The sequence below is a fragment of the Mytilus californianus genome, unplaced genomic scaffold (genome assembly GCF_021869535.1).
Source record: "Mytilus californianus isolate M0D057914Y unplaced genomic scaffold, xbMytCali1.0.p SCAF_9, whole genome shotgun sequence".
Classification (NCBI taxonomy): Eukaryota; Metazoa; Mollusca; class Bivalvia; order Mytilida; family Mytilidae; genus Mytilus; species Mytilus californianus.
In genome coordinates, this window is record NW_026262745.1 from 47,859,352 (window position 1) to 48,003,530 (window position 144,179).

The 144,179-nt window shown below is 31.9% G+C and overlaps 3 protein-coding genes across 4 annotated transcripts; 1 reads left to right on the top strand and 2 right to left on the bottom strand.

The window, feature by feature from the left end:
• Positions 1–2,138: 2,138 nt before the first annotated feature.
• Positions 2,139–44,056, top strand: LOC127714381 (von Willebrand factor D and EGF domain-containing protein-like). The gene is made up of 19 exons (XM_052220437.1): positions 2,139–2,326; positions 7,397–7,597; positions 8,514–8,702; positions 9,475–9,537; positions 11,329–11,693; positions 12,850–12,953; positions 13,619–13,934; positions 21,455–21,540; positions 23,632–23,710; positions 26,650–26,847; positions 28,116–28,324; positions 29,924–30,236; positions 32,096–32,251; positions 32,982–33,177; positions 35,092–35,282; positions 36,604–36,864; positions 37,335–37,359; positions 42,252–42,366; positions 43,826–44,056. Exons 1-19 carry the CDS (start codon positions 2,260–2,262, stop codon positions 43,959–43,961), a joined length of 3,270 nt encoding a protein of 1,089 aa, XP_052076397.1. The 5' UTR covers positions 2,139–2,259; the 3' UTR covers positions 43,962–44,056.
• A 7,290-nt stretch (positions 44,057–51,346) lies between these two features.
• LOC127714382 (von Willebrand factor D and EGF domain-containing protein-like) lies at positions 51,347–75,209 on the bottom strand. 2 transcript variants are annotated; one of them, XM_052220438.1, is made up of 19 exons: positions 75,048–75,209; positions 69,810–70,010; positions 68,511–68,699; positions 68,150–68,212; positions 67,363–67,727; positions 66,914–67,017; positions 65,003–65,324; positions 64,223–64,308; positions 61,120–61,198; positions 59,639–59,836; positions 58,913–59,115; positions 57,961–58,299; positions 57,337–57,492; positions 56,327–56,522; positions 54,998–55,188; positions 54,311–54,571; positions 53,567–53,591; positions 53,215–53,329; positions 51,347–51,889 (listed from the first exon to the last, which is right to left on the bottom strand). In XM_052220438.1, the coding sequence occupies exons 1-13, from the start codon at positions 75,142–75,144 to the stop codon at positions 57,378–57,380; spliced, it is 2,361 nt and encodes a 786-aa protein (XP_052076398.1). In that variant the 5' UTR covers positions 75,145–75,209; the 3' UTR covers positions 51,347–51,889; positions 53,215–53,329; positions 53,567–53,591; positions 54,311–54,571; positions 54,998–55,188; positions 56,327–56,522; positions 57,337–57,377. The 2 variants fall into 2 exon arrangements, with proteins under 2 accessions (XP_052076398.1, XP_052076399.1); XM_052220439.1 differs by having other exon boundaries at positions 51,347–51,885; positions 53,211–53,329.
• Positions 75,210–91,219: 16,010 nt separating this feature from the next.
• LOC127714384 (uncharacterized) lies at positions 91,220–102,980 on the bottom strand. The gene is made up of 12 exons (XM_052220440.1): positions 102,814–102,980; positions 101,798–102,004; positions 100,614–100,778; positions 100,286–100,351; positions 99,311–99,511; positions 98,541–98,705; positions 97,851–97,916; positions 96,498–96,707; positions 96,105–96,269; positions 95,049–95,120; positions 94,204–94,300; positions 91,220–93,312 (listed from the first exon to the last, which is right to left on the bottom strand). Exons 1-12 carry the CDS (start codon positions 102,869–102,871, stop codon positions 93,096–93,098), a joined length of 1,689 nt encoding a protein of 562 aa, XP_052076400.1. The 5' UTR covers positions 102,872–102,980; the 3' UTR covers positions 91,220–93,095.
• Positions 102,981–144,179: the final 41,199 nt, after the last annotated feature.

Sequence of the window (144,179 nt, forward strand, 5' to 3'; positions counted from 1 at the left end):
ATCTTCTAAACTCTCCTCAGTAGCCTACCCATTGCCCCGTAATAGGGCGTTTACTTATCTCAAGGTGTGCTCCTTATACCCAAAAAACAGATCCAACAGAGTGAGGAGGACGAACGACTGGAACCGACACTAAACAAGATTTACGGTCACCATTATTAATTTGTTGATCACTAAGATATGTCTATGTTTCAACTGACTAGAGACATGTTTTTGCAGTATACCAGAATAGTCCTCTGATCAGTTATTTAACCGACTGCGTCTTATTACCGATGGTGACTTTTTGACTAATTGTGGATAAGCATGGTGGTTGATATATGTATATCAGGAAGCACTTATCCTGTCGACGCACCTGGTCTTGCTCCTGTTGGATACCATGCGATCTCTCAGATTTTATTTGTTACCTTTAGTTGCATTGTCTTGTTTGTGATTGATGAGATTTGAACATTCGTAAACCAATGTTACCTACATCATTGTACATTAAGTAGTCACGGATTGGATTTTTTCTTGAGTCCCTGTATATTCATTGCATATTGGCTATGTCAGTTTGCATCAAGAAGTTTGCGTAACATTGTAAACATCTTTTTGGAGGGGTGCGATTAATTTATTTGTTGCTTTTAGTTATTGCAGATCTGTGTGTAAATCACTGTATGATGTCTTACCGTCTTGTTAGACTCGGGCGGATTAAGACCTTATCACATTGTAGAATTCACGTTTACCGATTATAATGTGACCTTTAGATGTGTATTGTTATTTGTGTCGTTGGAATGCTCTCTCATCTGACGCTTACCTTGCATCTATTTTGTTCCAACAATTGTCCCCAAACTCGTTTAAATAAGGAAACAGCAACAGGTACCGCACTCAACTCTTCAGAAGTTGTATGTACGTTGAGGCTATAACCAGATGATAGATAATTTGTGAGAAAGTAGAATTATTGTTGCCACGAAATAATTTGTTACTAATGTTTGCATAAAACAAAGCACCAATATGCTTGTCCAAATATACAATAATAACTTAATATGTGGTGCCTACAATAAGTTTTTATCTTTAAACAATAAAAAGAAGCAATTAAAAGTATTTTTGAAGACAATAACTATTCCTACATAATTTGCATATATACAAATACTTAAATGTGATTTCTCCGTTACATTTATTTCCCTTGGTTTAGACTTCGAATGAAAATACTTCCAGACCTACTGTAAACGCTACGTTGATTTTATCATGTTATATTCATGAACAATATATATGATAGAAATCCTCGCTTTCCAAGATAATTGGAATTGACAAGAAATAATTCAAATGTTTCTAAAGGTTATTGGTATGAGAACTTGGCTGCCGACTTACAAACCTTACACAAAATATTTTCGGACTGGTATTCGGTTTTAGAGTTAATCGGTCAGTATACACATCAATAACCTCTATAAAAATGTGTTCACTCCTTTTATCTTTTTGTTTCTAAAAAGATGTGCACAGCAGTGGTGCCTCAAATTAACGGAATATATCTAATCAAATGGAAAAAAACGTCAAATATGTTCCATACTGGCAAAACTGACATCTCCTCTTATTGATGACTACAGAAAAATAAACGGTTCATTTCAGATGAAATAACAATGCCTGGTCAGGGATGTGTAATACTTTGATGATTGCGGGATATTAACGACTGAAAACCTTTCCAACGGGTAAAGCATTGTTACAATGAATTAACTTTGTAGACATAACATTTCAAGCTTGCAGATATACCGGTCAACTAATATCAAAATAAATGCCCATTTCATAATTTTCACTTCACTTATACTATGATTTTGATGTTCAAGACTCTATATATGTTGACCTCTAGATGTCTTTCTATTTTTGGGGTTTCTTTTAGTGTTTGTTTGCCAAAATCGTGCGATCATTCCCGATTTCGCCTTTTATTTAGATCATACCGATAGAGATGGCCTTGCAGATGCCTCAAGTTCAAGTTCCTATCCATGTATTTTTTGTTTCTATTATTAACTGTAAAACTGTCAAGTGAAGGCATTTAAATAATGGGACTTTCCCGATCAAAATGTAGATATGTTTTCGTTCGAATTAATTCTATTGGTTGTCTTTCATTGTGTCGATTTAATAGTTTCTATTTCAGAAACTAAAATGATTGAAGCATTTCACTTCAATTATACATGCTATTATGAATTACGTATTGAATGAGTATGGGCTATTTAAAATATTGAAGTAATCGAAGCCTTACTCTTCAGATTTTACTATGAATTAGGAAATACAAACATGAGGAATATTTGTATAATTTTCGTTTTGGTTACAGCAATGATATTTTTACCACAACTTGAAGCAGGCAAGTTAATAATATGATAATTGTGTCACATTTATCTGTTAGCAAGCCCTATTTGTAATGGGTTTTGTACAACACCTTAGTTAAGAAGATTTTTATTTTACAGTGTATTGTGCCTTGGAAACATGGACAAATCTAATTCATGATAAAACATTATTTTGGCATCTCAAAACAAATTTATAATGTTTTCCGTATTTTACTAATAGATAGAAGTATAAAAATAAGAAGTTGTCGTATAATTACCAAATTAGACAACTTTGCACCAAACACCGAATGACATAGAAGTTAACAACTATAGGTCACCGTACTGCCATCAACAATGAACACAATCCATACCCCGTGGTAAGCTATAAAGGCCCCGAATTAGACAAATGTAAAGCAATTCAAACGAGAAAACTAAAGGTTCGATTTAAGAACAAAACAATAAACACAAACAAATATGATTTACAGCAACAAACGACAATAATTGAATTACAGGCTCTAGACTTGGGATAGGCAAATACAGAATGTTGCGTGGTAAAGCATGATTTCTGGCGCCATACCCTCCCCAACCTTAGACAGTAGTGTAACAGTATCACATAAGAACAAACAATAAAAATCAACTGAAAAGTGCGTAACTCATCAGATCGATACAAAGCAAATAAAAACCATAACGAAAACACAAACGACACAAAGTACAGATCAGAGAGTACTCACAATTACTGGAAGCTATTTCAAAACCAATGACAACTAATTAAAAAAACATGTGTCTAAGACTTAAATACCAATCAGTACACATCCAACATCCACTGAATTTAGTTAAAAGACGTCATTAACAGTCAGAGTTGAACATGACCTTGTGTTTTTAACTTTTTTAATGAACATAAGACTTTTAGTGTGAACGCAGCAAACACTAACAAGACTAAGTCGGAAATTGAAATCCACACTATTGACAAAGAGAAAAAACTCAGTCTCAGTGCACCAATCGCATATAACAAAATTAAAGATATATTTGTGAACTAAAGGAGATAAAGGATTCAGTTATGTACAGTATTTTGATATAAGAAATGAATTATAATATCCAGCAAAAACATGTCTAGATATATCAACAGTGAATACTAGCAACATCATATCAAAACAAACACATTCTTACCTCGAGAATAACTAGCAAACTAACAGACTGCCTGAAAGCAATAAAAACAAAAGAAGTAAAACAGAATACAAAACATAAATGTGTGAGGTAAACGATCAAATAAACTTTACTTTATCACTAGCCATTTTACAGGTGTTAAAAAAACATTTGATGAAGATGTTTTCTTTTTCCTATCATATATTGGTCATTTAGGTAAACGAACGAAAAAACTTTTGCGATTTAGAGATATGTGTAATGACAATTTTATATTGTTGACAAAAGCATAGTGACATCTAGATGTTACCTTGTTATTTTGTATTGCATGGGGGGATGATTCTCTCATGAACATATACTATACATGTGTTCTTATTTTTTTCAATTCCAACATTATCTATAAATTATTTCCAAATATATTTGATTAATGCATAAGATTTGTCGACTCTAGTTAAACCTGTTGTGTTTAGTAGCGGTTCGCAGCTAAAGATAATTTTACAAGTATACCTTACCCAATTGCACCAAAAGAGACTAAACAAGTCTTATTAAAACCACAAAACAACTTTGATTGTATTCTCAAACTGATCAAAACATTAAATATTAAACAACTTCTATATACTATATACCAGACCTTCTGAATACAGGTTATAATTACATACAACCGATAAAAGAACACCGTTGTTGTGTTATTGAAATGGGTAAAAGAACTATTTTAATTCGACGACTACGTTTATCCAACGCCACAAGACTTTAAAATTCATAACAAAAAAACTCCGTTCTAAGACAAGTTGAATATTGTGTGGGCATATTATAAGTTTATCATTGTTTTTTAAAATGAAATAAAATGAAAGGCTTCTAAAGCACATAGCTGATATCAATTTCATTTTCATAGTCCAAAATAGCGACATCATCCATTTGTAGTTAGCAATATACTAAGAAATCTGAAAAACTCTGCGTATAGCCTGCGATTGTTGTTGTCAGTGTATAAGTACAATGTTGATTATCAAAACCTTTGTCCATTCATCTGTCCATATAGACATAAATACTTGCAAGAGCAGACTAAACATTTACAGGCATTATTTAAAAACGATAGATAAATATTTCTGGGAACAAAAAATATGTATGACTTGAAATAAAAAAGGTCAAAATATATGGTGTGTAAATAACTACCTTTAAAATATCTCTTTTTGAATCTCAGTCATGCAAAGCTCTGATCCCTTGTCCGAAACTTGCTATAGTCTAGGTTTTATTGGTTTGATCAGCTCGTCAATTGGATCGATACCTCTACTGGTGGGTTGTTTGTCACCCCTACTTCGGTACTGGCATGAAAATAGAATATAGTTTGAGTAAAATTTGCTAATATTCAATTTTGGAAATCATTTAAATGTATCTTCCTAATTCTTATACTAAAAGCTATACTTAAGGTCCTTGTTGTTGTGACTAGCTCATCAATATCTGTATTAGAACTTGGATTTTCCATCACTTACGAGACATTATTTGTCGAAATGCGCATCTGGTGTCGTGGATTGGGTACCGTTAGTGTTATTGTACTCGGCGAAAGAGTTTGCGTCTATAATTGGTAAATGCATCATTGTATAATTATCATTATCTCAAATATGCGGTGCAATAAAAACATGATTAAAAGAAGATATTCCCCTTTATTACAAGTTAGTATGTGTCACATTACCTTAATGTATTATATTTTATTACATCTGATACCTCATGAATGTCATATGGTAACCGTCAAATTTAAAGCAATTAAATTTCACAAAAAGACAACAAAAATAAAGGGTTGAAACAAATATTCCAATATAAATGCGTCAGACGTCTTTTTTTAAAGACAGTATTTGTAACGATAGCATGTAATGATTATAGACTTTTCAAATGTTTCATTATCAAGGAGCCTCCGTTAGGTCCGAAGAGTTTCAGTCAATGCTGCTGATAAAGTCAGTTAAAAATTGGTGTACACAGCAATTTCATCAATTTTCTTGTGATGTGGCTTCAATGTCTTAGATGTGATAGCTGGAACAAATACGATGAAATAAACTTATGTCCGCTTCATGAGTGCTAGAATCTCTTTACTGACTCATAACTTATGACTTGGATGTGACCTCGGAAACTTTTATTCAATTATGAATGAAATCATTGTCATGTATTTCCTTTTCTGGCTATCTCCTAATTCAATTAATCTGAAGTTGCTAGTTTCGATGTGAAAAAAAATTGTTCCAACACAGAATTAAATGTATACTTACAAACTGTTACACATTTGGTATTTATCAAGATGAAAACACATAATAAAACTATTTGAAATCATTTTTTATCTATAGTGTCATTATAATGAATACGGACTTATATTGTCCGGAAAGCTATTTCAAAGATAGATGCGAATCAAAAATTCATAATCGATCTTTAGCCTATCAAATACAAACTTTGTAACCTTGGAATGATAATTGTATGAGTTTGGACTGAGATTATGCTCAAGATCATATATTAAATGGACCTAATATTACGATATCTTGTGAATACTCTTTACGTATGGAACGTCTTTTTAATTATTTTTAAAGAATTTGGCATTATCAGTTTTTCAAGGTGAAAATTTAAAAACAAATCAATGTCCATATGTGTCACCTACCATGACATTTCCTGACTTATGGAGGTATAACGTCATTGATAGAAACACGCCGTTAACTATGAACATAACTTCACATTTTGTAAAATATACTGTATTGAATTATTAGGAGTCCAGATATCCTCAAAATATACGTATATAAGTAAACAGAAAGATCAGAAACAATATTAGACATTTATCAAAGAAGTCCAAAGAAGTCGTTGTTATGTTAGCATGGTAGATTTTAAATATGTTTATAAGTTGAAGCCTGGTAAAAATAATATAGAAATTGAAGGTAAATCAAACGCTTGCAAATTAAAGATTTTTTTTCAGATAGTTCATTCAATTTCCTCTGGTATTTAATTGTCGTTTTGGGAGTATTTGTGGAGAAGGTAAACCACTTTACTATGGTTACATAAATTTTAAGTTTTTGTTTGAATTTGACATTACTTTATTCTGCATAAATTGATAAACAAAAAAGCCTTCAAAGTGTTTGAAATCTATAAAATTATCTGCTCTGTAGAGTTTTCATAGATAAAATCATATTAAAATTGCATCATTATAATAGATGCACCGTCATTTGCAAAACTACGCCTTATATATACCGTTACGCCTCGCATGCAATGTTTGGTAGGGACTTGTATATCAATTAAATTTTAAAAGAAAAAAAAACTACTACAGACAAGTTTTAAAGCAATTTCATTGCAAGTTTAAATTACATTTTATAAAAAAAAGAGCAAATAGAGCTGTTGTAGTACATTTGAAACTGTGTTCAAATAGGCCGATAGAAATTATTCAGCGCCAATGGAATGTATAATGTGTCCTCTTAAAAACAAAATGTGTTCGTTAATCAAATAAATGAATCGAATATTCCTTATGTAGATATACAAAAAGACCAATTACACTGTTGTTTCAACACATCTGTCATAATAACCTGACAGGATGTTTTCTCTCAGTATTAACTGGATAAATATGCAAAAGCCCATTTAAGACCAGGTACCTCCATAAGCCTGGAAATCTCAAAACTAGTCACATATATTGACTTGCTCTGGGGGAAAAGTTTTCACTTACAGCATGTACAGCTTACGTATTTTTAAAAAAAGTATAACAAAAATACCGAACACCAAGGCAAATTTAAAAAGAAGAAGTCCATAAAAACTGCCAAAATCAAACGCTATCAATCAACGGAACAAAGGGAAAACAACAGACAAATTCCTGCCTTGGTACAGACATTTTCCGAAAAAAACAAAATAATGGGTTAAACCTGGTAATATAGCTAGCTAAACCTCCATCTTGTATGACAAGTTAGGCTTGCTAATCAGATTGACAAATGTCTTCAATATGTAATTCATTTTTGCAGATGACCCTTGTCAAACAACAGCTACTATAGACGACTGGCGACGATCTGTAGCCTTTGGAACTGATACAACACAGATATGTGACAATGTTCTAGTAGAAGGATGGTATAGAGTTATAAGTGATGCAGGAGAATTAATGCCAACACAATGTCCAGTAGGAGGATTTCGTTGTAATACAGCAAAACCAATATATTTATACGTTGGTAAGGTTATGATTAGGACAGGTGTTGTTTAAAAAAAATGCTCAACAATTAAAAAAGTATTAAACGTATCTCCTCTGTTTTAGTTGGTCAACTTTACATACAGTCATAATTGCATTACGCGAAGAATGTTATTGTATCGATTCTTTTCAATATGAAATAATAATTGGACTAAGAACTTTGCTCAAATGTGAATATATAACGGGCAAATATAAACCAATTAAACCCGATCGGTTTCCTAAAATTGAAACAAAATCTATAAGTAAATTAATGAAATAGGGATGTCATCATGTTTTTTTTTAAATTCAATCTTCCATGTTCTAGTATGTTCTTATTGACCGGGCCCGATTTTTTGGTGTAACATTTTACAAAGTCTACTTGAATTATTTTGGCAAAGAATTCCCCTCAAACCGGTGATAGGGGCCGTCTTAAAATTGCAGTGAGGTGAGAGTTTTTTGCTCCGTGGTGAAGGCATCACTGTGACTTTGAGATGAGGAACAGCTTTTTTTTGTGTTTTGTTGTTGTGCATATACTGATTTTGGATGGGAACCCCATATCCTTTCTTTTCTAATATGTTAATGTTCTCTTTTTTTTATTTAGCTGTGCTTTTTTATAATGTACAGAATGTAGAAAGACATCATGTCAAATATCGAAACGCTTTAGAAAATCATCGTTCATATAAAAAAACTCTTTTGAAGAAAGTAATAACTTTTGCATGGATTTCACAATTTTGTTTTTCCTTCATACTTTCCGTTCCGCCATTTTATCGATAATTATTTGAATTGTTTCAAATTTTTCATGTCGGGGACACTTTTATAGCCGACTATACGATATAGGTTTTTCTCATTGTTGAAGGCCGTGTGGTCTCGTTTTCAATTTTACCGTATCTTCTTATTTTTATATTTTGTTTGTATTTTAGACGATTTACCTGCTGGTGAGGAGCCCTATCCTTCAGTTGGTCTAACAGTTAATAGAACAGCATATGCTTCAAACTATGATGGTAATTGTAAACATACCGAATACGAAATCCAAATAAAAAAATGTGATGGATATTTTGTCTATTTTCTGAGACGTATACAAGGTGGATGTACATCAGCTTACTGTTTTGGTACGTAAAACAGTCAATGAAATATCAAATCAATAAGCCTGATTCTTTAAAATATTAAAAAGTAAAATAACAAAAATACCGAACTCCAAGGAAAATTCAAAACGGACCGCTCTTTGAAAAATGGCAAAATCAAAAGCTCAAACACATCAAAGGAATGGAAAACAACTGTCATATTCTTGACTTGGTACACGCATATATTTCGTCAATTCACAATACAACGTTATAAAGTTTTATCCTGCAATCGACCTTTCTACTATACTAATACAGGTGTACAGATTACACGAAGCGATATACGTATACTAGACGTATATAGTCTCCTGGTTTCCTGCTTCTGTTGCGAACGAACGGTTATGTCAATTTACTGTTTACGTCACAGTTCAATTTGGGGTCCTCAATGCGGTCCGCGTTTTCTTTCAAAAACAAATTCAACCATTGGGATGGGAAAAAATGTACAAAATTAATTGCAGGATAAAGACAATAACTGTTTAGTGTCTTTAAATATCAGCTGTATTTGTACTCAGCTCGAAACAGGAGTAATAGCTCGCTGAAGCTCGCATTACACCTGTTTCTTATCCTCGTACAAATACAGCTGATATTTAAAGACACTAAACAGTTATTGTCTATATAATATAGATATGCCGACAGCAATTGTCTCTTGCCTTGTTTTTTACGTTCCGTCTTTATTATGTTGTAGTCATTAGATAAACGATTATTCTGATATTGTTCGTTTATACTTTCTTTGTATGCTTTGCGTGAACTTTTTTTTTTTCAGGTGAACAACTTCCATGCGCGAATGGTACAACGTCAGAGAACGGATTTACACCAGGATGTGAAAGTATGTATGAATTCAAATTGATACATTTAAACTGCATAACATAATTTTGTCAACGAAAAGAATATCTCCTGATTAATATTTTTATTTTCAGCCATTTTACAAAACCTTTTTACGGAAAAAAAATATGCAACATATTACTATTATATTCGGAGTCAAGTGTCTGACTGACATAAACTTTTCGGTTCCTTGCAAACCGCGGTAGTGTTGTTGAATCATATTTGAAGGATCTTAAAATATACAGAACGATGAGTCACAAGATTAAGAACTAAGAACCTGAATTGTTATCTTCTCAAAAACTGAAAACTACCTTTTTGGTTTAATACGGCAACCATTATAGTTAAAGGAAAAACGTAAGATGTTTAAAAAGTAAAATAACAAAAATACCGAACTCCAAGGAAAATCCAAAACGGAAAGTCCTTTATCAAATAGCTAAATCAAAAGCTCAAACAAATCAAACGAACGGCAAATAACTGTCATATTCCTGACGTGGTACAGACATTTCCTTATGTAGAAAATGGTGGATTAAACCTGGTTTTCTGGCTATCTAAACCTCTCACGTGTGTGACAGTCGCATATAATTCCATTATATTGACAATAATGTGTGAGCAAAACAAACAGACATGATAAAAATGTCATGAATTGGGGTAGAGCAGTCAACATTGTGTTATAATCTTAATCACTATAAAAACAAATAGCTATTTCAATGTTGTTTGGTGTATTTTGACAGGAACATTTTAACGTTTGCCTATTTGCCATGCTCTGTGACGTGTGATTTTGCTTAAACTTACATAATTAAAGGTTGTGAACTTAATAAGTATAAAGCCCGGAAAAGGTAATAACTACCGTTGTATTTGACCGATAAGATTCCAATCCTTCTGAGAAGCTTAACCACATGAAGGTTTCATGTTTATTGTAATTAGCCATAAAACAGAACCAATAGTCGTACTGTAGGTCTATACTATTGGGCTTCTTAAGGTGGTACCTAACACTACAGGGAGATAACTCTGTAAAAATCAGCTTAACGTTTTAATTACGTTGTAATGTTAAGAAAATATTAAGCTTCTCAATGATCAAAATTAGTGTTTGTCAAACTGCTATATAACCAAAGAAATTTTTCTGATAAAGTGGTTGGTTCAAATTTTTTGAAATTTTTATATTTTTGTCAAAAGGTCAAAGTAAACATTTTGTCAAAATTTTATGAAAATTAAACGAGCCAAATTAATATTAGTCAAGGTGTTTGGTACCACCTTAACAATAAGCTTTCATCATCTGATTTTTTTTTATTCATATGTGTCGGAAAACATAAGATTTACAGATACAGAAAGGTGAAGCTTCGACCGATATGATATAAGTTGAGGGTTCAGGACCTTATCTCGTAAATATTATTTGTAGGGACCTAGTGTCTTAACTATTTGACTCCTTAAAGTGTTACCTTATAATCAATAAATGGAGAGAGAAAAACGGTCGAGACCATTTCTGTAAGACCATGTCCCATACTCTTCAGACAAATAAATGGAGACTGTGTCCAGGCCACCTAAATTCGAACTTGATCTGAGTACTGTGTATAAGTTTCATAACATTTGGTTGAGGCAAAGTAAAGTTAGAGAACGGAAACCAATTTCGGGATGGACGGACGGACGTACAGACGGACAAGAGTATACCTTACTGCCTCCTTCGCTACGGCGGGGGTATAAAAAACCGACAAGAAAAAAAAAAGATTTTCCCTTTACGAAAGATGACAGAAAGAGAAATTAGCAATCGTATAAAACTAATTCTTTTTTTTTCATTTAGTTTTCCCCGATGTAACAGTGACACCGTATGTTAAAGTTACCCTTACAGAAAGAGAATCTGTCAATGAATTTAAAGTACTAATGGTTTACAGTAATGCAACTTTTGAATGTCATGCAGACGATTTACAAGATGGATATAACTATACAACACGATGGTATCTCAATGACATTGAGATAAAAGACGCCAAATTAAATGGATTGTCAAAAACGGAAGTAATGGATGGTTTAGGTCGCATGTTAGAAGAACACTGGACATCGAAATACAAGCCCAATATGCTAGTGAAGTGTGCTATACAAGTAGGAGGAGGTGAATTTAGATTATATGGTCCTCAGCATAAGTCTCCTATATTTTTTGCAGGATTAGAGGTTTGTAAATAAGAATAAGTGTATTGATTTTTATCTAATTTTGCTTTTATATTGTGTTAATTCGGGCGTAACTTATGAGTCTTACGAAGACAAAACGTATGTCTTGCGTTCCAAATTATAATCCTGATATCTCTTATAATTTGCTGTTAAAAAGATCGATCCTTCAAATCCAGATATACACCATGTAACGTGCATACTGGTAACAAAAATATGTATAAAAGCGTTTAAATCTAAAATAAGTGAGTCTTTAACATTTCAGACCTTTCATTATCAGATGACAAATATGTTAACGTTCATTGTCCACGTTCGTTAAACAAAGACATACATGTAAGAGTTGTATTCTGTAATTTCGAATTTACAAAAAACGAAACATCACAGTTACACTGATGGAGTCAAAATATTGTGAGTTGTATGTTTTCTGTTGATATCGATAATAGAATTGAAAATTGAAACGGAGAATGTGTCAAGAGACAACAACCCGACCAAAGAGCAGAAAACAGCCTAAGGCCATCAATGGGTCTTCAACGCAGCTTATTTCAACATAGTGAATTTGGTTTCCGCTTATTTCTTTTTACGACAGAGGTGATGAATATTTCACTTTAGTTTTTTTTTTTTTTTTTTTTTTTTGGTGTGGGTGTTTATGTGTTGTGTTGTTGTATCATTTAACACATTCGAGTTGTGATAAGCAACTTATATGGGAAATCTGAAAAAACAGATACAGAATTCTCATTGTAATTAACGTAGTGTTAATTACAATATTCTTTTGCTTTTGATATGTAATTTCCCTTTTTTATTTGCATTCTTCTAAGTGGAATAGATCATTTGTTAGCAATCTATTGAAGTGTTGAGTTCCGTGCCATTCATATATTTTATGGTTTGAGTTATAAATTATGAAATTCAGAAATATGACACAATATTCTCTGAACCTTAATGCACAAACTTATATTGGAAAGTAATACCGCAAATTATTACTAGAAGTTACAATTCAAGAAGTCATTAAGAAATGATGACATTGCAACCTTTCCATACCTGTTTAGAAACTAATAAAATAATATCCTATGATTTTTTTTTTTTTGAAGACTTATTTTAGATTGTACTTTCTTATGATGCAAATAATAATACCATGCATACATTCTATTAACACTTCTTTTAATAGATTGATGCAGCGTCATCAACCAATTATCAAGTCAAAGAAGGAGAAGAGCTTCTAATACCTGCTAAGCTGACAATGCCATTGTCATGCGCGTGGCCGAAAAATGTGTATGTATACATTAACAACAAATGTTAAATATATAATCAAGAATGTTCTATTACCATGATTACTACTGTAAACCAACTTATTTTCGCGAATACTTTATTTCGCGTTAAGCTCTTACTAGCCCATTTCGCGGCGATTTAATTTCGCGATATTCAAATTTGTTTGATGTAGTTATATATATCTAAATAAGGAAAGATCCAAGTTTTACATATTCGCGACGATTTAAATTGGCGTTTTTTTCCCCTCGCAAAAGTCGCGAAAATAAATCGCTCGCGAAAATTAGTTGGTTTACAGTATTTTAAATCAGATAAAGAATATAAGAGGTAATATCAAGTTTCGTCAGATATAACAAGGTTATCATTTACTTTTAATGTTTGAATAAATATAAATTGCAAAACAAAAACAAAAAGAAGCATCACCAACCGTTACCTGTTGGTGTTTTTTTTAACTTGTTTGTTTTGAAAGAGTCGGGAGGAGAATTAACGAACCAAGTTTCAATGTCAAATAATCAGCGAAACAAAGATATCCGTTCGAACACTTAGCAACACAGAGAGTATTGTAGGTACGTTTCATTAGCCGACAACATACCTCTGACGATGAGGTCAACCCAAGCACAATATTACTAGAATATGAAACTTTAGACAAAATGTATAATTTACAATTTCAGACCTGAACAACAAAAAACGAACATCAAACAAAACGATTGTCTTTTGGTTCTACTAAATGGAGTGCCGGATTACCAAACCAAAGGATGTACAAATGGAATAACAAAAGACGGCCTTGTATTTACATCAGATTATTGTGGTATAAAGTTTTCTCATAGTAATTGGCAGGATTCACAAATCATTAAGATAACGGGCCAAATTGACCAATTGGCAAATATTGAAGATAGATTAATCCTTTTAAGGCTCTATAACGCTGATAATGTAGCACCAAAAGGCTCACTAATATACTGGAAAAATATACATACAACAGATATCAAGGTAAGTTTTTATTAGTGTTAATGCGCCAGGGTTTTGTCATAGAACGTCTCAAAAAATTTGTATTGAAATACCTTCACAAATAGTGCAGGAGCCCTTTTCACAAAAAATCTTAAGTGTAAAATTTATCGTAAGTCTAAAATATTGCTTAACAATTCAACTAAATATTTAAATTTTATCGTAAGATTAATTTTACACTTAAGATTTTTTGTGAAAAGGGCTACAGGATGGTCTGACGTTATAGATTCTATGTGCTGACGTTATCATCATTTTGTTTGCTTTCAAAGTTTTTCTTCTATATGTATTTGTATTATTATGTTACTTTAGGTCGTATGTTTCTTGACGTGGCTCGGTATTTGTGCATCCAGCCTTTGGGTTCTTGGCTTTCGGAGTATCTGATGCGAGTTGGTCCAGAGGTGGGATTTAAACGCAAGATGTTTTTAAAAAGTGATGGTTTCAGTTTGTATATCCTTGTATTTATTTTTGACTTAATTTGTACCATTATTTTTTTATTTTACAAAATGTATTATCAACGGTATGGGTTTTTCTCATTGTTGAAGGCCGTACGGTTGCCTATAATTGCTTACATCCACTTCATTTGAACTTTGGTGGATAGTTGTCTCATTGGCAATCACACCACATCTCCTTTTTTTATATCGCGTTCAAAAACTTTTATTTTTGGCGTTTTGTCAGATTTAATGGTATGTTTCTTTGAATTTTGAAGTCAGTTACGTTGTATGTCTGTGATGTACACTACAAACCAGGAAAAGTCTGAAATGGCCTATATCTGTACTCGACTTTACTGATTTTTACTCGACCAGTCTAAATTGGTCTGAATTTTACTTAATATTACTCGACCCAGTCTTAGCCATACTCGACTGTACTGATTTGTACTTGACCCTTATATTTGCTATTGAAAATAGTCTCAATTATTACTAGACCAGTCTGAAACAGTCTTAACCCAGTCTCGACCTGTACTCGACCAATACTTGACCAGCTCTAGACCTTTTTTTTCAGTCTGAACCATACTCGACCAAAGGTCTAAACAATACTCGACAAGTCTGAACCATACTTGACCAAATAACCTCTTCTTTATAATTTTGATTGTTAAAATAACTTTCTTTTTAACTGACATGACAACAGCCACAATTAAATAAAGATATATATAAAAACAGATTTTTACATCCTTTAATAGTACATGATTCTCTTAGATTTGTCAAATCAAGATAGTTAAATTATCTAATTTTAAAGTCTGAGTCTTGTAAAATAAAAGACTTTCTTTTACCTGAAAACCACACCTATACTGAGGGTAATAAAACCTTATTAAAAATAAGGTGCTTTTTGTTTGGCATGTGTTTTTTTTTTAAACAAAACTTGATTTTCCTAAATTCCTAAATAAAAACGAATGTAGGCTTCATGGTGCCAAGAAATATATCCTTTGCATGATTAAAATTTTATAAATCTTTATTTATCAAGTTTTATGAACAAATTCTTAAACTGTAAAATGAATATGTATAATAAAAAGTAAACATTTCAAGATCTTTCTCATAAATATTCAAACAATTGTATACACATTATTTGTGACTTTTTGTCCTATCAAATTTGTGACTTTTTGTACATAGGTTTCATGGTTACATACAATAGTTATATAATTATCTTTTTAATGAGGTAGCAACAGCCAAAAAAATCACTGACATTGTTTAACCTTATATCAGAAATATATCTTTTCCTATTTATAATTTGGGATATATATATATATTTTAAAAAGGGATAAAAAATTAGAGTAATTAATAAAAAATTTTCTTCTGATTAGGGGTAAACTATAAAGTAATACATCCTGCTTGGGGCACAATCATTAAAAAGATCACACCTGGTCAGAGAGTAATAAATTTTTAATAACATCCATTGAAAATTACAACATTCTGTAAAACTTAAATAACAAGGCCTTTTGAATTCACTAGATAAGTAATACACGAGTTTTGGAAAAATATGGTTTTCTTTTTATCTGTAAAACACACCCGTACTGAGGTAATTAAACCATTAAACCTTATTAAAGTGCTTCTTGTAATAATGCCATGTCTTTAATTTTGAGAAAACGTATTTAAATTCAATTAAAATAAATTTCTACTGCAACTTAATTTGGAATACATTTCCTTTTTTAAAAGGTTATCAAGGATTGCTATGCAAGTTTTATTATTATTATTATATTAAATTTTTGGTTTTACAAAACAGAGGTATCAATTTTAACATTTATTAAGTTGCTTTATATACTATTTTATATATATTTTGATAAAAAAAAAAATTTGAATAACATTTAAGATATTTGAATAATGGTTGAAAGTTCTAGTATTTTTGATGTGCATAAATCAATGTGAACATGATATCATGTATATAAAAATTCATTTAAATAACTTAATTTATTACATGATATTTTTTTAATCCAACCAGAAATTTGATCACCTTGTTTTATTTTAATTATACCCCACGCAACGAGTTGCGGAGGGTATAATGTTTTAGACCCGTCCGTCCGTCCGTCCGTCTGTCTGTCTGTCCGTCCGTCTGTCTGTCTGTCTGTCTGTCCGTCCGTCAGTCCGTCAGTCCTGTTTCTTGTCATCGCAACTCCTCTCAAACCACACAACAGAATTTAACGAAACCTTTTTAGATAATAAGGACATACTATGTAGTTGTGCATATCGACAGGAAATTACGATTCAATTTTTTTTCTAGGAGTTACGCCCCTTTGAACTTATTTACTTTAATGTACTACTGCAACAGTTTGTCATCTCAACTCCTCTGAAACCACACAACAAAATTTCATAAAACTTTGTAGATAATAAGGACATACTACGTAGATGTGCATATCGACAGGAAATTACGATTCAATTTTTTTTCCAGGAGCTACGCCCCTTTGAACTTATTTGCCCAATATACTACTGAAACCTTTTGTCATCGCAACTCCTCTCAAACCACACAATAGAATTTCATGAAACCTTTTCAGATAATAAGGACATACTACGTAGATGTGCATATTGACAGGAAATTACGATTCAATTTTTTTTTCTAGGAGTTACGCCCCTTTGAACTTATTTGCTTCAATATACCTCTGCAACAGTTTGTCATCGCAACTCCTCTGAAACCACACAACAGAATTTCATGAAACTTTGTAGATAATAAGGACATACTAGGTAGATGTGCATATCGACAGGAAATTATGATTCAAATTTTTTTCTAGGAGTTACGCCCTTTTGAACTTATTTACTTTAATGTACTACTGCAACAGTTTGTCATCTTAACTCCTCTGAAACCACACAACAAAATTTCATGAAACTTTGTTGATAATAAGGCCATACTACGTAGATGTGCATATCGACAGGAAATTACGATTCAATTTTTTTTCCAGGAGTTCCGCCCCTTTGAACTTATTTGCTCAATATACTACTGAAACCTTTTGTCATTGCAACTCCTCTCAAACCACACAATAGAATTTCATGATACCTTTTTAGATAATAAGGACATACTACGTAGATGTGCATATCGACAGGAAATTACGATTCATTTTTTTTTCTAGGAGTTACGCCCCTTTGAACTTATTTGCTTCAATATACCTCTGCAACAGTTTGTCATCGCAACTCCTCTGAACCCACACAACAGAATTTCATGAAACTTTGTAGATAATAAGGACATACTATGTAGATGTGCATATCGACAGGAAATTATGATTCAATTTTTTTTTCTTATACAATTCTTTTTTCTTACAGTTATTTTATTTCTCCAGTGACAATGTGGGGACGTGGGGTATGTGAGCACGCTCACTAAGGTTCTTTAATTTTAAATGTGATATACATTTTATATATATATATATATATATATATATATATATATATATATATATATAAACGCCTAAAAAGTGTACACAACAACACCAATAACAAAAAAAGGAACTATAAATGTAATTATTTATAAATATTTCGGATAACAGATATCCTTCATCAGTAAATATGATTGTGATGTTGAATGAATCATATATCAGTCTACTTAGATTAAACTATAACAATCTTGAAATTTATACAATAAAAAAGTCAAACCGAACATCAGGTAAGACGCTTGCACAATTCTAAATATGTGTTAAACACGACATAGGTTATATGACTAATTACAAAAGAGAGTTCAAATATATGCTTTAAATAAAAATAATAATGTGCGATATGAACTAGCACAATTCTAAAGCTTTAACGGTGACGACAGTTATGATGTTACAAGAACGATTGCGTCAATAAGAATTCCAAATAAACAGCACTGAACGATCTAAATTTGTAAATATTTCAAATTTAGATCGTTCAGTGCTGTTTATTTGGAATTCTTATTGACGCAATCGTTCTTGTAACATCATAACTGTCGTCACCGTTAAAGCTTTAGAATTGTGCTAGTTCATATCGCACATTATTATTTTTATTTAAAGCATATATTTGAACTCTCTTTTGTAATTAGTCATATAACCTATGTCGTGTTTAACACATATTTAGAATTGTGCAAGCGTCTTACCTGATGTTCGGTTTGACTTTTTTATTGTATAAATTTCAAGATTGTTATAGTTTAATCTAAGTAGACTGATATATGATTCATTCAACATCACAATCATATTTACTGATGAAGGATATCTGTTATCCGAAATATTTATAAATAATTACATTTATAGTTCCTTTTTTTGTTATTGGTGTTGTTGTGTACACTTTTTAGGCGTTTATATAATTTATTTATTGTGTACATGTATCGTTACTCGTAACGATCCAGCGCCCTCGTGGGAAAAATCGTTGACTATTATTCAGACGTTTTATATATATATATATATATATATATAAAAGTATGTATAACAGTTTCTCAATTGATGAAATACAATAGATAGATACAAAAAATAGGTCTAGGTTGGTTAAGACTTGGTCGAGTATGGTTCAGACTAGGTCGAGTATGGTTCAGACTAGGTCGAGCATGGTTCAGACTTGGTTGAGAATGGTTAAGACTATGTTGAGTATGGTTCAGACTCGTATAAAATGGTTAAGTACTGGTCGAGTAAAGGTCGAGTACAAGTTCAGACTGTTTAGTATGGTTCAGACTACAGTCGAGTAAAATCAAGTAAATTTCAGACCAATTCAGCCTGGTCGAGTAAAAATCAGTTCAGTCGAGTACAGATATAGGCCATTTCAGACTTTTACTGGTTTGTAGTGGTATGTTTACATAGTATTGGCTAGTGTGTCCCAATAATTAGCAGGTTAACCAATTATGGTTGTTTTAGTTCCTCATCAAATTTTGTCAATATAACGGAACTTCAAACAACTGTCATACAAAAGTGAGGTTTAGCTAGCTATCAAACGAGTCTAACCCACCATTTTCGTCGGGATATTTCAGTATTAAGTCAGGAATATGACAGTTTTCGTTTCGTTGGTTGATTTAGTCGAACGTTTGGCTTTGTAAGGTTTAATGGACTTTCCAGTTTTTTTAATTAGCCTTAGCTTTTCTTAATTTTTCTTTAAACTTTTTTACATGAAAAAAGATATATTATAGGCATTTTTCAAATGTAGTCATTTTGTAAAACAAATATAAAGGCATTTTTCTTTAAATTACCAAACCTATACAGGCACTAAATTTATTGACTAAAATGTTTAAAAAATTCAGCATATTGCCTGCTTAGTTCATGTAGTTATTCATTTACGAAATTGATAACACTGATATGCATGACAAAAAACAAAAGTTCCTACCCGAAAAACTATAAATAATTCAGTAAAATAAAAAAATCATCCAATACCCGAAGTGAAAATTTTGATGGGATTGATAATTTGAATGTGTATAACTAGTACTTCACAGTAGAAAAAATTTAAGTATAAAATCTCTGAAAATTTATTTGTGATTTTTTGTATGCATTTTGAATTGCAACCAAAGATGCAAAACTGGTTCTTGCTTCGCTATGCTGGATATTCAAATTACACAAGTGTCCTTACAATCAACGTTATAATATTTGATAGATGGATTAATTTTTTATCACTCAACGATCAGTGGCAAATATGTCATGCATGTTCAGGACAAGAACAAATACAAATAGGTAGGTCCTGTAGAAGATGCCGTCCAGTTTGGAGGTCGGGGAAATCTGAATTGCCACTGATAAAAGAGGGACGAAAGATACCAGAGGGACAGTCAAACTCATAGATCGAAAACAAACTGACAACGCCATGGCCAAAAAGAAAAAGACAAACAGACAAATAATAGTACAGATGACACAACATAGAAAACTAAAGACTAAGCAACACGAACCCCACCAAAAACTGAGGGTGATCTCAGGTGCTCCGGAAGGGTAAGCAGATCCTGCTCCACATGTGGCACCCGTCGTGTTGCTTATGTTATTACAAATCCGGTAAATAGCCTAATTCGGTAGGTCACATTTGTGAAAAGGGAAGGGTATTGTAGTTACGACATAAGGAACATATCCGATATCATCTGTGAAACGGTTATTCCATAACGGTCAACCAACTCGTGATGGCGTCCGTAAAATTTACGAAGGGATGATTTCAACTTCACCATTTGGAACTCTTGGTTTAAAAGCTTCCTTGTGAGCAGCAATCCTCTATCAAAGAAATAAATTACGGTAAATTGGAAAGGAACGGATAGAGATGTTGCCTTTCAACAGGCCACCTACGAACCCCTCAAAGAGTTTTTAACGTTTAGATAGCGTGGCACTCTCTTTATATATATATATATACGAAGCATCGGATTTTACGTCCCTTTTCTGTTCAGACGTGACTGCGTACTTTTACATCCCGCACAGTCAAACGGACGCTCCGCAATGTCAAGGATTTCAATGCATAGCCACCTTTGCGGGGTGGGGGTATATCATTTGAGATGATAAGGTTTTAAATGGTTTGAATGGACATTTGAAACAGGGGTGTCCATATGAAATAATTTCGTTTTGAACGTGACAGTTGTATTGTTTCGTATACTTAACGCCTCTTGTTTTACAATGGTAGAAGGTCATTGCCAAAACCACAAAGAGTAGATTATAAAATAATGAGGATAACCATAGATGTGTCTACAACGGGGGTGGAGTTCAAAAAATTAGAAAAGCGATTTTCTATGTATACAAAATTTTGTCGTATGATATATTTATGTTTCATATTCCACATTGGCTAGAGGTATAAGGGGAAGGTTAAGATATCACAAAACATGTTTAACCCAGCCGCATTTTTGCGCCTGTCCCAAGTGAGGAACATCTGGCCTTTGTTAGTCATGTAGTTTGTTTTAAATTTTGGTTCATTTATATGTTTCGGAGTTTAGTGTGACGTCCATTTTCGCTGAACTAGTATACATTACTATTTGAGGGCCAGCTGAAGCCCGCATTCGGGTGCGGGATTTTCTCGCTATGTTGAAGACCCATCGGTGGCCTTGGGCTGTGCTCTGCTCTTTGGTCGGGTTGTTGTCTCTTTGACACTTTCCCCATTTCCATTCTCAATTCTATATATACCAAATGCTTATTTTAGATCTATGTAAAAGATAAAGACGTTACCACGTTAGGCAAAAGTTGCTATTCGAACAATGATCCGCACATGATGACATTTGATCAACAGTGAGTATCAATTACTTAGTACAATACATAAAACATATATAATCGATCTTTTGACAAAACACAACCATTGCTGTTTATATTTCACTCGTTTTTTTGTGCTTTTATTGCAGTAATACATGTTTTTAAATGGAAGGAAATATTCAAATCATATCAAGCACTAATTTGTGCCTATACCAAAGCCAGATGTCCTTCGTAAGATGAAATTTCGCATAACGGTGTTTGGTTTATTGCTCCTCATCTTCTTAGGACAATCGTTATTACACTTAAGAGATAAAGTCAGTCTTAAATATATCAAAGATAAGTCGTGTCTTCCAGCGCCCCAACACTTCAGACAATCGGACCACAACATTGATGGCAAAAAACGAATGAAATGTCTAGTGATTGATCAGATAAAAGGGTTTCCTATTATGATTTTTTGATAGAGGGTTGCTGCTTACAAAGAAATTATTTGTCCAATGGTTTCAAGTAATTTTGGTAATCTCTGCGACTGTTTTATGGACACCATCACGAGTTGGTTGACTGTTATGTTATATCGGTGTCATAAACAGATGACTACGTATATGGTCTAATATTCGTAGCTGCAAGTCTGTCCTCTTTTCCTTGATTTTGACATTACCGAATGAGACTTATCACGGGATTTGTAATTGCATAATATAAACGAATGTTGTCACATGTGAAGCAGGAACCGCTACGTCTTCCGAAGCAGCTTGTCCACCATCGATTTTTTGTGGAATTCCTGATGCTCAGTCATTAGTTGTCTATGTCGTGTTATGTAGTTTTGTTCGTCTACGGCTTTCAGGTGGTTTTCAGGGCTTACATTAATATAATGGTAATTGATTCATGTGAATTCATTTTTATTCGTGGGAAAAGAACTTTTGTTGATTTCGTGGGTACGATTTAAATTTTCCATGAAGTATAAATTTTCAATTATGGAGACTATGGCAAAACCGCGAAATCAAATATGCACGAAAATACAAGTTTTCCTCAATCCATGAACTTTGGTACCCACAAATGATAACATGAATCAACAGCAACCTATTTCGCCGATATAAATCATAATTTAATCATCCTTGCATCTTTAGTACATTTTTAAATAGCCAATATGTAAGGCTTTCAATATACATTATCACAGGCTATTAGCAACATTTTATATTCTTTGTGACCTATCTAAATATTAAGAGGTTTAGCTAGCTATAAAACCAGGTTTAATCCATCATTTTCTACATAAGGAAATGCATGTACCAAGTCAGAAATATGACAGTTGTTTTTCATTCGTTTGATGTGTTTGAGCTTTTGATTTTGTCATTTAAGAAAGGACTTTCCGTTTTGAATTTTCTTTAGATTTCTGTATTTTTGTTATTTTTCTTTTTCCTATGCCTGCAGCAGTTTTAAATCGTAGTAATTAAACTCCTGACCGCATCAAACACTTTGAATGGAACAGACATTTGCTACATGTAATTACAAAATTTTCGTGACAAGAATGGTAACACTTCCCTATAAAATGTCCTCTTTTCATGATCAGATCTTGCGTTATGGTTAGAACCACTGTCTTTACATGCAAGGCGAATGATCGTAAAATATGGATAAAGTACGTTTATAGAAAGATGACTTTTAAACACAATCAGTGTGTGCAGATGGAAATTACTATGACATTGTGCGGTGAATCTTTTTGAATATATATATATATATAATATGCTAGCTAGTTTGTCTGGCGAAATATTGCGTTTATTTTTTATCACATTATAAATATTTTTAATATTTTAATATTTACATACTAAATAGTGTGCTAAAATTACATTGTTATGCAATTTATACATATTTATTGGAGAGAGAGAGAGAGAGAGAGAGAGAGAGAGAGAGAGAGAGAGAGAGATTGTTTGTTTATATAAAAAAGACATAAAAATTGTACTTAATTGTCTCTGAAGCGAAAGCAAAATTAAAAGAAAAATATATTTTACAAAAAGCCTCCTACTTATCTCGTTTATGTCCTTTAGTGATATCTTGAATTTCAAATACTTATAATAAATAGATAACAAATATTCCAGACATGCTCAGGACTATGTTTATTTTTTTATATATACAACATTTTAGAGATTATGAGTTGCAACTAAGCAAAGACATGTCAAAAGGTGAATACATAATGTATAAACACGTGCGACTCCCACTACAGGTAGAGTATATATTTATATATCTTTTGTTTCTCATGATATCAGTTGCTGTGGACAGTTTGTAAATTCAAAACTATACAGCTCATTTACGACATACCTGATAGTGGAGGGGTTAACTATTTTGAGTAAAAAGTCGTCAGGGTCGTCTTGCAACAATCATGGTAATCGCCAAGTTAATATATTCATCATGTTGCTCGTATTTTTGCATTACGCAACACATTTATGAAGAGTTTTTTTTTCTAGTTCTGAGTTTATACCAATTCTGGTTGACTGTAAGTTCCCGAGTGTATCGTCAGATCAGTAGTCAGTGCTGCATGATTTATAACATAGTTTTTCAATTAAATTCTCCGTTGTTAAATGAAGAAATTATTTTTTATGTTAGTTCCGACTTCCTCAGAAAAAATTGACCTTAGGAAGCTTTGGCCCCTTATCCATTATATCGTTATATAGCTCTTTATGTGCTTACATGTATGTAGTTATACATCCTTGACTTTCGTTTTCTGTGGTTTGAACGTTTTTGCCGAAGGTAAATCCAAACAAGCGCTTGGAAAAGAAGTGCTATTCTCATTTGCTTTTCTACCACTAAATCGATAACGCAGCTGGTTGACTTTTATTCCTAATGATATCATCCGCTAAAAAGTCAGTGCTTCGTTACTGACATGATTTAAGTCATCCTTTTGTATTTAAGTTCTAACTCCCCCAGGCAAAGTTTATCTTAGATAGATGTGTTTATTCTTATTTTATAAAGGCTTTTGTTTTATATTAGAGCTCTATACACATGTTAAGGTCATTATACATCTTTGGCTTTCAACTTCTGTAGTTATGAAAGTTCATAAATAATGTATATCCAGAGAAGAGCTTCGGAAACAATTAATATATTAAGCGTCACTAGTGAGTCTTATGTACACGAAATTCATCTCGCCTACGAAATTATAAGTCTGGTATCATAAATGAGTTTTTATATTCATTTTGTTTTGTTAGAATGTTTCATAAGTCCTATCAAAATTGACAAATATAAACAGGCATTATGTTCATCAATACTCTTACGATGATTGCAGGTGGTTTTATCTATTTTCATTATACTCTTTTTCAAATTTATAATCACGAAGATAACCACTCATTTATACATTGTGGCAATCTTAAACGTTGGCTGTGAGCGTATATAATGAAACTTCCAAGAAAATCCCTTAAACATACGTACGTTTGTTTGGATAAGACATAAGCATTCATAAAGATATATGTGATATTTAAGCAAGTTAGATGTCAGTACTGAAAAAAAAAACTCGTGTCACTGTGCTATTAAAGGTGCATGAAACGAAGAAAACATCAGAGAAAGACAGCGATTTTGATTTAATTTTCCTGATAAATCATCCTTAATGCATGATAAAGAAACCTTTTGTACTTCAAATACATCTGTGGGATGCATATTCCAGAAACTATTCTTAAAACAAGAAAATTACATAATACACAAAGGACATGAATAAAATCATTATTTTCTCTTTTACAACATTGCCACATTGATTATCAAAACCATCCATGTACATAAATTATTCATTTTACATCAATATTTAATATTTGTAACAGTACGTTCATTTTTATACGCCCGTTTACGGGACGTATTATGGTATGCTGCTGTCCGTCCGTCTGTCCGTCTGTCTGTTCGTCCGTCCGGACATTAACTCAAAAACGCTTAAACCAACTTGCATGAAACTTTGGTGAATTGTTTATATCTATTGACGTGAGCTACATTTCGATTTTTATAAATTTAGGATTTTACGTTTCCGAGTTATGGGGTTTTATTCATTAGAAAAGGGGGATTTTCAAGTTTTCGGACAATAACTCAAAAATGCTTTGAGCAGTTTTCATGAAACTTTAGTGAATTGTTTATATCTGTTGACTTGAGCTCCCTTTTGATTTTTATAAATTTTAGATTTTACGTTTCTGATTTGTGGGGTTTTATTAATTAAAAAAGGGGGATTTTCCAGTTTTCGGACAATAACTCAAAAGTGCTTTGAGTAGTTTTCATGAAACTTATGTGAATTTTTTATATCTACTGACGTGAGCTCCCTTGCGATTTTTATAAATTTTAGATTTTATGTTTCAGAGTTATGGGGTTTTATTTATTAGAAAAGGGGGATTTTCCAGTTTTCTGACATTAACTCAAAAACGCTTGAACCAACTTGCATGAAACTTTGGTGAATTGTTTATATCTATTTACGTGAGCTACATGTACCTTTCGATTTTTATAAATTTAGGAGTTTACGTTTCCGAGTTATGGGGTTTTATTCATTAGAAAAGGGGGATTTTTTCAAATTTTCGGACAATAAATCAAAAATGCTTTGAGCAGTTTTCATGAAACTTTAGCGAATTGTTTAGGCGCAACTTTTTGGAAGTTTTGGTCCTCGGTGCTCTTCAGCTTTGTACTTGTTTTGGCTTTCAAACTTTTTTCATCTGAGCGTCACTGGTTAGTCTTGTGTGGACGAGACGCACGTCTGGCGTATTAAATTTTTACACCTAGTACCTTTTGTTAGCTATTATTCGTGTGTTTCTTTGTCCTATATGTTCTCCCATTTATTTGTATTGTAGTCATGTCATGTAATGTTGTCATTTTAATGTTATATTTAACATTGCCATAAAAGCGGAAGGTTTGGCATGCCACAAAACCAGGTTCAACCCACCATTTTTTTCTTAAAATGTCCTGTACCAAGTCAGGGAAATGGTCATTGTTACATTTTTCGGACAATAACTCATAAGTGCTTTGAGCAGTTTTTATTAAACTTTGGTGACTGGTTTATATCTACTAAGATAACCTCCCTTTAGTTTTTTATAAATTTCTGATATGACATTGAGGAGTTATGGAACTTTATTCTTTGAAAAAGCGTCGGGCGTATCATGCGCTCATGGCACAGCTCTTTATTAACTAGTACTGCATTTATTTTAGGTAAGTGCGTACTTTAAGCCATGTTCTATATCTGTTCTGTGTAATTGTGGAGTAGCTGTGCGCAGTGCAGACAGCTTATTTGTTGCGAACTACTGCGAAACAAAGTACAACGGAATACAGAAGGTTAACCGGTATATAAAACAAAGACTATGTGACGACCAAAGCCTGATAGTTACAAAAACAAGCTCATCATATACGGTAAGATCTTCGGAATCAAATCGATTCATATGTTACACAACAACAATTTCTGATAGATGCTTTGGGAAATTTTGGTGTTATTGTTAAGGGTGCTATTTTATATATGAAACTTACCAAAAGTACCATAAATCACGTACTTGAAATGCAAAGAAATGGGTAAAATGACCATTTGATGTTCGTGTTGTGGAAAAAGTATTAAGACAAGCTTTTGATAATCTAATGAGAACAAATTATGTCCTTCTAATAGCGTCTTTTCAATGATACTCACAAAAGTTCATGACTAGTCTAAATAAGGATATCACTTAATAGATGTTTCTTACTTTTTTTGACATCTAATCTAGACGTACCGGCGAAATTTTAATGTTCAATTATCTCGAGCATTGTATTTCTTTATTCTTCAAAGTCGCCATACCAATTAAAGAAAACTCGGTCATGTTTTCAAATTAGCTAATCCTATTTGACGTGAGTGAATGTTTTTATCGTCGATTAATTTTCAAGAATCTTCTGTGATATAGGGGTTAAATTATTTCGCATGTTAAATACCCAATGATATATACAGCTGCTAATTGAAAACCATACAATGGGAAATCTAGTGTTACAATATTACCTACCCTGTAAATACTGAACACTTGATAATGAATTCTAGAACATGCCAGTTATCTGTATATGTATGCTGCTAAATCAGAGAATTTCAGAGGGGGGAAATCCGAAGGAACTGATTTATATGTAGCTACCATTTATATTTAGAAATGAAATTAAGAACAAAGAAGAGTTAGGTCATTGCTCATGACGTGAGTGTACATTGTTGCATAATTAATGAGCTCTGGTTTAACAGATAACAAAAAATAGGGGTTTTTACTCTAAATTACATTCATTAGAATCCCGAAATTGACACGAAACAAATCTTATTATTATCTATAAAGTTTTCGAATTTTCACGGCTTAAAAAAACATCAAGACTTTCTTAGACACTGCCTCTTTATATTAAGATATTAGTCTTTCTTGTTGAATCAAATATGATGGTGTCTGCACATTAAGAGCATACGATGTTATGCATGCACTAGTGCATAGCTAAAGACCTTGCGCTTAATTCAAGATTTCTACTTCTATTGTTTTAGTAATATTTCTATTGTCTCATAAATGTTTCCTAATATCAATATAATGTACATGTAGCTGCTTCAAGTTGATATCAATTTGAATTGTTAACGAAAACTTATGTTTGCAATTTTTTTTTAATTCTTCATTTTTCTCTATTTTTTTCTCTGACAGATCACTCTTCCAACTGGAACAAAGGTCACTTTTAACTATGGGTCTACCTATATAGATGGCATTAACATACAACCATCAGTATTAGACACAAACATGACGAAAGGGCTGTGTGGTATTTACAACGGCAATAAAAGCGACGATTATACGCCAAGAGATCAGTTAACCGCTGTGTCATCAAGCGAGCTCAAGACTTTTGTTTCATCGTGGCAGTATGTATTTAACATTATTCATTAACTGGTGGCATGCAACTGATTCTGAAAAAAAATATTAAGAATACATATGACCTAAAACTTTTAAACCACAATCGAAATATGAGCACCAAATTGTTGAATAATATGTGAAACTACTCTATTCAAACACTGTGAGCAACTGGATCAGTTTGATCTATCTAATATAAATGAATAAATACTTCGTACAGCTATCTATTACTATGATGACAATTTAAATGGAGTAATTAGTATCATGCATTTGATATATTTCACTGAAAATGGTATGTGTTCTACGGAACAGAATAACTTTATAAGCTGCTTCTATATCTAAGATAATTTTTATGATAAATGTTGTCACTGTCACTTTTGAAGATTACGTTAAGGTTTTTGTGTTTTTCCTTGTTCTTTGTTAAAAAAAAATGTTACAGATTTGCTCAAAACTGTCAACTTTAAAGCCTGCTCTTTTTATGTTCATCGGTGAAGGTCATGTGATGCTATCTGATTGATATCTCTGTAACTTCAATTGATGTTCATTCTCTTGTCTGTGAACCATCATGACAATATAGAGAAGGCACCATGATTACGATAAAAAAAATGTTTGATCGATTGTTGCTTTTTTAACACCCAGTGGCAAGTATTTCATGTATAATCGATAAAAGATAGTTTTTCCAAAAGAACTAAAAGATAATTGATACAGTTCACAAAACATATCACAGAAAACTAAACACTTATCATCATGACCCAAAAAATGTATTATTGATTTTATATGCTCGAATATATAATCCTGCTCCACTTGTGGTAATCGTACAAGTATCAGCAGCGGTTTCATATGATTCATGTAGTGACACACCTGGAATTTTGAAATCGTTGTATGAAAGGAGCATGGGTGAATAGTACAAAGTTATTTCAATGGGAGTCTAAACAAAAATTTACACTTTCCTGACCAATCTATTTAGAAATATTGAATCACTTCCATTTGAAGAAAGTCTAATAAATAATTTGATTAAAGCTATGAACGAGAATTATATTTTACTTACACACCCTGTAAGTTATTTTTAGATTGAAGTCGTGTGTACTTTTATATTCGGACAAAATAAAATTACGAGACAACATAAAGTATAATTCGTGTGGGTTTGGATGAGCTTTACAGAATAGAGAATAATGGGCAAAGAAATGCAGAATAATGGGCAAACAATAAGAATGGAGAAAAAATAGGAAAATACTTAAAGAATAGAGAATAATGGGCAAAAAGTTTAGAATAAACGACAAAAAAATAAGAATAGAGGAAAAATAGGCAAATATTTAAAGAAAGGAGAATAATGGGCAAAAAGTGCAGAATAAAGGGAAAAAAAATAAGAATAGAGAAAAATAGGCAAACATTTAAAGAATAGAGAATAATGGCGTGATGAAATATAAAGCATAGACTGAGATAATAGTCAAAATGGAGAAAAAATAGAAAAAAAATGTCTACAAAGTTGAAGAATAAAGAATTGAAGGACCCCTCATCCAGACCTTCTTACATATACATGATACATGTAGGTATATTACAAAATGTATAAGTATTTGTTTATTAGAGTTAGAGTATCGTTACTATTGCAGAGTCAATGGTACATATGCAGATGAAACCTTATTTCATCCTAATGGAACATTAAAGGAAACAGAATATTACGGTCAGCAATATTGTACCTGCGTGACCCCTAATGACACCTATCCCCATGGTGACCCAGAGTTCGACTGTGAATTAACATCTGCAATGAGACCATGCAGGAACACAAAAACTACACTAGGAGTTTATACGGTCGACTGTGCAACAGTTGCAACTCGGAAAAAGAGAGATGCGTCAGTTTATGAACAAGATGACGAAGAACCACCATCCTATCCTATGGATTCTGATGCGTCTCCCTCAATAAACGTAAGACCGACTATGTATAATCTCATTCTGTGTCAAAAGGTCTCCTTAATTTAATACTGCGTTATCTTTATATCATTTGTATATTGCTTAAACTGATAATATTTGTACACCGTGGTAGGAATGTTACTTTACATTATTTAAAACACAAATTTAATGTGAGTTTTGTTGTTTATGTTACGTATGAATGTCTTTTTCACACTTGTAGTTGATATTGCAAGAAATGTGTCAGTAGTTTTTTTTTTTTTTTTTTTTTTTTTCATGTGTGGTTCGTTTTTGAATCAATTGGTATACATAATTTTGTATTCCTAAGCGTAGCTGATGCGTAATGATTAAACAACCAGGGTAGTGTTTAGTATCCCTTTAAAAATTAGAAGTCTGTGAAAAGGGTCACTTTAAAAATTCATTATTTACATTACATGTGGGTGTTTAATTGATACAAATATTGAGCTTGTTTTGGCTGAAAACGAATCCTTTTATTACCCCACTTCAATTCAATTCTTATGATTCCAATCCAGGTGTATGAATGCAACACAGGATTCTAGAATCGTAAGCTCCACTCACCCTATAAATCCACGCCATTTTCCTTCATTTTTCGTGTACTTCCATATCTACATTCATATTGACATCTCGAGGAATGATACGGATTTTATCTTAATGGACAATTTCTGTCGACATTTTGTGTTTATTTTTTTTTTAAATTACATGTATATTTTTAATTTGAAGATCTGCAAGTACAAAGAATTAAATGTTGTGTTTTTAGATATATATATATATATACGAAATAAATTCAAATGACGATAACTATTTTAGCAAGAAGCTTTTCTGCGCTTCATACAAAACGTTATCGTCACTTGCATTCCTTTCGTATAAATTCACGAAAAACACTTTTCAAATTTATAATGAAATACAAGTGTAGATAATTTTGTTATATTTCAATATCTCTAAAGATACAACACAATTGCAATCAATCTAATCACCATACATAGTTCAGTGACAATAAAAGGCTTCATAAAATGTCCTTAATATACAACCTTTCAAACTATATATATAATGCATAATTGAACCCCATCTTAAACAGCATATCATTTTTTTTCACGTCAAGATATAAATGAAAAGGTATCCTAAGTCAGGAACCTGATGTTCAGTGGTTGTCGTTTGTTGATGTGGTTCATAAGTGTTTCTCGTTTCTCCATTTTTTATAAAGATTAGAACGTTGGTTTTCCTGTTTGAATGGTTTTTACACTAGTCATTTTTGGGACCCTTTATAGCTTGATGTTCGGTGTGAGCCAAGGCTTCGTGTTGAAGGCCGTACTTTGACCTATAATGGTTTACTTTTACAAATTGTGACTTGGATGAAGAGTTGTTTCATTGGCACTCATACCACATCTTCTTTTATTACACTTCATGTCAAAATGCCAGACTTTGATTGGTTTGATACGAGGGAGACAATTTACTCTATTACCCTTCACGGAGACGCTTGATCAAATGTGCGCTTTATTGAATACGGATGGTTGTTATGTACAAGACGTCATAGTGTATTTCTTTTAATTTGAAACTCAATAGACAGTAATAACAGAACATTTAGTATAATAAATTAAATAACACATATCTGAGAGGGTGATAGAGCAGATTGTTACCCCTCGAAAAGACATTGTCAACCTTGGCTTCGCCTCAGTTGACAATGTTTTCTCGGGGTAACAATCTACTCCATCACCCTCTCAGCTATGTGTTATTTATATAATATCTATGTAGTAATTTTGAACGATAACGAATCCCGATTGAGATCACCTTGCGTTTTTGATATTTATACGCTCCTTTCCATGTTAAGCTATTTAAAGTCTAGATTTTTTTTTTTGAAGATTACAGAAACATGGCATAATGGCTGGACGGAGGATTCAGCAAGACAACATTGTACCTTCCATTTTGAAAATGCAGCAGCTTACAATGTGTGCTCTGAATATGTGCCTTATGTAGATACAGATCCATTCATTTCTGGGTGTATTTTAGACATAAAGGTAGAGCTCTCATTTATATAAACGATCATGTAAGACAACTGAGATAGCCATATAAATTTTACTTAATAATAAGCAGTGTGCTTTACAAATAAAGAGGTAGATGATACCAAAGGAAAAATAAAAAAATCATAGTTCGAAGATAAACTGACTATGGCAAAAAAAATAAAAACTACCGACGAAAAGATAAACAACACCCCGCAAACCACTACATAGAAAGCTAAATACTAAACACACAAACTTCGTCAAAAACTGGGGGTAATATTAGGTGCTCAGAAAGGGTAAGCAGATCTTGCTGCACACTTGGCACCCGTCTTCTAACTCAATAGTTCAAAACAAAATTTTATACTAGTAGAAAGTCCTTAAGATTACGAAACCAAGACATTTTATTTAATTTTAGTATCCCAAATTGTTGTAAAAATCATCAGGAACTTCTTTTTGTATTTGGTGGTATGTTCAGAACTCTGAGTAGTAATGTGGGAGTGCTAATGAGAAAGTTACTGACAGAAATCATTCATCGACATTTAAATAATATTGCAGTTTTTTTGTTGTTTTTTTTTTACCATAAATATATCTCATGTGAGCACATTTCTAAATAGGCATCACTAGGTAGCAGAACGACCGGAATTAGTGAAAGTGATTGTATAAGTTGATCAACTGATACAATTGTGAAATTAAATATCGTTAAATGTAATTTACTTGGTGTCAATATCTCTTTCGAATTTTGTTTCAGTCCACAGGAGGAGATAGCTGGATGAAAGTTTCAATTAAAAATTTTGCAAGTGCATGTCTTCAGGAATCAAAACGACTGGAAATTCTGACTGTAACCAACAGCACTAATTCAACTGGTGTCGATAAACCAATATCATCTATCATTGAGGAGTCGACGTGTCCAGACAACTGTTCGAACCACGGACTTTGTGTAGATGGTATGATTAAAATGTGACAATTTCTCATATACTTTTATTAAAGAAAGCTTATGAAAATGGATTTTTTTTATATACGACAAATACCCACTATTAGCTGTAACCTCAAACTAGCTCTAAGCCCTTATAATGGGAGATGTGTTTGACGTACATTATATCTCTTTAAGTTTAAGTTTGAATTTCGTACTATTCAAAGGTAAAATATACGTCTTTCTTTATTTTACATCTTCTATAGTCCATTTGTTAATTACCGATTTGATTCTGTTATATCACACTTTTAACGCAGATTGTTTCCTTTTGTCAATTTTAGACCGGTTTTTATATCGGACAAAATGGGTTGCTGCTAATGCGAGGCATTATGAGCTTAAAGTGATACATGTATATAGGCCATGTCGGCGTTTTAACCATGATTGAATAAAAAATATAACTATTGATATATATTGATAAATGGAATGAAAAGATTTGAAAAATTAGATTACACACACTATGCACAGATAAATTTGCTATTTCCGCAAGCTGTTTGTCGTCAATGCAAATTTATGTCCGTCCTAAAAGCACCTCAAAAAATGAAACTCTAATTACAAGTTCAACAAAGCAGATTTGATATCTTGTTTCTTGTTAGTTCATCGGGATGACGTATCTTCAGTGTTACGGATTTGCATAGGAAACTATGCGGGTCTGAATGGGGTCCTTCATTTCTGTATTCTTTAATATTTTAGGCCATTTTTCACAATGCCTTATACTTTTTGCCCATTATTCTCTATTCTTTATATTTTAGCACCTCATTATTTTCTATTCTTTATATTTTTTGCCCATTATTCTCTATTCTGTAAACCCCCATCCACACCCTCAACCATTCACATTGGATTTATTGCAATATCAAACATTCACATGATACATTTACATTTTATTTTCGGATGATTGAAAGTACAAGCAAAAATATTATATAAGAGAAAAATCATGTTATCTTTGTCATTTTATTCAATGTATAGCACATCAGTTGCATTTCTAACGTTGTTATTTAAACAAAAGTAATTGGTAGGAATCGTACGCGTTTTATGGGTCTAGAACTAACATTTGGAAGTGTACTTAACCTGCGTGGTATCTTTCGCCTCTCTTCTATACATTTCTTTTATCAACCAATCGCTTCGAGGGATATACTGATACTTTGGATACATTTTTTTCCAGCAAAAAACAGAATAAGGCGGTTGGGTCAAACTTTTGCCATAATGCGGATTAAATGTTTTATGAACTTACGATTTCTAATTAAAAAAAAGTACCCTAACAATGAAGAATTACTGTTTGGCTAAGGTGTGGAGTGCAACTATCAGTTCGGTGCATACAATCGGAATCAGGCAAGGAAATATTATCTCGTTAAACATCGAATTTCGGGACTATTTTAAAAATGATTTGCGGTTCATCCAATATTAAGTTTGATAGTCTATAGTAAAAAAAAAAATACCGAAACGTTTTGAACACTAAGATTTGATTGGATGCTCAAAGGTAACTGAACTGACTACTTGTCAAATGTCTACAGATCTTTCACGAGCGACAAACAAATCTTACGAGGCTAAATGAAAGATCTGACTATAATGAGATTGATAGTATATGTTTTTAAATACATACGGCTATTATAAATTAATGGCAATGCCTCGACTGTATCAAAATGAATAAACAGATAAGAAATGTTTGTCATAGATGTTCATAAACATTTTATACTGTTTTTTTATTAAATACTGACAACTTCTTGTTTCTAAATGTCTGCCCAGGTAAAATAGGACTAAACTTTTAAACATTTAAACATTGTTTGGTTTGTTTTTTTTTTTTAATAATTAAACCGATTAAGAGCAAATCCATTACATATCAATGATTTTTCTGCTTTTTAGCTATAGTTTTGTTTGTTGTGCATATTTTCAGAAGAATGTCAATGCAGTGATGGTTATCATGGCGAACTGTGTTCCTTCACGGCTTCCCAAGCACCCACAGTTATTTTTGCTGCTTTTGAAGGTTTATGTGACTCATCAAAGAAACCATGCCGCACTTTTATCATCCCTGGATATGATTTTATCAACGGATCGAGTCTTACCTGCAAATATACTACCATTATTGTATGTTGAATAGTATACATTGTTTATGACATAGGAATACAATTAACAATAGAAATGGGTTTACATGTACATGGGTTGAAACTATTGCGTCTTAATCCGTCAAAATAATGTAGTTGATGATGGTTCTGTATAATTATAAGCTATTATTATTACCGAATATGATTGATTTTAACATCTAGGTTAAAAGGTAGAAATTATTGTTCGCATAAGCGACAAAGTTAAAATTTTGGGTGCGGCGTTTTCATTTAAAAAAAAACATATCAACAAAAAAGTCAAATTCTAAATTTCCAATACTTGGACATGGATTTTGTGCTGCAGCTTTTTGTTCAACGAAAAATGGATTTTTTTAGGGAACCTTAATGACTTCGGGTTTTTTCAAAGATTTGATTTGATTTTGATTTTTGGTGTTTTAACGCCACTTTTAAGCACCGCTTTTATGCTATTTCGTGGCGGCCATTTTTTATTGGTTGAGGAAGCCGGAGTGCCCGGGGAAAACCACCGACCTTCGAGAGGAAAACTGACAATCCTAGTCAATTAAGATTGGAGTCGAGTGCACCCGCACGAGCGGGGTTCGAACTCACAACCTCAGTGTTGACTGGCTAGTGATTACAGTAGTAACTACTTAGACCACTCGGCCACCGAAGCCCCTTTTTTCAAAGAAGAGTGACTGAAAAAAAAACCTTGCATAAATGTACGTGTAGAACTTTGTTCAATACAAAGAGTTTTCGGCTAAATTTCTTACTATTTCAATCTAATGAACATAGCAGCAGAAATTTTTTTAAAATTTTTTTCTACTATTAGGATGTGAAAAATAGGCAAATTCATATTTACCAATTTGACTTAAATTCTAATAAATATATAACAAGCTTAAACGTATGATTATCCAAATCAAAAAGTCCAAACAAAACAATTAACAATGTACGGATTCAAAATTTTCTTTTTCATAACTCGCGTAATATAGAAATAAGGAGATGTGGTATTATTGCCAATGAAACAACTATCCACCAAAGTTGTGGATGTAAGCAATTATAGGCAACCGTACGGTCTTCAACAATGAGAAAAACCCCTACCGTATAGTAGGCTATAAACATGCTTAACATATGCGAAACCTATCTCCAGCTAGAGTCAAATAAAATGTATGATGCATTTATTAAGTTCACGATATCAAAACATACTTTTTCACATTCTATCAATATTGGTACATTTGTAAAGACTGATGGTTTATAACTACTTTTAAAATTTATTTATCTGTCACCCACCATAAAAATACAATTTGCGCCCGGGGAAAAAACGATGTAGTTACATGCACTATATATTTTAGCTTAAAAAAAACGATACGGATACATTACTGGAGGAAGAAAATATATTCACCCATTCAGGAGTATATGGAAGCTCACAGTTTATGTATTGTAAGCTACCTGGATCAAGAAAGAAAAGATCTACTGGTTTTGAAACCGTTGCCACTGGATACCGTATCTCAGTTTCAAATAACGGACAAAATTATACGGACCATGTAACAACAATTGTCTACGACTCGACGTGCTATGAATGTGATACAACAACTATGTCATGTGATATTTTGGTATGTTAGTTTACAGTTTTGCAGTCATGTAACCAAGTTAAATGTGTTCTTCGGTGATCTTTCTTCCTGCAATCTATTATTTTGTGAATTAGCACGTCAAAATCCTGCTTAGCGTTCCATTTAATACAAAGTGAGATTCATTTTCACAAGTTTGATTCATTTTCACATTAAATTGAGTATATTCGTGTCCTAAATATGGTTGAAAGATTTTTCACTGTAAATTTAAATACCTTCCTCCAATATTGTATTATGAAAAGATGTGTTTATGTTTCCGTCGTGTGCAATACCATTTTACTATACTCCCTATATCTCATTTATTTGGGCATACATGTAAGTGACTTCATTTTCATTTGTATAGTTTTTATTTATGAAACTTTAAAGTGTGCAATTTATTATCCGAGAATGGTAACATTTATATATATTTAGATTTCTGCTATATTCAAATTAAATGTTTTTCTTAAAATTTTCAGGAAACATGTCCTATTAAAGCTGAAGGTATGTAAAACCGTTGTTAATACTTAAAAAATAACTCGTCTTTTTATGTGGATAGATTGAATCCTCCTTTTAGTCTAGTCAATTTAGAGAACAACCTGCAACTAATTGCAACACAAATTTTTTCTCTGAAAAACAAGTCTGTTACTATCTATGAACAACTTTCTAAAATTATACAAAAATATATTTTGCGGAAAGTGGTGTAATTAATTAAAAATTTTTGTAGTAAAAGTAAGGTTATATGAGTTGCTTCCCCTTATTTGCCAAAGTTGAAAAAATTTAATTTATACAAAAAGTATTCAGTATTTTTTAAAACAGTTGAAATAATACAATACAATACATAATTATCTCAATTAAAAAAAATAATATTACAAATGCATCACTTTCTTGTCTCAAAATTTGTATATTTGAATAAAGATATAGACCGCAATTGTGTTCTGCTATTTTACAATCCAAGAATCTAATTCTCCACCACAGTGTTGGCATGTAACCTGTAAATGGAAAACTGTACTGAATTAGATTAACCAACTTAGTCACAATCTTACTCGGTATTTGAAAGAATTCTGCCCGTGTGTTTAAGGCGCTGACAGTTAATATTTTGTTGAGGGAGGGGTTCTGGAAACACATGTTTTGTCCTTTATAAAAAAAATGTTAATGCAAGACTTAATTTTTGAAATTCAAATTCTTTAATGTATTTTTTCCCCACAACTCTATAAAGAAAACAATATCTTTATTTTCATTTTCCTTCTGGAACAAACATGTTAAGATTTAGAATCCAACAATGTTTTTCATAAAACAAATACGAATGATGAGTGTTAAATGATTGTATGTGAAATATTTTTTCACAAATGAAAATTTCGAGCTCCTCGAAGCAAATAGCTACTCATGTAATTAGCAAAGATCTCAGTACTCACTCACCATATAAATAAAGCTTTGGCTGTAACACTGAATCCACTTTTCACTTTGGTTGCTAATCGGATGTGTACTGATTTATATTTTAGTCGGTGCCAACAGTATTTATTCATCAACTGTAATTAGCTTTGAACTAGCTATTAGAACTCAGTGTCTATTTGTTAATTGGTTATATACTCCGCGCTTATCTTTTTGAGTCGAGTCCTTTCCAACTGAGTTTTACAATTTGTTCTTATGTTGTTTGCTATTTCAAAACTGTTCCTGATTATGGGAGGGTTGAGTGCTCGCAAACATGGTTAACGCTGCACACTATTAATATGATTATCACAAGAAAGAGGCCCTTTATTATTTGGTGGTTATTGTTTGCTGTCTGTCGTATTTGTTTTTCCATTTATTGTCTTAACAGTTTTATATTTTAACGATGAGCTATTATAGTTGTTAACATCCACACCCACATCATTGTTTTCTCTTGTTGAAAGTTTTCTCATTGGCATTCATAAAACATCTTCTTATGTTTTTAAAGTGGGGATATTTTACAATAAATCATGGTTTGACTGTGTTTGATTAAACATACTACCAAGAAATCACTGATAGAGTTTAGTGGACCTTAAAAGCTAAACATTTATATTCTTTAGGCATGAGGTGTATTTTTTTTAATATTTTTTTAGTTTCATTCAAATGAGTTGAATACAGGTCAGCACATTCCTGAAGCAGAAAACGGCGTCTTTAACATTGATATTTCTATAATAGAGTATAATCATGAATCAAGAGAGATTTGAGGTTTTTAAAGTCAATGAGAAAGCAACCCAAACGACTAACAAAAAACCAAAAGACATAATTTCAGATTAGACATGACTATCTAAACGCTAACTCTGGCCATAAGTCGTCCACTTTTTTACAGTTCTTAGGCTTAAGCTGATTACCTTTTATTAAATTAATTCAATGAAATATCTTAAAGAAGGAATTTTGTAATGCTTTTCTTTATATATATATATCTTTGACCATAATATTTTCATACAGCAGTCAACCCATGTTAGTCCTTTGTCATTATCATTTGATTGATATTTCAGACCACCACATACAGGTTTTACCTTACTGGGTACACACATAAGGTGGTGTTACTATTAACACTTTCTCCAGGAAGTGATCCCATCAATTCATTCAACAGTGCTTATCTCATTTTCAACATCCAAAATGACCACTTTGGTACAATTACTATTTAAATTCAAGCTCTGATAATCATATTGACAAGGCTTCCCTTGAAATTGCCTTAAACAATATCAGATCTATATTTCATGCTAATTCAGTGAACTAGTAAATGTTATCAAATTTAAAAAGCTTTATATCTGAAATTAAACTTGGATATTGATAGAGCTTGCTAAATAAAATTATTCTGTGTTTAACTGTGAATTTATACAATTCAAATGTTGAAAAAGCAGCTAATGAAAAAATAAACAAACAAAGGACTACAATCAATGACGATGCAAGGACACTAGAAAAATAACTCTTCCAGCAATTAACATGACAAAATCAAAGTCAGTAACCAAACTGATTTACAGTTATTTTTTAACACAATCCTTTTTTTTTTTGTTTATTATACCTACACGTATAATTACTATAAATACATAACAGAAACATAAGAGTTTTACTGTGTGTTTATGTATTCTACATTGTCTAGAGAAACTAGGGGAGGGTTGAGTTCTCACACAATATGTTTTACCCAAGCCACATTATTGCACTTATCCCAAGTCAGGAACCTCAAGATCTAGCCTTTGTTTGTCTTGTGTGTGTGTTTTTGTTGTTGATAATTTTGGGTCATTTGTATGTATTGGAGTTCAGGAGGTTCAGGAGTCGATTTCACAAAAAAAACTTACGATTAAGATTGATCGAAGGTATACTGAATTGTCCATGACTTACGATCAATCTTAGTCGTAAGTTTTTTTTGTGAAACCGACTCAATGCCTTTAAGGTGGTGTCCATTTCGCTGAACTAGACAAGTGTACAAAATAATTAAGGGGTCAGCTGAAGCCTACCTCCGTGTGCCCGATTAACTTGCTATGTTAAAGACCCATTATTGTGGCCTTGTTTTCTCTTTGACACATTCACGTTTTCAAAATTCAAACTGGAAATAACCAAGATTTTGAAATTTTCATTTTTTATGCCCCTCACTTAGGGGCTTTATGTTTTTCGGTCTGTGCGTCCGTTCGTTCGTTCGTCCGTCTGTCCCGCTTCAGATTAAAGTTTTTTGTTAAAGTTTTTGGTCAAGGTAGTTTTTGATGAAGTTGAAGTCCAATCAACTTGAAACTTAGAACACATGTTCCCTATGGTATGGTTTTTCTAATTTTAATGCCAAATTAGAGTTTTGACCCAAATTTCACGGTCCACTGAACATAGAAAATGATAGTGCGGGTGGGGTATCCATGTACTATGGACATATTCTTGTTTTGTAATTAGTTCGTAAAACAAATTGATTATTATTGGTATTGATAATAAGAGGAATACATATGCATATAAACATAAGATAATATAGTCTGTCTATAAAGATCCTATGTTAAAAGTTTTAACCATGAATAACCGAGCTTTTTATTTCTATTTTTCACAATTTTTCTCTACAAATCACATTTTACCCAAGAATTACAATTTTTTTAAATACTAATAACTATAGGACTTCTTAAGATAAACATCAGATAGTATTTTCTATTTAGATCCCAATTCGAAAGTTTTAACCATCAATAACCGAGATTTTTTCATTTCCAGTTTTCAGGTTTTCTGTCTTAAAACATATATTCAACCAAAATTACCCAAATATTAATATTGATAACTAAAGGACTCACAAAATAAACATAAAATAGTATGTTCTTTTTTCTATATAGATCAAATTTCAAAAATATTAACCATTAACAACGGAGATTTTCTACGTTTCCAGTTTTCGACGTTTTTTCACTAAAAATCACTCATTTCACCTCAAAATTACTTCATTATGAATAATAATAACTAGATGACTACATAATAGTCTATTAAGATAAGGTTTCCTGTCTCCTACAAGCTTTAGGTCTAAAAATGTTAACATAGATAACAATTTTTCTTCTTTTCCAGTTTTCAGCATTTTTTCTCTAAAAACCACATATTTCACCCAAAAATAACCTTTTCCGCAAATTATATTATTGTATAGTTTTAGTATGTTGTTAGTACAAGTCTATATTATAATTTGCACTAAAAAAACCTTGTGTTGCAATTAGTTGGAGGTTGAGTGATTTTAGAGCTAAATTGACTAGGCTATTTATGTATAATCGTTTATCTCAAGAATTATATTAGATACAATGTATGTAGATGTACCTGACTTAAATCTTATATTTTATGTATTACATATTAAGTTGTTGAGATTCCTTTTGGTCCATATCTACTCGTGAATTCAAGTACTTATATATCCTCGGCTTTCAAATTATTAATGTTTACTGTTCCTGAGGTAAATCGACAAATGCGCTTTGGATGCAACAACTTTATACACTATTATTTTTATTTTCTAGCATCGATTCGATTCGGCTGAGAGGTGACTGCTATTCCTTGGTGTATAATCAACTCAATAGTTAGAGCATAATGTTTTAGTCATGTATATCTACTGACTTGATGTATAACATACTTTTCATATATTCTCCGTTAAAATTTTAAACTAGAAGTTAATAAGAAATACGATATCAATTCCATTACACAAGGTAGACCTCAGATTGATTAAACTATTTTATCATGTCCTATTCAACCATTTAGCCCTTCAAAGGTACTTATATGCATCATTAACTTACACACAATTCAAGTTGAGCGTTCCTGATGAAAGCTAATCCAGGAAAGCACTTCAGACACGCCAAATTTATTTGAATTTGCAAAACAATTAAAATTTTGTTTTATTTATTTGCGAAGTCCTAACATTAGGTCCACATAGACCTGCAACTACTAACATAATGACTAATCGATGCAATTGTTCACAGAGCCTTCAGAAGAATCAGAGACAAAAGTTTGGTTAATTGTACTAATAATAGCGCCTGTTATCATCATATTAATTGTGATTGCTGTAATCATCTTCAAATGGAAAGTAAAACCAAAGTAAGTAGTGGTATGGAAATCATAGTTAGGTAGTTTTCTAATTATAAAACAATACATTTGTAGGACATCGTTTACAAATTGTCATGATACGATATATGAACTATCAAATGTAGAAATCTCCTCAATCGTTCGTTATTGTATTAATAGGCAATTGCATTGAATGTCATAGTGAAAACTTTATACATTTTAACCCCAAATAAAAACAGTGATATAGAGGGAAAGTATGAAAAAACCTCTGAATATGATTTCGTGTGTAAACGTGCATTTCTGTACAGAAATAACATTTATCAGGTGCGACTGCGACTAAAAGCAAAATAAACCCAACGACGACAACAAATTAAACAAAAATTAACAAAAGAAAAAAGTTACAACGCGAAAAATAGGTTAGCTTCAAGAACACATCCAATATAGTGTAATGTCAACTTGCATGTCAAAACGCAAAATTTGCTTCAGGAAAGTTAATCAATGTCACAACAATAGTTTCTTCAAGATTAAACAATTTCATGAATTTGAAATTTACCAAAAAGGGTATAATTTTAATTTATTTTATACAATGCATGTCATATAAATGTTGAAATATATGTACTTATTCTTCAATCCGACATTGATATAATCACGAATTTACCCTAAACATGCTAAAGGCACTCCGGGTAAACAAGATTGTGTCTTGTTTCGCTCTATGAATTTTACGAATAAATGTTCTTGTAAGGAAGAGCTTTCATTATATGGCAGGCAAAGATACTCTGTCAATCCTAGGGACAATAAATCCAATGTTTCAAGAAGATCAAAGCTACCTAAGTTCTCGAAATCTTGCAACAGCTCTGTACAGTGAGCACGACACTCTCCAACATTACGCATTGGCCAAAACTTGTCCTTTGCGATCGGATTTTATTTCGTATTTCTTTAATTATAAGACGATTTATGCTTTCCACTACAGGATGATTCTTATTTTATAATCAACGCGTGGTTCGTTTTATCTCAATTCATAATTTGTCACAATATCTCTCAATTTGATATTGTGACTCGGAAAAATGCGTTCATGTATGATGAAGTCACATAGAAACAAACACATATTTTGTGTAGATCATTTAAAAAGAAGTATAAAGTTTGCCTACTTGTCGCATAAAAATCATTAGAGAAACACATTTCACCACCGAATCTCGTGCATGCGATATTTCTCCCCTCTCAACAGTAACGTGTAAATTTTAATCATTTAAAATACTCGACAGGACTCGTTTTAAAAATCTAACTGTCACGGGAGGAGAAATATATCGTATCACACTTGAGGCAGTGGCGGAACATATTCATTTCGTTGGCCAAAGTTTGCCATGTGTTTAACTGTCGGATTGAAGAATCCCACCATGGGTCACTATGTCAGTTAATCGTTTGAATCACATTAATGACTTCTAACTGTATAGTATGATATAATTTTGAGATCACCTTTTCATTTTAATTTCAGACAATCTTATGTAAGAGACTCGTCGTTTATAAGCATGCCAGACACATCACGAGAGACTGTGGCAAGGCGTAAATTCCTTGACAAGGAGAACATATTTTTTAAGACATTTCTATCTGAGTCTGACTTACATGATTAAAATTTTGATTAGTAGTGAAGGAACTTAAAAGAGATATCTTAGCTCATTCTTGTTATACAATTTCTTTTACGTAATGAATAAAGGCCTAATATGTATGCTCTCCTGCTATACCTAAATTTTTATTAGTATCATTCTATTCATACAATTGTTGTGAACGTCTAATAAGTAAGGCGTTATAACTTATGCATTTATATGTATAATCTCCAATATACATTATTAATATCATTCTCTTAACCTTTCGAAGAGAAATGCATTAAGAGACGACCACATGATACTTGATATAAGTCTTAGGGAGGAGGGGTGGTTGGAGGGAGAGGGTACAGGAGAATATTTGAAGTGAATATTCCCGGTCAGGACTAAAAAAATAACCTATATAAAAATAAGAAGATGCGGTATGATTACCAATGAGACAACTATCCACCAAAGTTCAAATGAAGTGGATGTAAGCAATTATAGGCAACCGTAGCCTATGAATATTCTGCGTAACAACCTGCAGGAAGTAAATGCGTACACATCCGCGAAAGTCGCGTTAGAAATTATATAACATTTAAGCAAGATTAACAATTGGTGAAATGAATATTTCATCAGAAAAATAAAACTCCTACTTGGAATTATATAGCGAGTTAATATAAATTTTTTTTATTTATATACAGTTTCCAATATTCCGTCTAGTTTTTCCGATACAAAGATTTATAGACTCAATAAACAACCGTCATTTAACAACTTATTTCTCAAATAATTCTCAAGAAAATATTTCCATGCGTTTAAAAATTTATATTAGACTTATTCATTTTGCAGTTATTTATAAAATTATAAAATTGATACTTAATATGGGGAGGGGGTGGTATAGGAGGATCTTGGAATTGAATATTCTTCCTGATTAGAACAAAAAAATAGCCTATATAAAATAAGGAGATGTGGTATGATTAGCTATGACATAGAAGTTAAAAACTATAGGTCACCATACGGCCTTCAAATGACACATGTGAAACAATTCAAACCAGAGAACTAACGGTCTGATTTTTGTACAAAACAATGAACAAAAAACAAATTTTAGCTACTGTCCCTTTGATTTGGACAGATGAAACAGTCATCATACGGCTGAAAAACTATTGACAGATGTAAAACACATCTTTTTATCATAATCCACAAAAAACCAGGACTTACATAAACGAAATCCACGTTTACTTAGATAAAAAAAAAATGAAAATTATCTAAGTTTTAAGATTATTTTAATGATTATATATTCAAAAATAAGAAGATGTGGTATGACGGCCAATAAAACAACTCTACACCAGAGACCAAATGACATAGAAGTTAAAAACTATAGGTCACCATACGGCCTTCAAATGACACATGTAAAACAATTCAAACGAGAGAACTAACGGTCTGATTTTGTACAAAACAATGAACAAAAACAAATATGATATACAGCAACCAACGACAAGCAATGATTAACTGTTCCCGACTTGGGACATGCACATACAAAATGGGGCGGGGTTAAACATGTTTGGCTTAGATTACTAAACTACGACCGATAAAACGCTTAGAATGTAAATTACTTTGATTGATACATGTAACCAGGCTCAAACTGGCAGCCACTTTTAGCGCCATTTTATGAGAATCACGACAGCCATGAAAATGCCGGATTCCCAGGTCAACGGAGGTATTACATTATATTATACTTAGCTAAGATTTTGAGATTTTTGGAACGTGAGAGTCTTATACAGTTTTTTGGTTTTGAGACATTGGCTGCATGAGACTGCTGGCCTTTTTTGGCTGCTAAAAAGGCCAGCTTGAGTCTGGTTTACGTGTATCATAAATGTACAACCCTCAATCATATGAACTTGTATCATACTTTCAAAAATTTTAATTCGGAATGATACTAACTTAACTGCACACGAGGCGTGTTGTGGGTAATTTTTTTAAGGCACATGCAATAATAAAAGTAAACGAATTTAAAAAAGCTTGAAACAATCAAGATGATGAAAACGCATCATCTAAATAAAACTGCTTATCTTTCAAAATTACATTGGTAGTTATAACCTAAATTTTTAAGTACCATCACACACAAAACAAAAAAATACACTATTCGACATGAGATATCGATTTAGGTGCACATGACACGTGAATTATTAATAACCTTTTCCAGGACACTAAAGATTTGGACAGCGAACTTGAGTTTTTAAAGACCCTCCCTCAAAAAATGTTGTATCACAATATCAACATCCTAGGGTAGTGCATGTAGTGATTTATAAATCTCATTCTGCTTGCTCTTCATTATATGTAGGCAGTTTTTTGCATTTAGTTATTGTTTTCAATTTATATGGATTGCTTATTAAAATGGAAATATTCAGTCAAAGTGCAATAACTTACATAATAATGGCCGTAAATATTTGTGGATAAAGTTTCGTATTATAATTTATTAATTTGAGAAGTGGACATATAGTGTAAATTATCATTCAAATGTAGTATATATGACAAGAAAAAAAGAAGGTATGTTTTAAATAGCTACAGTACGGATGTTAGGAATTTAAACTACATGTTCCACAAACCTAAATCAGAGCGCCAGGAAATGACGATGTTACACAAACTGGCAAAAGTATATAATTCTTAAGAATTGTTTTGCTGAATTACTTGTCTTTTCATTTCATATGTTTTATATATCTGAAATGATTTGAAAAAGTCATTCAGTCACACATTATATATTATGTAGCGTATTCGCTGCGCACTCGGTTGATCCAGGTTCGACTCCCGACTGGGTCAAAATAAAGAGTTGAAAATTGTTTGTTTTTGCATCACCAACCGGCATGAAGAAGTAAGGCTTAGAACAAAGATTAGGAAATGTGAACATAGACGTGACAAATGCCAAGTTGGAAGTAAGATATATTAAAATGTATATAATAAATTTTGGACAAGACCATACCACTCTTTCGTAGTTCACTCAGTGTTAAATCGGTTTTCATTGATAGCAATAAATTGCTTGCTTCATATTGCATGTTCTAAGTATAACCTAAAGCAATTAAGGTTCAATGTTTCGATATCATATAGGAAAAAATGATGGCTCATGCCTTCTGAAAAAAAATTATAAGTTCTATAATTTGTAGTGAATTCAGATTTAATTTTATTTTTTTTATATTGTACAATAAAGGGGAGCAATTATATTCTTTAGAGACAAACATGATTAGAAATGAAAAGAAAATAATTACGTAATGACACAAAATCCCTACACCCACTTTACAAAACTCAAAGGGAACACAGCTTTTATTGCTATATTCTTCTTTTAAGAAAGAGGCTGAAGATACAAAGTTCCTTTTCAAAACTCGTAAGTCGAATAGAAACTGACGGCGCCATGGCAAGAAAAAGAAGACGACGAAAAGACAGGCGAATGCTAACAAAACGACATAGAAATCTAAAGACTTAGCAACAAATACCCCAACATCACACTTGTCAGGTGCTCGGGAGAGGTTGTCAGATCAACGTTTATATATGTGCAAAGTCTTCAACACTAAGCAAATATAACCAATCACTCTTAACTTCGAAACGGTCTCTATTACCGGTCGGAATGGTTCATCCATGCTTTTACTAGGAGCATTTTAAAGATGAATGAAATAAACACTAATTTTCTTGATAAGTTTCGTGCGTCCGAAGCACTTTCTGGATTTAACTTAATCAGTGACGCTCAAACTTTAAATATTTAAATACTCTAAAACGTTAAGAACTTTATGATCATAAAGGATGGTGTGGATTGGGTTTACAGAAAAGAGTATAATGGGCAAAAGAAATAAAGAATCAAGAAAAGTGGGCAAAAAAAATTTAAAAAAAAGGGAAGAATGGGGTGCTACAATATAAAGAATAACTGCAAAAATCAATGAAGTGGGTAACAATATACTGATTACAGAAAAGAACAATGTTCAGAATACATTTATCATGTCATTACAGAGTAGCCATTATTTTCAAAGATAAAGAAAATGATGAGCGAAAATTAAAGAATAAAGAAATGAAAGACCTGATATTTTCCTAATTTATGAACGGGGAATTTTTAAGGTTTATGTTATAAATAATGTCAGTACCGAATCAATGACAACTTAGATGATGCTATATCTGCACCCTCGGGGACTAACAGTTGATCAGTATCGGTTTCTACCCAGTGCTCGTAAATAAAATAAGCACTTTATAAATTTTAGGAGGTATATCCTCAAATACTGACTAAAATTGGCGAAGAAATTTTCAATACACACTGTTTATTTTCTCGGTTAACTCGATGTATAATAATTGGAACATAAACATTATAACGACCATCGATTAAATCAGACTATTTGCCGCACATTTTAGCATTAAATTTAAAAAAAAACAAGATACGAATAACAAGAGGCTCACAAGAGCATGAATCGCTCACTTGTCAAAAATTTAAATTATAGGCAAACACTCAAACGTTTGTGAAAAAACTGTCTTTTATTGGCATTACTTATCATAAAGGGATCAGCCAATGGTTTCTGTCGAATTGGCTTTTTATAAAGCTTGTACATGGTGTACCGATCATTTTTGCTTTCACAGTTTCTACTTATCTATTATATTTTTCAAGATTAGAGGCAAATACTCGAAATAAAAAGTAAAAAATCATTTTTTGAGGGCAACAATTCCCGTAAAGAATCAACTGAAAGTTACTGTCATATTAGCATTTTTGTAGATCTTGTGTAGCTGATCATATTTGCTGTTCATAGTTTCCACTTATTTATTATAGTTTTCTAGCACAAAAATTGTATATTAGTTTTAAAAAAATCGTCAATTATGGCAAATAACTCTTATAAGGAGTCACCCAATGGGATCGGACATATGAGAATGTTTATAGGTCTTCTACTGCTAATGATGGTTTGCTGTTCACAGTTTCTACTCATCTATTTTAGTTTTTAAGATTATAAGCAAAAACTTGAACACATTTAAGGACAATGTCTCCTATAAGTAGTCATCCAATGGGTTTGGACATTTGTCATTTTTGAAGATCTTGTATTGCTGATAACTTTTGCTATTTACAGTTTCTACCTTTATTTATAGTTTGTAAGCTAATAGGCAAAAACTTGAAAATTAGTCAAAAACATCATTTTAGTGCAATAACTCCTTAGGAGTCATCTAATAATTTTGGTGGAAACAGAAAGTTCGTGGATCTTGACATTCAAAGCATTTATGCCAATGTTAGAATTTCTCTGATCTTTTATAGATTTTAAGATACAAGACAATTAATAAATTTAAGCCTTATGTTCTATTTTCATGCACGACACCCATGTTTGTTGACTAACGGGGAAACACAAACTTTTAACTATATACTCTAAGAATCATTCACCCAAATTTTGGCTGAAATTGGTTTCAGAGGAGAAGATCTTTGAAAAAGTTTAAGACGACGACGGCGGACACCAAGTGATTGCTATAGCTCACCTGGCCCTTTTCGTGCGGAAAAGACATAAAAGCCATAATAGAATAGATACTAACAGATCATTCATAAAACTTATGATACATTTGCCACAGGAGAATATTCCCTGCATTTCATCCTACTAGTAATCTTTACATTGGGTATAGTATATAGGCCATACTGATCTATGTTTCTGGCAGACATACTATTTTGTCGAATATCCATAGATAAGTCTAAACCAGTGACATATATTAAGATGAAGTGGCATGATGTAGAAAATATGGAATAGAATTAAGATAACGATTATTTTACTAACTCAGGCACCCTGAGGTGCAACAAGAGCAATAATATACACAACAGTCAGGGGCGTTACTTAAACAAGTTATTTTTTTTTAGTTACTTACATAGGTAATTTTTGTTTTTATAAATTATAAAATTACTCAATAATATTTTAAATTTCAATAAAACATGGACTAAATGTAGTTTTCATGAACTTTTACATCATTTTATGTCATAAAATTAAGAATTTATTAAATTTGAGAGGAGTATAGAGATAAAGGGTTACTTTAAATATAATGATATTACTTGAATAAGTCATTTTATACATCTTTGAAAGAATTAGTAATAACACTTATTTAAGGAACATATGTAATTGTTTTAGGTTACAAATTATAAATAACTTCAAGTCTTAATTAAATCACAAGTATCTATCTATTTATATCTGTCTACCTTCAACATTTTCAAGGAAAATTATATTTTAATAGTCCTGAGAGACCAATCTTTGACCCAGAAGCGTTGATATGAAAGATAAGTGCGTCAGAAAGGCAATTAGTGTTTCAGAAGGATTAGATTTTATATTTCAAGGGAAAAATAACCAGATTACTGTGAAAATTTGTTAAAGCTAGTAAAATCTGTATAATTGGACACCTATAAAAATAATATTTATTAATGTTACTTATATAAGTAATATTAAAAATAGTCTCGTTTTCAACATTACTTGTATAGGTAATTTTAAAAGTTACTTGTTTAAGTAATGCCCCTGACTGCACAATGCATAATAAAATATTTAGCAAACAGAACAAACAGAAAACACAAAAATTCAATAAGAATGACATAAACTAACTAAATAGTTAAATATCTAAAGAAATTTTACCTAAGAAATAAAGAAAGGAAACAGGGATTGTGTCAAAGAGACAACAACCCGACCAACGAGCAGAAACCAGCCCAAGGCCACCAATGGGTCTTCAACGCAGCGAAAAAATCCCGCACCCGGAGGCGGGCTTCAGCTGGTTCCTAAACAATAAAGTATACTAGTTCAGCGAAATGGACATCTAAAAAAACTCCGAAAAGGAGAATATTGCTGTCAGTTTGTTTATTCCAAATTGGCTAGAGTTATAGGGGGAGGGTTGAGATCTCACAAAACATGTTTAACCCCGCTGCAGTTTTGCGCCTTTCCCAAGTCCGGAACCTCTAGTATTTATCAGTCTTGTGGTTTCTTTTAAGATTTTGGTTCATTTGTTTGTTTCGGAATCTAGTGTGGCGTCCATATCGCTGAACTAGTATACATTATATGTCTGTAAGCAACATAGAACAGTATGGCTTATACTATACTCAATATGAAGATTAGTAGTAGGATGAAATGCAGAGAATACAGAAGTAAGAATTATTATCTCATTGTCCACCGTTGATAGTATCTTCAATCATTTGTTTGTATGTTAGAAAGTGTGTATCGGTTTTTTTTTGTGGTTCTAAATGATGGTCAGGATGGGGTTTTCAGAATAGAGAATAATGGGCAAAAAATGCAGAATAGTGTGCCAAGATAATAAAGAATAGAGCAAAATAGGCAAATAATTATAAAGAGTGGAGAATAGTGGGCAAAATAAATAAAGATTAGAGAAAATCGTCTAGTTGATTTTCTACCGTTAATGTTTCACTTAGTTGCTATCGTTTCAAAAAGGCGGGATATCGAAGGACGAAACATGATTGGAAATATGATTTTATAAAATATATGTTTGCTCATTAAAACTTTTATAATTTGTCTTATTTTGTTTTAAAATAAAAAACGCCCAGGTATAGCATACAGGAAAAATAAACAGAAAACGGTACAAGATACAACACAATACCCAGATGGTTTAGAGCAACACATTTGTCAATAGTATTTCCGTCACATCTTCTTTTTCTTACTTTATTATATATCTGTTAAAAACTACAATAATGATAATAAATAATATATATATCACGGACATTTACAAGAGAGTATACATATACATTCATATTCAATATCATAATTTTGGCACATTCATTAGGGTAAAAATACAGCAATAGTGCAAATTGCACTGCACTTTCTGTTATTTAGGTCATCTACTTCCAACCACACTTGGATTCATTGAAGTCAGTTGCAGATTCAGATCGAAATTTTTCAGATAGAAATATGTGTTCAGATGTCAGAAAATGAGATTTTGGCGCAATATTTCGTGTTGTGTTTGGCAGACTTAATGTTGAATCTCTTATATAAGACTGCCTGAAATGAAAAGAGCAAAGACTTTTAATGAAATTAGTTGTAACTGCATAAATACAATTCTAATTCATAACTGTATTATAATGCAATTCCTAAAAATAATTACCGTACTTACAGAATTAATATTTAGATTTTTTTTTTAAGATGTCTTATAAATCGAATGAAAAGTGTCATAAATAAGCGGCAAATCAAACAAAACACATAACGAGTCCTTCTTTGTCTGATTTAAAGCTTTCATGGTATAATTTCCAATATATTATTTCATGAAAATATTAATTTAAATGATATAATATCAAATACTAGTAAATAAAGGGGAGTATACATGCACATACATGTAGGAATCTAAATTTCAATGTAGTAATTTTAAAACATTTATATGCGGATTATGACGACAGTCTTCAATAGTCACTGATTTAGTATTGGTATGATTTAAAAGGGACACCACAGATACCAAGCTTAATATAGTACATGTAGACTCGTTTTGTCTGTTCATGAGACTCATCAATTGAACTCAAGTCAAAACAGTTGGAAGGCAAAATCAATGTTAAAGCCGAAGGACATTGAAAGCATGTGTGCTAATTCAAACTGAGACTTTGTTTCCAAATTATTAATAGCTATCCTGTTAAAATCCTATAGAACTTCTTTTTGAAAATTTTTGTTTTGTTCATTTTCCTCTTTTTCTTTAATTTTGTGTGTGTGCAGTCACACTCGTACATGTAACGTCTGAAGATTATTTCCATTACACAATTTTTGTATTCTGGAATTGTATCAGAAACTTTCTTATACCACTTATGGTGCTTATACTCACCTTGTACTAGTATGTTCTTATCTATCTAACTGTCTCATTGTAATATACCATTTTATTTATAATAATAAGGTTTCTATATGAAGAAAACGATCTGGGGTAAATCTCAATCACGATAAACGTTTTTTTTTTTTTTTTTTTTTATGGGAGGGGTAGGGATTTTTTTTTTTAAATAACAAACAAGGGGAATTCAAAAAACAAAATCAAACGACACCAAGAGGACATTCAATATACAATGATATATCAACATAAAGAAGTGTATATGAAATATGTCAAGCTGCAAATTGTCCCAATTCTAAAAAAAAAAATTAGTTCATCTATCAGAGGCTATCAAAGACATACATGGACATCGATTTGTCATAATGACAAAACAACAACAATATTAAAGTATGACAAAAGACAACAAATGGTGTGGTTCCTTACTAGTAATATGCACCTGATCGTGTTACAGGGTTTCGTTCTATTAACAATATCATTACAAATAAAAGGAGGCATTAAACATGATGTTTATACCACTACTTACTTTGGTTTTAGTTTCCATTTAAAGATGAGTACAGCAATAACAATCAATATAATGACAACAGCTGCAACTACTGGTACAATTATCCAAATTTTCGTCTCTGATTCTTCTGGAGGCACTGTGAATTTATTAGCAAAATATCATTTTACAATTTTACAGTATTTACAAATAAGTGAAGAGCAAAAATATTATTTTCAAAATAGATGAAGTAAAAATGTCGTTCGTTCTGTCGTATTTCTCATGAGTGAAGAAAATGTTTATCCGATATTTTGTTACCGACAGAATACACTATATTTATTTATATGCCTACATATACGGCAAGTAAGGTTATTTTCATCAATGATAATTTACTTACTTTCAGCTTGAATAGGACAAGTTGTCTGTAAAATAGAAGATAGAACGATATTTTATTCGATATGTGACACTAAATTCAATCAGAAGTGATTTTATTTCAATTTCAAAATATACTTTAGCTGTTTAATATTTGATCTATTTACACTGGTAGGCTCTTTAAATACATAAGCTTTTTGATTTTCAGCAAATATTATTAGATAATTAAAAAGATAAGTAAATATACATTTATGGTTATAATTACACCATAGATAGTGGCCTGAGCACAACATGTATTTGAAGCGAAAGAATACTTCAACAGTAGAATTCTTATAACGTCTATGGTTTCTACGTATTTATACATCCCTTGCTTGAAAATGATCCAGTTTGAGCGTTCCTGGTAACCATAAACCGCTTCGGACGCTAGATATTTATAAATTTTACTTTCCTTTGTTATTATTTTTTTCATATTCAATATCAACAGATGCTTTGGAATTTACTAAAGTAAAATAGTTTAATTGTCTCTCTAAAACTATTGTCTGGTGCAAATTTTACAAATGGAACCCTAAAAATCTAACAGTCAAACACTAGCGATACAGACGAAGTCGTTGTTTTATAAACAAAAAACGGGATGGTAAAATATACTACATGTATGCTTGTAAAGTCAGTACGCTTTTTTCAAAGCGTTAACGTTTGTTTACATGTACAATATATACCTACTTTGTTATCATTACAAACTATAACGTAGCACGGAGTAATATTGACTTACCAATTTTTCACAAGACAGAGTTGTTGTGTTACATTCATAGCACGTAGAGTCAAAGACAATACTAATGAGTGGGTCCGTGTAATTTTCTCCATTGTTTGAAACTGCGATTCGGTATCCAGTGGCAACTATATTGAAATCAGTAGATCTTTTTTTCCTTGATCCAGGCAAGTTACAGTACATAAAAAATGAATTTGCATAAGTACCAGGATGAGTAAATGTGTCTCCCTCTACAAGCAATGTTGTAGTACCGTTAGATTTCAGCTAGAAAATACATAGGATATTCTGAAGACATTTCGTCTATGAATAAATACAATCCCAATTGATGATGTATGCCAAGTGTAGTTTTGTTTTTTAGAATAAGTTCCGAATTACTAGAAATACTATTGAATAAAGCCTTATTATATTGTATGATATATACATTTATTTACTTTGACGATTACATTTTATAATATATAAATATATTTACTTTGACGATTTCATTATATAATATATAGATAAATTTACTTTGACAAAAAATCAAAATGCTAAGATCACCTTTTACCTTTATTTATGTTAATTATTCACGTAACTATTTGCAAGATACTGAACTATTAGAATACTGAGGAATATTGATCGCTAGATAATCATTTGGTAACTTTATGCAAAGAATGTTGCTTATTTAAAAATAATGTATATTTCTTAACTTACAGACATAGAGATATATTTGCATGTAAGGCCTGCTCCATCGATGAAGTCATATCCAGGAACGATAAAAGTTCTGCATGGTTTCTTTGATGAATCACATAGATCTTCAAATGCATTTTGAATAATTGCAGGTGCTTGGGAGGTGGTTAGTGAACACGATTCTCCATAATAGCCATCGTTGCATTGACATTCTTCTGTAATAGGTACAACGACTCTAATCGTAATTATACCCTTATCACTTAGTTGTTATTGTTCTTATTTCAGCCAATGTAGTGACATAAATAATTTTATATGTCCGTAATATGGATGGAACTAATTTAGTTTTCGTAGAAAAAATACAACATAAATATATTCTAGGTAAATAGTTTGTACTGACATAATCTGTGGTGTACGGTTGGTAGCTCTTCATTTTATATTTCGTATGATAAGCGTAGAATTCAAAGAATAAAAATGTCGTACGGAAACGAAAGGAAATATTAAAAGATTTCTCATTTCTCATTTTTATGTGACCTTTCTGAGTTCCAAGTTCGAAGTCAGAATGTAAAATTTGAACCTGAGAAATATAAAATTTGGAACTGCGAAATGTTCAGTTGAAAGTGAAAAATGTCAGCTTGAAACTGAGATATGTCAACTCGGAACTGAGAAATGTCAACTCGGAACTGAGAAATTTCAATTGAAACTGAGAAAGTAAGACAACAGAATGTCTTTACCGGCTTTTCGTAATTTTGGCATTTCTGTTTTTACTTGTTTTTTAAACAAGGATGGAAAGAGTGTATAATTAAAATGTATTTGATAATTGTTTTCATATGCGTAGTACGTTAAACAAGGATATTAAATATTGTATTCATGGTAGAGTGCATTAAAACAGTTTGAAAGGGACAAATTTGCCAAATTCAGCTAAGTGCAACTTATCCGAGGGTAGTGGGAGCCCAATTTTTATAAACTTCAATATTTGTGAATGTGGAATTATTTAAAAATGTGATATTAATCATGTCAATAAAGAAGCACTGATACTGAACTGATGACAGTCTCCGATCTGATGATAAAGTAGTTGTATTTTTTAAATTGTGACGTATACTTTTAGTTGTGAGGAGTCGATTGTTGATTTACTGCTGCCAAGGTTTTTTTCCGTTTTGGGTTTAAATTCAATTTAAGTCTTACTGTACATTGTTGTTTATGTCTGATGTTTGTGTGGTTGTTTTTGATACAATCATCACATAGTTAGTCGGTGTTCAACTAACGGTGAATATTTATTATCATATTTAAGACACATCATTTTACTTCTAATGAAAATAGAAAACACAACAAGACTCAAATTTTAAGTTATCTTACCATTTATGCATAGTCCATGGTTAGAACAATCCTCTGGACATGTCGACTCTTCTATAATAGAGGCGATTGGCTTGTCTGCACCACTAGAATTTGTACTGTTTGTGACCGTCAGTATTTCGAGTCGTTTCGATTCTTGAAGACACACACTTGCAAAGTTTCTGATTGTGACTTTCAACCAACTATCTCCACCAGTGGACTTAAAAGATGCATTTAAATGAATTGAACTTGACGAATATTTAATTCATAAAAACGTTCTTAAGATAGACTGTTCATTTTTCTAATGTGTAAAATCAATGTCCCAAATTGTTATGTGTAAAATCAATGTCCAATTTTTATAATGTGTAAAATCATTGTCTAATTTTTATAATGTGTAAAATCTTTGTCCAATTTTTATAACGTGTAAATCAATTTCCATTTCTGTCTACTTAGATTTTGTACTACTTTTTAAAACATATTCAGTTTGTTTGATTGATTGATTGTTGTTTTCCTAAAGTTCAAAAAGAAATATGCTATTCATGTTTAACAATAAATTCAGTAGGTACGTTCTGCAAACATTGTCAGAAGAGATGAAGAGAAAATTTGAAAATTACATTTACCACTTGACAAAATGGATGTTGGAAAGTGTTAACAATTTTTGTCTTGCAACACGCCACCTATGGACACCTGCAAGAGTTGTTGCAACAAATTCTAACGTGCAGGATCATTGCAATGTTACTACACTAGGCATCGGATCTAACGGCCCCATATTTATCGGACATAGCTAGGTATGTATAGATCCCGAACAACTCAATGAATAATCCACCATAGCAAGTAAAGGGGATTTACTGCCGGATTGCGAATATTCCATTTTTCGATAATTCCACATTCACAAATATTGAAGTTTATAAAAATATATGTTTTTACATGTAACATAGTAAACCTTTAGGGTCAACCAGTTTGACGTTTAAAACATTTAAGTGTGAATTAAGTTCGATTTTTCAATGATTTACAGATTTAATGTTTACAGCTACCTTTATATCTTTGATACAGCCATTGATGAATGGAGCTTTGTCTACATAAGGAACATATTCAGAACAAACGTTAAAAGCCGGTGCTTTTTCAAAATGATATGTACAGTGTTCTCCTGCAGATGCCTCTGTCCAGCCATTTTGCCATTCTTCTGTAATCTATCAAGCAAAATCAGCAAAATGATATTTTGATGAAATGAAAATATCTCATAGAATGTAAAATAAAAAGCAGATGTCGTGTTATGAAAACAAATATAATTCTTAGGATTTCCAAGATTTTATAATCAGAATATTCCTATACTAAATGTACATCTTATGTTTTGAAGAAGCATATGCATGTAACGACTAAAGATTATGATAATCTAAGAGCTCTGAATATTATGAGTACAAATGAAACGAACAGCAATCATCATAAAACCGGGGGAATATTGTTTATTAGTATGTAAATTAAAAACAAACTGTACATGATATTATATTCGAACAGTACGGCTATTAATCTTCTAACATAGAGAGACCGACATATCTTCGAATTTTATTATAAATGTTTAGATACATTTTGAAGCAAAGTATAATTGATTTACATTATTAGAGTCAACAAAGGAACAAACGAAGGCCATAATATCTTACTGTTTCTGATGGCTCATCGTCAGAAACCATAGGATAAGAAGGTGGTTCATAATCAGAGGTGGATCTCTTTTTCCGAACTGCTTTTCCTTTATAAGAGGTTGATCTTTTTTCCGTGCTGCTACCACTGTTGCACAGTCAGCTGTATAAACGCCCAAGGCAGTTTTTGTATCTCTACATGGTTTCATAGCAGCTGTCAATTCACAGTTGAAGTCTGGACTACCATGGGGATAATCGTCATGAGGCGATACACATGTACAATACTGCTGACCGTTATATATTGTCTCTTTTAACTCCCCTTCAGGGTCAAACAAAGTCTCGTCTGCATAAGCACCTTTAACTCTACAATATCAATAATTGACTGCTCCGTAAAATATCATCATTATCAATTTTTGAAGTGAATTTTCAATATTCATTTACTATTCACATTAAACATATTAAACATTAGCTTTAAACAATAAATAGTCATACAAAATCATAGAATATACTTAGTTCCTCATTGTAATGCAGAATATTACTTAATATCCCTTTTTATCTTGTATATGTATCTTCGACTTACGGTATTTGATTTATTACTATGTATATCTATTTTCTTCAAACCCCGTTCCTTTTGTTTCAGGAAAAGCTGAAATCACCCCGGAATTTGGTGGGATTCGTGCTACTCACTCTTTAGTTCTTTATTTGTGTTTTGAATAATATTGTTTGTTTTTAACTTAAGTCGTTTTTGGTTTTTTTCCATTGCGTTGTCAACTTGTCATCAGCTTATGAGTTTTAATATCCCTTTGGTGTCTTTCTCCTCTCTTTTAAATAATAAAATAACTTTCTGTCAAATTGTATTTCTGACCTTTTTTTTAGAAAAAAATGTTTTATAACTTTTTGCGTTCGTTCAAATGTACATATCGTGCGTAAATAAAGAGATATTTAGAGGAAGGTATTATAATAATCCAATACGTACTGCCATGATGAAGCAAAAGTTTTGATATCTGTAACTGGAGCCAGCTGATCTCTTGGCATAAAATCATCATTCGCATTACCGTTGTAAATACCACACAGACCTTTTGTCATACCCGTGTCTAATACTGACGGTATAATATTTATGCCATCTACATACGTAGAACCATAATTAAATGTGACTTTTGTTCCAGTGGGGAGTGTTATCTGTATAAAAGTATTAACAATTAAAGACAACACACACAGCCAAATTTAAAGTAGTTTTGTTCAATCAGAATAACACACATACATAGCATCACACCAACTGAAGTCTTAGATATATTACATGTGTTTTGATCAATTTCCGGGTAATACAACGTGGTAATTTAGGAATTGTATTTGAATAAATATTCTTGTCTGCAGATATAAAGGTATACCTGAAAATTATTTCAAGCGTTTTCGTCTTTCCATTTCGTAGTTCATGTAGGTTATTACTTTTATTGCATGTATTGGTATTAGCTTTTTATTTCATTTGGAGGTATTTCTTATATTGACAGTATATGATAGTAAAGGTTTGTTTTAAGTAACTACTGCATATTGATCAACTGTACATTACTACATTTCAATTCGACAAATGATATGAAATATGATAATGAATCAAATTCCACAATTACCTTAAAATTTCTTTATTAATACACAAGTATTCAATAAATTCATGATAAACAACACGTTGTCCTTTATTAATTCTTACCGCATATGTATACCCCGATTTTGTTACTGTGAGACTTTGGTCATCACACAATCTTTGTGTCATATATCGATTTATCTTTCGTGTTCCCTTATAATTTGTCTCACAGTAATTTGCAACAAATAGACTGTTGCCACTTCTAACGGCAACACCACAGTTACAGAGAATCGAAGTAGAGCACTTCCTAAAGTAGGCACTGACCTATCAATTAAATAAAGTAAACAACAAATTCAGAAAAAAAATTGAATCAAAATGTTTACGTCCATGTATATGCCTAGCATAGACACAGAAATGCAATGTTACCGAATGCATGGTTATGGAATTTTTATCGGTCAGAAAAAAATATGCTATTTGATGAAATAATCATACTTTTTATCTCAGAATTCAAGGCTCAAACATTTGCTTCAACATAACTTCTCAGTTATTAAACAACTAAGTTTTTGATTCATTCAGGGAAGGGGACTTAAAAGGAATTTGGCTTTGTAGGTCCTTTTTGGGTCATTTCCTCATGTTTTTACGTATTCATACATCCCTGAATTTTAAATGTTTCTGTTTGAGTGTTACGGATGATGGTTGATCCAGAATAGGGGATCGAATGCACAAAATGTATCAAATGTTTTGTTCATCCCAAGACATACATGTCAGTTCATTTTTTTCAGGAATATATTGTCCATTTTATTGAATTTAATGGAAATAGAAAATAAATATTTTAAAAAACTACCCAGTTAAAAATTTCTTTAACTATTACAAGCCTTCATGTTAACGTTTTTACTCACTGACGAAGCATACCAATGTGAAGAATTTACAAAGTTAATACTTTTTTAATAAAGGTTCAGACTGAAACTACTGATTTTACAGTTTATTAAACTTCAATTGAATAATCAAATAGAGAAATTTTATAATAAAGAAGAATATATTTTGTTCACAGTTTGGTACTTGAGGTGCGTTGTTGGTATGAAAATAAGGAGATGTGGTATGATTACCAATGAAACAGCTACATGTATGCACCAAAGTTCAAATGAAGTGGATGTAAGGAATTATAGGCAACCGTACGGTTTTCAACAATGAGAACATTGGTAGTTTCTTTTGTCAAAGGAACATACTTTTATACAAACATATTTGAGCTATGGTCCAGGTCTATCGGATTTATCATTATAGAACGAAATCGTCATTAAGGACATGTATTAGAAGTTGTCACACAAATTACGAAATTTATCATGCATGTATCAAGAATTTCTTATGATTGTATATTCCTTATACATTTTTGATTAAAGGGCTATTTCACACCTTTCGTTATGCATGGTAAATTATTGCTTTCTGAAACGTATTAGCCTTATATTTGCTTAATGTAAGAGCTAAATAATAATATGCTAAGAAAGTGCAACTTGAATTATTTTTTATTTATGTATTGTTCCCAACTTGTGGTCCAAAGCGCACATGCAATACAAATTACACAAATAGTCTGCATTATTCTTTTAAATTACCTGAAGTGGCAAGCGGTCGTGCTTGTACATAATGTATTCGCCTTCTGTTAATCCTTGGTGAAGCTGGAGTTCATAAATTCTAGAATTGAGTATATATTTGGATATTGTTTATAAAATGTTTTTGGTAAAGTATATCATTTTGCTTTCCATGGTAAATTTTCAAACTTGTGAACGAGATCATATCAGACTTTAACAAAAATTACACATTGTTTTATTTCTTCAATTATTTGAAATAAAAATTACTAAGTAATAAAATCTGTTACTTATATCACATCTTATAATGTTTTCCGTTAAATGTGTGTTTACATTTCTAGTACCTTTCGTATAATGCATGCCTTTCAGGCGTTCTGTAAAAGTTATTGTGCTTGATTGATTTGAAAATTGCACGTTCTGTAGTTTCCATGCAATGACTAGTCTTATACACTTACAAACCATTCTACCTCTGTTTTTACCGATTTTAATATTTGCTATTGATGACAAAAGGAAATTTTATTTCGCAATGCAGGCTCTCTTATTATATTCAACAAAAATAACCTCCACGATAGAGAAAACCCGGTTTGCTGTTACTTTGAAATCTTATTTTTCTTTGTTTGCAGTGATATTCAACTGCCTAACTTATTTGGCCTTACAAATGTTTTGATTCAACTGCACTGATGAGTCTTTTGTAGTCTATACACACGTCGAGTGTTAACAGTCATGATAAAAAATGAAGAGATGTGGTATGATTGCCAATAAGGCAACTATTGACCAAAGTTCAAATGAAGTGGATGTACGCAATTAAGCCTAGACTTGTTGATGAGTATTTACAACAACTGGGTCATGCAACTACTGTTGGACGACTCGTCCTCAAGGATATCATTAACCAATTTCTGTTCCGGAATATCATTGCTACTTCATATCGTATAGATTAACTGTTCAAAGGATTTCAAATCATTTTAAAAACTAAGGTTGTTCTAACCCGGGCTAATAAATGACTAAAGCCAGATTTGAAAAACTTTTGGGGAATTTCTGTTTTCAATGCTCTCCAAATTCCTAACCGATTTGCTTTCAAATTGTTTTGATTCGAGCACAACTGATGGTTCTTTGGAAGACGAAATGCACGTCTGGGGTACTACATAAAAGATATGAATATCTTTTGAATTTTGTTATAACAGTATAACCACGTGTTTCTGGAATGTTCTAAATTCAAATGTACGGTTTAAAATTGGAAGATGAAAATTAACCTCTCAATTCGACCATCATTGCCAATGCCTAGATATAAGATAACCCTTAGGGTTGAGTGGGGTGTAGAAATGTGATAATTTCTTGACTTCCAATTCATTCCAAGAAAAACAACAATCAATCAAGAAATGTTAATATTTGAAGCAGTACTAACACTGTCCTGTATTCCAAACTAATGGGATTAAAGCTACACAGTTTTTATCAATTTTAAAGCGCAACGTGATGTAACAACGCTTGTTTCATTTCGTTGTTCCCAAGAAGCCATGGATAATGTCTGATAACGAAAATTAGTGAGAGGACATCATTAGGTTTCAACATGATATTTCAAATGTGTGTTAATAACTTGGTCCGCAAATTGTAAATTAAGTTATAAAAGTTGTAATTGTTTGCATGGTTTATTTATTCATTTTAAAAACTAGATATTTGTATCGACGTTTGCACAAAATGTTGTTATTGTAATAATTACAATAATTATACATATTTTTCTTTAGGTTTTGAATGAGAAATACTTGTTTAAAGGAAGGAGAAGTAAAAGGATATATACTGTTACAGGAATTTGCAATCCCCTAGAGAAGTACGTTCATCAGAAACTCGGAATATCGCTTATTATAGCTGACAAAGAAAATGCTTCTATTAGGAAAAGAGGCTAGATGAAACATTGTGGCGTAACAAGCCATAGAACGTTATTAAAATGACACCTTTGGAAATTGCGTATCCAGCAGAGATTAAGATTGGTGAAGATTAAAACATAAATCTAAGGTATTGGGAATTTTTTTCTCTTTTTTTCTACACATACATGGCGCTGGAGTATTTGTTGTGTCCCCTCATGATTAGACGTATCACTGTTTATGATTTTGTTACAGTTGATGAGATATACATATGTGTTGGCTTTCAAACAGAAATAAATTAACATACTGTTTGGTGTTTATGTAACACAAATCAATATAATGGAAAAGAAACAAGAATATCTGTGCATACAAAACTATAGCCAGTGTTATGGTACATAACTGGGTAATATTTGATATTTACATCATCATTATCAATTTTAAGCTGATGTGAGCATGGCTTCATGGAAAATTACATAACTGAAACGTTAGCTTAAAACAGGAAAGGCGAAAGAGTAAGACAAATATGCTGCCTATTATTGTAGCCGGGTCAGGACTTTCAAAAATAAAAAAAAATGTTAAACATATCGTGAGTATAAATTAAGTACAATACATTTAAGTATTTTAACAGATATTATTAATATAAAGTGTGATTTGTGCATAATATACTCACTCTACTTTTTTTCTTTCGGGCTCAAACCTTATTGTTCATTGATGAAGCTGCAAACACTGCCACAATACATGTAGCGCCATGTTGATGTAATCTTATTAATATGTAAATATGAGCTAAGGACTTACATATACAAAGGCTGTTCCAGACCAAAATATTTGAAAATTCATGATATAATACAAACGTTGAAGAATTGATTAGACCGAAAAGGACCAAAAGTACCTTCATTAGAAATGATTTTTAAAATTCATAACAGCACATTTAAAAAACAACAAAGGTTTTGAAGTGAGTAAAATTTTATTTTGGGTAAGGCCTTGGCTCAAATTTTACTTTTTGCTGTTTCATGGGCCATTTATTGGCTCTCACCATATCTTTTACGTTATTATGAAAACTGAAATCATTGCATAACGAATACGAGTGATAAATAGCCGAAATGTTTCCCGCGTTTAAAACTTATTTGCCTACGAAAAAATAGGATAGCTTCCAACAATTCAAGCTTTGAACAAGGCAAGGAAAGAAACTGTTGATGACATGTTTGTCTTGTGCAAGAGTGTAAATCACAATGCAACATTTGAATGATAAGATGCATTATTTAATCTGTACTTACTTCTGGTCGAACGTCCTCATATGAGGATCGTTTTGTGAGTAACAGCTTCTACCTAATGTCACAATATCTGCGTCTTTAACATAAACCTAAAATTAAATGTGTCATTGAAAACAATACTATTGATTAAACTTGTTTTTATTTATTACTTATAAGATTATAGGCGTAAATGTTTAAATTATACGGATTTCATACCAGATTTGTTTATCTGACTTAAATGCTCCAAGAGGGTTAGGAGGAAGATCGAGTGAAATGAATTCTACATGAGTTTTACGATCCAAAACACGAATCGGTTGGTCGGTACTTTGTGGCTGCGTCTTATCGCATACGACACATGTTTTCGCCGTCTGTGGTCTAATGATACCGGAATAGTTTTTTTATTTGTAAATTTTCCGATTCTGACTTATTCCCTATTATGAAAGACAGTGGAATTATTTGCCGAACTATTCATGTATACATAAAACTAAAAAGATGTAGTATGATTGCCAATGATACAACTCTCTACCAGAGACCAAATACGATAGAAGTTAACAACTATATGTCACCGTTCTATCAATATTGGATGTCGCTGTCGACGCACCCGGTCTCGCTTCGCTTGGAGTGATTTCCTCGTTTTTTCACCTTGATTTGTATATTAACCTACATAGATTTACGAGATGTTAACACCAGTTGTCTATTCATTTTTCATTTCATACTTCGTTTTTTGGTTTACTTATTTTTAGAAATGTTTATCATGTTATGAAAAAAATGTTGCGGATGATAATAGGAAAAAAAACACATTACCTTGATATCTGGAAGGTGAATATTTTTCCAATATGATATTGGTTCTATAGGTTCCACTTCATCGGAGTTGTACAATCGTAACAAAACAATTCTGTCCTCAATATTGACTATTTGATCTGTTTGGCCCAATATTTTAATCATTTGTTTTTCCTGCCAGTTACTGTGAGAAAACTTAATACCACATGTTTCAGATTTGAATATTAGCCCGTCCTTTGTTATTCCATTGATGCACTCTTCCCCATTTAGTTGATAATCTGGTACACCATTTAAGAGAACCAATATGCAATCGTTTTGTCTGATATTGTCTTTCACATTTTGAGGTCTGAAAATTTTGTAAAAAATAAAAATAAATAAATAACAATGACAAAAAAAATATACAGGGAAGGAAAAGATGAGACAAAACTAAGACATTGCACCTTGAAAGTTTTACTGTGTAAAATTAATGATATAATGGTATACGTCGATTGCCCATTAACATCGTCTTCTTTCTGCTTTAGAAAATCGACCCTCTAAAAAATTCATTTAAGCAATTCTTCTTTTTTTTTAACTTTCATTGGTATTTTCTTTTCTTCAGCTCTCTGTAAAATTCCTTGTCATCATTGTTTGTCTTTTCGTCGTTTTTTTCATATGGCTGTCTGTTTTAAAAGGACTGAATATATGTTATTGCCCTTGACAATTTATCTCTCTTATGAGAAGAATTTAAAAGAAATTTTGTTTATCATGCCCGAAAATGTTAATCAGAATTTTCTTTTCTTTCGTGAGACTCCAGAGTTAGTTTTGAACATGTACTATTAGGACATCCTTATTTGACGATATTTATATACAGATGTACCAGTAAATTAGTAAATACTGATATGAAATATTTTGATAAACAAAAACGTCTTTCAAATTTGTGCATTTTCACGTTACATTTCCTGTGTTACATTTCTTATGTATTTGTGTCACAGTAAGAACCGATTATTAAATGACGTTATATACGCCGATTGACCTTGGGTCAACGAGTGATACTCATTAAGTTCCTGTTTCATTAATGACATGCTTCTTATTATTGTGCAAATTTCAAATTAGCCAACTTCATAATTTATATTGCATGACAAAGTTGAGTCTTTTTTCGGACATGTGTCTGACGTAGTTAATCATAAAACTCATAACAGATATCAGGCTTAAAATCCGGAAGTCCAGCGTGTCTTCTACATCAGAATCACCAGTGGCAATTAAATCGAAACAGATAGAAGGATAATCAAGACATAATTTGAAAAATATTGAAAACAAAAAGGTCTACACGCTGTGTAAGATATAGCTAAAGCCATCTGTTTGTGGAGGTAAAACAAACTTATTGTTTCGAATAGTTTTCGATTTTTTTAAGCAGTCGTTATACCTAAAAAATTACCCTATACATGATATTTCAACTTAGATTCTGAACTGATATAACTATATAACCGTGGAATCTTTTAAAAGTATATATGTACTGAAATCGGAATTACGATTCAAAATTGTACAGTACATGTTAAAAACAATCGAATGAAACATAAATCAAAATAAAGGAGACAGAAGCACCTTTACTGATTAAAAAAATATGATACTTTAAAGTGTTTATTTTATTAATGACAGAGAAGAAAGAAGGGTAGTTGATAGTTTATTATGTATTACATGTCAGTTAGAGCAGATTTATTTTAAGACACCTTCTCAAAGAAAATATTCAATTGTCAATACATTACATATTTAATGAGGTCAATTCGACATTTAGCTTAGTGTTTGCAATAATCAATAACTTGTATTATCTTACGATTTACCAAACAGTGTTTTATTTACGTTATTTTAAAACTGAAGCAGTGGTTTTTTGTGCAGAATTTGATTTAATTATTCATTTTATTTTTTTAAATAACGTTTCATTAAAAGTATTTAACATACACATTTTTTGGCCAGGCGCATGATAAAGGCATAGTTAGTTCTGCCGGTATATTTAACTCTTCTCCCTCTAGAACTTGGTAATCTGTGGTAGATGATGGGTCGATCTATAAAATAAAGATAAATTCCTTCTACAGTATAAATCCCAATGTTGTGTTCAAATGTAGAAAAATACTTTATTTAATGTGTACTTACATTTGTAGATATGCGTATTTACATATAGGCATACAGCTAGCATATGATGATTTTTTTAACAATAAGCCCTAACGAAGTATATTCTTACGTTCTAATTATTTGAATAATAGTATTTTTGGTATTAATTATTGTAACGTTACAATAGTTAATACCAAAAACATCGTTATTTAAATAATTAGAACTTTTATATATTACACATATTTCAAGTATTTATAGAAAAACTTAGCTTAAGCTTATTTCATTCAAATTATGCAAACCTTTAAACCTGCAAAGAAAACTTCTGAATTGTGTTGCGGTCCATATGTTCCGAATCCTTCTCCTCCTACTTGAATAGCACACTTCACTATCATATTAGGCTTATATGTCGATGTCCAGTGTTCTTCTAACATACGACCTAAGCCAGCCTCCACATCTGTTTTTGATAATCCTTCCAATTTGGCGTCTTTCATTTCAATGTCATTGATATACCATCGTGTTTTATATTTGTATCCATCTGTTAGGTCATTTGCATGACATTCAAAAGTTGCCTTACTGTAAACCATTAATACTTCGAATTTATTGACAGCCTCTGTCTCTGTAAGAGTAACTTTTACAAACGGTGTCACTGTTACATCGGGAAATGCTAAACAAAAAACAATAATAAAAAGAGGTACAATATTGTCTTTTGTCACATTTATCAACAAAAAGGCAGAAGATAGAAAATGGACATTCAAAACTCATAGGTCGAAGAAAAATTGACAACGCTATTGCAGAAAAAAGAAAAAACGAAAAGACGAACAAGTCCAAAACCACTACATAGGAAACTGAAGTTTGTGCAACACGAAAGAACCGTTGATGAATTCAGGTACTCGGGGATATCAAGTGTACTTCAAATTAATAGATGATAGATGTATAAGACATTTTGCTTTCGACACACATTATATATTATGCCTTATGTAAAAAAAAAAGACCTATTCGAAAGATACAATTTTGCTACCGCATGCACATGCTGTGTTACACAAAAGAAACTATTTAAAACTAATCAAACCTATGTTATATACATACTGTCACATCCTGGTGAAAATCCATTTTCAGATGTCGTGCCATTTTCACATGGTAGTTGTGTACCTGAAATATTAACAAAAAAATAAGTTTATGATTACGGTTACTGTTGTGAAGTGCATGCACACAGATTAATAGGGATGATTTTGTCTAGTGATAAAAAACTAATATAATATAAGTTAACAATCCCTGCAGAAAAATAATGTTTAGACGCTTTTGAGTTATGATTTGAAATGATTTCTCATCGCAATCGACTTCGACTATTTATTTTTAAACGAAACCTCAGCTGCCGTGAAGGAAAATCAACAGATATTTTTTTTTATTATAGAGGAATCAATCTGACCAAATTAATGATAACACTTACCAAAACAGTAAGCTGACGTACATCCGCTCGTTATACTTTTGAGGAAATAAACATAGTACCCATCACAGTTTTTTATTTGGATTTCATATTCCGTGTGTTTACAATTACCATCATAGTTTGCAGCATATGCTGTTCTTGTAACTGTGACGCCAACAGCTGGGTATGCCTCTTCGCCAACAGGTAAATCATCTCAAAACACAAATAAATATATCATTTTATTATAAATATAAAAAAAAGTTTAAAGTTTAGTCTTTAATGAGCATTCCATGCAAAAATGGATTAGAAAGATTCTATAAAAACTCATCAGTTATCAATCGTTTGATTTGGTACGGCAGACGCGCGTTTCGTCTTCATATGCCTCATTTTTGATGCTCGAAAGTAAACGTTGAACGAACATTCAGGTATGAAGTTAAAGGTACTGCCAACAAAAAAAATCTAAAATCTTTGCCAATTACAGCTACGGTAATCTATGCCAGTGGGTAGAAACTCCTTAGTGTTTCGACTAGTTAAACAAAATATTAATACTAAATTTATGCAAATTATCATAATAATATTTTATGTCAAATCAAAAATGCTGACTGGTTGGTGCCGAACAGGTTTGTTCTGGGCATTGCTCCAAAACAAGTTTTTCTTGGTCTATACTTATAGAAGTTTGACGTACAGGAATACATATTACAGTATAGGAAAGCATGATTTCATGTAAAAACTCATCAACGATCCCAGGCGTAATATTTGGTAAGGCGTACAAGTGTTTCGTCCACATTAAACTCATTAGTGGCGCTGGAATCGAAACCGGTAGAAGGCCAAACCAAATGTAAAATTAAAAGCATTGAAAATCATACATTTGAAAAACTTTTTCGCCATCTTGATTAGGCCATCTATGCCTGGGAAAGTTGAACTTTAGTGTTACTTATACAACAATTTATAAACATGATAAAAAAGTAAATTTACAGACAATAATCGTATAACGATTTTTTATGTCATTACATGTGTTTTTCTAAAATGAGCTTGATTTCAATAATTTTTTTATATTTTTTTATTTGTTAAAAAAAGGTTGTATAGAGACAGGTTTTTTCTAAACTATTTCGAATTGTATTTAATGTAAGGTAGCTTTGTAAGTCAACTGATCGATCAGTGCAGTTATATATCTTAATTGTTTTTAAAGAATTCTTCAGAAAAATATTTTCCACCTGTTTCATTTTTACTGGCATTACATACTTTGACCGACTGAACATAATATTCCAGATTGAAGACTTTATTCCATTAACTAATCCATTTTTTTAAACTTCATTATCTTACCAGTATATAAATATATTGGTTTTGCTGTATTACATCTTAATCCTCCTACTGGACATTCTGTTGGCATTAACTCTCCAGAATCACTTGTAACTCTATACCATCCTTCTGCTAAAATATTATCACATATCTGTGTAGTATCAGTTGCAAATGCTACAGATCGTTGCCAGTCGTTTATATGTTCTGTTGTGTCACATGGATCAGCTGAGAAAAAAAGGTGAAGATATCAATTAATATTCTTAATTTAACGAAAAAATATCTAGACGATCTTTCTGAATTGTAAGCAGTACACTGAACATAATACCGTTGATTCCGTATAGAAACCTGAACATTTATTAAACTTATTATTACCATTTTTTAAAGAAAGAAGCTAGATATATTTTAATTATAAAAACGTGACGACGATACTAAGAGGACATTCTAAACTTCACAAGTTGAACAGACAACGCCAATAGAAAAGAACGAATAACGACAAAAAGACCCCAAGTTCACAAAACACAACATTGAAAACTTAAGACCGAGCAATACGAACCAACCATAAAGCGTGGTGATCGCAGGAGCTCAAGATTTTAAGTAGTATATGCATTATCACCAAAAAGCAATAATATAAGCACAACAGAAACCATAAGCTGTTTCCTTCGGTTTTAAAATCATTTTTTTTTTTTAATTTACAAAGTTTATGAAAAGAAACTTTATTTGATTATCATTACTGTATGAAATATCAACTTAAAATCGTTTCAAATCTTATTTCAGTCATACAATAACTTTCTTGTCTTCGAAAGCTAACCGATACTCTTAATAAATAGCTCATCTCTATTTAACACTGAAATGGAGCGAATACAAAAGGGCCTGTCATTTCACATATAGTTTTTGTTCGTTTGTGACGCCTTTTTCCACATTTGGCAAATTCGACGCAATGCTTTTGATATAAGCAAATCAGGATTATAGGGTCTCGAGAGAGGCAAAAGGTATCAAATGGACATTCAAAGTCGAAAATAGACTGACAACTTCACCACTTGGAAATCTTATACTAATAGCTTAATAGCTTTCTTTGTGAGCAGCAACCCTTTATCAAGGAAATCATAATAGTAACGCAAACCCTGGAATATCGTATCAACTGTGAGATATAAACTCTATATGATGGCGATGCTGGAATGTTGCTACATAGAAATGGAAATTTCACAATTGGAAAGCTGAAATTTCAACCGACCCTAATTGTCAATTTCTAAGTCAAAATATGAAGCAAACTAAACTGTATATGTTGTATCCTTTGTTTCAAGATCGATGGGATAAATGTGTTCAACAAAGTCACCAAACTAAATTTTTTAGTGAGAGGACATCGTCTACATAGCGGAAAGTAAAATTAAAGGATAATAGAAGCTCCTTTATGAAGACAGCCTCATATGAATGAAAGAACAAGTCGACAAGAAGAGGAACACAGTTGGTTCACATGTGATGTTGAGCAGGACGAGTTTAAAAAAAATTCCACACTGATGAAATATAATATTAGCAATCGGGTTAATAAAGTATCTATTTCTTCAATGATTAACGGAGTCTGGCTAAAAGTTCTGTTAGCTAGTGGTTTTCTTAGTACTGCTGTAAAAGAGGGACGAAAGATACCAGAGGGACAGTCAAACTCATAGATCGAAAACAAACTGACAACGCCATGGCCAAAAATAAAAAGACAAACAGACAAATAAAGGTACAGATGACACAACATAGAAAACTAAAGACTAAGCAACACGAACCCCACCAAAAACTGGGGGTGATTTCAGGTGCTCCGGAGGGGTAAGCAGATCCTGCTCCACATGTGGCACCCGTCGTGTTGCTTATGTTATTACAAATCCGGTAAATAGTCTAATTCGGTAAGTCACATTCGTGAAAAGGGAAGGGTATTGCAGTTACGACATAAGGAACATATCCGATATCATCTGTGAAACGGTTATTCCATAACGGCCAACTAATTCGTGATGGCGTCCGTAAAATTTACGAAGGGATGATTTCAACTTCACCATTTGGAACTCTTGGCTTAATAGCTTCCTAGTGAGCAGCAATCCTCTATCAAGGAAATCATGATAGGAAACACAAGCCCGGGAATATCGTATCAATTGGGAGATATATACTCCGTATGCAGGCGCTGCTGGAATGTTGCTACATAGAAATGGAAAGTTCACAATTGGGAAGCTGAAATCATCTCTTTTGTCGTAAAGTTTTGTTTTCAACCGACCCTCATTGTCAATTTCTAGATGTAAGTCAAGATATCAGGCAGACGTAACTGTATCTGTAGTATCCTTTATCTCTAGTTCGATGGGATAGTTTCGTTCAACATAGTCATCAAATTTTGTATGATTTAGTGAGAGAACATCATCTATATAGCGGAATGTAGAGTTAAAGGATATTGCTAACTTCTTATCTTTCTTCCTAAGAAGTTCCTGTATGAAGTCAATTGTAACAGATAGGATTAAAAATTCCTTGTATTAAATTAGGGTCAATGTTAGTGAAAATTGTGTTGACCTAAACAATATGATAGGACATAAACGATAGTAAGGAATCTTGAAAAAGTTGACGTATTGTTATTGACATGGTTTAATAAATGTTCTTTGAGGAGTTTTAATATATGAGAATTGTGTTTGGGAATTGGTTTATCAAATACATTGTGTACATCAATAAAAAAAAAAGAGATGTCTGCCAACTGTATTTTTTTCAGATCATATTGATTTTTAAAATACTATCAAAAATCATCAATTTCTTAATTATTCCAATTGAGAGGCATTAAAACATTTTTATATATGAACTGCGTCGAGTAGAAATTGAACTTATGAAAATAAAAATCAATACATCTACATGTGTTATTCCATTTCGGGTTTGACAAATTTCTATCCAAAGTCTTTAACTATTTGAAAACTGAGTTGATATAAGAAACATACAAAACAGACCAAAACTTAATTTCGTATTTGAATGTTCCAAAATCAATCAAAGTCTTATCATGTACATGTATATATGCACTTGCAAAATGTCAATTTCTATATGACGCAGCTCATATGATGTCGGCTGAACATGTGGTAATTCAATATACATTTATAATTCCTTCTACAACTTGCATTTACCATTCATTTTAACGTATTGCCAGAAAACCTTAAAGTTCCACAGATAATTTTGCAAAAAAGCGTGTATCATAACAATGTTGAGTTTCGCCAGTTGTATATAATTTCATATCAGCAAGATAATCAAATCTGACTGGAAAGTGGTATTTTCGTAAATGGGATGCTATTTAAAACATGATTTATGCTTGATACTCGCTTATTCAAATATTTCATTCATATTCATGACAAAAATTAACTTATTGTACTAAAGGTAGATTATGCGCAGTAGTTCGCCCCGGACGAGGGTGATCAATGTGATCGTCAGCTGAAAAATGAGAATATGATGCATAGATAGGGAGTAAATTTGCCTTGCAACTATCTTCCTATAGACCCATCAGATATATATATAACAATAGATTTTAGAACAAGTGTAGATAGCGTGGCATACCTGTACACGAAGCATCATCTTCAATTTCCCATTTCGACCGGACATGTCTGCGAATTTATGTATTCTGTGAAACTAAACAGGTGATCCACTTTGAGCTTGGCAAGAATATTTCTGTCGGACGGGAGAAGTGCAGAAATGACTAAATTTCTATAAGCCAACCTTTTGGATCATAATATAATAAATAACATGAAAAATACTTTTTTACCCAAGTATAGTAACAATTAACAGTATCAATTTTACAGCACCAAAAATGAACACTTCAACAACTAATGTCTTTTTAATGATGCTTAATGACTAAAAATTTGAAAATCCAAAACGTAATACAAATGTTTACTGCTGATACAACCCAAACCCACCAAACGCAAAGCCAATACCCGGACAAGGATTCAGAGTATAAATAAAGGAGACATATTTCTTACTTAAAAATGACTTCCTATATTTTGTAACAACAAATTCGTTATAACAATATACATGTTATACGATATTTGTCATTATTCGAGTCTTGTTCTGGTATGATCGAGTCAACATGAGTAGGACGATAACACATATCACAAGCACATGCTTAGTTTTAAGTCAAATGTACCATACGATTATCACCGTCTCAATAACCCATCATTTGGCAAAAATTCTTTGATAACCAATTTTTATATTATCAGAGGATGTGTTCTTGAAAGCAAGGTTAACATTTAAAATTCTTAAGTTTTTATGGCCCAATGATTCAAATCATAACATACTAGGTTTCAACTACTTGTGGTTTATGAGTTAAACTAACATTCTGCTTAGAAAAATAGCGATGGGAAAAAAACTAAAATAAGATCAATCTTCTTTGAAATTGACAGAATCATCCTGAGAATGTAACGAGCAAACTTTTGAAATCAGTTTCTGTGAAATAAATGAGATACGATAACCAGAACAAAAAGAGGTAAACAACGCTTTCATGGAGAAGTGTTTTGTTAAGCAGGGTCAATTTCAACAGTTTGATGATATATACAAACTATCTTATCGACATGATGTGAAACAAAAATGACACGTAAGCAAAAAGTATCGGATGTAAAAAAAATATAAATAATGATCAGAACAAACCCAGAAGGTCTCTAAGTGTAAGATAGAAAGATATAGTAAATTACCTTTCTAACATACATATGACCCATCCAAAATGTTTTAGAAGGATAATACTATATTAAAAAACATGTTACTGGACTCACTTAATATATATTTAAATCAAAATGTGCTTTAATGACTGTTTATTTGCATTTGACCAATTCAATCACACCTGGTTATGTATTTAAAAATATATAATTTGTTAATTCCTATCTTTATGAGAAATAAAATTACAAGTTATATAAAGACAAGGAAACAACTTTTATGGACAGTTTTACGTCTCATTGTATCTTATCTGGTCTGTCTATATATAAGACCAGCATTACGCTATCTAGTTGTAATTTAAGATTAAGTTTAATCAAGAGAGTGTGAATTAATTAAATTAAATCAGATGGTAGCAATATTTCTTTTCGAAACAAGTTAAATGAATATATAATAGAATAAAAGTCCGTATTTTACGAATTAAAAAACTCCACAAATGTTATCCATTTTCATAAAACGTACTTGGTTCACTAAATATAGAAAAATTAGCAACTGATGTGTGTTAAAAGCTGGTCTATAATGAATAGATGATAGTAACACCTAGTATGGTATTGATTGTTTACTAACCTGTATAAACTTGTGGAAGACAAATAATTGCTGTGATCAAAATTATATGTGTACTTGTCCTTTTCATTGTTTTTCGAAATTCATAGTTCCTTGTCATGGGTAAAGTGTTATGCAGCGATGAATTCAGGTATTATAAACAGGTTCTTAAATAGCACTGTTCAATCATAGACGACCAATAAGATTATCATATTCTAATTGGAATGTATACACATATATATGTGTAGAACAGTTCTATAATTTAAATGCCCATAAGATTCTATATCTGCCAAAAAATGTACAATTCGACTGATTTACAATAAACAAAGAATACAAATATAAATGCAATATAATTTAGAAAAAAAGATATAAATGAACATAAAACACCATAAGGTTTAGACTTTCCTGATATTCTTGCAAAAAAAATCAATTTCAAAGAGGCTATTTGTAGAAAATCGTTCCAAATCGCAGACATTTGAATTGTGTGATTTAAATTCTTTAACCCCAAGCTTTGGCATTTATATTAAGGTGTATTTCAGTTAATATTTCACTTTTACCATGTTTTTCTGTGTGATGGTTACTTTGTTTTTATTAGTTTGGGACGGATATGTACTATGGGCTGCTTTAAATTAATCAATCAAGATGTTATATGTCGACCGACAAAAAACTGTTGAGTATCATTGGTTACTGACTTATATTACATTTTATGGTTATAATATGTAAATTTTGTTATCGTCTTTCACGAATTAGCATTTAATTTATGTAGCTGTTATTACCGGTTTTTCATTTTCATTAGATAATGTATTAAATTATATCTACATGTAAATTAACTAACCTTATTAAAAGACACTTTTTATCATATTTCATTGTAATTATCTGAATATGATGCAATGGCAAAGATATCTGGAGGTTAGTTTGTTGTTGTAAATATGTAAATACAAATTTGAATATATGGTATGTTTCAGTAGTACCTCTTTGATATGAATATCAAATATAAAGTGTTAAAAAAAATTAAATTTATTATGTATTTAACAAATTGAATGTTTAATGTTGATACATTCAATTTGATATAAAGGTTTTCTACTCGTTGGTCAGATTTATAGTTTTATTTTTCATATTCCAGTGAATATAAACAAGACTATAGTCATACACCAGGATAATATATGTATTTATAGTGCTGCAATCATCTAATTTCTAATTACAGACAGTGCTCCCAAATTTACTTTGTTTTACAAGGATAAAGAAACCAAAAGTAAGACAAACTGCTTCCCTGTCTATACAAAGCAAGTGTGTCGAGCATGGTGTATTGTGTGAAATAGAAAATGCTGATCGAGTAGAACAGTTACTACATAATCAATCGGTTATGTGGTATCAACAGTAGGATACACAATGTATCCAAGGAATGAATAAAAAGGGTGCTTGCTGTGAATGTTATTATGTTGAAGACTGTATGTTAAGATCTAGATGGTTTTTTAATTTGTTTTTATCATCTGCATATGATGCTGTTTCAATTACGTGAGCGTACACAAGGTTACACAATACACAAACCTTCAAATGCTAATCTATTATTCTTCACCTAAACTATAAGTATAATACAACATGTTATCAAAATAGAATTTCTGAATTTGCCAATTACAGTGCTTAAAACAAACTCCTGTAATCATGGCATCATCAGGCTGGTACGATAAATACATGTAGTATTTGCATTTAGTACTATTCTTTACTAAATAGTTATGTCGGGAAAAGTCAATAAAGTAGCAACTCAACTAAATTAACAACAAACACAAGAAGACTTGAACTTCCATTCGTTCACAATATGCAGGTGCCTTTAACAAGTTGTGAATGAATCTGAAAGAATTGATCAAGATCATCAAAAAACATAAAACTTGTCATGTGAATTAAAGTCTAAAACGGTGTGCCAAATCTGGCTATTAAAAATAATGTATTATAAATGAATATAAGACTATATTTAAGAGTTGTTTTATTTCAGCTGTTAAGTCATTGATAAAAATGAAAACTTTTTACAAAACAACCCATTCAAATAATAATTATAACCCAATTCAATTGTACAACACCGCATTCTTAGATGTATACTTTTATCCTGCAATCGACCATTTCTCAAAACAAATACAGGCGTGCATATATACTAAATCAATATAATTAATGCCAAGCCTCCCTCTACATCCAATTTTTAAAGCTCGTACAAAATAAATTATACATTTTTCAACATTGTACGTACATATATTATATAAATTTTGTTGTTTAGTTGCTTTAATCTTATAAAAGTAAACCCTACATCTCATTTCATTCATAACCACCATCTAAACATACCGGCGAATAGCTTTATTTGGAAATATTTAGATGTATTTATTTTTGCAAGAATTAATGATTCGCTTTTTAATCAATATATTCACAGTAGGTGTTCAATTCATACAAATGCTGATCTGTTATTGGTATATGCCTGTTTTTAGAAATGTACCAGGAAGTTGGAAACATGTCAGGGGATACATGTAACAGATAGTGTCAAATGATTGGTCTCGTTATTCTTTATTTATGAACTCTTTAGACATGACGTACTGATAGATTTTTATGAGATAGAGTTTAAAGTTATCGTCGCGTTGGGCAGTATTTCAATATATATTTGTCCATTAACAAACTAGTTTTTAACTGATTAAATGTTCCTGTAATCGGATACAAGAGAAAGAAGATCGTTAAGACAAAAAAATAAATGTAAACGCTACAGTGTTTTAAAGTATCTTGAATTTTATTTATCCATATGAAATTAATCCGACGGTGCGAGGGCTTAACAGGCAGTCAAGGGCGTTACACACCCCCTAGTATGAAATTAATGTAAATGAATTGTTCATGTTTAATGTATATTTTAATAATGATAGATGTTAACCTGTAACGTGTTTGTGGCGTTGATACATTCGTGTGACGCACAGTTAATTATTCTATTGTGCTGTATTTGTGTTCTGTCGTGAATTAATTTTAGGTGTTCGTTGTTATTCTGTGGTTTACATGTTTAAATGGACTATTATATATCTATTTATGTATTTCTCTGTCCTGATTGTTCTTGCATTCATTTGTACTGATGTTAAAATATTTCTGAATTTAACTTTTTTTTTTGTTCTATATTATCTGGCATATTAATGGCTATTTTATGATGTTATAATTATAGACTAGTGCTTTATGAAACACACAGAGCTTTTTGATTTTTCCTCTGGTTTCTAATGACGGTAATTTTAATCCTAAAGTATGGTAGTGACAGATATAATGTCTACTGTTTTTAATGTTGAATGAAACTCACTGATCTTTTATGCACTATTTCTATCTTTTTTATGAGATTTTCCTGGTATGGATTCCAAGCACTTCTGGCTAAATTTGGTTTTTCAATAACTTTGTATGCCTTATTTTCCTTTCTTTCGGGAATAAATTGATATTTCTTCTCAGGAACTGAGGCCTAATGATTTATTTGCTTTAGCTACGATGTTATTGATGCGTATGTCCCTTGTCAGGTTGATGGTGAACGGAACTCATGAATATGGGGTTTGATCTACCGGTATTTTCATTTTGTAAGGTTAAATAGTTCAGACATTTCTTAAATATACCTAAGTTATGTTGTTTCGGTAAAATCTTTGACAAATTAATACAGTAACTATTTAGTTTAAAACCTAAATAGACCAAGAATAATAAAGGTCCAAGTGTAAAACCTTGTGGAACTCCAAAGTTACAGATATAAAACCAGATTCAATGGTTCTTTTTAAATTTTTGCATTATCAGAACGAGATGGGATGAACCATTTTACAGAATAGAAGTATAATAGCAGTAAGATTTTCATGGTCCAGGATCTTGTACGACTTCATCATTTGAAAAAGGTTTTAGTTGAAATTAAGCATCATTGTTCTTTTTAGATTTTACGTAGTTCTGGAATTTCTCAGTTTAAACTTGTGTGTGAGGATTCTGGTTTAGCTTCTTTTATCATTTTTCTATATCATATTCGTTTGTAAAGACTCAATACGGCATCGAATTTTACAGTTTTTTAATATCATATACATGGCACCCATAAAATAGTTTGCTTTTGATGAAAAAATTATGTTTTCCTAAGATATGTTATGCATTCATTAGTGTTCATTCAAATATGGGTGTCATTGACTAAGGATATAGAACAAACAACCGGTCACAGCCTAAATAATGATTAATTTATTTACCCAATATTTATTATAACATAATTCTGCATATGTTTAAAATTTGGCTGTTCGTGTAGTAACTATTGCAATGAATTGGTTTTTTTTTTTTGGTTAGTTTTCAAGATTCACTACCGGCTGATCAACACAGGATTGAAAACCTGCTACTGAACTGATATAGATATAAACGTGCATTTAAAAGAGAAAAAAAATTAAATAAATGAGCAACAAGCCTGTGGCTGCAACATTTAACTGCGAAGATGACATACATCATATAGTCAAAGAGATTTTTTTGTTTTATAATATAATTCATATTTACGATGAGTTGTTTGTGATTACTAATTATTATTAAATCTTACATTCATTTGGTAGTTTGTTTAATGATTTCACTATAAGTATATTTGCATTTCGGTGAGCTAGCAACAATCTCGGTCTCAAAATGTATATCTCAAGAATTTTATAAATGTTCGTAATTTTTGTTGACAAGCAAACCATTTTTTTTTTAGTTATGAAGCAGTGGGCAATCTAGTGAACGTAAACAATAGAAATTTACCCTTATAAAAGCCGAGAAAATCAGAAATAAAACAATGCAAATGAAGATACTGATCAAAAGTTATTTTTACATAAGTTGTCTATTTTAATAAAGAAACTTTTGTTAAATTGTGTTATGAAAAATATCCACATGCAAATACACGATGTTTAATGGTCAGTATTGATGAGCTAATTGCATTAGAAGCTTGTGAAACTGAAGTCTAAAAAATGTTAATCTTTACTGTATATTGATCGTGCACATTTAAAATCTAAAGATCTTTCAGGTCCCCCATTTTTGGAATGTTCTACAAGGTCATAAGCACGTTACAATTTGCCAAAATGTACTTATTTTTACATCCTAGTTTTTTAATACACTAGTCTGCTCTTCTCACGTAAGCATTCGATAAAGACATTGTCTTTTCGTGAATAGCTTGTCTGTCCAGGTTAAAAACAAAAAACAAAAAACAAAAATTTAAAGCTTAATATTTTGATAAGGTAGGCATATTTTTAAAAACTTTTATACAATTTCAAGAAAGGTCGTCTTGATTTTTGTATATGTTTGCGGTCTTTTCGATCTATGAACATTCAATGTTTACATCACGATAAAGTCCGTTTGAATTTGCTTAGTAACTTACTTTCAAAATATTAATCTTTGCTGCATATCAATCATTTCCTTTAGGATTTTTTCCCTGAAATTTTCTGATCTAGCTGCATAGATATTCGGGTGATTAGCATATTACAGAGAGGTATACAGCCAGAAGAAAAATAGATTGAAGTTGGTATTCCAGGAATTTATTTGCATAGCAGCATTTTAAACCAATTTTATATGAAGCTCATACAGCTTGCAGCACTTGTCGTTTGCTATTTACAGAAGGAAATATCATTAAATGGAAGTTTGTTTTTATTTCAACTTACTTATAATTGGTAGCGTTCTGGCTAAACCGGACAAACATTGAAAGAGATCTAGTTTTCAGTGTTTACAGGGGAGATCACATTTTGTCACTAGGTTTCTAACTTGAAAATTGAATATTAATAAATATACAAATTGATATTTATATTGTGTTACAAAATTCTAAGTTTATTTTTAGCAATTATGTCTGTTTAGCTGAAACAGTCAGCAAGAAAAAGCAAACTACACCAATAACTGTCAGTAGCAGCTTCTGCAAGAAAGTCAACGAAAGGCTACCAGCTATATTTGTACCTGTACCACAGTTAAACATCTGTTACAATTCGGAGGTACATAGTATTGCCATTTACAACATTAGCCTTCTTCAACCGAATGTTTTATACAACTGCAGAGGTATAGTCCACTACAAGTACATATGATCCTATATAAACTTTTACTTTTTAACACCGGAACCAGTCGAGATCGTTCATTGGGTAATTGTAACCTTATTCAGTCTTATTAAAAAATAATGTTAGCATGCATATTGATATAGCTTTTCATGGAAGTATATCAGAAAAAGTTGAAAAATGTCAATTATTAATTTTGGTATATTGTTTTCGAACAATTATTCAAAGCCGGCTACACTTAAGCTAGTTTTAAATTAGTTACACAATACACAAAATAAATTTCGTTTCCTTCATTCAGCAATGAACATCTGTTAAATAAATGTACATGTCTATTGTACAGCTCATCCAAATAGATCCAGAATCTACTAAAGTACACGACGACTGTTCATTTAGATGCCAAGCGGAATATTAACACAAAGTTGTATGATAAGCAATTCAGGTTACGTAAAGCATTTGATCCAGCAAGTTCATGCGGAAACAGTGGATTTAGAGCATTGGTTATTTAATATGCGGGATATTATTGGCATGCCCTATTTGGGAATATTTTCTGCTGTTTATCGTGCATTGTCGGCCAATGCTAATTTGCATAAAAGTTTGAAGAGCTATTTTTTCAATAATGATGGTAAATAGTCCAATATTTTCTGTCATAATAAAGTCTCAATTCAGTAAACAGTTTGATAGTTTTCCTCCACAAATAAGAACTATTATCAAATTAAATGCAACACAGAGTTGTTAATGTTAACCTGTCATGACTTGGTTGGAGATTGTGAGACATTTCCAGAAGTGAAAAGATATTAAGTCGATGGAATACATCTGTTATTTGTCGGAAACAATATTTTTTCTTAATACATAACTAATTGCAAAAACTAAAAACCTGACGGTTTAAATGCAAATATAATATCCATGTACACAGGAAGCATACAATGCATGAACAAAAGTTCTAAGCAAGTCAAATTAATATTGATAATATACATTATCATTATATTTAAGTATATAGATAATTGACCAATGTGGACTTATTTTCGCAACTCCATTGATAACTTTTAGTATACAGCCACAAGACTTGACAAATATCTTTATCAGTGATCTTTATTTGGATCTAAAATAGTTTACAGTTTGATTAGAGCTGGTTAAAGCTAGAATAATGGGCTTTGATTGTGTTAATGAATGAATTTCTAATATCACTGCTGAATTGGCAATGAAGGAAAAAGTGTTCCTCGTCTTCTAAAATTTTACAAACTTTACACACACTTATGTTCTCTTGGAATTTTTTTATATCGACCCAAGGTGGTTTTTTTGCTCATACATAAGGCAGAGCAGCTTGATATAAAAATAAATGTATGATTAATTATCTAGCTTGTATAGTTTAAGTTACATAACATGATTTTTAATTTTTCAGTTATTGACGTAACTTTATAATTTAAGTTTGAAATGTTTTGATTATTGGTTTATGTATTTGGGACACAGCTTGGCAGCGAACCCCCATTTTATGGCGGTTGACAGTGTAACCAATGTCTGGTTTCAATGTCAATCTGGCAGAATTCGCTGCATCAAAAAACATTTCGTTTTATAAATAGTATCATTCACTACAGATGAACAATGTAAGGGTTTTCATCCCTCACCTGTGTTCCCACAGTGATCCAAATTGTTCTAATCTTATATTCAGTTACCACAATCTGTGGTAGTCATTTATATAGATATTTGATAGTACGGTTGCCACAATCAGCGATATGCCGGTAACCTCATTTTTTCAGCAATACAAATGACAGTTAAATTGCCAGCAATCTGCGGCACATACATACATTTATATTGGATTACTTATATACAATATGTATAAATTTAGATAATATTAAAGGCTGTGGCCAAATACTACCAATTTGTTGTTGGGTTTTAACAAGCATCTGGGATTATTCCGTTTCTATGTATGTTGGCGTTTGTTTTTGTAGCAGTTCAGTGTTTCTGTTGTTCCGTTTTGTTTCCTCTTATAGTTGATGTGTTTCCCTCAGTTTTGGTTTGTGACCCGGATTTGTTTCAGTTAAATCGATTTATGACTATTGAACAGCGGTATACTACTTTTGCCTTTATTTATTATTAATATACATTTGACACTTTTTTCTAGCTTTTTCATGTCAAGTATCAAATATCCCAATTATTTAATTTTAAATACGTTTATCCTGCATTTATGCGTACATGTGCTGTACGTTGGTGCGTTCCCTAGTTTTTATATCTGCAAGCGGTTGTGTGTTGGTGTGATAAGTTTTACTATCCTATATTCTTAGTAATGTCTGTTGTCTTTTCTGTCGTATTATTATAAATAAGTCCAACTACAAAGATTTGACAGGCATTTTCGACATGACTTGCAAAAAAGTATACTAAAAATTCAAAACTCCAAGGTAAATTCAAAAAGGAGAAGTCTAAAAAAACTGACAAAATCAAATCTGACCTACTGCATTAATAAGACTTATTATCGGATTTGTACTAACATGAGCAACACGACGGGTGTCACGTGTACAGCAGGATCTGCATATCCTTCAGCAGCACCAGTGATCTTCCCGTGTTTTGGTGGGGTTCTTGCTGCTCAGTCTTTAGTTATCTATTTTGTGCATCATACAATATTGTTTGTGTCTGCGAAACCAAACAGGTGATCCACTTTGAGCTTGGCAAGAATATTTCTGTCGAACGGGAGAAGTGCTGAAATGACAAAATTTCTATACGCTAGTCAACCTTTGGAATCAAAGTATAATAATTAACTTGAAAAATACTTTATTTACCCAATATTAGTAACATAAACGGTATCAATTCTACAGCACCGAAAATGAACATTCAACAACTAATGTCTTTTCTATGATGCTTAAAACCTAAATATTTGAAAATCCAAAACGTAATACAAGCTGTTTTGGTCTTTTTCTTTTTGCTAAAGCGTTGTCAGCTAATTTCGACTTATGAGTTTGAATGTCCTTTTGGTATCTTTCGCCTCTTTTTTATTAACCAACGGAAAATTGAAAAACAACTATAAACATTGTTGAAGGTGGCTTGGTACATAATTAATCTGTGTATATCAATTTAAGATTTTCTTGGTCATGCATTATCGAATACACTGAATGACATATTCCCTATTTACATAGATGGGTTTTAGTTCTTTTAAATGTCTTTTCTCTTAATTTAATTTTGTTTGTGGAATGTGTGGAATGTTCGCTGCGTATTCATTTTCCATCGGTTTTAATCTTATTGTCATTATTTTATTAATACAGAATAGAGCATGGAAACTGGGATTGTGTCCAAGAGACACCAACCCAACCAAAGAACAGTCCAAGGCCTCCTTTGGGTCTTAAACGCAGCAGCGACAAATTCACGCTTCTGGAGGCGGGCTTCAGCTGGCCTCTAAACAATAATGTATACTAGATCAGCGGAATGGACGCCACACTAAACTCGGAAACATATAAATGAACAAAAATCAACATTACACAAAACTTACAAAGGCAAGACGTTCCTGACTTTGGACAGACGCAAACATGCAACAGGGTTAAACATGCTATGTGCGATATTTATACATTTAGTCGATGAGGAATCAACAAACACACAGCAACAGGCAAAGTAAAACTCAGTATACAATAAGTACGAGTCGGATGTATGAATAGGTAATAGAAGAAACTTATCAAAATGACAGTGATCAACCTTGAATTGGGTTGTTTTCCTTTTTTCACAGAATTGTCGAAATCATACAAAAAAGCCCCCAAAAAACATAATCAGTACTTGGCGGACGATTTAAACTTTGGCTCATACATAAGACCTACAAGTATAAATCTTTTTAATCGGTGTTTTATAGACCAGGCTTTTCAGTGTTTGTTAATATTCTTTCCTTTCTGTTGCAATTACATTTATTTGTGTGAATATCGGTAAAATCAAAATAACAAATCGTTTTTTGACAAAGCAGACATATAGTACATTTCTGCTTAAAATTTTAAATTTAAATTCTATCACAAAAAGTAGTTAGCCAGATCACGGTTTATGATTTGGAATGCAAATTTGCATTTCTATATTATAACTCGGATACATATGTAATGCTGTCATGAATACACATGTATATTATCTTTATTTGTGTCAGTCAGGTACGTAAAACGAAACACGATAATCAATTAGATGATCTATTTGTTAAAATTTAAAAGTTACAGACCTAAACGTAGGACGTTGTTGGAAATGATAGCAAGTCAACATTTTAGTAATTTACGAAAACTGTATTGAAATATTACGCCGACAAATTAAGTTGTTAAATCATTTATTACATCTTAAACAAGAAGCAGTTCCCTTGTAGACCTTCATTGCAGACAATCTTTATACGTCGTGCTACCAAAAATAAAAGTTAAATGTCGAACTGCATCACTTTGGTTAACAGGGGATTCGAGACTCACGTTGCAATGAAAACTTTTTGGAAAATCCACACAATTAATCATCATGCAATTTATTGGTAAATATTATTTTTCTGTTTTTAGAAATGTATCAGGAAGTTGGAAACATTTCAATCGAATAACTTTACAGATAGTTTCAAATAATTGGTTGATTTAATCTTTATGTTTTATTTCTTTTAGCCGTGACGTACTGGTTGATGTTTTTTTAGATATAATTTAAAAGTATCGTCGCGTTAGACATTTATTATCAATACATAATTGTTCATTTACAAAATAGTTTTTAACTCATCAAATGCTCAGTTTAGATTTCAAATTATAATAATATTCTTTCTTTAATGTTACAATCAGAATTTGTACGTGCATAAACTTTACAATGTAAAGGACAAGTCGAAAGCACATAGAGGGTGTATAGCGAATGTCTGCTTAAACATTTTCCTTTAATATATATCAAAGAAAGGACTTTCGACCTGTCCTTGATTAAGCCAATGCTTATACAATAAAGATAGTTTACAAAAACTAAAACGTCACTAAATACTGACATTATGAAGATGCGCGATTTCTTGATTGACAACATATTTGTTTCGCTTAGAGGACATGTTTTTCAACAAACAATCGGCATTCCTATGGGAACCAACTTCTTGCCAACTTGTTCATTTTAATATTCATATGAGGTTGACTTCATACAGAAGCTTCTTAGGAAGAAAAAAAAAGAAATTATCATTACCCTTTAACTTCACTTTCCGCTATATGGATGATGTTCTCTCACTAAATAATTCAAAGTTTGGGGACTATATAAAACGCATCTATCCCATCGAACTTCAGATAAAGGATACAATACATGCATTTAAGTATGCCTCATAATTTTATCTAGAAATCAGCAATGAGGGTCGGTTGAACACAAAACTTTACGACAAATAAAGGCAAAAGAGATGATTTCAGCTTCCAAATTGTGAAATTTTATTTCTATATATTGAGTATACAGTTGATACGATATTCCAGAGCTTGTATTTCCTATCATGATTTCCTTGATCATGTTGATAGAGGGTTGCTGCTCACAAGGAAGTTTATCAAAGTTGAAATCATCCCTTCGTAAATTTTACGGACGCCATCACGAGTTGGTTGGAATATCTGTTTCACAGATGACGACGGATATGTTCCAATTGTCGTTACACAATACTGTCCTTTTTTCCCCGGATGTGACCTACCGAATAAGACTTTAATACCGGGTTTGTACTTACATGAGCAACACGACGGGTGCCACTTGTAGAGCAGGATCTACCGGGGAACCTGAGATCATCCTTGGTTTTTGGTGGGGTCTGTGTTGCTCAGTCTTAATTTTCTAAGTTGTGTTTTGTGTACTGTTGTTTGTCTCTTAGTCTTTTTCTTTTTTTTTTTTTTGCCAAGGCGTTATCAGTTTATTTTCAACTTATGAGTTTGAATGTCCCATTGGTATCTTTCGCCTCTCTTTTGAAAATACATAGCTTATTTGAAAATGTAGAGTTTATAAACCAAAAATGATTAATATTTTTCAGGATTAAACGATTATCAGCAGTCGATGCTTTTTTATTAAATTTAAAATATAACTTCTCGTGACGGACTAAGTTTTGTCTTGTTGAACCGTACAAGTCAAACACATTAACAAACATCGTTTCATTGCTTTCCTTACATATAGGGGAAAGCAAAAACATAAAAGATTTTGGTAAGTAACGCTTCTCCCATTGAGGATTCCGACAATGTCATACTTCAGGTGTAAAGAACAACTCAATGACTTCGAGAGATCTATGTGTTTATCAGTAAATAAAATGATAGAACAAAATAGTATCCCAACATTTTATACGACTTTTTGGGAAATATGCCATATTTCTATCGGAAATCACTGAGGAAGTCTGAAGTTTTTATACAACTTACGGAACGCAATATTTGTTTTGCTAAGGTTTTTGTCATTTGTGATGTGTTTACTTTACCTTGTCCTTGTATGCAATTGCTTGACTCTTCTAATTCCACCATTGATTCGTAAATGTTAAATCGACATCATCATATTGTTTTACAAACGACATGCCTGTATGAAACTAGTAAATTAATTACTCAACCATGGGATAGACATGTAAAACGCATGTTTATAAAATTTACTATGGCGAACGAACGTGTCTTAATAACTATTAACTGTAAAGGGAACTAGAGTCATTCCATTATAAAACCATTAAAATTCATGGTTATCAAGACATTAAGAGAAGTGTTTGGTGCTTTTAACCCTCTTAGAATGATACTTATGAGACCAATGAAATGTAATTGTGATCATCAATCAAAATCTGGATAATATATCTCTGTAAGTTAATTTTGCATTTATTTACAACTTTCTTCGTGCTATTTAGATGTTGTGCTAGGAATTTGTTTCGCTTTTTTCAGGGGACAATTATGTACGTCCCATCTGGGGGACAAGTTTTATATTGGATACATCTAGCACTACCGCAGATGCCTATCATTTGATAGAAAATTGGATAACTAATCGGAAATATTGAATAGATATTATCGCAATAGTATATATGTTATTACTGATTGTTTAATTTGGTGTTTTTATTATGTTTACTTATTTCCTTTGTCAGAATTTCTAACTAAAATGTGTATGAATATCTCTCATCTTTCCATACAAAACTAAATTTCGTGTTTGTCCTGTACTAAACAGGGAATTTGGCTAAATAAAAATGTCCTTCACACAAAAATGCTGCTTAATGCTCTGAAAATAATTCAAAATGCAGTGTATTTAAAGTTTTACATTTGACTTTTTTTATTCTAAATTTCATGCTTAGTTTTTTTCTTTCTCTAAATTCAGATTTTAGGTGTCATATACATCCTTGCAAATTATTGAGCGCTTATTTTTTTACACTTGAATTGTCTCGCTTATTCTTGTTGTGTTATTAAAAACAAATACCACCAACAACAACAAAAAAACCAACAACACCATCAACAACACCAACAACAAAAACAACAACACCAACAACCAACTTTAGTTTTTTTTTCTTGTACTTTTTTTATGGTGTTGAAGATTTTCATATACTGGTGTACACTTCTTTGTTATCACTCAATTTGCCAGTTTATTTCAACGGATGGAAAGATGCTTCTTTTGAAAAATAGTAATAACTTTTTGTCTGATTTGTTACTAAAGGATTGTTTATGTCGTCTAATTGACCAACTAAAAAGATCGGTTTGTATTCAAGGTTTGTTTAATAAAAACTAATAAGTATAGAATAATTGCAAGCTCATGATGTTAAATGTATGCAATATTATCCTTTAAATTACAAAATAAAGGTTTCATTAATAGATTGATCATATATAATTTGTATTCATCGTGATCATGTTATTTGAGAACAGTTCTTTAAACTCATAAAGGAGCCAGGAAGAGTTGTTTTATAACAAGCGACGCAAATGAGGACTTCAGTCAATAGTTCTAGTCAATCTTCCTTGACAACTGAATATAAACAAAGCAGAGCAAAATAGAAAAGTACATACACACAGTTGTTTCTAAAACGTTTGAAGATCCGAATAGGACATTCAGACCACTCTTCAAACAAACGAGGAAAACACTATTCAAAGCGAAAATAAATTTCACTAATTTTTAAAAAAAAAAGCACTACACAGTAACAATGAGTAATGTACATATCTAAAGAGTGAAACAACACATACACTTTTATCAAGCTGCAAGACCGACTAGAAAATAATGATCAATAGGATAATATATACTTTTAGAATCACTACTTTTCCATAATAAACTCTTATCTTGCTTACTATTTTTCAGATGTGTATTTGTCAGCAAGTTTTTTTTATATTTTTATTTTTAATTGTATAATTATTTATATTAATCATGTTAATATGTTCTTAATCGTATATTCATATATATAATTTTCTAAACAAATCTCTTTTTCAATGTTTTTTTTCTCCGACACAGAGATGGATTATCATCGTCTAACGAATAAAAACTTTTAAGTTGTATTTTAACTGGAACAATGATGAAATTTGACATTAACTGGGACAATGTACTACAATTTAAGCAAGAAGTTTGCCGACAGATACTATCAATGCATTCCAATTATTTGAATTGCATTAATCTACTTAAAAGGCATGAAAGGCACGGATATGCCTAATGCATCCAAGTCTCAATCCTATCTTTGGTCACACACACTTTATGGTCTCTATATAGAGCAATCCAAGCTAAAGAACATGTTTCAGACAAAAAAATTTGTTGTGTTGTTTGAATTAGGTATAATATGTTCATGTTAAATTCAAAAGGTCGTATTCATACACATTGCCAGTAAATTTGTTATATGGTCTTTGAGGTTTGATATGCGTTAGTAAGGGTTAAAGCGCGTCGGCCAGATGTTTGAATAATGTGTCCGGGAAGGGTGATATGTCTCCCAGATTTACAATTTGAACTAACGTTTAATATCAGACTCAGGGTGCCGGTCTAGTACAGAGCAGGCTTTATATTGATATCACATTAACATGTTCGAGTCCAGAATGTGAATTGAATTTGGCAGTCGGCGTTAAATAGCCACCCTGTATCATCTTCAGCGCCAATTATTGTTTTGGCTTTCGAAATCTTTTCATGATATATTACAGGTGATTAAAGAAATACATATGATGTGCGAATATGTGTTAATGTTACTATGTCTTAACATATAATAGTTGCATATCATTTATCACCAGACTGATTGAGTACTGTACAGATACTTTAGTACAAGCAATCTTAAGATGTATATAAACTGTACATTTGTAAAGATGTATATAACCTGTACATTTGTAAAGATGTATATAAACTGTACATTTGTAAAGATGTATATAAACTGTACATTTGTAAAGATGTATATAAACGGTACATGTGTAAAGATGTATATAAACTGTACATTTGTAAAGATGCATATAAACTATATAATTGAGAATGGAAATGGGGAATATGTCAAAGAGACAACAACCCGACCAAAGAGCAGACAACAGCCGAAGGCCATCAATGGGTCTTCAACGCAGCGAGAAAATCCCGCACCCGGGGGTGGTCCTCAGCTTGCCCCTAAATAAAATTGTGTACTAGTTCAGTGAAAATGGACGTCACACTAAACTCCAAAACATATAAATGAACTAAAATTAAAAAAACATACAAGACTAACAAAAGCCAGAGGCTCCTGACTTAGGACAGGCGCAAAAATGCGGCGGGGTTAAACATGTTTTGTGAGATCTCAACCCTCCCCCTATACCTCTAGCCAATGTAGAATAAACACATAGCAATACGCACAGTAAAACTCAGTTCAAAAGAAGTCCGAGTCCGATGTCAAAAAAAGGTAACAAAAGAAACTAAGCAAAATGACAATGATACATAAATGAACAAAGGACTACTACCAGTTACTGACATGCCAGCTCCAGACCTCAATTAAACTGATTGAAAGATTATGTCTTCATCATATGAAAATCAAGTACAATCCCTCCCGTAAGGGGTTTAGTATCATACCATCATAAAATATATGAGAAGAACATAACCAGTATCATATAAACTGTACATTTGTAAAGATATATATACACTTTACTTGTTAAAAGATTTATATAAACTGTACATCTGTTGAGATCCATATAAACTGACTCTAAATCTGGTAAAATGTTTATAATACATGTTGTATGTACATCTTTAAAGATGAATGTAAACTGTACATTTTAAGCGATATATATCATCTGTGTATGTCCATCATTACAGATATGCAAATATTTTAACAATCTGATACCTAAATAAACAAAACAGTTTAACAAAATGTTTATTAAAATAACACAGTCATGCTTTCAAACCTGTATAAGCTTATACATGTACATCTTTTTAATGATGACCATAAAGTGAAAATAGCAGTACTACATGATATATATTACTTGTTTGTCTGATCTAGATAATGGTAATGACTTCCCTTTCTATGCAGAGAAATTTTTACTTTTTTCGTGTAACTTTTTATGATCCTGCGATAATATGTCAGTCTACATTGGAGTATATTGCTCGACTCCTATTTGACAGTCATCATTAATGAAACCCGGTTAAGTCGTCTAATTAGTTTCTTCAGTAAAAAAAAGAACCATTTGTTTTTTGATTGAACAGGATATTTGTTTACTTTAACAAACATGTGCATTTAAGCAGGGATTTTATTTTGTTCAGCTTTTCACGAATGTTTAATTGTGCATACAGAGCACATGATTCCAAGACAAAGTTACACCCTCCGTTTTTGTATGTGACAGGCATTTCCATAAATAAAAACATGTCTATATTGTCAAGATGTTCCATCATATTTACGGTCGTTGAACTATGTGTATTGGGCTAGATGCTACTAAAAATGTGATTCAATTCACTTGGATTGAAACATTTTGTTTTATATGATATTTTATATAAATACTAAAACTGAATATACCCTTTAAGGTTTTTAACTCTCCCAAAATAACTACGGGTTTTTCAACTTTGGTATGTCGATACACTTTTTTAAAATTCTTATTAAAATTCATGAACATTACAGAACTAGCAAAACTAAATATCGCGTTTTCAGTGCTGCACAGAAGAGAATAGAAGCTTCTTCCAATTATTTCTTTAATACTAAATTTTAATAACTTTATCTAAATTACAAACTTTTTTTATAAGTTATACCAGACTTCATTTTTTGACTATCCGTAATGATTGTGTGTCAATCCATATTGAATGGCAATAAAATTCTGCATTAATTCTAAATTTCATTAGGTCAATTTCCTCAATAATAACTTATATATCACACTGACTATTTATAAAAAGCCTAACATCTAATTGTTATTACATTTAGCTTTCCAAATGTCAAAACCAAAGCATTATGAAGTATGATTACAAATTTCGATTAAAATGGATGTTGAGTCAGCAAATCGACAATCTAAAAGAGACAATATATACATCATATCTATATTTGCCGGAAATACACAGTTCTTTAAACATAAACTCAACCTATAAGTCACTTTCATTGTCCGATTTTATTCCGAACCATTATAGATCAACTTAGAGAGATTTGACAATTTTAGATAAGCAACACATAAATGCATAATGTATCAACGTTGAAATATAAGTTTAGGTAAATGACGCAAGTTAACAAAATAAACTATCATGTTAACAGTATATAAAAGGAACATGTAAACATTAAAAAATATAAATGGACGGTATCGAAAACTGTGATCCAAAAAGAGGTATGATTATACCAAACGGACTAACAGCAGAAGTCCTCAATAAATAAAAATAAATGAATGAAGAATAATAAAAAAGCAAACCGATAGGTGAATTTAAATAAAACAGTTATGTCAATTTCTGCTGCTAAATTGATTCATATGGATATTTCATTAATAAATATGCATGTTTGTAAACATTTCGCTATAATAAAAAAAAAATGGGTTCACCAATCGAAGATATGGTGATACTACAGCAGCAATTCTAGTAAGACATGTTATCCGAAAGAGTTATATAAATAACATTGAATAAGCAAGTGGGAAAAAAGTAATATGTTATACACAAACATGTTATTTTGGATTCATACTTTGAAAAATTACAAAGAGTATTACATATTATTCGTTTGTTCCTCTAACAATTCGAGTCTATTCATTTCAATGACTTTCTCTGTACGAAGTATCTAATATGATTTCATTTGCCCCATCTTTGTACTATTTGGTGGAATTGACGTCATACTACCATCGAACTGATTCACAGGTGCACTTGGGCTCACTGTTTGATTCATCTGCAAACGATTATTTTTTTCGTTTTGTATCGCCTCGTCATAAGTTGGAAGCTTTCCCTTTACATCGACAAAGCTGACCGCGCGCTTTGATACGGTTCTTTGTAAGAAGAGTCTGAAAAAATACATATTTATTTAAGTTACAGGAATTTGTTGATATTTACTTCTATATTAAAAATGTCTGCTTTTTTATTCTTTGATGTGGACATACGTACAATATTTCACAACGACACAAACAGAAATGCATTGTTGTACATGACCAAGACCGAAAGCGATGTGTGATTTATGTAGACTAGATATCAATCACAATCAGTTTGTATAAAATGGCACAACGTTTTATATTTACAAAATGAAAACAACACTTTATTAGATCATGCATTTGAAGCACTTTTGTTGATTTACCTTAATCAGGAACACTTTAAGCCGAATATTTAAAAAATAAGGATGTATAAGAAATGAAACAGTTGAAGAACTATATGACCAAATTTGACCTAAAATGATAGCTATATCAATCACAGGTAAACTTTGTATGAGGAGAAAATAAAGGTACAAATCTGTTTGCCTGAGGGAAATATAAATGTACAAATCTGTGACAAAGAAATGTTCAATACATTCCGATATACATTACATGGGAGGGAATCCAGTGACTGCTCATGTAAACATTCAAAAACAAATTTTGAAATTGTACATCTATACACAGAGCTGTTAGCTCATTTTCATGGCATAAAACTTCACTTTTATGTCATACGTATATTATTGAATGAAAACAACTAACGTCACAAGCTATCAGAACATTAAAATATCTTTAAAGTATTAATACAACTATTATATAGCGAACAGATGGATGAAAATTCTAGTATATAAATTCATACTTCGCACTTACTTTTAAAATCTGTTTGATTCATAGCGTTAACTTTAAAAATTTGTGTTTTTTTTACATCTATGTTACACTGGTTTATTAATGTGTTTTTGGATATGGCCTTTTCTATATTTATCTAACACTCACTTTACAAGAAGTATAGCCAGTAATATTGTGGAAAGTACTGCAAGCATAGCAACAATGGCCCATATGTAGGGCTTGTCATCTTTGTCATTCTCATCATCTAATAAAGCACAGGGAAATTCATGTTAAAAATATCATTCCAAAAGATACAGTGTTCATTTCCAAATCAAATTGGATCAAAGTAAAGACCATTTGTACAGTACGTAAAGAAAAAAGTTTAGCATCCCCAAGTTTTTGTAAAATGCCTAATGCTACGATAAGTATCGTGAGATAAAGGACCAAACCTTCGCAAAAGTATACATTTGACCTGTTAAGACATAACATTAGCTTTATGAAAACACAAAAAAATATTAAGAGAAATGATTTTTTATGGATAGATTACCACAAGCGCAGTTATTACACTGAAACATATTTTGACGCTGCGATGTTACGGGTTGTCTACCAGATCTTGATTTTCATGGAGTAAACGTGGGTGTGTTTTACACACACGTAGGCTGGTTACAGTATAGTGATTGCCAATCTGAGACACAATAGCTTTAAAGGACATCCATGTTGACCGCATGCCGATAATTTGTCATCATTGAACCTGCGATATTCGTCTTTTGCATTGTAAATGTATTTCTTCGTCAGAATAATGACTAGATTTTGCGACAATTTGACAAAGATATGATTAAATTACTTAAACATGAATTCATTTGAATAAAACCTTTTTTGATCAAGGTCCAAAAATCAATACTTTACATTCTAAAAGCATATTCCAAAAAATTTTGATTTACAAAATTTCACTAGACAATTCATTTGAATGGCACTAAGATATATATAGAATAACAATGATAAAATGTCGATACCTTTTGATGAATTGTGGTCTCCTGGTGGTGGTCTTTGTGTGGTGGTTGTAGGATCAGGAACAGGGAATGTACCTTAAATATCAAATGAATAACAAAATAATTTGATTACACCCATCATGTCCTCCTTTTATATGAAACTTTGTCGACGGCCCTATGGGCGTAATAAACTGGACAATAACAAATTACTAATAATAATGTATTTCTTCTGATTATTTGCATTGCATTATATCTTAACTGGATTAACAAAAGTAATTGTTCTAACCCACACTCCATTGTAAGGAATATTGTAATGTTTTCCCGTAACATTTCTAATTAATAATGTGTAATATCAAAAATGATATTAAACGCATCAACTATTTTTAATGGAGAATTCAACAAACTTTTTATTTCAAATGCCTGAAACATCGACACATTTTTGGAAGTAAAATGTAGTAACATGCGTGGTAGAAAATACAATTTGTCATACCAGGTAACATCATAAAAGTGATAATTACTTGATACGTGAACATTGCACTTCAACACAAACAAACGTCAACATACAAAGAAACGGACTGTAGATAATAATTGCCATATTCCTGACATGATACATGTCATTTCAAGAAAGAATATGGTGGGTTGAACTCGATTTATTGCTTGCTAAATCTCCCTTTTATATGTCAATGTTAAGAATACGACTAAACGAACAGTTGTTAAAACAGATTTTAATGTTTGACCAAACTTATTACCATCTTAGAGATGTGATTGAACAATAACTTAGCAAGTAAAACCTCTCATAAAATCAAAAGACTACATAAACAACTACTATATGCAATAAAGCTTTGATTTGCTGATTGAATTTTTGAAACAAGAATAAGAAATTTACAATTGTTGGAAATCCTTCCACAACATATTTTAGCATGGGTATGTACCCGTTGGTGTGTTTGAAATATACTGACTAGTATTCTTAACCTGAACATTGTATAAACTAACATGAAGATTGATTTCTGCTGAATTAGATATTGAAAATTAGAAATTAAAAAAAGTCCATACATTGATGTATACAAAAACCAATCTTACCAAAGCAGTAGGCTGATTTATCAGCATTCAACTGTGTCAAATAATAGGTCCTGTAGTTACCACAATTTCTAACTTTAATATCATACTTCTGATCACATGTGCTGTGTAATCCTGATTGACATACTTTTCTGTCAACGGTTTTGTCAGAAACATCTGGTAGGGTTCCTAAAAAATAAGAGCTTTAAAGTTGATCCAGCTTAAATCTGAATAGTTATAAGATACCAGTTTGTCATAAAGATTTTACAATTTTCATAACTTCACATGAAAATAATAATTAAGATGTATTTTAAACTCTCTCTTCGTAATATATAACTACGTCGAAAATAATTTATATAGCTAACAAAAGTATACACAACGGTCGGCAGACGCAAGTATTGTATCAAAAATATTCACCTTCCATCCAAAGCGGATATAAAGTTCCACACTGCATCATACCAACGCTTTCATTGACTATGTCATTTCCCGTCACACTATCAATTCTGTACCATCCTGTTGTTAATCGACTGTCCTCTATCGCTACGTCACTCGTCTGTAGTGTATAGTTCGATGACCGTTTCATTTCCCCTACGAGTATCCCGTAGTTACTGTTATGACATGGGTCGACTGAAACAATAATATATAACTTTTTTATTCAACTTTTCTAATTCTGAATTATTATGTGAATGTAATTGTTCTTTGTTATTAAAGTTGCACAAAAATTGTTTAATTTAAATTTTCTATAATTTTACCTTCATTGACCAAATCTATTATCCTTTTATAATGCATTGCTGTCCCATAGCTCATTGTGATAGTTTGTAAAGTCAGACAATATAAATTTCAAGCAACATTGTTGTTCGATATGCCACAATGACTACCTCACTTACACATAAGCATATTCAATGAATCGCGAAATCTTGTTTGACAATGTAATTTGACATATATTTTTAAAGTTCCAATCAAAATGAAAATACGTGTATATACCAAGTTTCCAGTGACTAAAACGTCAATGTAAGAAACCTAAAACTAAGCATTTAACATGGTACATTTCCACATATGCTGTTTTTTTTTTCCATTAAGGAATATATCACAATCATGCAAAGCTCTGATTTCTTGTCAGACTTCGGCTAAAATGTTTGTACTTTTCGGATTTACCAGCTCTTTATTATCAATAATAAATATGGCATTTACTAAGTCAGGAATATCACAGTTGTTTTCCGTTCGTTTGGTGTGTTTGAGCTTTTGATTATGCCATTTGATAAGGGTATTTTTGTAATTTTACTTTTTACTGAATTTCAAGTTAGCGATACCAAAAATTCATGGTCAACTACTTTAACTATACTCGATAATACGAGACAGACAAACGGACGGACGGACAATTGAACAACTCACAGACTGAAGAAGGTTAAAGTATAGTATTACACTCTTATCGCTATTGTTTTGTTATTATTCAGTCTTTTTCTTAGGTAGACCTTGATAACTTTACATGTATTTGACAAAACCTTTTGGAATTTGGGATCTTCAATGAATTTCAACTTCGTATGTTATTTGAATTTTTTTCTTTTTTTATTCGAGCGTCACTAATAAGGTTTTTTGTAGACGAAGCGCGTCTGGCTTGCACACTTATAAGCTTGGTATTATTGATTTTTTTCAAAGTATTTGGATTGTACAAAAATTACTTTAATGTGTATACGTATACACATTATTCGTTACATTTATGAAAGAGAGGGAAATTGAACTTATTGGAGCACATAGAAACGTTATACGTACATTCACATCCTGGTGTAAACCCTCCATTATCCGAAGTTTCTCCCACTGGACATTTCACCTCAGTACCTAAGAAAATGATTAATAGCATTATCCAGTCGTTGTACAAGTTACAAATAAATATAGATTTCAGTAGAACTATCAAATTTTGTAATAAATTCAACCAACATTGTACATGTTGTATATGTGGCTGGTAGTTGAAGAAGTTTCCTGAATTAAATCGTGCTAGGAATAACGATAAATGTATGCTGAGCTAGCTACTGATTGATTATTAATCTATTGATTCAAATAGCATTGCTGTGTCAGTATGAGTTTTAGCAATACATCGTGTTTTCACATTTCCCGTTACTCATGAAAATGAATCAGCTGTCTCGAATTCCCCGTCGTGACCTTTTATATTGAGTTAATGCAAAACAGACACCGCTTACTCTGTCGATGCACTCGTTGTTAGTTCATACCTTCCCCTAAGAAGTCATAACTGCTATGGTATATTTCAAATTGATTACCGAGGTGATACCATCGTTATTAAACAGGTGTCGACTTAAATTATTTCAAAGTCTTCCACGTGTATTGCTTTAATGTTTATTTTCTTTTTTATTGTTGTTCGGTGTTCAAAATTTACTGAAAAGTATTTTATTAAAACACTATTTGAACAATACTTAGATTAAAAGAACTAAAATAACATTATCTCACCGAAACAGTATGCTTGGTAGCATCCACTTGTAGGTTTCAAGTTGTATATGTAAAAATCGTCACAGTTTTTAACCTGGATGTCATACGAACTAGTACAACATCCTCCATTATAATTTCCTACACATGCCTTTACATTTGCAATTTCACCAGAAGACGGGTAGGAACCTATCAATATAGTATACAACCGTTTGTAGTTAACATGGTAAAGATAAAAATGACTACGTAAAGCAAGCATAAATATTCAGCAACGGTTTCAAAATTCTGTTTGTGCTTCAAATGTTACTATTTGCATAAAACAGATTCAAATCCACTCGATTACTCATGGGTATTCGTTATATTGCACGGATACATATAAGGTCAAAAAATATTTTATAGTCAATTAGCTTCTAACAGTTTTATTTTCAAAGCCAAAAAAAGAAAACTTCGGCCGTGGCATTGAAAAACAGTTGCATACAACAAACTTAAATTATGTGGCTTTCCTTTATTAACTTAACCATCTACAATAACGTAGATTTATTGGAGAAAAAAGTGCTTTATCGTTTAAAGATCTTTAAATATCTGTTTTCATTCTCAGAAAGAGAATTATGTGTTTCATTTGATTATTCATGACGATTTTAAAATGCAGCTAGCTGTTGACATTTTTTTACATAAAAATATATATTGTGTTTTTATGTGCCAGCTGAGGCCCACCTCGGGTTGTTGTCTCTTTGACATATTCTCCATTTCCATTCTCAATTCTATTGATTTAATTGAATGAAATTAGTGCCTACCATCCATCCATATTGGAGAACTGGTTCCGCATTTGTATCCACCCTGTGGACATTCTGTTGGCATAGTATTTCCTACGGCACTTATTGGACGGTACCATCCTGATGTTAGAACATTGTCACATAGATTTCCAATTTCCGTATTGTTAACCGATCGCTTCCAATGATCTAAAGTTTGATAGTTTTCCTCAAGGCATGGCTCATCTACAAAAAGAATTCATTATAAATTAGACGTTTTGATGGTTTAAATGAGCAACAGAACTCATGTTTCTATTGACTACAAACACACACGAATGAACTTAAATCGCCGTACTTTAAAGAGGCTCTACTTATAAACACCGGATTTTTTTCAAAAAGTTCTGTGATAACTTTTTACACAATTCAGCTCAGTTGAACAATTTGCTCTGGCTAGGAGTTTTCTCCTGTATTACTTTATTTGGTAATGTATATTTACGTTTGCTGCAAAAACGTTATTGAATAGCATTCTAATTATTATTATTAGAATTAAACATAAAAAAAGATTAAACATATCTTTTAATATAAAAATGAAATGTACAGCTAAAACGATCGATCTACTTAATTTTGAACAATACGTAAGTAAACTCAAAGAAATATCTAATGGATGGTTGTGTAGTCATCCCGTTCATTCTTATGAGGATTGTAATCAGTCAATATGAATATTAAAAAAGATTTTTCAAATTTGCCAGTATTATGAGTAATGCGTATGCCAAAACTGACCGTATTTGGACAATGGTTCAAATAAAAAGAATGATAAAACATGTAAAAATAAAAATATGTATACAGAAAGATATGGACTTGTGTTGTATATAAGTGTCAATTGTCGTCCTCTTCTCGTTAACTTGATTCGTGTATAATATGAGGCAAGCCAGGGACTTCTATTAAATCAGAATAACAAGAAATAGGCAAATATCCTTCAACTTCGGGTAATAGAAAGAGGAAAATTAATTTTAAACTTACATCTACATCCAGGCGTAAACCCATGGTTGTCTGATGTTTCACCTGCAGGGCATGCCAATTCTGAACCTATAAAGACAATATTTTATAAACAATTTCATTTAAAGATACCAATTGTATTTCCGATTATAATCGAAAAAAAGTACATACGAATAGATATCTAATGAGAGATATCTTTAAAATGCTACTATTCTATTCGTGAGAATAGATGATGTTAAATGATATCTTTATAACATAGATATATTACATTTAAAGCATTCTTTTTTATCTGAATGAATATTCTCTTCGTTCTCACATCATACTTTAAATAAAACGCATGGTGATAACGTACCAAAGCAATACGCCTGATAGCATGTTGATACTGGCACCAAATTGTACACAAGGTAATCTGTGCAGTTCTTGACTTCTATGTCATAAGAGTATTTACAACAATCTCCATCGTAATGTGCTGCGCATGCTTGAACTGTCTTCACAACTCCGGCGTCTGGATACGTTCCTAGTATAAAATAAAAACGAAGTGAATGAAATATAAAACATAAAAAACTGAAATATCTAAATTTTAGAAAAAATAAGACACACACCAAATAAATAAAAAAAAACAAGCAAAAACGAAATCGGAAAAAAAGAAAGAAATGAAGAACGATAGACAGACACACATACAGAATAACCAAGACAAAAGTAATCAACCATCAGTTGATTCAATTCAATATTCAGCAGAATGAATATCTAACTATAGTCAAGTCTTATCGTCATATTTCTACTTTTTAACCATTCTGTCAAATTTTATATCTTTAATCGCTTGACGACAAAAACATTTATTCATACTTCATATGCATTTGTCTGTAATCTATCTCATTTTGCCTTTCTTTGGTGTAATTACTGCCTTATCAGTAGACCTATTACATTTTTAATGTATTTAATCGCTAATATATTAGTATAATGATCCCATTGTGTTGATGTCTGTTTCATTTTTGACTTTCATGAAAGAGAGTTAATACAATATAGTGGCATGTATTTCCAGGTTTGATAAAATATATATCAACTGAAACATTAATCATTCTGAAATGGAACTAATAAAATATTGTATACCATATCAAAATATATTAATGATGAATTATCCTTTGGTTATTCAAGGAGACATAATACTTTTTTTAAAATACATATCAAACAATTTAAAAAACTTAAACTGAAATGCATTCATGTATGCACATGAGCCGGATACGAGACTCAAAATGAACTAGAACATACTGTATGAATGTGTAAAATTCTAAGTATTAATGATACGCTTACCTTGTTGAGTAAAAAACAAAGATATCAGGATTATGTTTTTACCCCAACAAGGGCGTCATATGATGGTTGAAATATTTTTCTATAGCTTATTCTGAAGTTTCAAAGTACATCTTGTGTTAAATCTTAAGAAGAAGGCTATCTAACACAAAAATATATTAACTCGTCTCTACAAGACAATTTATAGATTCACCTTATATCTCAATCATACCAAGAAGAAGAAATTACCATTCATCCAAATTGACATTGATGTCCCACACCTCATTCCACCATAAACGCATTCCGTTGGCATCCGTTCTCCCGCATAGCTAGTAATACGGTACCAGCCAGTTTCTAAGGTATTGTCACATATTGCAGACGGTAAGGCAGCATTTGCAACGGACCTATTATGTTCATTTGCCGTGTCCAAAACTTTGTATGTAAGGCATGGATCACCTTGAAATAAACGAGTATTAAATCATTCACCAATTATTTTTCGTTATCAGCATGTTTTGTTTGTTTTCTTACGTTTTACATTACTCCCATTTTAATTATAAATTTAATATAGTAGAGGATTAGAATTAATCGCAAAACAAAACTGATTTATTAATATACATGAACTGGAATGAAATGAATAGACATATTCACTTATTATCTCCGCTTGTTACTTAACTGAATTTTATTGTTAATCTAATATGTTTTATAAATCCATCTTCTATACATTAAATTAATTGCAACAGTAATAACTCCAAATAATGTTCAAATGTTTTTACAATTTGAATAAGTGAGCTGGGTGATGAAACTTGTTTCGGGTTTAATCAACGAACATAATTTAATCCTTGAGATATCTTATCAAAAGAGTAAAAAATAATTGAAATAAAAATTATTGATAGCTTCAAAACTATAATCATGGTGTTTTAATTTAAATTTGTGCTATATGTATGTATCCCTAGGTTCACTATACCCTAATGGAGAACATTATTATATCTTAAATCTCTTATATTTAACGATGTGTTATAAAATTAATATATTCGACCTAGAAAAAAATGTAAACAAAATCCTTACAAAAAATACTATTTATAATATGAAATAATTTTCAAAATCTATGTTTATAGTAGGAATTTCATAAGGACAATATTATAATATGTATCCGTTTTCACACTAAAATTGAACTTTACCTGAATTTTGTAATAATTAGTTTTAGCCACCATTGATATTTTTTACTTAAATTAAGTAAAGAAACTCAAGTATCAAAAGATACTCACATTTAGTTGTTAAAAAACGAATGAAAAGTATCATAAATAATGTAAAAATCTTCTCCATTGTATCCGTATAGCTATTTTGCTTTCACATTATATATGTTACTTCCAATGCATTAAAGTCTGACATTTTGTTTGATTGTCCTCATATACTTCCTGATTAATATTGGTCACGTGATTGGTTTAAATTCAAACAAAGAATCTATTGATTATCCATATAATATATGAGCCAAAATTATAAAAAGGTAAAACGTATCAACATCATCTTTTGGCAAGGACGTAAATTTATTTTATTGTCACAAGCAATAAAAGTTCTTTAAAATCAATGAACCATCTCAAATTTTCTGCTACGTTTTTTTATTATAATGAATATATGAGCTTTAATGCATGATGTTACATACACCTGTAATTTTATGATTATTTTTTACATGTTTAGAATAGAAATGATAATTAATTCATGGCCATTCGATATCTGTATTTGGGTGGTTACATTGTTTCTTCATATCATGCATGAGAAGTATAAATCATAAAATCTATAAATAACACTGGAAATTTTCAAACAATTTGAATTTCTGTCCTGAATGTGATTAAAACTTTAAACAAAATTGACGTTAACTTTGAAAATCAATATCATTTTATTACACAAATGTATTTTCTTATATACACGGTTTAACTGATATATTAAGTAAACAGCAAAAAAAGTCGAAAAAACAACTATATTTTAAAAGTTAAAATTTCATGATCGTGTATTCCTCTAGACGTTGTACAGAAAGGCTGGCCAGTATCACTAAGTAATAGTAATTATACCTTTCCTTCACGGCAAATTGTATTTGTAAAATGACTTAGATCAGCACTAAAATTAATGTCAAGAAAAAAAATAATGAGTCGTGTTGCAAAATAATAAACAAACATATGCAAGAATTAATTGCTATAAAGTGTTAGCTAGATAGCTAGATCGTTTTATTGTACCCATGTGCCCACATACGAATATATAAAACTATTCATACTAAACAGCAAATGAAAGATTGAGCGAATCAAATGCTACGAGAGGGCTTGTTCCATCAAAAGCATCTGTCGTGTTGCCCATACATGAAATAAGTAAAATAATATGTGGTAAGGCGCATTTGTAGACCAACAAAATTTTGAAAATTGGACGGATTTGTTGCTTCAAGTGAAAAATTATGTATTCAAAAGAGGGACGAAAGATACCAGAGGGACAGTCAAACTCATAGATCGAAAACAAACTGACAACGCCATGGCCAAAAACAAAAAGACAAACAGACAAATAAAAGTACAGATGAAACAACATAGAAAACTAAAGACTAAGCAACGAGAACCCAACAAAAAACTGGGAGTGATCTCAGGTGCTCCGGAAGGGTAAGCAGATCCTGCTCCAAATGTGGCACCCGTCGTGTTGCTTATGTTATTACAAATGCGGTAAATAGTCTAATTCGGTAGGTCACATTCGTGTAAAGGGAGGGGTATTATAGTTACGACATAAGGAACATATCCGATATCATCTGTGAAACGGTTATTCCATAACGGTCAACCAACTCGTGATGGCGTCCGTAAAATTTACGAAGGGATGATTTCAACTTCACCATTTGGAACTCTTGGTTTAATAGCTTCCTTGTGAGCAGCAATCCTCTACCAAGGAAATCATGATAGGAAATACAAGCCCGGGAATATCGTATCAATTGGGAGATATATACTCCGTATGCAGGCGCTGCTGGAATGTTGCTACATAGAAATGGAAAGTTCACAATTGGGAAGCTGAAACCATCTCTTTTGTCGTAAAGTTTTGTTTTCAACCGACCCTCATTGTCAATTTCTAGATGTAAGTCAAGATATGAGGCAGACTTAACTGTATCTGTAGTATCCTTTATCTCTAGTTCGATGGGAGAGATTTGTTCAACATAGTCACCAAATTTTGTATCATTTAGTGAGAGAACATCATCTATATAGCGGAACGTAAAGTTAAAGGATATTGCTAACTTCTTATCTTTCTTCCTAAGAATTTCCTGTATGAAGTCAGCCTCATAATAATAAAGAAAAAAGTCGGCAAGAAGAGGGCACAATTGGTTCCCATTGGAATTCCAACAGTCTGTTGAAAAACACGTCCTCCAAACGTAACAAATATGTTGTCAATTAAGAAATCAAGCATCTTGATAATGTCAGTTTCAGAGAATTTTTTGTTTGAATCAGACAGATTATTTACAAAGTAGGATTTATCCCTCCCCAAGACAAGATACTTGTATCTACGTTTGCCATTCTTTTTTATGAAACAAAGTAATACCAACTCTTTCAATTTGTCTTTTAGTTTGGAATGGGGAATACTTGTGTAAAGTGTAGAAAAGTCAAATGTTTTAATACTATTGCAACATGAAAGAGTCTTAGATTGTATGTACTCTAAAAGATCTTTGGAATTTTTTAGTATCCACATCTGATTCACGCCACCTCTAGAATAGGCAGTTTCACAATAACTTTGGAGCCCGGCTTTGATTGCTGATAAAATAGATGTTAATAATTTCGAAAGAGGTTTCGTGGAGCACATGGAAGACTCAGCAATATACCGTTGTTTGTAAGGACACTTATGTAGTTTAGGTATCCACTACAGTGTTGTAAGATCCAAATGACACATATCCGATCACGGCCAATCGAATTATACATGCATAGTGTTTTAGTTTTTTTTTTTTTATTATTATCACTATTTTGTAAGTGCAGCCATACCGCATGATTAATTTCATATTCTGAAAGTGTTTACCTATTAGTGAAATTATACGCTTTGATTTTGTCGTAGAAAGTCAAAAGTAATATCTAATATCGGTATTTACGTCGTATTTGGTTAACGTCGAAGTCGGTTCAAAATACATTTTACTATAATTAGGGCCATGTAACTGGTATATACACATATTGTCTGGGTCAAGGTTTTTTCCGTGTTTATCATATTTAAATATCAAATTACAAGTTGTTTGCCAAATTATTGTAAGAAATCTATTTAATTTTAGTGACAAAGTTAATTGAAGATAATTATACGTGTAGGAAAAAAAATTAATGTCTATTTCATTTATTTGGCATTTACTGTCAAATATAATGCATTGTTTACTTTTGAAACCCATTGATTATAAAACAAAATATATCTTCTCATTGAAACATGTTCATTTATGGTAATATAACAAGTTAATGAAACGATATTGTCGCTTTTAATAACGAAAAAGGTAAATTATGTCGATATGTTTTTTTTTTTTTTTTCTTCTTCAAAATGATGTGTAAACTGAACGATTTAAATGTTAAAATTCTAATGTAAGTAGGAAGAGTAGACAACTGATAAAAGACAATTACGTTGTTCGGTCTAATATATCAAATTGATGACATGTTCATAATGATGCAGTCACATTGTAAACATGTAACAAACATTATGGAACAAAGCGCTGGTAACTCAAAATTTTGAGAGAAAATGGTTCTAATTACAAAATCAGGACTGGGTTGCACAAACGTCTATTAAAGTTAATAGTCTATTAAAAGTACACTTAAATTTGATTATCTATCATTTGCGTTGCACAAACGTCAATTAACGTTAATAGTCCATTAACTCACTTTTAAATTTAATTGAACGAAGGAGCGCTATTAAGTTCTTAATAGTACATTTAAAATGGATGCCATGCAAGTGCTTGGCTTGCTTGTACCTCAAAATCAGCCAAAAAAAAAAAAAAACTACTCAACTCGATGATTTGTCGGACTGAGAGCTTCATTAATGTGACGTAATTCCCCGTGTCCGTTCGGCCGGTGATATCGCGCATTACCTGATTTCGTCATATCCGCAATGTTACCTAAAAAAAATTGTTTTGTAATTGTTTTAGTCTTCCGAAGAGACAGAAAAGATAAAAATTGATAAGTTCAAGCATAAACAAAAATATAATTGCAATCCTATGATTAACCATATTTATTATGCATTAATAAGGGAAAATGGTTTCATTTTACGGCAAATTTCATTAAACTGAGAAAAGAACTTTTACTCGCATCCTTGGTTGTCTGTTTTGTTCAAACTGAACTGTATTTCGTAATCCTTCCTTCAAAATTAGCTATTTTTAAAAGGCATGCGCGAAATCATCGGACATTTGAAGACCTTTCAAAACAAGGGTTTTCCGACCTAATTTTGGACACATATTACACATAATCTTTTTGGTGAAATAATACATTAAGAAGATTCCATGAAATTGAGGTATGTCATGAATTTGTTCAAAATATTGTATCCGATTATTGGTTTTTATAAGTTTACCAAAGAGGAGCGAAAAGTCTTAAGGTGCACCGTACGATAACAATAATTAACCCGGTCTTTGCTATGCAAACAAAATAGGGCAGTTTTAAATTAGAGCCGTAGCTTTTCTCCGTAAAATTCTACATCCAGCAGATCGATATTGATGTCAACATTGAAATCCCTCAAATACACGTATTTTGTTGTATAAATGAAGAAATCTTCGAAATGTGTAATGTTATCTCCGTTGACGCTTTGGTGAAGAGTGCTTTCTTTCACGTCCGCATTTCTATCAAGTATGGCATGCCAAGTTAAAATTATAAATGATAACTACAGATGGGAGAAATAAATAACAGAACAGTGCACAATAACATACATTGTTATTCGGAGGACATAAGAGAAACCACGTTATAATTTTAAAATGTCCGTAACATTTATAACAAATACATAGAACAAATATCTTTTTTGCAAATGAAAACTGTAATAAAGATTAAACAAAACTATCCGACACTTTGGTATATATTTGGTAACTTCAAATAAATATCTGATATTCACATGGGACATGGGATCGGGTTCATAATTATATAAAACTGTATACAAGTAGCAGTTGTTTATTTGGTTCCTTTTTGGTGGTGTCTTTCAAAATTGAGTGAGATTATTTTACAACCGAACAACAAAAATGGCTACTTACTATGAATAAATTGTATATGGGATATTTTTATATTTCTGTTTTTTTTTCGGGTTTTGTGGTATACCGGGTCCGGGGTTCGTGCTCAATCTGTAGTTACTTGTTTTTATATTTTTTTATTGCTGTTTGTCTTTTTGTCGCGTCTTTTGCGTCATGGTGTTTTATGGTTTTATTGGACTTATACTTCTTTATTTCTCCCCTCGTTTTTATCGAGACTTTTCTATTCCTTTCAATGACAACACATGTAATTTCTTGTATCTTGTTTGAAACAAATTAGCTAAATTGCTCTCATGGGAGCTTTAACATTTACTGATTTTACCACGGTTGTGCCAAATACTAGTATTTTATTCGAGTTCCCAAATCTTTTGACCTAAGTGATGCTGAACAGACGGCCTACTTCGATTCGTCCAACTCGGGTTGACTCGAGTTATAAAATCAGTGTTAATGCGCATGTGCTCAACATTCCCGAAACGAAGTGAAAACTCGACTCTCAAATAGTAGGGTGCCCAGTCAACGAATTTTATCAATTTGGGTTAGCGGAATAACACACGGCTGTATTTGATATCATTGGAAAGAGGAGAACAAGCATCATCGAAATATTGATGTCGTCGTTCAGTGGTCACGATTTTCTTAAATTTGGGTCAAAGGTCAAAGCTAAAATTTCAAGGAAAACGCAGAGTCGCGTTTAGACAGCTGGAAATAATATTCCAGAATACTTTTTCCTTTTGGAACTTATATTATGAAGGAACTTCTATTTCGTGACAGGCCGCCCCTACATATATGCGTTTATAGCCAAATAAACTCAAAAAATTCAAAGGATTATAACTATAGTTTCTATATTTAGAACTAATTTGATATTTATGTTGCCAAATATGGTTCGAGATTGACATTTGTACTTATAGGGTGCACATTTACAATTTTCATTCAGCTGTAAAATAAATGACCTTGACCTACTTAAATTTCGTAATTCGGAATTTTTTACATAAGAGTTGACACAAGTGATCTGTAGAGATGTTTTCTAGATATTAACATTTAAAAGTTGCCCTCCCAAAATGTTATTTTTTTCCGTCTTTTGATAGAAGGTGTTCGTAATGATTTTCTAGGTAAATATCCAACTTTCTATTGGTGAGTGTACAAGCACATAAAATTGTACTTAGTTCCGAAACTGATGTAATATTAAAGCAGAATGGATTGAATTAGCAGGTCTGAGTATATTTTTGCTTTATAGAAAAAAGAAAGACTGCAAACGGTGAAAAGGGGGAGGGTTTTCTGTTAAATATAAAAAAGAAGATGTGGAATGATTGCCAATGAGAAAACTCTTCACAAGAGACCATATGACACAAAAATTAACAACTATAGGTCACCGTACAGCCTTCAACAATCATCTAAGCCCATACCATATAGTAGGCTATAAAAGATCCCGAAATGACAAATGTAAATCAATTCAAACGAGAAAACTAACGGCTTTATGAAATCATAAACTGTTATCACAGAGACATGTCTCGCCTTTTTGTAATTTTGATAATGCAAATGTTGAAATTAAAATAGCAATACTTTAACATGTAAGTTATGCAAATATTCAAAGTCGATGAACCATGACTGAAGGTACATGGCTAAACAATCTCCATGGAATGAGATGTGCCAATGCTAATACAACTGCATACCAAATACCATTGACTTATCATAAGTCGTTCCCTTTAAACAAACCTAAACACAAACATTAACTTGTAAACTATGTAAAAGTTTCAAAGTCAATGAACCATGAAAAGGGGTAGGGCTATATAATCTCCATGGAAACGATACTTGCAAATGCCAATAAATTTGCATACCAAATATCATTGACTTAACATTAGCAGTTCACCTTAAACTGATCTAATCACAAACTTATACATGTACACTTAGCAAAAGTTTCAAAGTAAATATACCATGACTGAGGGGGCGGGCCAAATATTCACCATGGAAATGAGATGTGCTAATGCTTATACAACTGAACACCAATTAGCATTAACCAACCACTAATGGTTCCCCTTGAACTGACCTAATCACAAACTAATACATGTTAACTTAGCAAAATTTTCAAAGTCTATAGACCATGACTAAGGGGGCAGAGCCAAATCATCTCCATGGAAATGAGATATGCCAATGCTTATACAACTGCATACCAAATATCATTGAATTAACACTAGTGGTTCCCCATAAATTGACCTAATCACAAACTAACACATGTAAACTATGAAAAGTTACAAAGTCAATAGACCTTGACTGAGGGGGCGGGGCCAAATAATCTCTATGGTAATTAGATGTGCCAATGCTAATACAACTGCATACCAAATATCATTGATCTACCACTAGTGGTTCACTCTGAACTAGACCTAATCACAAACTAATACATTGATGACGCCGCCGCCACCGTCGCCGCTGACGCCGGGAACAGCATACCTATGTCTCGCTTTTTGACTCCGTCAAGGCGAGACAAAAATGACAATTAGAAACAGGTTAATCACTCCATCTTGCACACTTATATGCCTTTTTGAGCATAAATTGGCCTACAATTGACATGAAGTTAAAGATTATCTATAAAAATAGCGTTGTAAACAATATCAATCTGATTAAAATATAGATGTCTGATTTCGTTATCCTCATATGAGCTTAATATATATACGAGCACCAAAGTTAACACAGATCAGAATTTTAATCAGATTGAAACAACATAGAAAAATTGCCGAAGCTAGCAGTAGCTATTACGTTGCATTTTTTACTGTTAAGTTGAAAGCCCTCCGACCAGGTTTAGGTTACAGAGCTAAGTTCAGTTGTTCTTTTTCAAATCTCGTTCGAAGCAAGTCGCAGCATGCGAGGCACACATCATACAATCTGATGGTGGCGGCGGCAACACCGTAAACTATTTGTATATTTTAATATTTCAAAGGATAGAGGAATGAGATATAGATCCATTGTGTTTCGAAGTTCCCGTCTGTCATACAAGCATTGTCCTTGGCCTCATTTTCATTGATTAGTGACTGCTAAAAAACTCAATAGCTTTTTTCGTCATGTGAATGTCTCACTTGTGAGTTTGAATTTCCTTTGGTATCAATAGCATCTCTTTTATGATGAGTTCTAGGATAACTATATTTGGTTTCTAATATATGGTATCCTTGCAAGGTCTCTACGTCGGTCATACATGGTTCACCTGACCTCAACCTCATTTCATGGATCAGTGAACAAGGTTAAGTTTCTATGGTCAAGTCCTCATCTCGGATGCTTTAATTAGTAGGCCACACATATTTGGTGTATGGAATGAGGAGATGTGAAAGTAAGGAGTTATAGGCAACCGTACGGCCTTCAACGATGGAGAAAAAAATTACCGTATGGTCGGCTAAAAAAGGGTCCGGATATAAAACTATAGAAACAAATTTGAGAAAACTAACGGCCTAATTTATAATAAAACAATTTACAAAACAAAACAAAAAAAAAAGGCCGGATGAAAATGAATACTCTGCAACATGAAATACAGAATTGTTGAGGATATAAATGTGAAAATAAATGTTCGCACAGCAAAGCCGCGGATTTAATAAGCATGCGTAGCAACAGGTGAAAAAATGGTAAATCCGGAATTTTTTTTCCTGCTGCCAGCTTGGCACATATAGGTCAGTCAGTGATTAGCTCACATAAACCTATAGCCAATTCAGTTTTGAAATTATTACAGTTGTTTCTATTGATGTTTAATGTAAAGCACGAACGGTGATACATTTTTGTTGCCGTTCACGCCGAGAGGGATTTAGGTCGAAAACATCATGAAAAACCATAAAAGAGGGGCGAGATACCAGAGGGACATTCAAACTCATAAATTGAAAATAAACTGACCGCGCCATGGCTAAAAAAGAAAAAGACAAACAGACAATAGTACACAAAACACAACATAGAAAAATAAAGACTAAGCAACACGAACCCTACCAAAAACTGTAAAATATAATGATTTTCCTATAATTTGCCAAAAAAAAATAGCCGTGTGTTATCCGTTAAATTAAACTCGTTAACTAGAGGACTTTTTGGACACTGGGCACCCTACCAAAAATGGAGGATATCATGAAATATAGTAGCAGTTGCAATTTTCTGTTATGAATGTCGACAATAAACTTTATATTTAAATCAGTAACATAATTGAATTTAAGAACTTCTATCATTTAATCATTTCCAGTTCTTACCAGGCCATTAAATTCATTTTTTTTTTTGGTCTTGCCACGTTGTCTCCTTGGTAAAGGGAACGTATTTTTGCATTCACATTTTACTGTTACTAGCAACTCAAAATCCTAACAGATATTTTTTTTCTGTTCTATTGATAAACACCAACGAAAGTATTTACACACACAAACTATTTTTCTAATAAACGGCAAGCACAACTAAAATAAACAAACTTAACAGTCCCTTCCTTTGGATGTATTTTGTAAAATTTCAGTTTATTAGTATCAGAGACATCTCTGTTTGTATCATACTCTTCTTTTCTATTTATGTTTGTCGCCATTTTGAAACTCTACTAAACCTGCCCCAACCGGTTGATGTCGAGTTAACTCGGGAGGGGGTGGGGGGGGGGGGTGTTCGATTGTCAGTCGAGTAAACTCGACAGACTCTACTAACTCGAGTTGGACGAATCGAAGTAGGCCATGATTCAAAAAGAGCACCCAGCCAACCATTGGTACAAAAAACCAGCGGATTCTCCCCTTTATTATTCATTCCCTAGGCATTGAATTGGGAAGGTACAGAAACATTCCAAGAGCACAAAGATTATGTAAAAAATGTGGAGTCCTAGATGACGAATTTCATTTCTTTTTGTATTGTGACATTAACATATCATTACGTTCCAATATTTTTGCTTATCTAAAAGAATATGTACCATTATTTCAACATCTTGATGCATTTAATAAACTAAAACACATTCTAAACCCCATCCCTGAACTTGTTTGTCATATTGGAGTCTTTATTAAGCAGTCTTTAGAACTGAGGGGGTCAGACCCATGTCAGACAAGCTTATGATTGTGTTTTTTACATAAATTTAAAATTGAACTCTTAAAATATGTTCTATTATATTGTATTGTATTACATTGTATTGCATTGTATTTAAAATGTATAATTGTTTGTATTGCTTGACCCTTATGGGTGTTATTTTGCAATAAAGATTATTGTGTCCAACAGGTCCGTGTATCATACATTTTTTGTGGTTTCTTTTAAAATTGAGTGAGATTATACTACAACCGACCAAAACAAATGACTGCTTACTATGAATAAAGTAAATATAGGACAAATTATATTTAGATTTTTTTCCGGGTTTTTTGTGGTGGCCCGTGTATACGGGGTTCTTGCTCAATCTTTACCTGTTTTTATATTCTGTTATTACTTTTTGTCACCTCTTTTTGGTCATGGTGTTGTTTTGTTTTTGGGATAGGCAAATACAGAACGTGGCAGGGTTAAACATGTTAGCGGGCACCCAACCCTCCCTCCTACCTGGAACAGTGGTGTTACAGTACACCATCAGAACAAATTATAAAAATCGGTTGAAAAAGACTTAACTCATCAGTATGGTTATTGGACTAATGCTTATTTATCTGAAATCGTGTTGACGTCGCGAAAAATGAATAAAATCGCGAAAATCATGATGACGTCGTGAAAAAAAAATAATGAAAATCGAGAAAATCGTGATGACGTTGTGAAAAATGATGAAAATCGCGAAAATGCACGCGTGTCACAAGGAATTTTGGAATTAAATAGAGCTTAATTGACTATTAAAACGTTAATAGCCACTTAATAGTCTATTAGTTAATAGAAACCTTAAAAGTGATTCGTGCTACGCTATTAACTCACTCTATTAACAAATAGTCAATTAGTAATTAATAGTCTATTAGAAGTTAATAGTCTATTAACTCAATAGACGTTTGTGCAACCCAGTCCAGTGCATTTAACATGTTTAATAGTTTCATAATAAACTTATCAAAATATCTTACATTAACATATTTGTTTTTCGTAGATTGGTAAGTTATAAATTAGGCCGATAGTTGTTTGGAATGAAATGTTTCATATTTTTCATGTCGGGATCTTTTATAGACGACTTTTCGGTATGGGTTTTTCTCATTGTTGAAGGCCGTACAATTGCCTATAATTGCTTACATGCACTTTATTTGAACTTTGGTGTATAGTTTTCTTATGGGCGTTCATGCCACATCTTCTTTATTTTTATATAAACAAAATAAAAAAATAATTATTAATTTAATGATGACTGGCATGCATATGATTATAAGATTTTAAATTTTTTTTCGAAATGAATAAAACGAGACAGAAATAACAATATCTGTAAAAAGTAAAATCACAAAAATACTCCGAGGAAAATTCAAAAAGGAGAAAGTCACTAATCAAATGGCTAAATCAGAAGCTCAAACACATCAAACGAATGGATAACAACTGTCTTATTCCTGACTTGGTACATGCATTTTTTTATGTAGAAAATGGTGGATTAAACCTGGTTTTATAGCTAGCTAAACCTCTCAGTTGTATACATCGAATACCATTATATTGACAACAATGTGTGAACAAAATAAAAATGTCAAAAAAAGGAGTACAGCAGTCAACATTGTGTTATAATCCTTATCACTATATAAACAAACAAATATGTAACAAAGAAGCACAAAAAGGCATATAGACAAAGCACATTAGCAAAAATGAAAAACAAAAATACAAAAAGTATCATAGAACAGTAACAAAATGACGGGATGTATAAGTACAGAGTCACGTCAAATGGATATCACCAAAAACAGACTGAACAGTAAAAGTAATATTTATAAAGACAAATCTAAGAATACTATAACACGTTGTTAAGATGATAAACAACGTCAATACCCAGAATCCATACTTCAAGACCATCGTGAATTATTTGTGAAGTTGATACGGAATATTTATCCAGCCGGTCTTGGTACTTTCCGATGAACTTTTTTAGGAAAAGGCCGAAACGTTCTATGACATATCCCTGGTTCATCATCTTTCGGCTAAAATGTACTTAAAATATTGATAAAAAGCTTCAAACATACGTGAACAATTTTGTAAAAAAGAATTGGTAAAACGAGGACTTTATTCATGATGTAAATAAGCCATGTTTATTAAAAAGATATGTATTCACAGTAAAATATATGTTAAAAATTTAACGGAAGATTTCTTGTCCGGTTGGAATCGTGTTTTTCTAGTGAATTGATAGGTTTTAATCGATAATGCATTTTGGATTTAAAAAGAAACCATCGACTGTTGATAGTTGTTTAAATCTGATAAAGGTTGATCCTTTTTGGTTTTTAAGCTCGTCGTTGTTTTGTTTGTTCAAATATTTTGACCTGATGCATTACTAAAGAGACAGTTAGTCAAAATGTGCATCCTGGCAAGCAAATTGATACCGTTAATGTTATAACTATCATTTGATAACTGACTGAAGATTAAATTCAAACATTGGTAAACATTTTACGGAAATATTAAACAGACCAATGTTTGTTCATGATTTCCTCTATGCTATTGTTACTGTCGTGGGAGTATATTTTTGGCTCTTGTGAATTTGAAATGCCATAGTTCCTTTCCAAGCAGTAATTAAAGTTAACTCTACCACCAAAACAATAATTAAAATAACAGCAAAATACAAAAAACTAAAACGATAATATTTAGACTATGGGGTTAACAACGCATATGTCAATATGATGAGACAGTTGCTCAGAACCATTAGTTTTCTTTGAGCTACAGTTTTCATATAGGTGGCTACTTTTTTCATTAGGAATAAGCATTTACGTCTTCTTTCGTGTTCTACACATTGCCAAATGGTATAAACATTGTTGATAGCTGTGAAGTTTACTTTGATTAGAATTGTAATTCCCAACAAAATTTTCCGAAAAACATTTGAGTAGAGAATTAGGTTAATCAATGTTATTGTAAATGTTTTGTTGATCGCATTTTTGTGTGTTTTTTTGGCTTCAATTGATACTATTTACGAACAGCGACAATAAATTACTGAGACCCAATGACGTCGTTTTGGTTATCTAAATGGCGACAGTAGTCACAACAATTGCGTACTGTCGATTTCAGTTATTTTTCTTAATTCGGTATTCAAGAGCTCACAGCTGCTACTAAGACTTTCTAATAAGTCACCAGTGTCTGAGCAGAAAGTTGATTTAACCAGGGTTATGTCAACGAACGTCTCGTCCTTTTTCAAAAAAAAGTTCGTTGGAAGATACTAAGACCTTGTTGATAAATATTCCGAATCACCTTCACAAATAATACTTGATGATCTTGTAAATTATTAACCTTTCCTGTTCTTTTTTGGTAATATCCTTTTGGCGTGGTTCGGTACCTATGAATTCCGCCAATGTGTTGTTGAACTGTGGTTACTTTTTGTCTCGGGGGGTCTCAACATGAGATTTGGGGTACAGTTGTACAGCTGGGATTTAAAAAACACCCCCCATTCATATCTTGAATAATCGTGAATTCCCTTCCTATTCATATATTTCACAGTGTAATCATAACCAATTCAGTGAACAAACTGAAAAATTATGACCCATCGATATATCACAATTGGTCAATTACTACCTATTGATATAATTCCTCGGTGAATTTGCACCCAATTGATATATTTGACGTATCAAAAAAGAGACCCATTCCAGCGGCACATATGTATATATACCTTCATATAGGAAGAGACTCCCCGTGTGTTTTGTATACTTGTCTTTCATTTTTGCTTATGTACTTTGTTTACATGCCATTTTGTTTTTCTTTGTTGACATATTTGTTTGTTTTATTGTGATTAAGATTAAAACACAATGTTGACGCATTCCCATAGACCAGACGAGGAAACTCATGAAACATTCGCCCGTGTTACATCAAATCTTCAAAAGATTCCGCGAAAATCTATTAGTCAAACATTGATAGAATTTTTCTCATATCGCTAAATGTAAAATCCGTAAAGAACAAATAGACTTCGATCTATGATTTTATGCTTTCAAATGATGCAAATATTCTGGCACTAACTGAAACCTGGCTAGGAACTTCAATTGACAAACCTGTAATATCCGAAATTACTCCAAAGGGATACAGTATTCACCAAATTTTGAGAACAACAAATACAAGTGGTGATGTAGCCGTTATCTACAAATCAAATCTTGACGTGAAGCGGTCTCAACACGCATTTTGAATTGCTACAATGCGATGTTGTCGTGAAATCACATCATTTCCGACTATGCGTTATCTACCGTCTTCCTCCATCTCGGACAAATAAATGGAAAAACACCACATTCTTTGAGGAAAGGTCCGAGTTCCTTGATCGGCTTATTGTCATACCAAACGAGTTGCTTATTACGGGCGATATAACCATTCACCTGAGCGATACTCGAAAGTTCAATGAAACTCTTCGTGACCATGGACTCGTACAACATGTCCAAGGACCAACACACAATAAGGGTCACACACTTGATGTTGTTATAACAAGAGACATCAGCATAATTGTACAAATATCTCCATTCATCAAGGACCCATAAATAATCGATCAGAATGGTAATCTTTCTGGTAATCACTTTGCTTTGTTCACATCATTGAAGATATTAAAGCCCCCAAAACAACGCCACACCGTGTCTTATTGCAAATTTAGTGACATCAAAACAACTGACTTCATACAATATTTGAGCACTACTAAAATAGTTCAAAATCGTGAAGGGTCGGTTGAAAATATGGTAAACTTGTATAACTCTGAGTTAAGTTTGATCATCGATAGGCATGCACCATTAAAATCGAAGAACATCATATTGCGTCCTAACACTGAGTGTTATACCGACGAACTCCGCATAGCTAAGAGAGACCGTCGGAAAGCAGAACGACGTATGCGGAAATTGAATTTGACAGTGCATCGTCAAATGTTTCAAGACACCTGTCTGAAAGCAAGCAAGCTTCTCTTTAAATGCAAGGACTATTTTTCATCCAAAATATCCGAAATAGAACATGCTCAGAAGCTATTGCATCGTTTGACAAATGACTTATTAGGCAATAGGCGAGAAGTCATACTACCTTCACACCATGATGAAAAAGTTGATACCGGCTGATCAATTTTGTGAATATTTGTTGGAAAAATAAGTGCCATTAGGGACAATCTAACGGCTAAGAATGATGTATCCAGTTACAACCGTGATACAATGAAAGCTGATGTTATCTGCTCTTTGGTCGGGTTGTTGTGTATTTGACATATTCCCCATTCTCCATTCTCAATTTTATGATATAAAATGCGAATGTGAATTATTAAGATCGTTATCACCATTTTCAATTGCTAATCTTCGTAAAATTATCTTGGCAGCTCCGACAAAGTCTTACGGACTTGATCCGTTATAAACAACACTTCTTAAGCCTTTTGTGGATCAATTGTTGCCGTCAATCACAGATATAGTCAACACATCGCTATCAGAACAATGTGTACCACTGTCATTCAAACAAGCTGTTCTGAGACCATTAATTAAGAAACTAAGTCTTCATAAAGAGGGGCTAAAAGGCTACCGACTAGTCTCCAACATACCTTTCATTTCAAAGACACAGGAAAATGTTGTCGACATCCGACTGGAAAATCACATCAGTTCACATTCTCTACATGATAGTGTTCAGTCAGACTACCGTGCATGTCATTCCACGGAAACTGCACCCTTACCTATGCACTAGATAATAACTGTTGTGCCGTTTTGCTCATGCTCGATCTATCGGCAGGGGCCTCGGTGGCCAAGTGGTCTAAGTAGTTCTACTACTGTAATCACTAGCCAGTCAACACTGAAGTTGTGAGTTCGAACCACGCTCGTGCGGGTTCACTCGATTCAAATCTTAATTGACAAGGATTGTCAGTTTTCCTATCGAAGGTCGGTGGTTTTCTCATGGCACTCCGGCTTCCTCCACTAATAAAAACTTGGCGCCACGAAAAAGCCCAAAAGTGGTGCTTTAAAGTGGCGTTAAAACACCAACAATCAATCAATCGATCTATCGGCCGCTTTTGATACCATTGACTATCAGATTCTTTTTAATCGTTTTGAATATTACTTTGGTGTTACCGGAGATAATTCGCTATGGTTACAATCTATCTTATGAACAGAACTCAACGTGTTGATATAGGATCAGTAAAATCTGACGATATCAAACTCGATTTTGGTGTACAGCAGGGCTCAAACTTAGGGCTGAAACTGTATTGTTTTTTCGCAAAACCAGTAGTTGAACTTTTCAATATAATGGAATTTTATGCGACTGTCATACAAGTGCGAGGTTTAGCTAGCTTTAAAACCAGATTTAATCCACCATTTCCTACTTAAGAAAATGCCTGGTCCAAGTCACGTATATGACAGTTGTTGTCCATTCGTTTGATGTGTCTGAGCTTTTGATTTTGCCATTTGATTAGGGACTTTCCGTTTTAAGTTTTCCTCGAAGTTCGGTATTTTTGTGATTTCATTTTTTTTTTTCGCAGGCGCCACGGAATGTCATACCATTCGTACGTATACGAAGATGATACTCAGGTCTATCAAATCATATGACCGCAAGGAGACTGGTGCGATCTGTCCGAACGCCTAGAAAAATGTTTGTCTGATATTGATGATTGGATGAGTGCCAATATGCTGAAACTTAATGAAGACAAAACAGAATTAATAATCTTTGCACCCAAACATCAATTGAAGCATCTTTCCGATTTTCGTCTGACATTTGTTGGAACTGTGTTAAGCGACGTTACTTGTGTGAAAAATCTGGGAATGTACTTTGATAAAACCATCAGTATGGAACATCATGCAAGTGCGATCACTAAGGCTTGTTTTAACCAAATTCAGAAAATTGGTCGAATTCGATCTTTAATTTCGGTTGAAGCCTGTAAAACACTAGTATGCTCCCTTGTTACATCAAGGCTGCAATATGGCAACGCATTGTTGTACGGTATTGACACCAACATTATCAGTAAGCGCTACATCTGATCAAAAACACAGCAGCACGTTTGATTACCCGAAAAAGGAAATTTGACTCAATTACGCCTGTTGTAATTTCGTTACACTGGCTACCCATTCATTAGCGTTGTCAATATAAACTTCTGTTATATGTGTACAAAGCCCGGCATAGCAAGGCTCCGAGCTACCTTCAAGATCTAATTACGCCATAAAAACCCAGTAGATCCCTCAAAACAGAATGTTCTTACATCCTTCGAATGACGTGCGAACGAAAACCTACGGCGAGAGGCGTTTTGACATGTCTGCGCCTACACTCTGGAACAATTTGCAATCGTCCTTGCGGAGTGTAATTTTTTAAGATGTTTTTAAAAAGCAACTCAAGACTTACTTATTCTGAACTGATTTTACGGATTTCTTGTAGATTTTATATACTTTTAATTGACTGAATTAATTTTAGACTGTTTTGTATATTTTAGGGTACATGCATTTTTCATTTTGTTATTTTTTTTTTATTTATCTTTTATTTTTTTAATTATATCTGCTTGTTTGATTCGTATTAGTTGGTGCTTTGTTATTTATGTTTTATGTATTTTTGTTTTTTTGTATTTTATTTATTTTTAAATGTGAAGTGCTTATAGTAATTGTTGTTATTATTTGATGCGCTTTATAAAAATTGTATTTATTATTATTATTTGTTGATTGCTGTACCAACATTTTTGACATTATTACCTATTATGTCTGTTTGTTTTTTTTCACACATTGTTGTCAATATAAAGGAACTTTATGCAGCTGTCATACAAGTGAGAGGTTTAGCTAGCTTTAAAACAAGGTTTAATCCAACATTTTCTACATTATAGGATTAAACATATTTTTTCTAGATGTTATTGATGTGTAAACTGGGGCGATTAACTCACAAACTGAATAAAAGTCCGAAGGACTTTTATGTAAAGTTTGTGAGTAAGCGACCCAGTAAATAACCTCTAGAAAAAATGTGTTTAATCCTTATAATTCTTAGCAAAGATTTTTGTATTCATTGGCTTCTTTTTATCATCAAATGCACAATGAACATGTCGTAACTACGGAGTTAGCCGCCATATTGACTTTCTGAAATCCATAAATGTGCGGTTAATGCAATAGAATCTAAAATGAAACATCACATACCTCAAAAACGTCCTTTTAATGAGATATTATCCGAATTTGAAGCGTACAAGTAACGGAATAATCTTCAGATTGAGAGTTTGCATTCGTATGCCGTCATGTTTTGCCATGACGTTAACGTGGTAGGATTATTCATGATATTTCGCGGAATTTTATTTTATTCAAATTTCAGACATTTTCCAAGCTTGAATGCATTATTTCTTTTTTCTATGCTTAAACAAATTATGTAATTTGTTTTTAAATTTTAATTTGCTCAGTACCCCCTGGATCACATGCATGTGTATAGCGCATGAATTGATCAGTGAAAGTAGTTTCGGCAACATGGTTTATTGAAGTGTAAACCAAGGGAAAAATTTCTAATGGACCAATCAAATTCAAATATTTGTAGATATGCAAATCATGTTAGAATTATAAGGAAATGCCTGTACCAAGTCGGAGTTATAACAGTTGATTTCCATTCGTTTGTTGTGTTTGAGCTTTTGGTTTTGCCATTTGATAACGGACTTTCCGATTTGAATTTTTTCTTTGTGTTCGGTATTTTTTTTAGTTTACTTTTTCTTGATACTCTTATAAATGAATCGTATTCGCCTTGATTCGGACATGAACCCGCTTACATATAAATAAAAAAATCAACACTATATTATGGATCAGAGAGTACCGGGACAGTCACGTATTCAACGAACTACCTGATTTTACATATGCTTTCTTGTAACCGCATTTTTTGAAATTTACCAAATGAAGGGTCAACAAAAAATCAATGATTCCAAAACCCATGAAAATAATTTAATCCACCAATTGAGATGGGAAAACTGAAATCATTTCTTTTTTCACAAATCATTTTTTGTAATCTTTATTTTGCATCAATTCATAGAAACATAAGAGTATGAATAATTAAAGCCAACAGCATTTAACTGATACATGATATCATCATTATGTATACATGTGCAATTAATAACATGGCAGGTTGCCTCTAATATATACTTGGTATAGATTTTGATTTGTAAAAATACAGACACTTGTCGGTCATATTCGATGTACAAATTAGAACCATTGGAATACCGACTGTTTGGTGACATACAAGTCTAGTTACTAGTAACTCGACAAGTATAGTGTTGATCGAAACAACAATGTGGTTTATAAAAAAATAAACTTGGTGCGTCCGAAGTGCTTTTCCTCGTTTATTTTCAGCTTGAACATTGCAAAACCAAAGGAAATTGAAAGTCAGGGATACATTTGGACCTATCTGATCAAATGAACCAAAAAGGAATAGCAGTAACCATTATATATCAACTTTACCTAAGGGAGTTGCAATCTTAGTTTATAAATGATTTTTTCATTAATGAAGAAAAAAAACGACAAGTATAAAAGTTATAAATCATATTAATTGGCTGCGAGAACTTTGATAATGGTACTAACAAGAGCTTACAGTCAATCAAAAGCTTGATCACATAGTGCTCAAAAATTAAAATAGCACTTTATAATTTTGTTACGTACGAAGCAAGTGTATATACAATTTGTCAAGATTTCAATAACCTAGTAAAGGTTTGCAAAAATTTAAAGATCAAACAACTTAGAAAAATCTACCATTATTACTAAATGGCATTATCGACAAAAAAGATACCAGGATTAACACTATTTTCGCCAGACGGGCGTTCTGTCTTCAAAAGACCAAATCAGTGACGCTTGTATCGCATTTCTTTTTAATTTCATGGTTAAGGTTATAAATTGACCATGTATGTAAAATATGATATTAACAATATCTTTAAGAAGGCAGACCTTATGCAAATTTTCTTCAGTTATTTCTTGTTTGGTCATAAAATAAACTCGAGGAAAGCCTAGTATTGTAAAACGTAAACGATGTTTAATTCAGTTTGAGAAAAAGTCTAATTTCGACCGATTCTTTTCATATATTGCAGCATAAGCTTATTCAATCTCAGGTCGAAAATCCTTTCTTTAATATAGATTAAAAACAAATCTTTAGGCAGATATTTACTGTATGTCCGTTTTGTAATTACATTAAAGGAAAGAATAGTATCATAAATCAAAGCTTACAGGAACATTTGATAAGTTCAAACTAATTTGTAAATGAACAATTATATATTGATAACACTGTCCAACGCTAAATAAACTTTAGATTCTATCTAATGAACATCTATCGATACATCATGTCTAAAAGATATCAAGAATAAAGAATGACTCATCCAATCATTTGAAACTATATGTTACGTTTATCTGTTGACAAGTTTTCCAACTTCCTGATACATTTCTAAAAACAGCAAAATAATATATGTAAGACTCAGATCGACGTCGTCTCTAATCGACGTCCGTTCCTCAAATCCACGTCCAAATCTGACGTCACAATGAAATAACATTCCAAATCGATGGCCAATTTTATGTCCCTCTAATCGACGTCTTTTTTGTTGTTCTCAAATCGACGTCCAATCTTTGGCTTCTCTAATCGACGTCCGTTTTATGGACTTGTCGCAGTGAACTCACATTTTTATATAGCAAAGGGCGGATTGAACCTAAAACCCAAAAAGTTGTTGATAATAATTTTTAGCAATTGGTCGTACGTTTTTATTCTTTCTATTGTTAATTGTGTATACTGCTCTCTAGATGTCTTTCGGTTATCTGCATCTCATTTGTATAGGTCAAACATATGAATCTCATCGATCAGACGTCGTCTTTGTGATCCATATTAAACGTCACATTGGACGTCAATTAGAGGGTTACAAAAATGGACACTGATTTGAGAACAAGACGTCAGAGTTGGACGTCGATATGAGGAACGGACGTCGATTAGAGACCAGACGTCGATCTGAGTCTTACATATATACTAATGAATTGCAAGGTTATTAAGTTTGTTGATTTTCCAAAAATGTTTTCATTGCAACACGAGTCTCGATGTTCTGTTAATTCAAGTAATGCAATTCGACAATTTTTTTTATAATTTTTTTGTTTTTTTTTAGTAGCACGAAGGATAACGATTTGTCTTAAGAGAAGGTCTACAAGGGAACTGTTTTGTTTAAGATGTAATCAATGCCTTAATAATTTAATTAACCGGCGTTTCATATTTTAATACAAAACTCCCATCAAAAACTATACGTATTCGCTCTATATCATTAGAAACAGTCTTACGTTTAGGGCTGTAACTTTTGAATTTCAACAAATAGATCATCTTATTCATTATTGTGTTTCGTTTTACGTACTTTACTGACAAAGTTAAAATAATATACATGTCCATGTATTACAGTATCGTGTATGACTGTCCGATAAATTCAAATGCAAATTTGTCCTTCAAATCAATAAGTGCTTTCTTTGATAGAAATTAAAATGAAAAGTTTCAGCCGAACTATATGTCCGCTTTGTGACAAACGATTTTTTTTGTATTTCCACTTTTACAGGTATTCAAACAAATATTTAAATTGCAGCAGAAAAGAATAATATTAGCTTATATTTAAAATCCTCTCTTACATAATACCGATTCAAAAAATTTACACTTTTCGGTCATAGCCATGAGCAAAAGCTTAAATCGTATGCCGAGTACTAAATATGTTTTTTTTTTTTGGCTTTTTTCCTGTTTCGCCACGTCTGCTAAACAATGATTTCAAGCCAATTCCCTTACAATCCAATGGAAGCTTACAATTTTCATAGAATAAACACATAACGAATAAACAACAGAAATAGACATAATGATAATAAAAAATCGAATACACAGCAAAAAATCTACAAATTCCACAACCAAAACTTTTTTTCAAGTGATGTATGTAAAATGAATGTAAAATATTTCGTAGTCAGACTTATTTATAATGATACGTAAGAAGACAGATATGAATAAAACCATGGGACAGTAAAACTGATCACACATAAACCCGACTGCTTGCAGATATACAAACAAGTGACAGCAATAACGGACAACGCGGAATACACGTATTTAGATGTAAATTGTAATGCTGAGAACTAGGTATGAAAAAGCTAGAAAATGTGTCATATGTATAATATTTATAACAGTAAAATTTAAATACAAACATTTCACAATGTTTCATTACACCAGTTACATATAGTTTGATAAAATTCAAGATACATTAAAACATTTAATGAATGACTTTTTCTTGTAACACATTTCAGGAACAGTTGATCAGTTAAAATATATTTTGTTGAACAATTATATATTGAATTGAAATACTGCCACATGCGGAGATAACTTTAAGCTCTATCTCTTATACATCTATCAGTATGTCATGTCTAAAATAACATAAATAAAGAATAACTAGACCAAGCATTTGAAACAATCTCACACGTGTATCTCTTGATATGTTTCCAACTTCCTTAAAAAAGGCATAAAACCAAAAACAGATTAGTATGTTTATGAATAGAACACCTACTGTGAATATATTGATTGAAGTGGCATACTATTAATGCCTGCAAAAAAAGAGTGTTTAGATAATTCCTAGCGAAGTTATTTGCCCGTATGTTTTCAAGGTGGTTATGAATAAAATGGTATGTAGGGTTTACTTAAATGAGAAAGCAATTAAACAAAATATATTTATTATATATTTACAATGTCAGAAAATATCAGATTTATTTGTAAAAGCTTTGAAAACGGGAAGTAAAGCGCGATCTGTATTTGTATATTCAACTGTTCGATTGCACGTTAAAAGCATATGTCTATGAGTCGATTTTGTACAGTTAAATTTGATTATCATTTGAATATGTTGTTTTGTAAAAAGTGTTCATTGTTATCAATGACTTAAGAGCTAAATTTTAACACTACTTGAGTTTAATCTTAAATGCAAAAGGATTGTTGATTACAGATCTTGATCAATTCTTTCAGAATCACTTACAACATGTTAAAGGCTATTATATACCGACACCTGCCTATGGTTAAAGGATGCATGTCGAAGTCTTGTTGTGTTTATTGTTTATTTAGTTGGGTTGCTACTTCACGGACTTCCCCTAAATCACTATTTAGTAATTAAATACAATGGTAATAACTACAAATACTATTTCTCGTACCAGCCTGCTGATGCAATGACCACATAAGTTTGTTTAAAGTACTTAAAAAGACAAATTTAGAAAGTTCATTTTGATAGCATGTAGTTTTATGTTAATATAATACAGTGAAGTGTTGAAGATTGGTATTTATTGTTTTCTTTTAATTTTGTTTAACAGGGGATGTTGTTCTTGTGTAAGTGTTAAAGCATCCAATGCTGATGACACACTAAAATTAAGAAATCAATAGCTTTATATACAGTCTTTAATACAGGGGTCTAAATACAGCACAAACAACATATTCCAAAAGACCAAAAAAGTGAAAAAGTATATTTTAACAAAACGCATATGACTAGCAGGTCGAACAACTGATGTTCTTAAACCCTGCCGACTGCAATTGGCGATTGCCAAATAAACGGATCACAAGATGTAACAAAATGGATCTTATAATTAATTTATTACCAAACAGAAAACAATAAACTTGCGAAAAAGATGGTATACCGCAAACATGAGGTGCAAAATTTTGTACACCATATCCGGATTTCGACAATTAATGTCTCTTCAGTGATGTTATGAATCGAAACTGTATTTGGCAGGCCATATAATTTACCTCAATTTATGATAGACTCTTGAATTTTGAAGAATTTTGCAGTCTTTAATAGATATATATAATAGCATTCAAAACAAGCGATATATCCCTACCATTTATAGCCCCATTACCGAATGATTATGTTGTAAATTTTCTGGTTAGTATTTTCAAATCCCATAAAACTCACAATACACGACACAATTGCTTTGTATAGACATTGAAGCAGTGTGACCTACCTTGAAGTTTTTTAACTAACTACAATAACCCATAGTTGGCAGCAAAGTATTGGACTATTGGTAGGGATGATTGAATCACTGAGCACAAATAGATGCAGATAATCCTAGTGTCTGAAATCAGTCATGTTAGTCGTTCACTGGAATAATGAAATTAGGCTTTCAATCTGTGCAACGGGAAAACAACCTGTATATTTAATGAATGTGTCAACTTTTAACAATGACATATGATAATAGTCTCTATTATAATGCTGGTTTTGCATCATTAACACATTATCCAATTAAAACATGATACTTAAATCTATAAAAGAATGCTAATATGTTAAAGACGATAATCAAATTTACATAATATTACCATAAACTGTAATACATGTATAAAGCAGCTACCAACGTTACCAAACAGTTTTGAATCGACATATTTCATTGATTTAAAACAGCCGAATGGCTATATTCGTTTTAAAAAAAAACAAAAACAATGTAAAACTCACACAGAAAAAAAAACAATCAATCAAGCAAGCGGCCACAAAGTCGGTCCTAAAAAGTAATAACCAAAGAGATTTTTACTTAAACTCAGTTCCAGTTACGTTCCCAGTAGTAAATATACGAAAATACATTATCAATGCATCGTCATGGTACTATAATAACTGAAATATACCTTAATATCAATGCCGATCCTTGATGTTACATTATTAAAATCATGCCCTTCAATTGTTTATGATACGCTTTCGATAGATTTAATACAAATAACTCCTTTGAGAACTAATTTTTTGCAAACCTAAATGTGTTTATCTGTTCGTTTATATACACAACGAGAAGTAAAAATAAAGTTATTACATTTTCGCCTAAATTTCAGAACACAAATCAGATGCTGTACGTTTTCTTTTGCACACATCTTGAATCATTTATATGTGTATTCTTTCTTAATTTGTTATTTTTTTTATTTTGGCAGATATAGATTCTTATTGGCATTAAAATCATAAAACTGTTCCACATATATAGCTATGTGTTTATAGATTCCTATTTGAATACATTAATCTTATTGGTTATGTTCTATTTAATAGTGCTTTTTAAGAAACTGTTTATCATAACTTAATTCATCGCTGCCTTAAACCCATTACAAGGACTGTGGATTTCTAAAAACAATGTGGAGTACAAGTACACATATAATTCTGATCACAGCAATAATGTATCTTCAACAAATTAATGCAGGCAAGTAATCAATTATTATCACATATTATGTGTTACTTTCGTCTATTTATTATGGATCAGCTTTAAAACACATCGATTGCTTATTTTACGATATGGTTTAAAATCACACTTTCCCGACTCATAGTTTATCTTACATAGGTCATTCTGAATATTTAGCGTTGCCTTGTCTTAGATTTACCAAATATGGTGCAATACATATATATATATAATATGACGTAAAACTGTACTTAAAAATTGTTTCTTGTTCTTTATATAACTTGTAATTTTATTTCGTACAGAGATATATATTAAAACATTGTGTATTTTAAATACATAATCATGTTGAATAAGATTTGCAAATTGTAAAATAAAACGTCTTTAGGGCACATTTTGTTTGAAAATATATAATCAGTGAGATACTTTTAAAAGAGGTCAGTCAGATTTTTTGATAAAGTAGTTTCCTTCATAACCTTTTGGATGGGTTATTTGTACGCTGAAAAGGAAATATTTAAATTTACAGATATTCTCCCTTATAGATCCGCTGGCTTTGTTCTGATAATTATTTATTTATTCCTTATCCGCTTATTTATCTACTCGATAAGACAGTTTGTATATGTCATCGAATAGATATTGCGCTTTTAAAAACATTGTTCATAAAATTCTAGAGATGATTCGATGAAATTTAAAAGAAGGCGATGCAGATTCGTCTTATTTGAAATATTTCATCGCTATTTTTTTTTTTGTCTAATCGGTATTATGGAATTACCCATAAACCATGAGCCGTCAAATACTTATCCTGTGCATACGCTATCCGTTTTCCTCACCCAAAAAGTTCATTCGACCAAATCAGAACAAGGCAAAAGTGGCGACAAATATTGTATTGTATTGTTATAAAGACATTTGCTTTAATTTATTTTGGTTTTTAGAAATCTATAATACTAAAATAATGAGAAATTATTTGTTCCACGGCATGACGCAAAAACGACGAATCAAAGATTTCAACTTTATATATAACTACTAGAGGTCAATGGCGCTGATTAAAAGTTTCACCATTCCAGGTCCTTTTGTTTACCACTTTATCAATATTACTTATAATTAACAAGTTCCAGGTCAAATCCGATAACGATACCAATAGTGTATGTCACATGTAGTTTCCGGTTGTATGTATGTATGTATGTATGTATGTTCTGTATATTTCTCCTTTATTAGGAGCACCATGATGGGTTATAGTGTAAAGGAGAACATTTAATACATTGTATCGGTACAGATTGAATGTGAGCATTTGCGTTCACAGTTTCCCAGCCTGGTCGTGACAGTTCTTACATTTATGTACTACTAGAAAGTTAACTTTCTCTAAAACAATAAGTACAATGCAATAATACATACTAACACACACCTAACTGATTCGCTCATCCTGCAAAATATAAAAACAGTTAAATACAAAATAAAGGATGAGGTCACTCCGAATGCCGCATAAATGCCATGGCAACGCACTTGAAATTGAAAGGACATACTGCAGTAAGATAACCAGGACGAGTTTAGACAGAAAGATTTCGAAAGCAGAGAAGACTGTGAACCTTTTAATCAGCATGACTTTATCACATGACAATACTAATGCTAAAGATTTTGGTTTAAATTATGCGAGAAAACTTAATTCAATCTCGGACCTCATGTCGCTGGTGTGTTATGGTAATATTTTTTTTCGTGTATACTCTGATTTCTTATTCCGGTTTTGTCTTTGCCTTTGGTCGTTTTTATTTTTGTCTGCAGGTAAACGTTTATATTACGTTTAAGATTATATCAAATATTTGGGCCCTGAGCCTCAATGAAAAGACGATGATAGTTGAAGTGTTCATTCGGTGAAGTAAAATTGATACCGTTTATGTTATTACACCCAGGGTAATTTTAGGTTTCATAACGAGTGAGAATATGATATCGCTTTTTATCTTACCTCCTATACATTTCTATGAATATTATTGGTTAAAAGCGTCCGCGTGGAGAACGTGTATATTCTATATTAGGTTAGTAGGGAGGCGGGGCTTATTTCATACACGGTTAGTAGTGGTGTTACGTCCCTTTATAAAAACACAACGGTACTGAGAAAAAATCTTAAAGGTTTCAACAGACGAAGAAATTGATGATGAAGATTGAAATTTATAAAACACATTTAAACCTAACAAGTTGTTATTGTTGGTATCTGTTTTTGTAGGATCAATGGAAGTAGATTCTTAATGATAACGGTATTGAAGACCTACTCATTTTGATAGGTCACTAGTCTAAATGTCACACGTTAAAATAGTCGGTAAGATAAAAATTTGTTACATAGTGTGCTAGTGACGCTCTCACCCCATATGGAATTTACTGACCCCATATATACCGTATTAGGTCACTAGCACACTATGTAACTAATAATATCAACTCGAGTTATTTAATTGCAATATATATGTAATAATAAACGAGCCTTCGGCGAGTTTATTATTGCTATTTAAATTAAATAACGAGAGTTTATATCAAGCGATATCCAATTCTCACAAGTTGTTAAACCTATTTCTCTTATGGTCAACACTTTCACTGTGTTGAATTAAAAATCCCGCAAATCGTTGATCTAGTCTTTTGCACATACCAGTATGACGTCATATGTCCTTTTTTCCGATATTAAAATTTAACATCAGACATTTTTAAACTTTTTGTACGGTGTAGAATGTAATAAAATTTGACAAAATGAAGATTTTCAGGTGAAAAGTGTGAATATTTTTATGTTATTGAAGAAATCACATATATGTCCGTTTCCACGAACGAAATATACATCGTCTTAACCTTTGAAAGTTATCAATGACCTAACGAATAGCCAATAGAAATTTCGTAATATCGTCTCTTGATGCTGAATAAACAAATCAAATAAACACGTATTTTCATATCACTTTTCCGTATCACACTCCGTGCAAGAACTAGATAACAGGCCACAGCCATACGAGAATAAAGCATTTTTAAGTCAATCATTCTATTGTGATCCCAAAGTTTGACTCAGGTAAGCAGATTGGTAATTTCTGCACTTCTTCCGTCCAACAAAAAGAGAGGCGAAAGATACCAAAGGGACATTAAAACTGAAAAGTTGAAAATAAACTGACAACTCCATAGCTAACAAAAGAGAAAGACCAACAGGCAAAGAATAGTATACAAAACACTTCATAGAAAACTAGACTGAACAACACGAACCCAACAAAAAAGTAGGACTCATGTTTGTCTTTACAGAATACACATGTTTGGTCAGAATTGAGAAATTGAATATTATGCTTCGTTAACACATGGTTAGGAAATATTTTGGATTGCCAAATCAGTTTGCATGTATCATTGTAATAGCATAATCATATGATTATGATGGAGGTTTCAACGTCATCGACCCTAAAATAATAGAAAAAAAATATTATCACATCTGTAACTTGAGTACCAAGAAAACTATTATTTAAGAGAACTTTTAGCCAGACTCTTTTAATCGTTGACAAAGTGATTACTTTTTATCCCGAGTACTAATATTGTGTTTCAGCAATGTGTAAATTCTGAAAACAAATCCTGTTCAATATCTTGATACCTTATTATCTCTGTGTTTTAAGGTCAACATCGTTGCCCCGAATGTGCCAATACACGCTAACATATATATGAAATAATATGGCCTGTTTTATGTCTGCTGTGTTGAATACTTTTGGTAATATATATAACGCAGATAAGATAGTTATATACAACATTGGGCCGCTTTCGAAGACTAGAAAGAATTTGTATGACTGAAAAAAAATATATTGAAGCTGATGTCTAGGATAGCAATAAATTTCAAATCTTAATCGACTTGAAGCGATGTTTAGGACAGTTATGTACAAATAAAGGTTTTTTGTTAAAACTAGTGGAACACACTTTTTGTTCCTGTTGTGCTAAAATCTTAGCTTTTTGATGACAATAAAATGCAAATGTCGTCAGCACCTGATATCACCACGCTTTTTGTTTGGGTTCATGTTGCTCAATCTTAAGTGTTATCTGTAGTGTTTCTTTTACTAAGTTGTCTTTTCGTTCTGTGTTTTGGCGTTGACAGGTTTTACTGTTCATTCGGTATCTTCGTCTCGTTTTTATAATTAACATATACATGATATATTTAACATCCTTCCTTATCTAAAAGTGGGAATAATGGATTTAAGTAAGCTTTCAGGTTTCCTTACAGAATCAACGTTAATGTACAGTATACTTTCAACAATTCAACAATTGATCTTCACTTTGGTATTATTTTTGGTTGTAGCTGATCCATGTGACACAACAGAAATTATAGACGACTGGCAACGATCTTTAGCCTTTATAAAAGATACAACACAAATATGTGATAATACTCTTACAGAAGGATGGTATAGGGTTATAAGTGGTGCAGGAGAGTTAATGCCAACATAATGTCCAATAGGAGGAAACCGATGTAACACAGTCAAACCAATATATTTATATGTTGGTAGGAAATAATCAAGTTTGACTAAAATAATTAGTTTAAGGTTAAAAGTATTGTTAACAGTACTATCTAAATTACGTTGAAAGTCATACCACCTGCAAAGTATTTTTCCTTCGAAAACGGAATGAGAACGGAACTAGTTGCTGCGCACATTATGAAATGTGTAACTTTCACACTCAATCAGTTCACTAGCAATAGCTTCTTATAATAACATACAATACAAAAAAAAATGTACTTAACTTCTTAGTACATTTTATAAAAAAAGATGGATAAGCAAAAGATATCAAGGAACTCTTAAACTTAAATTAACTGAAATCAAGCTTAATAGAAATGAGACTATGTGGTATGATTGGCAACGAAGCTACTATCCACCATGTTTAAAATGAAGTGGTGTTGAGCATTATATGCTACCGTGCGGCCTTCAACAATGATAATTACCGATAGCGTATAGTCAGCTATACATATGATAAAAGGCCACGACATGAAAATGTGAAACAATGCAAAAAACAGGAAATCTAACGGCATAATTTATAACTAAACACATTACGAAAAACAAATATGATAGATAGGAACCAACGACAACCACTGTACTACAGGTTTCTGGTTTGGTAAAGGCACATAAAGAATATGGCAGGGCTACACATTTTTGTCAGTGATCAATCATCCCTCCAACCTAGGATAGTAGTGTTACATTACAACAAGAGAATAAACTGTAAAAATAAATCATATTCTCCCAGACTTAATTATCAATCATTATCAATCAGTACACAGCCAAATGATTTAGGATAAATACGTCAAAAACAGTGTGCGAAATGCATGACCGTGTTTAATGCCAACATATAAGTGAACAGTATCACAAGTATTGAAAATCATAACTGTACATACAAAATGTATAAGTATATATTTAACAATGTGAAACTTGTTTTCAGAAACAAAATCAATGTTAGTACCGATTAAACAATATTTTAAATAATATTTAAGTACTGTTTTAAATTTAAAACCTTTCAAAATAAGTTCATTCAAAAGATCAATTAGTTTACTTGGATCGTGTCTAAGTTAAGATGCTTTATAAACAACATCACCGTAAAAATTAATATGTGATATCCAATTTTTACAATCTACGGGTACAGTCAAACTTACTAACCAAATCTTTGTATCTATAAAATATTGACAGTAAAGGTTTTGATTAAGTAGTGGTAACGAAATACCTGACTTACTTATTAACTAGTATTACATAAAAAACCGTCATTGAAATTTAAAACCTCGACTACAAACACGAGAATAGCGAACAAGTTGTGAAATATATAGAGCAGTTAGTTTCCCGTGTGAAACTAAAATTTCAAAATCTAGAAAAGGACACGTGCTTACATGAAACTCCTGTGGTTACATGCAATACCGATGAGATAGCTATTTTTAGTACATTTACTGTAAACAAAATATGATATAGCTCGTTCCACTCATGCTTTCCTAACCCAGTGATAGATTTGTAAACACTGTATGGAATATTTGATATATTGAGCTTTTACATGAATGCATGCCGTCCTATACTTTGATATTGATTGCTGTACGTGAGTGTTAACTTCAAACAACTATGAGAGTATATCAAGATAAAATGTGTTTCTACAAATGATTAGAGCAAACCTGTACAAAATCATTTTAATCAATGATCGCATTAAGTCTAAATAAGATCATAAACATTAAATTTCTCAACTTGATCGTTCATGTCGTTATAATAAACAAAATATGTATTTGTGTTCTCATATGATTTACCAGTCGGTGAAAATGCTTATCCTGCCGTTGGGGAGACAGTTAGTAGAACTGCATATTCTGCAACCCATGGCGGTAGTTGTAAAAATAAGGCATATGCAATTAAAATTAAAAACTGTGATGGGTACTATGTTTATTACCTGAAAAGTACAACGGGTAGATGTACGACAGCTTACTGTTTTGGTAATTATAAAATAAGTTATAATCATCAAACTTGTTCGATTGATTTATCTATAAACAAATAATATTATGGAATTTTTTAATCAAGGTAAATGAAAAAATTGTAATTGGAATCTACTTATCTTATTTTCCTCTTTTTCTGTTACGGTTTTATATCAAATTATTATTCAAAAGCTGCGGAATAAATATATCCTCTGCAATAAATGCTAATATCATATTTTCATCACTGGACAAAATAGTTTTTATTGATGTCATTTGCTTAAAAACAGTAATCATCAATATAAAATCAACCGACTATTGTTATGATTTTAATATTTAAGGTGACCAACTGCCGTGTGACAATGGCACAACATCTGAAAATGGATTTTCACCAGGATGTGGAAGTATGTATACAGCACAAGTTTGAATAGTACAAAATATTTGATTTTGTTTGTCACTATAGTGCATGCTGTAACTAATCTATCACTTTAGAATAATTTATTTTTCCATTCGACATATATGTGTGTCGAAAAAACAATAGTCTTATTATATTGCATATTTACTTTTCGACAACTACTATAAACTATAAATCGGAACTTAACATACATGTCATATAGAAAAACATTAACGTATCACCCTTAATTTCTGTTTTTCGTTTAGCGTATCCTGATATAACAGTGTCACCGTATGTGAATGCTACTCTTCTAGAAACAACTGCTATCAATGAAAATAACTATCACATGGTTTATAGTAAGGCAACCTTTGAATGTCGCGCAACTGATCTTCAAGATGGATACAAATATAAAACACGTTGGTATATAAATGACATTGAGATTAATGACGCAAAATTGGAAGGATTGTCAAAAATAGATATAGAAGACGGTTTAGGTCGTATGTTAGAAGAACATTAGACATCGAAATATAAACCCAATATGATAGTGATGTGTGCTATTCAAATAGGAGGAGATGGATTTGCAACATATGGACCACAACATCAGTCTGAAGTTTTCTTTGCGGGTTTAAAGGTTTGCATGATTTAGATGATATCAACTAAAGTTAAGGTTTTCAATAAATTATTAAAATCTATGTAATATATATGTAAAACGTTATTTTTGTTTCGATAAGAGATTTGTATTATTTATTATATTAACGTTAGAATATATTTCAATAGAAAATCATATTTCTTTTGAAAAAATATAAAAAATTGTCTACAAATGTGAGTACAGATCAAATAAAGAGATTTTACATTTAAACATGCATTGTGATTTATACTGAAGAAAGAATGTCTATCGTTTCTTAGATCGAACCATCATCGACTACAGATTATCAAGTACTAGAGGGTCAAGAGTTAGATATAACAGCAGAACTAACTATGCCCTTATCATGCGACTGGCATGTAGATGCGTATGTGAAATATTAGTAATCATTAAATATTTGAAGGAATTTTTTATTGAATTCAACCAAAAAGGAAGTGCCTTCGTTTTGATATAATATGAATAATACATAGGTTTTGTTTGTAATTTTTAAGGCAATACAATATTGATGATTGCAAACACTTCATTAACAGCCGAATGACCTGTGCAGATTTTCCATGTCCTATATCTGTGCAGGTTGTTTTGGTTTCTATGTAAACAAACATTAAGCATCCTGATTTAAAGATTCCATTGAACCACATGATATCGAATACGACAAAGCATTAAGTTAGTAATTCATTAACAGCAAATAAATAAGTAAGCGGGGGTGTGTAATATTAAAATTGATTGTAATAGACAAAAAAAAAACTCAAAACCATTATTTCATCTCCTGTAATTTACAATACAAAAAGCACTGGAAAGTATCATATTTTTTTCTAAATAGGAAAAAGTTACTTTCTCATTTACTTGAACTGATGTGTTACTAAGTTCATCTGATTTGCTTTTGACATGCTAGGTGCAATGTTGACTCACTAGACATATTGCAGTGCACACAAACTATTCAAATGTGTTAGGCTCATACATGTATAGGAAATCCCAAGGCCAGCACCAAGAACACCTTAGATGACATGAAATATCATTTCATGGCAATTTTTAGCAGATTTATCTGTGAAGTGAAATTTTACTATTCAAAATATTAAGGTCTTTTGCCCTTAGACACACATAGCTTTGTTTGACTTTCGGATTCCAATGCCTTTCAATTTGTCTATTATTGGCCAAGGTGTCTCGATACTATCGCTACTGATGTAAAGCTAGGAAACTGTTGCTTACCAGATTTTAAGTCTTGTATCTATAATGAGCTTTGAAAATTATTATGCCAATCATGACTCTTCTACATAAAAGTAAACTCTGTTATACCACATAAATTATGAAGTTAGATCGTTTTTAACTTAAGACATTTATATAAGTTGCAAGTCATTAGAAAGCCAACAAACGTCGTACAGATGTAAAACATATACTATTAATAGGATGCCCTAGTAGTACAATTTCAGACTGTGTTTGTGATGTTATGCAAGAGAACAAAAATGCTATATTGTATGAAACATTTATGAAATTTTGCACATTAAAAGAGAAAGAGAAACAGTGAAAAGTCATTTGTCCTTTAAAACAATCGACATCATAGGACAAAAACAACGACAACAAAAACAGATATTTCATTAAAAGATACAGAATGCAAAGCACGAACACCACAAAATAAGGATTATTTATATTGTTGTTGTAAAGATTCATTAGTCTATTCAATTGGCAGTCGATACTAACTGAGCAACCATTTATCATTACATTGTTGAAATAATGAATTCTACACATTATAACTTTCAAAGTGCAATGTTAAAGTTTTCTCTTATTTAATTCAATTCATTTGTCAAGTTTTTACAAAATTTCAGACCTCAAGCCGAAATAGACAGCATCAAACAAAACGAGTGTCAATTGATGCTCGTAAATGGTGTTCCAGATTATCAACGAGATGGGAAACAGTGTGTAAATGGAATAACAGAAGACGGATTAATATTCAAATCCGAACGATGTGGTATTCAGTTTTCTCACAGTAACTGGCAGGAAAAACAAGTGATCAAAATATTTGGTCAAATAGATCAACTTGTAAATGTAAAGGATAGAATAGTATTTTTACGATTGTACAACGCCGATTTCGTCACACCGAATGTACCAATATGGTATTGGGAAAATATTCACCTTCCAGATATCAAGGTATGTATTTTGTCCTGTTCATCTACAATATTTCATAACATGATACTTATTTTATAGAATAGTAAACTCTAACGACGAGGCAGTGGCAACTGAAAATAACCGAAGTTCACATCTCGAGACCGTCTGCGTCGCATGAATATCATCTTGTGATATTCATTCATAACTTGCCATGGAAATTAACACTCGTTCATATATCATAATAAGGAAAAGAACAATTGCATGACTAAGAAGGGTGTTCTGGTAGACGGTGAAAAATATGGATGATATATCTTTTGGACTTCAACACATCGTATCGATCAACCAAATAGTGTTTGGACCAAAAACCCTGAATAGTGTCGTTCTATCGCAAAAATAACTAATGAAGCTAAATAATTATCGATATATTAAATGACAGATTTTATTTTAGGTTTATGTGAAAGACGCGGATGTTGCAACATTAGGAAAAAGCTGTTACTCACAAAACGATCCTCATATGAGGACGTTCGACCAGAAGTAAGTGCAAATTTAATTGTATGTTTACATTTACACATTGAATGGTGACCTATACTCTGGTATAGTTTAAGGCGACAGTTGTTTAATCGATTTGAAAGAGACAAATCCTGTTAACAAACACAAATTGAAGGAATTGCATGAACTCCAAAAGATGCGAGACAAGATTGCTTTATCGGGTAAAATTTATGTAGTATCGATTTCAATTCGTTCTTCCTCATCACCAGGCCAGTAGTCAACACTTCTGTGTTGAAATGAATTATGATTGATATGGTCATAATTAAAAATTGACTGTGTACAAAACTCTTAATTTTTGCTCTACACATGTTTCAATATGCATATTGGACTTTCCGATTTGAATTTTCCTTGGGGTATTTTTGTTATTTTCCTGTTATTCATTTAGGAAATCATTTCAAATTTAAGAATTCGAATGTAATACACTCATTCATAGCTCTGAATTGAATGCAATCATAAATTGAGTATCTCAAAGATACAACTAGCATGCTTCTTTCTCGATTTACATGTTCACCTATGATCAAAATCGATAATTCTTAAGAAAATGCAGAGGATCAAATAAAACATTTTTTTCTATTTCAAATTGTCCTTATACGATAAGAAAATGTCATTTTGGGCATGGTTTTTTCGTTGATTCTGCTATTCAATAGATCATAAAAATGTTATTCTTCGTGTATTTTCAAACACTTACGTTCTATCCATATCGATACTGAATATGATGTTGCCCATACAAACAAATTCCTAAACAGTATCACGTCTTTATGCAAATCAAATAATATGAACAACGTGAAACGAGATAAAGATGTTAAATTTTTATTTCAGAATTCAACAAATAGTCACGCTCCACTAACATAGAGAAAAAAGGAACAAGCAACACGTTGGATTTATGTTTTTTCGAATATCAGCCAAAAATTAAGCAAGAATTTGTTTTCTCGCTCTGCTGGATTTCTTAAATGCATAGGTGTCCTTGGGTAGTACCAAAAATTTACATCATGCCTTTTTTCCTAACAGTAACATTTTTTTTTTGTCAGTAATAATAAGCAATTTTGATGTGCACTTACTTGTTAGTAGGTCACGTAGGTGAAAGTCAGATACTGTTACCTAAACTAAATCCAAAGAATAGCTGTATTGCAAGCTCCTGCAACATAAGAATATATTTCACTTTTCCTTCCTTTACAAATATGGTTCCTAATCAAAACCTAAAGACAATTTGAAAAAAAAAATATCAAAGTAATACAATTATAAACTTCGATACAAATATTTTGTTTTCAAAATGGAAACACTTACAACTTTGACAACTTTATTTTAATCAATTTGCACACTGGGTTACCAATTCGCATTTGAAAACATAATATCCCTTTGATACATATGTAGGTCTTCTACACGCCACATTTTCCCTTTACACAAACTTTTCAAGGGGCTCCTAGAGAAAACATTAATGCAAACAGTGTTATAACAGCACAAACAATTAAAAATAATTCAACGCCTGACAAAAAGCTGGTAGCATTTATTTCTTTATTTGGTAGTACAGCATATTATAAATACTGGTAGGTCTGCTTCTTGAAATATCAGATTGATTGATTGATTGATTGATTGATTGATAATTGCTTAACATGCAGTAGAAATTTTTTTTAAAACTTGACTTCAATCATTTTTTATAGATTTTTAATTTTATCCTCATTTTTAGAACATATGAACTCCAGTCGAAACAAGGACTAACTGAAGGCGAATACATTATGTACAAGCTTGACATATTACCACTTCAGGTATTATAAAATATAATAATAAAGACTCTTTGTGTACTTTTAACTACAAGAAGGCTATGGACTAAAGATTGGAAAAAAATAAATGAATTTAGATTCATATGTATATATGTATATTTCTTCACTTTCAACATGACATGTTAAGCTCTTTTCAAAAGTAGAATCAATGATGATAAGGTTAATAGGCCAATGGAAGAAAAAAAATAACATGCATTCAAAAAGCTGTGAAATAGCACTTTTTGAAAAAATATTTTTTTATGAGAAATATACGATCATTAGAACACTTTATATGCTTGTGCAATTAGTAAATTTTATAGCAATGTCTAAACATGTAAAAAACGTTCGTTAATTCCGATTAACAAGTGTCAACTATGATCGACTATTCTTACATTGCATGTCACCCGCACCACTGTGAATAAATTCTGTCTTTACTAAAGTAAAGTATGTCATCTATTTATGAAAAGAAGATCAAATGACACAGACATTAACAATTATTGGCCAACGTACGTCCTTCAACAGTGAGCAAAGCCCTTACCGCATAGTCAGCTATAAAAGGCCTCGAAATGACAAATGTAAAACAATTCAAACGAGAATACTAATGGTCTAATCCTTGTACAAAATAATGAACAAAAACAAAAATGTAACACAACAATACTTGTAATTCAATTCGTTTAAATAGAAGTCCACTTAGTAGTTTTCACTTTAAAACTTATTCAATTTGTAAATTCTTGGTATGCTGCGTCATTAAAGAAATACATTTACGGAAGCTATATGACAAATAGGAAATTAAAAATTATTAATCATTTGCTCGATAGGTTAATGCCTACTTTAAGAAGTGCTATACTACTGTTCTCTGTAACTGTGGCATTGCCGTTAGAAGTGGCGACAGTATATTTGTTGCAAACTACTGTGAAACAAATTATATAGGACAGCGAAAGACAAATCGATACATGAGACAAAGATTGTGTGACGACCAAAGTCTCACAGTAACAAAAACGGGGAATACATATGAGGTAAGATCACATAAAGGACAACGGTTTGTTTATCCTGAAAATATCAAATACGTATGTAAATTATGAAAAAATTGTATGCTTATTTTGGAAGATGATGTGTTGTACTTTCTCTAATTTGATAGCATTTTGTCAATCTGCAATTGAATTATTGTAATGAACAAGTAATCACTGTGTAGTATGTACTTTATAAAATAAACATTTACTTTTATATATAACAAATATAAGGAAAATTAAAAACCAATTGTTCAAAGAACAATTGAAGGTCTTTCCACATTAATTTTCTAAATTATTGATAAGAAGCTACTTCTGGTTTACTCAAAGCTACTATTGGCGTCTAATCATAGGTTTCTTCATACTGATTCGATAAACATATGGTTTCTATAGACTTTAACCTGAAATAAGAGAGATAATTGCAAACTTCCGGTTAAGAAAATGTCACTTCCGGTCTCATATGATAGCCTTATTTACACTGATTCAAAAAAATATATGGTTTATATATATTTTTGTCTGTAAAAAGGACACAAATTGGCTACTTCCGGTTTAGAAAATGTCACTTCCGGTCTCATATGATAGCTTTGTTCAGACTGATTCCAACAATATATAGTTTGTATATACTTATGCCTGTAATAAGGGAGATAGTATGCTACTTCCGGTTTATAAAATGTCACTTCCGGTCTCAAATGATAGGTTAATGTATGATCATTCAAAAAATATATGGTTTCTATGTACCTGAACATGAAATAAGTGCAAAAATTACTACTTCCGGTTCACTCAAGGTCACTGCAAGTTGACATTTTTCAAGGTCATATGTCACCCAACATTTTGCAAAAGATCTTATGGCTTTATCATGTACCAATCTGAAGAAATAATCAATTTACTTTAAAATAAAACATTTCAGGGGCAATAACTCCAATAAGATATCACTGGATTGTCTCAGACCAAAAGTATCATATCTTCATCACAATATAACAATCATTTTGCACTAGTTCTTTTATATATAACGTTGAAAATATCGGAGAAAATGCAAAAACAAGCACAAAACAAAATTTAGAACATGAACTTGACCTGTGACCTTGACCTCATTTTCAAAGTTACATGTAGTATCCAAGGACCTAAAAAAAAAAGACTATAGGTTTAAACGGCTTACTGTTAAGGAGTTACAAAAACTTTACGACAAATTTATTTGATAAAGGTAGATAACTCATATAAAAATTTCACCGGATCGCTTCGATCCAAATCAGCCAAAAACTCCTTAGGATGTAACGAATAAATATGAAAAAGAATTTTGTCATTATCGTTTTTGGTTACGGAGGAGATACACTTACAAGAAAAACAGTGTTTGGGGAGATAACTCTTACAATAACAAGTCTTCGCCTTAACAAGATAAGTTTTAAAGCGCAATAACTCTTCGATATAATATCCAAAATATCTAAGGGACATCTTGCAAAACAACTTTATACCGAAGAAAAGGGTTTGGCGGAGGAAGAAAAAAATGATAATAATTAAAAACCAATTGTTCAGAGAACAATTTAAGGTCTTTCCACTTCTTACGATTCATTTTGATATGAAAATATTAAAGTACGGTTTAAATTGTCATTTCGAGTGTCAAATGATACTTTAATGTACGCTGATTCCAAAAATATATGGTTTCTATACAATTTTGTTTGAAATAAGAGAGATGGTTTGTTACTTCCGGTCTGAAAAATGTCACTTTCGGTATTATTTGATAGTTAACTTCACACTGATTCCAAAAATATATGGGTCTATATACTTTGACATCAAATAAGTACAAAATTAGCTACTTCCGGTTTACACAAGGTCATTTCCGGTAGGATTTTTCAAGGTCATATAGCTTGCAACCTAATTAAAAAAGTTCTAAGGCTTTAGCATGTATAAATATGAAGTTAAGGCAAAGGTCAAAATCTAGAACGTCAAAAACCAATTGTGACCTTGACCTCAATTTCAAGGTCATGAACCAAAGACCTTAAATTAAAATACCTTAGGTCTTTATTAGATATGGTTAACGAGTTTTATTACCATACACATAATTTTACATATAAAAGGAGAGAAAACTGCCATTTTATGTCAACTTACACTTTCAACTAACATTTAAGTGTTACGACATGTATCAAACTAACAATTTAGTAAAACATATGTTGTCGTTATCTTATACAGTTTTTGAAAAGAGGTGAAAATAAGCCAAAATCAAAATTAAGAGTGTGACCTTGACCTTTGACCTTGACCTAATTTTGTTTTGTTTTTTTGGACCAAGGACCTCAAATCAATGGATCCTAGGTCTCTATCACTTATTGTTTACCAGTTACAAATGCATATCAGTTATATCCAATGCATAAGGGGAAATAACTCTTATATGGAGTCTCCAGAACGCTTCGGTCCAAACCAATCTCAACATCCTGGTGCAATAATTTTGTCGTAATCTTTAACGGTTGCAAAGGAGTAGCAAACACAAGAAAAAACAGTGATCGGGGAGATAACTCTTACAAAGAAAAGTATTTGGTTAAGCAGGGTCAGTTTTGAAAGCTCATATACTGTTCAATATCATATACCAAATATCAAATCGATATCTTGCGAAACAACCAAACAGCAAAAGAAAAAAAGTTAGGCGGAAAAAAAAATAATCAGAACAAAATCAATAGGTCTTTTCACGGAAAAGTGGAAAGACCTAATAATAATCAGAACAAATACAATAGGTCTTTCCACAGAAAAGTGGAAAGACCTAATAAGAGTTTGAAATTTTTTCGTTGGTTTATTTGGTCACGTGTTTCTACAACATATTTTTAATATTTTTTTACTATTTTGAAATATTGACTCGACGCCAGTATTTGTTAAAGTGAAATTGACTCCCTGTTACTATAGTAACATTAAGTCATATCATTTTCAAAAATTGTAACACCAAGTCAACATCATTTTCAAACTAGCACTATCGTCAATTGTAATATACAAATTAATGACTTTTACCTAGTCAATACTCTAAATATGGACCATGGTCAATATTAAACGTATTGACCTCTTTAAATATACATTATTAACAATCAAATGACATTTAGAGTCAATTGCAATATAAATAAGTAATATTATCTAGTACATTAACTTCGAAATTTATAAAAGGAAGGGTAAAGCTTTAAATAACATTAAGGTGAAAGTTGATATCTGCAGACCCAAAGATTTTTTTCAATTAAAGATTTCAAGAATAAGACTTAAAAATTATGTTGCCACATTGTGCTATCTCAAATTTGGTCTGAACCTTATAAAACAACGTTTCTTCTGATTTGAAGTGCTGTTTTGAAAAGTTATAAGGATGTCATGATTACGTTATAAACAATGATTTAAATCTTTATCAGTGCAGGATTACTGCATTTTAAACTTGTTAGTCCTCTGTTTTCTGCAGAAACTATTAAAGCTGTTGTGATCATTGTACTGCTG

What these genes read in the sequence shown, in the direction of transcription:
- LOC127714384 (XM_052220440.1), bottom strand. Translation starts at nt 102,871, where the DNA reads ATGGAGAAGATTTTTACATTATTTATGATACTTTTCATTCGTTTTTTA. An exon ending in GTTTACGCCTGGATGTAGAT is followed by an intron (nt 99,512 to 100,285) that starts GTAAGTTTAAAA and finishes TTCTTTTTGTAG; the next exon opens with ATGAGCCATGCCTTGAGGAA. An exon ending in GTTTACACCAGGATGTGAAT is followed by an intron (nt 96,708 to 97,850) that starts GTACGTATAACG and finishes TTATTGTTTCAG; the next exon opens with TCGACCCATGTCATAACAGT.
- LOC127714382 (XM_052220438.1), bottom strand. Translation starts at nt 75,144, where the DNA reads ATGACAAGGAACTATGAATTTCGAAAAACAATGAAAAGGACAAGTACA. An exon ending in ACCAATATATTTATATACTG is followed by an intron (nt 68,700 to 69,809) that starts GTAAGATAATGA and finishes TTGTGTTTTGAG; the next exon opens with ATGATTTACCTGTTGGCGAA. An exon ending in TTCACCTTCCAGATATCAAG is followed by an intron (nt 64,309 to 65,002) that starts GTAATGTGTTTT and finishes ATTTAATTTTAG; the next exon opens with GTTTATGTTAAAGACGCAGA.
- LOC127714381 (XM_052220437.1), top strand. Translation starts at nt 2,260, where the DNA reads ATGAGGAATATTTGTATAATTTTCGTTTTGGTTACAGCAATGATATTT. An exon ending in ATTTACACCAGGATGTGAAA is followed by an intron (nt 9,538 to 11,328) that starts GTATGTATGAAT and finishes TTTTTCATTTAG; the next exon opens with TTTTCCCCGATGTAACAGTG. An exon ending in GGTGTATTTTAGACATAAAG is followed by an intron (nt 32,252 to 32,981) that starts GTAGAGCTCTCA and finishes ATTTTGTTTCAG; the next exon opens with TCCACAGGAGGAGATAGCTG.